Source organism: Pristis pectinata, chromosome 7 (genome assembly GCF_009764475.1).
Source record: "Pristis pectinata isolate sPriPec2 chromosome 7, sPriPec2.1.pri, whole genome shotgun sequence".
Taxonomy (NCBI): Eukaryota; Metazoa; Chordata; class Chondrichthyes; order Rhinopristiformes; family Pristidae; genus Pristis; species Pristis pectinata.
The window spans coordinates 18,792,829-18,895,723 of NC_067411.1; the positions used below are offsets into that span (position 1 = coordinate 18,792,829).

Consider the following 102,895-nt stretch of genomic DNA (forward strand, 5'->3'; position numbering starts at 1 on the left):
CCAGCATTGTCTATGCTATCTTTTAAAGACACAACCACAGCCCCTGGCTATTCTGATTATGATGCAGTGTTACAAAATTTACCATTGCCACTTAAAGTAATTAAATGACAATGGATTTAGGCAGTTTAGCTAATATTTAGCAATACTTGGAACACCATGGTTGGTAAATTACAGCATAAGGACAGAGAAAGTAGAAGCAGAAAATGGCCATTCCCCCCTGTTATTGAATAAGATCATGGGTGATCTTATACCTCAGTACCAGTTCCCTCCATGACCCTCATGTCCTTTGATCCCTTCATATCATTCTCTCTCTTGAATGAACTCAGCAACTGAGACCCCACAGCTCCCTCAGGTAGAGAACTCAAGAGAAGAAGATTTGTGATGTTTTGGGTGAACAAGTTTCATCTCAATCTTGAATGGCCATCCCCTTATTTTCAGACTGTGACCCTTGGCTCTAGACATCTCAGCTAAGGGGAAAAACCCCAAGATCTTCCCTGTCGAGCCTCATAAGAATTTTGTAGGTTTTAATTGACACCACTCCTTATTCCAATAACCCCTTAGGGAAGGAGCTTGACCCATTCACAATATTCCAGATGTTATCTCACCAGTGTTCTATGTGATTGGCTCAAGACATTTGTATTCAGATCCTCTTGCAATAAAGACCAACATACTGGTTTGCCTTTACAACTTGTTGCTGTACCTCCATGTTAACTTTCAGTGATCACGTACAAAGATACCCAGGTTCTTCAGAACGCAAATGTCTTTCAATGTCCAACATTTAATCACACTAGGGGCCGCAGAGGGTTGTAGACTCAGCCAACTCCATCACAGGCACAACCCTCCCTGACAGTGAGGACATCTTCAAGAGGCGGTGCCTCAAGAAGGTGGCATCCATCATTAAGGACCCTCACCATCCGGGACATGCCCTCTTCTCATTACTACCATCGGGGAGGATCTGCAGGAGCCTGAAGACCCACACTCAACATTTCAGGAACAGCTTCTTCCCCTCCGCCATCAGATTTCTGAATGGTCCATGAACCCATGAACACTACCTTGTTATTCCTGTTTTACACTATTTATTTATTTTTGTAACTTATAGTAATTTTTATGTCTTGCACTGTACTCCTGCCACAAAACAACAAATTTCACAACATATGTCAGTGATAATAAACCTGATTCTGACTAATCATAACTGTTATTAGAAATGGATCTAATCCATATCAAATATTTTCATAGTATTTGTTTGGTATAATTCAACAGCCCAGATGGACATGTTTTGGAATTTCTAACCAGGCTGATCTTTATCTCCATGAACCTTTCACCCATACATTATTAAGTTACCAGGTATGAAAATACCACTGTTTTTTCAGCATTATCAACAGTATCATACTGATATTGGTTAGTTGAAAGAATGTACCTATAAATCATGCAATAATTTAAGTTTCCCTTGGGTATTTAAAGCTGGGGACCATTTCTGTGATCCCTTCTGCATCTCAATAACATTTTTCACATGATTAAGAGATCAGGAATTCACACAGTGCAGAGACAAGGTCAAATCTTATCAACCAGAAACAGAACTATGCTAGATTTGTACACATTGCTTTTCATAGGGCTTACTGGATATATAACCAAGTGGCTTATATTAAAGCATTATTAGTGACACAGTATATATGGACATATATTATTTGGAATAGTAACACCTGCCTGTCAAAACCTGGACAACACCTTGGAGCATAATCTCAAATATGTTAGCACCTCAGAATCCCTCAGCTCTGCAAAGAGGATGGAGATCAGACAGTAGTTTGCATATCTTTGTCTTCTTGAAATGAGTAATCCTGACATTCCAGGTAAAGATAGTTATAACATGGACAGAAGTTTAGAGGAAAGCAGCCAGCCAAATGTGTCCCAAATGGCTCCATGAAATAGCAGCCATGCCTCATCCTGTATCAACCCTGCTTGTCGGAAACCTGTCCCTCAATTTCTTACTCCCCGTCTCCTGATCACCATTGCCCCTCACCCCTGGTGATGTGCTGGTGTGCCCCCTCCCGGCACCCTTTCTTGGACCATGACAGCTTTCTGATAATGTGGTGTCCACTATTGTCCACAGTACTTGGCTGAGGCCGATCCAATCCGTGATAAGATCCTGGTGTGATTTTTGCTGCTTTATGTTATAAGACACATGTAAACTGCATGCAGTTTTAACTACCTTACCGACATCCTTGTGGCCTTTAAGCTTTGAGGTATGTGGATGTCAGTTTTCTCTGCTCATCATGCCACTTATGATACACTTTTTTCCCATTTTAATCTTCCAAAGTCCATCATTCCACACATATGCACATTGAACTCATTCTTGCTTTTGTCCAAATTCCCCATGTGATGGAATTATGTCACGCAAGGGAGTGCCACTATTGCAGACTCTTGCCACTGTGGAGCTGCCAGCTTGAGAGCACAAACTGGCAATGGGAATCTGCAAGAAGCACCAACTCGTCACATAGAACATGGGGGGCTTGCCACTGATAGCCACGTACAGTCATAGAGTTAAACAGCACAGAAACAGACCCTTCAGACCACTGCTGAACGTTTCTTCAGTTCACCGCTAAATATGTTCTGAATATTTCACCTCATGGATGCCGACCCTCAGTTCTATTATAAGGTACCATAAACTCACTGGAGCTGAGGGTGGTTAGCATCTTGTTTGTTGCTCCAGATTCCAGCATGTGCAGTCTCTTGTGTCTCTTGAGGGTGGTTTGCCCTGTTATATAAGGGCTTCAGTTTAGATTAACCTCAAGTATATTTTGGTTGCATGAACACAATGGGCTGAATGACCTCCTTTGTGCTGTAAAGTTCCACAGGGCCATGCTCACTTTCGGGGAATGGAGCATGTAATGCGGGGCTCCGTTGAACACATACATTGAGTGCCTACTTGATGTCTTTTATATGGTGACTGCTAGTTAGATAATTCTTGAGCTCTAGTAGTTTTATGGCCGGAGCCTGCAAACTACTCTGGTCAGTTGTGCTATAATTAACCAGAACTGCCTGTGACTGAAGGGAGTATGGAGCCTTATTTAAAGTAGTGCAGCTGTTAATATTTTTCCGATTGAAGTAAACAACAGACTTTAACATGTAAAGAGCAGCATTATCCATTTCACTAACTCCCTACAACAACAAAAACTCCAACTGATGGGAGCATATTGACAATTCTATCTCAATATGAAAATGTGAACCCTTTGTATTTACTATAATTGCTGGGTATGTATTGACCTAACAAAGGTGCAATCATTTTTACAGGGGGGTGCAACTGTGCATTAATTAATGAGTAAACTTTGAGACCTTATTTTGTGATATGGGCAATTGGGAAAGAATAGAAGTTGAGAGAATTTGACATCAGTTTGGGAGAGATTGAGTTTCTGGGGAAATCTTTTTCTGCAATTGGTTTGTTCCTCTAGACAGACCTGACCTGGGCATTCAAAACAGTCTCTCCAGGAGACATTATGAGTATGCCTGGCCAGTGGTGGGGTGGAGATGGGTGTGATTGGCAGGGAGGGGTATTACCATGAGTGATACCTGTAGCAATTGGGAAGGAGGGGTCTGTTTGAGAGAGAGTGACAAGCAGATTGGGTGGGGAGGGTAGGTGACTGAGGTTGTTGGAGAGAAAGAAGTTTTAAGATGCAGAGAAAGGGGAATCAGGAATGTTGGTGATATGGTGGGGACAGAAAACCTGTTTAACCCCAATTTTTTCTAGTTCTGATAAAAGCTCTTCAATCTGAAACATTTCTCCCTCCACAGATGTTGCCTGACCTCTGAGTATTTCCAACATTTTCTGTTTTATTCCAGATTTCCAGATTTTGTGTCAATTTTAGGATCTTTTTAAAAATCAATATGTTACTTATTTGAATGGCAATTTCTACTGAATTAATGTTTTTATTGGTTGTTGCTTGAATCCTTCGAATGTCTGGACTATAGGGGAAAAGGGCACAAATTTTCCCTGTCTCAGCGTGTGAACTACATCAATGCCTCCTTCCTGAAAGGGGCAATGTCATCTCCTGCTTGAGAAATATGAGGGCGTGGACCTCTGCCTGGGATCTGAACCCAACAATCACCAATGAACTGGCTGAGAAATGTCTGGTGGTCTCCGAACATTTCCACTGCGATCTGTGTGAAAGTATCACAGATTCCTGAGGCTAGGAAATTACCACCTTGCAAACCAAGCCAGCAACAAGACCAAAGGGAGACACTGCTTCAATGCAGCTCATTCCTGAGTTAAACTTGCATCATTCAGGAGTGGTCAGAACAAAGTACTTCAATGAGACCACTTAAGAGTACAAGTTTTGGCTTTAGTTGTTAATACTCCATTACCTTCATTAAACCCTGGCGCAATCCATTTGATTTCACCTTGATCCAGAGTTGTGTGCCGGAATATTTTAAGTTTTCTGGCTTCAGGAGGGACATGTGCACTTGTCCTTCACGTTGTGTGGCACAATTGTGAGCATCCATCCATAACTTTGTGTTTTTTTCTCAATAATTAACAGGGTTGAGGTGACGAACCCCTGCTTCCCCCAGTCTCTCATTTGCACATGCTGCTGCCTATTTTCCTACTCTGTTCTGTAGCTTTTACCTATCAGGGTCATGGATACGCCCTCTCATAGAAAGCATCTTATCTAGATGCATCACGGCTTGGTATGGCAACTACTCTGCCTATGACCGCAAGAAACTACAGATTTGTGGACACAGGCCAGCACATCACAGAAACTAGCCTCCCCTCCATGGACTCTGTCTACACCTCTCACTGCCTTGGTGTAGCAGCCAGCATAATCAAAGACCCCACCCACCCGGGTCACTCTCTCTTCACTCCTCTTCCATCAGACAGAAGATACAGGAGCCTGAGGGCACATACCACCAGGCTCAAGAACAGTTTCTATCCCACGGTGATAAGACTATTGACGGTTCCCTTATATGATGAGATAGACTCTTGACCTAAAATCTACCTTGTTTGACCTTGCACCTCATTGTCTACTTGCAATGCTTCCCTGTAGCTGTGAGACTTTACTCTGATTTCTGTTATTGTTTTTACCATGTCCTACCTCAATGCACTGTGTAATGAATCAGTCTGTACGAACGGTTTGCAAGAACACATTTTTCACTGTACCTCCTACCTCAATGCACTGTGTAATGAATCAGTCTGTACGAACGGTTTGCAAGAACACATTTTTCACTGTACCTTGGTACAAGTGACAATAATAAACCAAAACCAAAACATAAACCTTCATCTTCCTGGCTTTAGTACCTGTCTGCTGCTCCAGTTAGTCAACTCACCTGGGCTCTGGCCCCAGCTTGGCTTAAACAGAACATGTTCCAACAGAACAACTCTTTCTTTCCTCGCTGTAGCTGACAGTGTCTGTGATTTGAAGCTTATGCCACCCTTTTAACCAAATATTTAAAGCTCAATTCTGTGCCAATTTGCATGTAGCTCTGCGATCCAGAGATTTTGATGCTTCTTTTGAGGTTCTGATTTTAATTTGAAGCATCCCAAACAGCCTCAGCCGAACCTAATTTTATTCCAGAAATAGTCCACAAATGATCAAATTTATTGAATTTAAGTTTGCATCTTATTTATGGCATATGTCTGTGTTAAATGATGAGGAGAAACCCCACAGAAATTCAAGTCCCCCTTGTGAAAAACCTTCATAAATCCATCAACTCCAGCCTCCAAATTCTTCTTGACTTGCTGCTTTCTTTGAAAATTAACATGAGATGTTTTCTTATACTAGGGATACTATTTGAGAACAAGATGTACATTATGCAGCTGATCAAATAATGCAAGTTAAAAAAAACAAATTATATGTCTGAGGATTTGCTTCAGGTGTTCAACTAAAACTTTTGATTCTGTTCAAGATTATTGACGCAAGTAGAAAGTGAATGCCCCTCCATTGTAGGAAGATTGTCTGCTGAGTCAGGTGGGGGACAAGTGGGCAGGGTAAGCTGCTGTAAATTGAGAGAAGCAGTTCTGAACTTAGAGAAGCCTGCAAATCAAACAGTTGGCAGTCTCACAGACAGGTTCACTCGCAGATCTGAGAGGTTTATATTTAGGTACAAGTGGTCAGGGGACTGAAATTAAGTCAGGGGCCAATCTTATAAAATATTAACACCGCCCCAGCATGAGCTGGCCAGCAAAGTAGAAGTTTGAAATAACTTAAAACTGGAGAGTGCACAGGAATTTAAAACTGACTGATCTTAGAGGGCATGGTAAACATATTGGACAAGCATTCCCTCCACACTGCCACGCTCACATCACCCTGAATATAACATAGGCAATCAAACAGAAATTAATTCAATAGTAGAAGTAGTTGGTGCAGCATTTTCATCTGCTTTAGTGTATGCATGCATGTGTTATCGTTGTCAAATCTCCAGGCACAAGCTTAGTACCTCTGGCTATCATGGAGAAAAGGTTGTTATCTGAGCATGATAGGCAGAGGTAACAAGGAAAAGTAAAACTTGTGATATCTTTGGGCTGAAGAATTCATGTGGCCACTGCTCCGAACAGCAGCAATTTTTTTTCTCAGTGTGGTCTGTTAAAGCCATTAGCTTATTACAGCTGCTGATCTCATTTAGATATTAATAACAAAATTCTATTATATCCTCTTGTTCATAGAAAGATTGGAAGCATATATTAATAGGCTTTGAAAAGTCATGTCAGTCAATAGACTAACAACCAATTAAGGCACTGCTCCATCCACACACGAAATCTAGAGGAGGTACATAGCACAGAGCAAAAAAAAAGCTTGTTTTACAAATGGTTAGATACAGTATGATATTACATGTGGAAGGTCTCTGATGTTCACCTGGTAATGCATTAACATACAATAGGTACAGATTTGTTTATATGTGATATGAAGACTTGTTTTTCAAGCTGCTCTCACAGTCACAAGATTAAAAACTTTGTTGAATGTGGATTGCAAACTCTGTGACTGGTTTATGCATTTTTGCTCAATGTGATTGGAACCATCTACATGGAATTTATCCAAAGACTGGCAAAAGCAGTTGTGCTTTTCCAATAAGGCACTTACTTGTAAGTGAAGGCATCAGCTGCAGTGCAAGAACTTTTCAAGAAGAAACAGAAGATGCAAGATTACGATGAAGCTACTGCTTTCCTGGGGGAATGGGGGTTTTACCAGAAAAGAATATTCTTTTTGCTCAGTATTGGAATAATCCCAAATGGTTATGTGGGTCTGTCTATGGTTTTCCTGGCAGATACCCCTCAGCACCACTGCCGATTGTCCAATTCTTCGAATATAACCTTTGCAGAAGCTTCCCTCCTGAATCTGAGTTTACTGCTGCCCTTGGAGACAGAGGGTGATAAGCAGGTATACAGTAAATGCACCAGATTCAAAAGTCAGGTGCAAGATGGTTTCAGTGACACAACACAAGAAACAGAGCGCTGTGTGGATGGCTGGGTGTACAGCAAAGACAGATACGTTTCTACAATTGTCAGTGAGGTGAGTGGTCTTCATTTACCACAATATTTTGTACATCAGTTTGGTTCCTACAACTGCCTATCCTATCATCCAATTTTGTCCTTTTGCATATTATTAATGACAAACGAGTTGTACAAGTTTTTTGGGTTCATGCTTACATTTTTGTGGAGGCAACTGGCTAGTTTTTCACAATGGTCACATGCAGGTCACCTTTGTCATTGGTTATGGATTGCCTGAAGACAACAGGTGTATTCAAGAATGCATCACATACGTAGATTTCCCTTACAAAACAGTCATGTAGGAGTGATGTGTGGTTACAAATTACAAATGTGTAGGTTAGGAAGAATGGAAAACTTTATTTAACATTCAATTATTCCAAGGAATTGTGAAGCATTTGTCCATAAAAACTAACAGTAAAGATTTGCTTCAAAATGTTAATGAAAATTAAACAGAATTTACTGCACTCAGCTAATTAGTTTAACAGGTCTATGCTGAAGTTTATACTTCAGCTAAGCCTGCTCTTTATTTCACCTCAGGCTTAGAACATAGAACATAGAACAATACAGCACAATACAGGCCCTTCAGCCCACAATGTTGTGCTGACCCTTAAACCTCGCTTTAGACTATCTAACCCCTTCCTCCCACATATCCTTCTATTTTAAATTCCTCCATATGCTTATCTTGTAATCTCTAGAATTTGACCAATGTATCTGCATCTGCCACTGCACCAGGCAGCGCATTCCATGCACCAACCACTCTCTGGGTGAAAAACCTCCCTCTGATATTTCCCTTGAACTTCCCCCACATTACTTTAAAGCCATGCCCCCTTGTATTAAGCATTGGTGCCCTGGGAAAGAGGAGCTGGCTGTCCACTCTATTGGCTTCCTCCATATCCTTCCATTTCTTTCTCCCTCTAGCTCATTAAATGAAATGAATAAAGTTACCTTGCAAACCCTTTGCCTATACTTTATCCCTTGCATGGTTTCAGTTCATAATGTTGTCAGAAGGCCAGTTTGGAAGTTTGGTTTGAGAGTAGAGTGGGGCCCAGGACATCAGGAAGCATCAGATCACTGACAGTTAACACTGCAGTGGGTCAGAATCTTGAGCAGGGTCAGAGATAGACAGGTCACAGCATGGTTAGAGGCAGGTGGTCACGAGTGAGCTGCTTTGCACCTTCAGACAGGATGCAATCCATTCTAATACATAATATTATAATAATTCTAAGATGCATTCAATATCCTGGACTGCCTTACTTGCACGCACCACATATAGTAGCAATCTGCTGGAGGAACTCAGCGGGTCAAGCAGCATCTGTTGGAGGAAAGGAATTGTCGACGTTTAGTGTCTACATAAAGTAAGTTTGTCAGCCGTTAAGTTGGAGATGGGGTTTGAAGCAGTTCATCATTTGTCACAGAATCCACTTTGTGTGATCACATTAAATTGATCTTAATTTTTTTCATGTAACCTTTGGAATAGCTTCACAGGAACAAACTTTCCAGAAAGAAGCAGCCCTTCTGCTTCTATGGACAACTGCCTTTATAAGACTGACAGTTAATTTTACCTGAAGAGATGCAATGTTGTGTTCCATAGCACAGACTAATCCATCAGACACTAGGAGCATAGAATGAAAAACAGGCTGCTGGAGGAGCTCAGTGGGTCAGGCGGCATCTGGAGAGGGAAATGGATATTTTATGTTTCGGGTCAAGACCCTTCATCTGGACTGAAATAGTAGAAGGGAGGGTGAAAATGTTTATATTCAATGACCTTGTGTGATTAGGTTAAGTCAGGATTTCACCCTACAGGCATAGACAGTAATCAATCTGCTGAGATAGCATTGTCAGCTTTATAGATCATTAAGTATCACAGCTGACTTGTTCCTGAGAGTGAATGTCCAACCCATTGCTTAAACGTTTCAAAGCACAACATAGAATTTGTCATACCATTGATAGGGTTCTAGGACTGGTGAAATCAACATGACACCAGCCTTTATCTATTTTCCCTTGGTTAAGTTATGAATGGTAGGGCACTAGGGAATATAATGGAACAGAGTACAACTAGGAGTACAAGTGCATATTTCACTGAGAGCGGCAACACAGGTAGACGGTAGTGAAAAAGGTGTTTAGCATGCTGGCCTTCATCAATCAGGGCACTGAGTATCGGTCGAGACATTATTGTTGCAGTTGTATAAGTCGTTGGTGAGGCTGAACTTGGAGTACTGTGTAGAGTTTTGGTTACCCTGTTATAGGAAAGACATGGTTAAACTGGAAAGAGTGCAGAGAGGATTTACAAAGATGTTGCCAGGACTAGAGGGCCTGAGTTATAGGGAGAGGTTGGCCAGGCTAGGTCTTTCTCCTAGAATGTAGGAGAATGAGGGGCAACCTTATAGAAGTGTTTAAAATTATTAGAGGCATAGATTAGGTGGATGGTAACAGTCTTTTCCCCAGGATAGGGGAGTCCAAAACAAGGGGGCACAGATTTAGGGTGAGAGGGGAAACATTTAAAAGGGACCTGAGGGGCAACCTTTTCACGCAGAGGGTGGTGAGTGTAAGGAATGAACTACCAGAGGAAGTGGTTGAGGCAGGTACAATAGTATCATTTAAGAAGCATTTGGATAGGTACATGGAGGGGTGGGGCTCAGAGGGATATAGGCCGAATGCAGAAAATTGGGACCAGCTGGGTGTGCACCATGGTCAGCATGGACTGGTTGGGCCAAAGGACCTGTATCCCTGCTGTATTGCTCTATGACTCTTTGACTCTAAGTGCATGATATTTGTATTTAGGTAGTGTAATATCAACTAAATAAGCTGGTTCCTAGGTAAGGGCTGCCAGTGACAGAAAATAATGATGGTTAAGGAACACCTGTCGATGGAAGAAACAGGTAGAAAAGATCAGAAAGGACAAGATATTCTGCTCAGCCCTGTTTGCTCCACAAAATGGTTACTGAGCTCATTGTACCTGCCTGCGTGGAAGTAGCAGCCTGAGGTCTGCTGGAAACTGAACTTCATTAGAACAAATGAGCTGTGAACACTAATCTGGCACTTGATGCATCTTACTAGTTGAGAGCTGGCCAATTGCAGCTGGATCCAGACTAAGATGGCCCACAAGTAGCTCCTGCAGGTAGGGCAAAGTGGAGAAATACAGGTAGCTGGCTGTTGCCAACAGTACTTTTGTGAAGACAGACTATTTCTCCACATAGTAAAGACTTGTATCTATTAAAAAAATCCTGTTTTCTCCTTGTGTGACCTCTTTAAATGGCTTGGAACCTTAAGACCAAAAACACAATTTTGTAGGCCAGTTTCAATTGAACTAGTTACAACTGATGTTGGGACTTCAATTTACAGGTTGTCTAACACATGTTCCAGGTAAGTGCCCGATGTATCCACAAGATGCTTTCGCCTTGCTCTCTTCCAAATCTTAAATATTCTCCATTACAATCTTTTATGCATCCCTTTTTATTGAAATCAGACAATCAAACACCACCTCATTCTTTCTAAAGGCTATTAAATCAGTTAACTATTTTTGTATCTGTAGACTTTCCTTCAGCGCACAACCCCCACTGTTTTAAAATTTAAACTTGGTGATATCTAATCACTACTCGATTTGCTTAATTTTCTGTTTTAAGCTATATAGTAGCAACTGAACTTTAGATGAAGAGTTAACCGAGCACAATTTAAGGAGTAGGGTAAATTATCGGTTAGATTATTTGGTTAGTGATTCAGAGGGCTGGACTAATGATCTGAAGATTTGAGTTCAAATCTAGAATACAAAACTGTCAGCAACAGTGACCACAAAAAGACTAGATTCTCATTTAAATATGGTCCTCTAATAGTCGTTAGGAAGGGAATCTCTCAGCTTTATTCAACCTGACATGCATATGATTCCAGACCAATGTGGTTGGTTTTCAGCCGAAGGGCAATAAGAACAGGTCACAAATGGTTGCCTTGCCATCTGTCCCAAATATCCTTGAATATCCTTGAATTGTCTTTGGTCACATGCTAAATCTGTAGTATATCAGTGGCAGTGAGTGGTACTCCACCTTTGAAATTTGCTATCATTGACTTTGACGTATAGCCTTGTGTCCACACACAAATGCTGGCCATTTTGCATTTAGCACATCTGACCTATGATGAATTTCTATTCCAAAGGCTCTTGATTTTTCTGTTTCTCATTCAAATATGCCTTGTACGGACCAACATATGAAAAATAATAATGTGGCAATATCCCATTTCATTTCATTTTACTTTCCATGCTATCATAGATTTAGTCTTGTTCTTTTCTTCCTTCCCCCTTTCTCAGCATCTTCTTAACTTTTCAAGTTCTGATAAAAGTTTTACTGCCTGAAAGATCAACTCAACCACTCTGTCCTTGTTTGACCCACTGACTATATCTAACATCTTTTTCTAATAATGCAGTCAATGAAGTGGAATTAGGAACCAGTTGAGTACCTGAAATACAAATGAGAAGGGAAAACCAGGGGTTTACTGAGGTAAAAAAGCACAGATGAGTAGCAGAAAGGTACTGCAACTTTATCCTGAGAATATTGAGCATGTTTGTTTTCTTAGTGTTGTCCACCCATTCTTCAGTCTCTTTGACAGAACAGTGGCATTGTCGGTAATCTGAAAATGAAGGTATCGTGTAAGTTTGCAGGAAAGTAGTTATAAACTGCAGTTTTTACTAAAATGGATACATACAGCATTCACAATATTGAAAGCAATCTCTTTCAGGTCAGTTAGACCATAAAACATGCTGTACAAAGGAAGTATGGCAGCTGAATTCTTTCTGGATTTCACAAAAGAATTATGTTGCTCTGTTGAATTGTTGCTGCTGGTCTGTGGCACAACTTATGGGTCCAACTCCTTCTGAGTCAATTTTATTCATTACAAGAGCTCAGAAATGGCCTGGAATACAGTTAAGAGCTAGGGCCACATTGACTTTGTTGCATGGACACTGTGTGTAATCTGATCTTTTCTGAGGGAGATGACACAGCTAGTCCCATGCAGTCTTCTTGAGCCTTTACCCCAAAAGATATATCGCCATTATTGTTACCAAATAGAGATATTGGGATACAGAAGATGTACTGTGTAAAGAGCAGTGATTGTTGACAGCTTGTCTTCCTTTCATGACCCTTGACATCAGCTGTCATGCTCATTTGATAGTATTGCAACTTAGAAGGAAGCCATTTGGCCCAGCAAGTCTATGCTGGCTTCCAGAAGAGCATTCCTGTCAGTCCCATTTCCTTTTTCATTTTCTCTTTAGTCTATTTCCTCCCACTTGGCCATCAACTCTCCCCGATTCTGCTGCTGGTCACCTACACTAGGGGTTACCAACAGCAGCCAATTAACCTATCAGCAAATTGTTGGAATGTGGGAGGAAACCGGAGCAACCAGAGAAAACCCATGCAGTCACAGGGAGACCATGCAAACTCCACACAGACAACGCCCAAGGTCAGGATGGAGTCCGGGTCTCTGGAGCTTTGAGGCAGCAACACGAATTGACGTGTTACTGTGTCCCTGAACCAAAACAACACTGAATAATCCCCAAAAGAGGCAAAAAAAGATTAGTATGTGGAAAACAACTCACCTTTAAATGATAATTCCAGGTTTCTTATTGCAAATTCTCTACAACATCTGACCCAATAGCATGAGTATTTATGAAGTACCAGTACTCCAACGTGGATATGTTATTCTGAGCTACCTGTGCTCTGTAAACTGACTAGTGCCTGAATCAAGTCCTTCAGTACTTGCTGCCAGTTAGTAATGGGTATTATAGGAATTTCTGGATATCACCAATCTTAGCCAAATTCACACAATATTCAGGTTTTATTGTATTAATTTTTTTGGCATACTTAATGTTTGTTTTGCAAATAACAGGAATCTTTAGAAGAGGGTGTGGGAGTGAGACTTTCTGGGTTGCTCTAACGCAGATGGACCCTATGGACTGAATGGCCTCTTTTCGTGCTGTAGCTATTTTGCGATCCCATGGTTCATGCAAGTCTTTAAAATCAGCAGAACCAAGCTTGAATAGATTCATTTCAAGGAATTTCTCAGGATTACAATATTCTAGACATGGGACTGCAAACCAGTTTGTGGAGACACAGGTCACTGGGTCGGTCAATAGAGACAGAGGACTGTGGGCCAGCCCATGAAGAGACTGGACACAAGGTCAGTCAGTGAGGAAATAGGATTTTGGTCAGTCTTTGGTCACAGGACAGTGACTTGACTGTTGGAAGGACAGGACAGTTGGTTGCTCTGTGGATGCACAGGATTGTAGGTTAGTCTGTGGATAGACACATCTGTGTACCAGTCTATGCAAACATTGGTCTGTGAGCTGGTCTTTGAGATAATGGACTATGGTCAATAGAATTTTCACAGCAGGGATTGACTAGTTTTTGTTTTGGCAAGTGGACAGTGTCTTGTCATAACAGAAATGCTTTGTGGTGTTAGGAAGTGAACCACTCCTTACAGGACACCAGCTTCTGACCTGCTGTTGTGAGAAAGGTTCTTTTGATATCTTAAAGATAAAGATCTAGACACACAGTCTTTGTAATTTAAAAATGGTTTATTAACAAAGACAAACGCGGGGACAGAATGAATGGGAACAGATGCACACTCACATATCTCAAGCAGAAGATTGCGAATGTGGAGGGAAATCGCAACAGGGGGTGAGGTGCGCGCACACACACACACACACACACACACACACACACACACACACAAACTGGGTACAAATGATCAAGGAATAAACAATACAATGTTTGTACACCCTGATTCTGGACAAACATTGGCTCTTTGGTCTCGGGAGTCCTTAACTAACTGCCCTGAAGTAGTGCACAGCTTACCTCAACATCCTCGGAGACAGAAAGAGATAGAAAACCAAACATGCAGCACTTTTATACTGCTGGGGGGCTGGGTGGTCCAGCAGGACAAAGGTGTTTAAACAGACCAATGGTAGGTGTGCCCAGGACAAAGGTGCTCGCACAGACCAATCCGAGTGGTCCAGCAAGGACAAAGGTGTTTACCTAGTGGGGTGGAGCCAAACCTTGATTGACAGTGGTGTCGCTTTCAGCCATGTGCTCAATGATGTCATCCCAACCAGAGGGGTCAGTGTTGTCACGGTCACATGACAGCCATGACCTTTTACATTACACCTGCTTATGGAGCCAGACTATTTATGTGCCTACTCTGGGCATCTGGTCACAGATGATAACTAGGATGATTGATGTTATGTCATTTGCTGATGCTAATGTCATTAAATGTCAACAGGAACTAATAAGATTTTCTCTTGTTCGAGATTGTCATTGCCTGGTATTTGGGTACCATGCATTTCAATTACTGCTTGCCAACTTATGACTGATTGCTATCTAGATCTTGTTGCTGCAGGAATGGGCTGCTCCTTTATATGAGAATTGCGAATGGAATTAACACTGTGTATTCATTAACAAAATCCTCACTGCTGGCAGCATGGAGGGAAAGATAGTTATGAACCAAATGAAGATGGTTGGGCTTTGGACACTACTCTGGAGAACCCCACTGATATATTTCCTTCTGCAAATGTAGAGATGACTGACCACCAGCAACCACAACCAGCCTCCTTTGTGTGAGGTGTGATACTGACCAGTGGACAGTTTTGATTGTTTGCATTGAAGTCAATTTTACTTGAGTTTCTTTACACTGTAGCTTGATGTAGGTACAGAGTCCAGTTAAGCAACTGAGGGAATGTGGAAATAGTAGAACATGCATTAGCAACTGTTTTATTTTTGGATAGAAATCCTCCACAGTTTTCAGAGACAAAAGGAGTGTGAATTCTGCCTTATGTTTGACATAACATTATGTAGCTTTGTTATGCTAATCAATTGTTCACGATGAAAGTAAAACAAAGGTGATTTTTTTTAAACCAACCAGATTCAGGGTATCTTCTCTTTGCTGATTTTTTAATGATATTCTGTGATATGTTTTCCTTTGTGGCCACTTGCACTAATTTAAAAATAAATGTCTCCCTTGATCACAAGTTCCATGCCATTTTATAATCTTTTCTTTGCCTGGATTGCAGTGTTCCTATATTGAGTTGTTTATCTCATTTTTTTTGAGTATTTACAGAGGTTATTTGTGAAAGGCTGTGATGAATATCAATCAATTTTCTGTTCCCAGTCCAAATACAGGAACATGTGCAATTGTATAATATCTGCCTCGAAGAGGCTAATCACTTTCAATAATAAATAACACAGGATCTGTGTTCCTGGATCTAACAGAATTTACATTCTTTAGTTGGAGTGAGATATTGGATTGTCAGAGATATCAGACACATACTCCTGCCTTAAATCTTGGTTAGCTCCATCAGTAAACATTTTCAATTGCAAAGCAAGTAATCTTAATTATATCTGAAGAATATCTTACTTTTTGTAATTGTGCTAAAAATTGTGTTGCACCTGTGTATGTCACTCACACAACACCTGTATCCCTACCTCCCTCCTTGGGAACTTCAGTTTTAGAAAATCCTATTTCTGAGAAGTCCCCACCATCTCTTCACAGACTCTTCTCTGTCTTCTTAGAGTTGCTCACATGGGCACATGGTGCACAATATCGGAAAACTGACCATCCAGATCTTAGGGCATTTAACATCAGTCTTTGCCAAGAAACCCATGTCCTGAGTAAGTTTTCTCTTCTCATGGAGAAGACTCACTACTTCTTGTAATTACAACCCATTTACACACCTACAAACACATTCTTGGATTCCATTTTATACTTGTGGCCAATCTTTTCCCACGAGCTCCCTTTGCCTTTCCTTTCTTCTTTCGTTCTTTATTGCCCCTTTAAACCTTCTGTAATTCTCCTGGAAATCACTGGCCATCTGTTACAAGACCATAAGACATAGAAGCAGAATTAAGCCATTCGGCCCATCGAATCTTCTCCACCATTCAATCATTGATTTATTTTTCCCTCTCAACCTTCTCCCCATAACCTTTGACACCCTTACTAATCAAGAACACATCAACCTCTGCTTTAAAAATACCCAATATCTTGGCCTCCACAGCCATCTGTGGCAATGAATTCCACAAATTCACCACCCTCTGGCTAAAGAAATTCCTCCTCATCTCTTTTCTAAAGGGACGTCCTTCTATTCTGTGAATGTGCCCTCTGGTCCTAGACTCCCCCACTAATGGAAATATCCTCTCCACGTCCATTCTATCCAGGCCTTTCAATATTCGGTAGGTTTCAATGAGATCCCCCTCATCCTTCTAAACTCAAATGAGTACAGGCCCAGAGGCATCAAATGTTAACCCTTTCATTCCCAGGATCATTTTTAAAAACCTCCTCTGAACCCTTTCCAATGCCAGCACATCCTTCCTTAGATATGGGGCCCAAAACTGCTCACAATACTCCAAATGTGGTCTGACCAACACCTTACAAAGCCTCAGTATTACATCCTTACTTTTACATTCCAGTCCTCTTAAAATGAATGCTAACATTGCATTTGCCTTCCTTACTACTGACTCAACCTGCAAGTTAACCTTCAGGGAATCCTGCACTAGGTCTCCCAAGTCACTTTGCACTTCCAATTTCTGAATTTGCTCCCTGTTTAGAAAATAGTCTACGCCCTTATTCCTTGTACCAAAGTGCATGACCGTACACTTTCCATCTGCCACTTCTTTGTGCATTCTCCCAACCTGTCCAAGTCCTTCTGCAGACTCCCTGCTTCCTCAACACTACCTGTCCCTCCACCTATCTTTGTATCATCTGCAAACTTGGCCACAAAGCCATCAATTCCATCATCCAGATCATTAACATACAATGTGAAAAGTAGCAGACCCAACACTGACCCCTGCAGAACACCACTAGTCACTGGTAGCCAACCAGAAAAGGCCCCTTTTATTCCCACTCTTTGCCTTCTGCCAATCAGCCAATCTTCTATCCATGCTTGTACCTTTCCTGTGATACCATAGGCTCCTATTTTGCTTAGCAGCCTCATGTGCAATACTTTGTCAAAGGTCTTCTGAAAATCTGAAACAACAACATCCACTGACTCTCCTTTGTCTATCTCGCCTGTTACTTCCTCAAAGAACTCCAATAGATTTGTCAGGCAAAATCTCCCCTTAAGGAAACCCTGCTGACTTTGGCCTATTTTATCATGTGCTTCCAAGTACCCTGAAACCTCATACTTAATAATAGATTTTAACATCTTACCAACCACTGAAATCAGACTAACTGGCCTACAATCTCCTGTCTTTAGCCTCCCTCCCTCCTTAAAGTGTGGAGTGACATTTGCAATTTTCCAGTTCTCCAAAACCTTTCCTAAATCTAGTTATTCTTGGAAGATCTCTACTAATGCCTCCACAACCTCTTCAGCTACATCTTTCAGAACCTTGGGGTGTGGTCCATCTGGTCCAGGTGACTTATCCACCTTCAGACCTCTCAGCTTCCCAAACACCTTGTCCTTAGTAATTGCGACTACACTTACTTCTGCCCCAACTCTCTCAAATTTATGGCATGTTGCTGGTGTCTTCCACAGTGAAGACTGAGACAAAATACTTATTTAGTTCATCCGCCATTTCTCTGTTCCCCATTACTACCTCTCCAGCATAATTTTCTAGCGGTCCGATATCCAATCTTGCCTCTCTTTATATATCTGAAAAAACTTTTGGTGTCCTCTTTTGTGTTATTGGCTAGCTTACATTCATATTTCATCTTCTCTCCCCTTTGTCTTTAACTTCCCTTTTCAGCAACAGTTGCCTCATCATCCCTTTAGAATGCTTCTTCTTCTTTGGGATAAAATGATCCTGCATCTTCCAAGTTACTCCCAGAAACTCCTGCCATTGCTGTCCTACCGTCATCCCTGCTCAGGTCCCCTTCCAATCAACTTTGCCCAGCTTCTCTCTTATGCCTCTGTAGTTACCTTTACTCAAATGTAATACCGATACATCCAACTTCAGCTTCTCCCTCTCAAACTGCAGGGTGAATTCTATCATATTACGATCACTGCCTCTTAAGCTCCCTAATCAAATCTGGTTCATTGAACAACACAGAATCCAGAATTGCCTTTTCCCTAGTGGGCTCAACCACAAGCTGCTCTAAAAAGCTATCTTGAAGGCATTCTACAAATTCCTTCTCTTGGGATCCAGTACCAGCCTGATTTCCCCAATCTACCTGCATATTGAAATCCCCAATGACCACCGTAACATTGCCATTTTTGCATGCCTTTCCTATCTCCTGTCATAATTTGTACCCCACATTCTGGCTACCCTTCCTTCCTTTTATTGGCTGAGTTGCCACATACATAGCCAATCACACAACTTAAAAAAAAAATGTAGCTCCTCCCCTCTGCTGCTCTGGCTGCTGCAACTGGAGAAAAACATGCTCCCACCTGAGAAAAACAACTTTTTAAGAACTGCTAGCTCCTTTTTTCTGTTCAATTTTATTCTCTGCCTTTTTGAATCTCCTGGAGCCATGGCTTTAACTTCCCTACTTTTCCCTTCATCAAAATGTACCTAAACTGCAGCCAAAACATCTCCATTTTAAAGGCCTTTCATTGTGCAATTGCATTTATGTTTGCCACATATTGATTCCAAGTTACTTGGTAAGATCTGTTCTAGCCCATTGAAATTGCCAATCTCCAATTGTCTATTTCTGTCTTGGAGAACTTTCTATTCTTTTCCACAGCTACTCTAAGTCTTATGATATTATGATCATGGTTTCCGGGTGTTCCCCCACAAATCCTTGCTCCACTCAGAGTCATAGAGATACACAGCATGGAAACAGGCCTTTTGGCCTAACTCATCCATGCCATCCAAGATGCCCACCTAAGCTGGTCTCATTTGCTTGCATTTGGCCCATATCCCATCAAACCTTTCCTATCCACATACCTGTCCAAGTGTCTTTTAAATTTGTTATTTTGCCTGCCTCAACCACTTCCTCTGGCAGCTTGTTCCACATACGCACCACCCTCTGTGTGAAGAAGTTGCCCCTCAGGTCCCTTTTAAATCTTTCCCCTCCCCATTTGGCCTGGCTTGTTCCCAAAAGTCCAACAGTGCCACCTTTCCTTTGAGGCTTAAAACTTAATGATCAAGAAATTCTGCCTCTTTACCCAGTACATAATTGCTATTCAAGTCTATTGTCAATATTCTATAGTTTTTGCATATCTCTGCATTTCTCTTGTAAGTTTTCTCCTCCATATCCTTCCTGCTCATTGGTAGTCGATTGAATAGTCTGAATATTACATTGCAGCTAAGTTATTTCTTATTTTTTAACAAACAGATTGTTTCTGTGATTGTTGGAGTAGCCTTCAGGAGTAACTGCAGTGCATTTTCTAGGTGGTATACACTGCAGTCACTGTGCATGTTAGCAGAGAGAATATATACTTAGGACGTGACTATGATGATAATCCTCAAAGGTGCTGAGAAATTTGAATGCTTTTGCTGCCATATTTATCCAGGCAAATGGAGAATACTCCATTGCACTCCTGACGTGCCCTACAGAAGGTGGAATGGCTTTGGTGTGTCAGACGGTGAGGTACTCCCACCAGGATACACAGTCTCTGACCTACTCTTATAGACACTGTACTTATGTGGCTGGTCCAAGTGAGTGCCTGGTCAATGGTGATCCCCAGAATGTTGATGATCGGGACACAGTGATCATCCTGCCATTGAATATCAAGGCTTCTCTTGTTGGGCACAGTCACCAACTGGTACTCTTGTCACTTATCAGCCCATGCCCGAATGTTGTTTAGGTTTTGCTGCATACAAGAATGGACTGTTTCATTTGCTGAGGAGTTGCCAGTTGAATTGAACATTGTGCAGTCTTCAGTGAGACATCCCAACCTCTGAGCTTATCATGGAAGGGCCTATGGCACTGCCCTGAGGAACTTCTCCTGTGCTGTCCTGGGGCTGGAATGATTGACCTCCGACAACCAACAACTATCCTCCTTTGTGTATGAGCCAGTCCTGAGTGGCAGGATGTGGCATGCATTACAGTTTCGCCATGCCATCCCTTCATTTTTGCCTGGTGCGGTTTCTTGAATGCCCCAGGGTTGATTCTTGGTTTGATGGTGATGGAAGAGTGAGAGAATTCCCGGACTGTGAGGCTATAAATTGTGGTGGTGAATGTCTCTGCTGCTGCTGTAGTCCACAGTACCTCATGGAAGGCAAGTTCTGAGCTGCCATTTAGCTTGATTGGAGTACCACACTACACAATGAAATGTCTCCTCACTGTCAAGATGGGATTTTGTCTCCACAAGCACTGTGTGGTGGTCACTCCTCCCAGTGTTGTCATGGATAGGAATGTCTGCAACTGACGGGATATGGTTAAGTTGGTTGGCCCTCATGTCAGTTCACACTCATTGTGCACAGTCTTAATCAGGTCTTTATGTCCTTTAGGACTCCACCTGCTCAGTCAGTGGTTGTACAACCCAGCAACTTTTGTTAACATGTTTCCGTCATGAAGCAGCAGTATTTTATTAGATGAGAGAGGACAATGGATAATCTGGAGAAGTTTTCCATGTCCACATTTGACATGATACTATGAGACTTCATGGGGTTCTGATGTCTATGTTGAGGACTCCCGAGGTACTTCCTCCTGCCTATATAACGCTATACTATAATATCTAATGATATCAAAGAGCAGGGGGAAATGCAGATTGTAGGGGATGGGTTATGGGGGAGGGGGCTGTGGATCGTTCCAACATAGGTGGTGATCCAAAGATTTAAGGAAGTACTTACCTTGCAAGCATCCAAAATTGACACTGCTGAAGTAAGAGCAACACCAACAGCAGACACTGCTAGGACAAGTAACGAAACCTTATATCAGTTAGCATGTCCTTGAATGGAAAACATTTTGAAGAAGTACTCTTGTAACCTTAGGAGGACATCTGCTCAGAAATGTGCGGAGTCATGGAACAAGTCAATATGATCACAAGCTGCTACATGCACTTCCCTGCCAATAAAGGTTTCAATCGGATCACAAGCTCGGACTTTCATCTGGAACTTCTTGGCATTGGGAATCATTATAGCATCATATGTTAAGGCTGTGAAGCGCACAGCACAGTAGGCTTTAAAACTCCCATGTTACAAAATTCAGCTTGCTCATGCTGGAATTCACCTACAATTGGCCAATCAGCATGAAAGGTATTATTCTAATTTCTTAATAAATATTTTTAATCAACACAGGAAAATAAAAACAAAAATTAAGCACATCTTGACTAATGCATCAGGGAAGATTTTACATTTATGTGTTACATTTGTTTATGGGGATAGGACGTTGTTGGTTAGGTCTTTGTTAATTATCCAACCCAAATTGCCTCCTGCACTGAATGGTTTGTCAGACCATTTTGGAGGCAGTTCAGGTTCAGCCATATTTGTGGGTCTGTACTTATATTTAGGACAGACCAGGTAAGGATGGCAGGTTCCCTCCCCTGAAATATATAATCAAATTAGATGGGTTTTTACAATGTTCAGTCAGTTTTACAGTCACGTTTTTAATTGCAGATTTACTTCATGACTTGAATTGAATTCTTCAGCTCCTCAAGTAGGATTTGAACATACAACTCTGGTCTTTAACTACTTAACTCTTCTATTTGTTTGAACAGGAAACTTATTTCAAATCCAATTTGCAAGCAGATTGCAAATCTCACACAAAGCATTTTACATTTAAATAAATAAATCCATTTTCTCTCTCAATATTTTGGAATTAATTTTACAAATCATTTTAAACTATAGCCCACTGAGTCCTCCAGCATAAACACCATTTCATCTGTATACCCTTCATGTCAAGCCTTGAGGAAAACAGGTAGTTAGAAAGATTGATTTCATGGAGCCCAATTTTAATGGAAGGAAATCAGTACCAGGTATATTGCAAGTGCCAACATCCCCTGTAGCAAACTTGGCAGCAGGAAGCAGACTCCTGGACCTCCTATGGGTGTCAAACCTCAGGTCGCAGGAAGTCCCCAATGAGCATCAAGGAATTTGGAGACTTAAGATCGTAGACACTAAGAAGATGCCTCTCCTGCATCTATCTAGAACTGCCATACAATCTTTCAGAATAAGATTCAGAAAAGATTTACCAGGATGTTGCCTGGACTTGGGGGCTTGAGTTACAAGGAAAGGTTGTGTAGACTAGGACTTTATTCCTTGGAATGTAAGAGATTGAGGGGTGACCTGGTAGAGGTATATAAGATCATGAGGGGCATAGGGTGAAAGCACATAGTCTTTTTCCCAGGGAGGGCGTGCTAAAAACAAGAGGGCATAGGTTTAAGATCAGAGGCAAGAAATTTAAAAGGGACATCAGGGGCAGCTTCTTCACTCAAAGGTGGTGTGTATTTGGAATGAGCTGCCAGAAATAGTGGTTGAGGCAGGCACATTAGCAACATTTAAAAGCCATCTAGATAAGTACATGGCTAGGAGAGGTTTAGAGGGCTATGGGCCAGATATGAACAGATGGGACTACCTCGCTGGGCAACACATTCGGCATGGACGAGTTGGGCCAAAGGGCCTGTTTCCATGCTGTATGACTCTATGACTCTAAGACTGAGATGAGAAGGAATTTCTTCTCTCAGAGAATCATAAATCTTTGGAATTCTCTTATTCAAAGCTTCTGGAATTGTGGAAGTGGAATCAATTAATGCTGAGGCAGACAAGATTTTTGGATTAAAGGGAAGTCAAGGGTTATGAAAGTCAAGGCTGGAAAGTGGAACTGATGCCAAGATCAGGACAGTCACGATTTTACTGAATGGTAGAGTAGGCTCAAGGTTTATGACCTACTCCTAACTCTGTTTCTTATGTTTAAATTGGATGCTTGTAGGCATGAAGGCAAGTCATGGGAAACGGGTTCTCATCAAGAGGTGAGGGAGGGGAAGAGGAAGCTTATCTTCTTTTGAGGTGTCAAGGAGCAATCTGGTTTTTCCTGTCTCTACAAGGAAAACAAGTGATACCTTCTATTACATGACCTCATATGATTCTATTCCTGCAGTTTTCCCCTCGTAGTCAAGTCATAGGAGTTCCTCAGTCAAGCAAGGGTTAATGTTGCATTTGGGGCCCAAGGGTTACATCTTCGTTAGTTAAGTTCCTGCCTTTGTAAATAACTCTGAACTGAATTGTGCTAACTGATAACTGGCATTTCTGAAGGAACTTTGTGCTCGTGCAGTCAAAAACAGAAGTTCGTAAATCCTGTAGGTCAGAGGTTGATACTCTTGACTCTTCATTTCGTCTCTGGAGTCAAGCATTGAGTCTATTCGCAAAGCAGTGACTCCCCAACGAGAGTCAGTACATACTTTGCATCTGCTCCCTCAGCTTTAAGACACAGATAACTGGCACAGGAACTATGACCCCATTTATTTAAAAGAGGTGTCAACTTTGTGGAAAATTCAAGTATTTCACTTATTTTAATATGTTTTAATTATACTTAATTGTACAAATACTTATGTTAATTACTTAAAATTTCTCTGGCATTTAAAAGTTATTTAAATATATTTAAAATCATTAACAAGCCTTTGACACCATTTGACAGCTATCAATTTGTCAAAGGCCATCAGGACATTTGGGGAGCAGGCCTCCTGATACACTGCCTGAGGCCTGCTCACTGTTCAAAGCCAACTCCGCACTGCCAGATATCTGTTGTGGGAAAGGATGTTGGCTCGATCAGCCTCCTCTTCTAGAAAAGTAGGTTCGCCACTTGGAGGACCATGGATGGTGAGCTCAGGTGGCGAGCCAGTCTACGATGGCCAAAATGGGCAAAATTCTGATCTGTAAAGGAGTCCGGAGTTATGGGATGCAGGAAAGTGATGTTGAGGATTAGATTGGATCTTACTTATTGTTTGGGTAGGTTCAGGAGGCCGAATGGTTTACTCCCACTCTAGTCTTTAAAAAAATTCTTTTGTTTAAAATGGAGACTTGCTGGCAAGAAAACAAGAAATGTGGAAGTGCGCTTTACGAACTTTGGTGTAACAGTAATGTTGAAGGGAATTGGGAAACAACATTCATGTCCACCAAAGTATTTTCAATCTGCCACATCTTCAGAGGTATTGCAAAAATCCACATTCTCTGAACATAACCAGAAACTGCAATCAACAGAATCATGCTGAAAATAAATGATCTGGAATGGGAAGGGACAGGGAGGTAAAAACACAACAAAAATAGAGGTCAGAGTTGAACACTTACTCAAATTGCACAAGTACCAGGTGGAGAAAACAAACTATGGATGGATCAGTTCTTCCGTCTCACACAAGGTGTTTGTTGTTAAAAGCCTTGAGATAGAGACAAGTGAGTAAAAGAACCTGGGGAGCAAAACACAAATAAGCTCAGACGCTGGAAATCTTAAATCAGAATTGATGACTTTTTGTCAGAACTGTGAGCTTACAGAATATTTTTATGGTACTTCAGATGTTAATACACCTAGAATAAAGCACATAGTGGCAGAACAAATGTCCCTGCCCTGTTAAATAAGTCAAACTCAGTGGGAGTACAAATAATAACAAACAAACAACCCACTGGAACATTTTCTTAAAGGTACAAAGTCATAGGATCTAACAGTCTTTGTAGTAACACCCAAGGCAATACAGATGGAGATATTCTGTTGGGTCCAGAAGACAGTCTATAGAATGGAAAAAATATAAAGGAACCTTAGGTTTGTCCCTAAAGCAATTGACCTCTGCAGGAATGTAGGAAAGGATGATGGTTTGTGAACATAAAATAGTCAGTAGAGGAATTGTGGCTACTAATAATAGGCCTGTTGAGTACAAATGACCTTTGGAGGGATGTGACCTTGTTTGATTGATTGAATCAAAGGGATGTTTTGTTATGACTAGATAATGACCAGGAACAGAGGTCAAGAAATAACAGCTAAATATTTGTACATTAGGCCAGAAAATGGTCATCTATGATGTGTAAATTAGAATTGGATGATACAGGATATATGTTGCAATTCCACAAAAAGAAATGTAGACCACAGAAGGATAATCCAGAAAATCCTCAAAAAAGGAATCATTTGGAATCAGTGTAGCTGGTGTAAAACTTAGAGCTGAGACAGCAGCTAAAAGCAGAAAATGCTGGAAACACACATTGGGTATGAACTGCTAATATTTCTAGAATTTTCTGCTTTTATTTCAGGTTTTCAGGATCTGTGGTGTTTTATTTTTGAAGAACGTTAGAAACTTGCCAACACAAATAATTGTTTCTTCCCAAACTAAGTTGACTGAGAAATAGGAAGTTGAATATAACAATTTGGATAATGAGCTTCTTTGGTCATCTAGTATGAAAGAGCATTGCCCAGGGTGGCAGGAAAGCACCTTCAATCCCTGTCTGAGCTGTACCAAATTCCCAAAATAAATGTTGCTTTAAAATGATCAAGAGCTTAGAGTCAAGTCAAACTAATTTACTTTATTATTATAACCCCCAATTACCTTGAGGTTACAGATATTACCTGATCTTGGATGGTCAGTCCTCACAGGATTCCTATGGAGTATTTCTTTATTTCAAAAATAAACTTTATTCATAATAAAAAAGATATACAAAAGAATAAACTGCAAAATATTTTACATTCATAGTCAATACATTCAGTAGTGTTTACTTTTTATTTAAACCATTGAACAGTTGCCACACATGTGGTCCCATGGTGTGATACACTATTTCAGTGTTTGAGGTGCTTCCCCACCAGATTCAGCCCCTCCATGTGCCGTAGCGGAAGGAGCCTAGACCGTGGTCCTTCCCCACAGAGCCTTTGCACTGGCTGCACCGAGCTTCAGTGCATCCCTCAGCACATACTCCTGCACCTGGAATGTGCCAGTCTGCTGCATTCCCTTATAGTGTGTGCGTTGATGTTGATTGAATCTCCAGTCCTCTGACTTTGAGAGTTTTTGGCCACTTCTTATAACAAACAAGCAGGCAGGCCCAAGCACTTCCTGTCTCTGTGCCTCTTTCTTTTGATCTTTCCAGCAAGCCCAAGTCTCACACAACTTGTTGCACTTTGCATTCCACAAATGTACTTAATATATTTTTGTTTATTCCTTTAAGCAATGTTGGAGTCTGTCTGGCCACCGCCTGACAAATTCAGTCATCCTAAACATTTGGTCAATCAACATGTCATCTTCAGCTTCTCTCAGTACCATTGTTCAGTTCAGCTCCACTGAGTTCACAGTTTGTCTCTCACATAGTCATTACAGTGACCACTCCTTGATTAGGTAATACTGCACTTCTCTCAGTGATTAGGTTTTTAACAAACGATGTGAGTACCATATTGAACGCAATACTAACGCACTGCATCATATACTTGTATATGGACATGCTAAATATTGCTATATCATTACAGGGCTGAGTTAGCTGTTTCAGGCAGGATGAAACTCGGGACCTATCATTAGAAATGGTGGCATTGAACTTCAGTAGTCCCACAAACCTCCTGTAGTGTGTGATTCATTCAGTTACGGATTACTGCTGCACACCTTCAATGGTGCTTACTCCCATCAGAGGAGAGAAACCAGAAAATGTGCTAAGTGAACCTGATTTGGAAGTTCATGTCGTTGGCTCATAACATTAAACATTTTTCTACACTGGCTCTCTGTAATAAGGAAATAGATATACTTCGGATCACAGGAGCACAGAAATAGAATAAGCTCTTCAGCTCCTCAAACCCCTTTGGTTATGCAATGGAATCATGACTGGTCTATGCGATAACTCCAGTTGTCCATCTTTTCTTCATATCCCTGAGTTTCTTCTGGTATCAAAATCTGCTGGCCTCAAATTTAATGCAGTTGTCTGGCATCAGTTGCAGAAAAGTTCCAAATTTCTGCTACCTGTTTTGTGTAAGGTGCTTCTTAACTCCACTCCAGTCAAGACTGGCTCCAATTTTTTAGATAATTAAATAAAACTCTGATAATCCAGTATATTCAGGGAAATTTGGAGCCAGACTGGCAGATTTTCTGGACTATTGGATGTTATTCACACAAATATCTCAACACTTTTAAATCACTTTTTTTTTAGATTTGACGCAGTGGTGTAATAAGTCTCCCAGCAAACCTGGTAAGTTTAAAGAAAGCATGGAAAACAGAACTCGGTTAGTTTCAAGGGTGTATGGGAAAAAGGGCTCTAATGAGCTAGATTATGAATCATTGGGATTTTCAAATAACTGCGTAATGGATTATGACAGTTTTACTGTACCCCTATTCATGGGCTCCCCAAACAGAGGAAAGAGAGTTCCTCTTTCTATCATATCAATACTCCCCTAACTTTCAGGGTAGTTGATTTGTTGGGGACACGTTGTATTTTCAAACCAAATAGTTATATCCCATATGTAATTATTCACCTCAGACGAGCTGGCACTGAATAGAAAACTGGTGCACGCTGCTCTTCCCTTTGTTCTCATTGAAAATAAATGGGAATGGGTGCACTTAGTGGATCGAGGCTCAAAGATGAGGTAAGTAAAAGAACGTGGGAGGGCAAACACAAAGGGTGAGTGAATAGTTTAGGGAAGACTTAAGGCCAATGGTAAGAGTGAAGAGGTTGAGACCTTTGAGAGATATGATAGCAGCGTGAGGGTGAGCAAAAGCCCAGGTCCCAGAGTGAGTTATTTAGGGACTTCGAAAGTTATTTACTTCGAAAGCATAACCCTCCTCCACTTGGAACCTTTGGCCATTGGCAGCTGCTTTCCTCGTCATACCAAACCACCAAATGAAAGAGAAGAAAGTGACAGAGTGTGAAGTAAAGGAAGATGGGGAAAGGAAGTTAAACTGAGATAGGAAGATACCAATCTTAATTGTACTGCTTTCATTCTGAGACACTTGGCCTCATTCTGATCTTCACCATCCCTTGGTCCTGCCAGTTGGGACATTTGGTTCAGACAATAGCATAATCAGAGCAGTGTGTAGATACCTGAATCCACTTTTCCATCATTTAACCTATTTAGTACCATAAATGATCATGTATTCTGAAAATAAGTCCATCATACATTCCAATTGACCCAACATGTCTCAGTTTTCTTTGGTGTTTCCACTAAAGCCAGCTTGAGTTATCTTTAATAGAAAATTCTCTGCTTTCCTGCAGTTACCATTTTACATAATGTGAAATAAACAATGGCTGACTGAGATTTGGTTAGCAGTAAACTAAACTGTATGAAAGGGACACAGTTCCAAGTGGTGACTTAATCTGGGTAAGCAGCCAGGGAAAGAGATATGTGAGGTTCTGGCATTGGTATTCACCACACACTTTTTAAGTTGATCCAGAATATGTTGTGTATCTGGCATAAACGTGAAGATTTGGCTTAGCTCCCAGAAACTCTGACGGAAATGATTCAGTCACAGTCTTGTATAGAATTCACAAGCTAACCCTGTATCCCTGATGGAGTAAAGGCTGGATTCCAACCATTCTTATCAACTCTGCATTGGTCTGTAATGTGTCTGTGAATAAGAGATGGCATTTCTCTGTACTCTGCCAAACAACAAAAAACAATACTTAATCACAGGATTGAAAGGAGACTGTTCCCAGCCAACGTGGGCTTTTTAACCCTCCAATCTACATGGGTTATGAGAGCATTTTTTCAGTCCAGGAAGACAAATGTGGCATAGCTGAGTGAGGACAAGAATAAGGCAGAGATCCAGATTTCTGGCTCCTTGCCAAATTATTCAGGATTTAATCTGCTTTCGAAAGTATGTCTGTGTCACCTCCTTAATATTTGATGTTGGATGATTCTGTGACTCGATAGATTGAATATTTGTCTTTTATTTAAACACATAAAAACGTTATATACATACAACTTTATTTCAAATGTACTATTTAATTAATTAGCTTAATTTGGAAACATCTGGTTTTCTCTTTGGGTCTATTTAATTTTATGAAAATATCAGCTATGGTACAGTTGATGGTACTTTTTTACCTTTGAACCCAGAATGTTCTCAAAATTCAAGTTCTGCTCCAACAACTTTGGCACAGATATTAAGGTGGACCACCAGAGTGAGTACTGGACTTTCAAAGCTCCATGCCTAGAAATTTAAATTGGATAACTGTCTTCTTCAGCACTATGTAATTGGAAATGGATCTTCCCCCCAGAAAGAGACAGAAAAGTGACCATTTCTGGGTCATATAGTACAGTCTCATTGGAAGTTCAAGCAAGTTATCCTAGTTTCCTTGACAGGTGCATGAGATGATATAATTCCCTTTAATTCTCCTGTAGGAGCAATGCATAGAGTCATAGAGATATACAGCATAGAAACAGGCCCTTCTACCCACTGAGCCCTTGTCGACCATCAACCACCCACTTACACTAATCCTACATTAATCCCTTTTTTATTCTCCCCACATCCTCAGCAACTCTTCCCAGATTTTACAACACACCTACACACTAGGGGCAATTTACAGTGGCTGATTAACCTACCAACCTGCACATCTTTGGGATGTGGGGGAAACTGGAGCTCCTGGGAGAAACCCACATGCCAACTCCACATAGACAGCACCCGAGATCAGGATTGAACCCAGAGGTTTGGTGTGATGAGGGTTGACTTGCTGCACCACTGGGCCTCTCTTGTGCTTGGATCATGTTCTCCCATATGAACCCATCCACCACTGGGCTCACCTGGGACAACAGGGAACTTATTATTGTTAGGCATTTCCTAGGAAAACAAATAACTTAACTACAAAAGTTGACCCCAAACATGTGCTAAATGGAACCTCCAAGCTCTCTCTGCGTGCTGGTCTCAATATCTCACCATGTTGATCTCCTCCCCTAAGAACATAAGAAAACAGGATCGAGGAGTAGCAAATGGATTTCAACACAGATAAGTGTGAGTTGATGCATTTTGGAAAGTCAAACCAGTGGACGACTTATACTAGGGGGTGTAATAGAACAGAGAGACCGAGGAGTACAAGTGCATAGTCATTGAAAGCAGTGTCACAGGTAGACAGGGTGGGGAAGAAAGGTGTTTAGCACGCTGGCCTTCATCAGTCAGGGCATTGAATATAGAAGCTGGGACATTATGTTGCAGTTGGATAAGTCATTGGTGAGGCCACACTTGGAGTACTGTGTAGAGTTTTGGTCACCCTGTTATAGGAAGAACGTGGTTAAACTGGAAAGAGTGCAGAAAAAATTTACGAGGATGTTGCCAGGACTAGAGGGCCTGAATTATAGGGAGAGGTTGGCCAGACTAGGTCTTTACTCCTTGGAACATGGGCGAATGAAGAGCGACCTTATAGAAATGTTTAAAGTTATGAGAGGCATAGATAATATGGACGGTAACAGTCTTTTCCCCAGGGAAGGGGAATCCAAAACGAGGGGGCATAGGCTTATGGTGGGAGGGGAAAGATTTAAAAAGGACTTTTTCACACAGAGGATGGTGAGTATATGGAACGAGCTGCCAGAGTAAGTGGTTGAGGCAGGTACAATAGTATCATTTAAGAAGCACTTAGATAGGTACATGGAAGGGCAGGGTTCAGAGGAATATGGGCCAAATGCAGGAAATTGGGACTAGCTGGGTTGGCAACGTGATTGGCATGGACTGGTTGGGCTGAAGGGCCTGTATCCGCGCTGTATTATTTGATGTCCCTACGACTCTATGATCAGGAGTAAACCAGATGTGATTGCATGAATGTCTAAAGGGGTTAAAGTGAGGAGTAGGAGCCTTAGGGGGGATTTGTGCATAAGAACATCTAGATCCCTCTGCACTTTGCTCCTGTGCAATCTTTCTTCATTTTGATTAAAGTCCGCCTTTAGCTTTCTCCACTGAAGTACATAACCTCACATTTTCCCACACTAAACTTCATTGCCAAGTTTTTACCCACTCACCCTTTCACGTTGTAGTGACTCCCCTATTTCCAAATCCACTCTAAATGATGATATCGTGGTTCTGATCCCCTTCTCCTAACCAAAAGCAGTGCTCTGATATCATATCCCCTAAACCACCCTCCCAACCCCAGCCTGCTCCCTGAACACAAGGCCTGAGGCTGTTGATGTCCCATAACCCACTGCACCTGAGGCCTTGGAGCCAAAGAAGGAGATAATGCAGGTGTTTAACAATTTCTTTTTGTACAGGGCGGTGAATCTCTGCAATTCTTTACCACAGAGCATGTGGAGGTCAATTCATTAGATGGAGGTAGATAAATATTTGAAAGTTGGGGGATCTAACATAGATGAGGAATTGAGGCCTACATAGATCAGCCCTGATCATATTGAATGCTGGGAAGGCTTGAGAGGCATGGTGGCCTAATCCTGCTCCTATTTTCTTGCGTTCTTGGGTATGATAGGAAGGGCGATTAAAGCAGGACATTGAGAAGGATGAGGGATGAGTTCTGCTTGGATTTCAAAATGAAGTTGCTAGGTAGAAAGGTCCCAGACATGAGAGGCAACTTTGTAGAGGGTATACTGCAAGACCAATTGAGGATAAAATGCAAAACTGGAGAAAATGTATTCATTTACATATTTAAAAAACTAATTAAAAGGCTCCTGAAATGGTGATCCTTATAATAGAGGAAGAATTTTGTACCATAATTTAATGTTACTTTTCTGAAGGAAGTGATTCTTTTCCAAAAGGAAAATGTTAATTATTTGTTTTGCCTTTCTTGCAGTGGAATCTCGTCTGTGACAACAATTGGAAAGGACCCTTTACCATGTCAGTGTTCTTTCTGGGAATGACAAGTGGTGCACTTATTTCTGGACACATTTCCGACAGGTACAGCCAGTTTAAGGAGAATGTACTCCAGCCATGGATATATGTAGTGAGATTCAAACCTGTGAGAATGTGGATGGAACTGTTTATTTGATAAGGAGCTCTCAGAAAACAGAAAAACATGACTTGTTATATGTCAAGGCTGAAACAAAAGGACAACTTTATGAAATTTAGGCATTCCAGGTTCCTAAAAGCTGATAGAATCAATCTGGTTTCCAAACAGAGTAAGATTTTAATTTGCAGTTGTAACTCAAAGAAGGCACTATTCCCTCATGCACACCTTCCCCTATCCGAAACTGATTTGAGCTTGGCTTAAGTCATAGCATCATATTTTTCATATTTCCTTATGACATAGAAGGAAGCCATTCAGCCCAGTGATCCCATGCTAGCTCTCAGAGCCATCCCATCCGGCCCATTCTCCATCTTATTTCCCTGTAACCTATTCTTTCTTGCATACCCAACAACACCCCTTGATTGTCCTATCACCCACCTACATGAGGAGCAATTTACAATAGCCAATTAACCCGCCAACCAGCATTTCTTCGGAAAAAGGTACCGATTGAACAGGCAAGAGCAATGCCCCTGAAGTAATACAGAGTAAATCTTCCTGGAACTTGGTAAGGTACTGACCTGGGGGTGGCAGGTAAGGGCCAACTTGCCCCAAACCAAAATATTTTATCTGCGTGGCATGGTGATGCAACAGTTAGATAAGATAAGATATCCTTATTAGTCACACGTACATTGAAACACACAGTGAAATGCATCTTTGCATAGAGTGTTCTGGGGGCAGCCCGCATGTGTCACCACACTTCCGGTGCCAATATAGCATGCCCACAACTCCTAACCCATATGTCTTTGGAACGTGGGAGGAAACCAGAGCACACGGAGGAAACCCACGCAGACATGGGGAGAATGTACAAACTCCTTACAGACAGTGGCCAGAATTGAATCTGGGTTGCTGGCGCTGTAATAACGCTACGCTAACCGCTACACTACTGCGCCTGCCATCACTGCTCCAAGGACCCGGGTTCAATCCCGACCTTGGGTACTGTCTGTGTGAAGTTTGCATGTTCTCCTTGTGACTACAAGGGTTTTCACCACGTGCTCTGGAATGACTTCCTGCCATCATGAGCATTTACAGTGATTTTTATCTAACCCTCAGGATACTGGTAAGATTGTATTTTGCTTAAAGAATTGGAAATGCTGGAAATCTGCAAGGATTGGAAATACCGAACAGGTCAAGCAACACCTAGAGTCAGAGAGTTGTCATACAGCACAGAAACAGGCCGTTCAGCTCATCTTTTCCATGTCGACCAACATGTATACTAATCCCATTGACAAATAGTTGGTACATAGCCTTCTATACCCTAGCAATTCAAGTGCTCTTACAGATACTTCCTAAATGTTGTGAAAGTACCTTACTCCGCCATACATCAGGCAATGCTTACCAGATTCCAGTTACCTTCTTGGTGAAATAATTCTTCCTGTCTACACCGTCTACCCCTCCCCTAGCCCATGCTCCCTCTAAACTGCTGACATTCTCCACTAAGCAAGGGGAAGTGTTTGTACTATTTATCCTATATATGCCTCTTATTATTTTGTATATCTCAATCAGGAACCTCTCAGCCTGCTCCACTCCAAGGAATATATATCCTGCATATCCTGCCTCTCCTCATAAAGGAATCACTTCATCCTAGTTGCACCCTGATGAATGTCCTCTGCACCTTCTCCAGTGCATCCTTTCTGTAGTATGGTGACTGGAACTGTACACAATACTCCAGCTATGACTTAACCAATGATTTATAAAGTTATACCATAACCTTCCTGCTCTTATATTCTATGCCTTAGCTAATGAAGGCAGGTAGCTAGTCTTTCATCACTAACTACTAATGCTACACCTTCAGGGATCCTTTGACCTGGACACCAAGGTTCATCCATCCCTCAATACTGGCACTACTATTAATTATGTATGCTCTACCTTATTAGTCCTCCAAAAATGCATCACCTCCCACCACCAAGTTTAAATTCCATCTGCTCATTTTACCAACTGATCAATGTCATCCTGAAATGAGTCACCAGCAACTAATCAATAACATCCTGTCTCTGTGGAGGGAAAAACAAAGTTAATGTTTCAGGGCAATGACTCACAGAGAGATGTAAGAGTAACAGGATTATTGTGGTGCGGATTTCAACTTTCCCAATTGGAGCATGAAAGGCTTAGATAGTGTGGAATTTTTAAAGTGTGTCTAGGAGAGCTTTTTGAGTCTGTACGTAGATAGTCCTTCTAGAGCAGGGACAGTACTGGACCTAATGTTAAAGAATGTCACTGGGTAAGCGATTGAAGTATCAGTGGGAGGACAGCTTGAAGATAGTGACCATAACACAGTAAGTTTCAAGGTAGTTATGGAAAGGGTTAAGGATGGGCTGGAAATAAAGATCCTGAATTGGAGAAGGCTGATTTCAATACTAGAAGACAGAACCTGGCAAAAGTTGATTGACAGCAGCAACTTGCAGGTAAGTCTACGAGTGGGAGCCATTCGAAAGTAAAATGATGGGAGTTCAGGGCCAATGTGTTCCCAAAGAGTGAAAGGTAAGGAAAGCAAGTCCAAGGAACCTGGGGTTGCAAGGGATATTGAGGGCTCAATAAAGCAAAATAGGAAGCATTTGGCAGGTGTAGAGAACTGAAACAGGAGAGTCTCTTCAGGAGTATGAAAAGTATGCTTGCGTCCGTTTGTGTGTGAGTGTATGTGTGTACACGTGCATGTATGTGTGCGCATGTGAGTGTGTGTGTGTGTGTGTGAGAGTGTGTGTCTGTATGTGTGCACGTGTGTATGTGCACGCATGTGTGCGCGTGTTTGTGTGTGTGTGCGCAAGTGTGTGTGCGAGTGTGTGTGTGCATATGTGCCTGTGTGTGTGAGAGCACGTATGTGTGTGTGTGTGTGTGTACGCGCACGTGTGTGTGTGTTTGTGTGTGTGTGTGAGAGAGAGAGAGCAGGAAGGAGGGGGGTACTTAAAAAAGAAATTAGGAGGGCAAGGACAGGACACAAAATGTGACTAGTGAAGGATGGGTTTAAGAAAAAAATCTGAGGCATTTTATAAGTATAATAAAGGCAAGAGGGTAACCTGGGAAAGAGTGGGGCCTAATAAGAACAAAAGGGGCAATCAATGTGTGGAGCCAAAGGACATAAGGTTGGCAAATTAGATCCTAAATCAGCTTGGTAATAGGAGGCAGATTGAAGAGGGTTAGCTTTGTGATGGGAAGCTTGTGGCCAGAAGAGTTACTGTTTGTTACATACATTAACAATCTGGATCTGAATGCAGGAGGTATGATTCGTAATTTGCTGATGGCACAAAAATTGGTGGAGTTGTTGATAATGAGAAGGATGATCTTAGGATACAGAATGATTGTTCAATTGACAAGAGGGGCAGAGCAATGGCAGATGGAATTTACTACTGTTAAGTGTGAAGTGAAGAACTTAATAAGAATAGGACTTACATTGAATGGTATAGCTCCAGCAAGTACTGAGGATCAGAGGGTGTTCAAATCCAAGGATCCCTGAAGGTGGCAGTGCAGGTCAATAGGGTGGTGAAGATGGTCTCCAGGATACTTGCTTTCAGTCAGCATGAACATGATGGTCCATTTCAGTGCTGTATGATTCTGGGATTCTTCATCAGAACTGGAAAAGTGAGAAACAAGCATGTTTTAAGTTGCACTGATGGGGAGAGGAAGAGGGAACAAAGGGGGTTTCTGACTTGGCGTCACTCCCCCAAATCTTTTTCTCATAGACAAGTGACTGCAGTGGTGCTGCTTCTTGCACTCATGCAGAGCTCGAAAATTTAATCACCTTTGCTGCTAGCTTCCACACTGTTCTCACCCTCACATGGTCCATCTCTGACACTTCCCTTCCTTCCCTGGATTTCTCCGTCTCTATCTCAGGCAATAGGCTAGCCATTAACATCCATTATATGCCCAAAGACTCCCCACAGCCACCTATTTGATACTTCCTTCCACCTTGCCTCCTGTAAGGACTTCATTCCATTCTCTCTCAGTTCCTTCATCTTTGTCACATTTGCTTCAATAATGAAACATTCCACACAGGTGCCTCTGAAATGTTTCCCTTCTTCCTGGACCATGGTTTCCCCTCTATGGTAGAGGACAGAGCCCTTGACTGCATCTCATCTACCTCCTGCACGTCTGTTCTCACCCCATCTCATCCCAGACAGAGCAAGAACTGAGTTCCTCTGGTCCTTGCCTTCCACACCACCAGCCTCTGCATTCGGTGGATCATTCTTCACAATCTTCACCAGGTCCAACAAGAGTCCACCACCAGACACATATTGTCCTCCCCTCCCCTTTCAGCATTTCAAAGGGATTGCAACTCCCTGGTTTGTTCTTCTGGCCCTGCCTACAAACTCCCTGTCTTGTGGCACTTTCCCATGCACGCACAGGAGGTGTAATACCTATCCTTTCACTTCCTTCCTTCCCTTTGGGTGCCATCCAACTAATAGGTGAATGAAGGAAATCAGAGAATGAGGAAAATAAAACAACAAAAGAACGTGTTGGCATTGTAAAACATAGCAATTGTTGGAAATCTGATGAAGGATCTTTCATCTGAAAAATAATTCTGTTTACTTCTTCACCGATGTTGCCTGAGTTGTTAGGTATACCTAGCAGTTTCCGTCTTTATTGCTCATTTTTCACTGTTTGGAGAAAATCTAAGAAATCAAGACAGGAACAGCCATGTAGCCCCTAGAACCTGCATGGCTGTTTGGTCTCAGTATTTAATATGCTTAGTTACTGACAACCAACTGAAAGCAATTGAATTTGAGAATTCCAAAGTCTTCAACATTATAATTAAAAGTATTTCTCTTCATCTTAGTCTTCATCTTCATCTTTCTCTTCATCCTGAGAAGATGCCTCTGGTTCCACAATCTCCAGCTACCCTTTCAACATTCATTTTTTTTCCAATCTTTTTTCCAACCTTAATACCAAGTCCTGGTGTACGACTTTTCATCTAGCATTAAGATCTAATTATACAAAATGGAAATATAGAGATTAGTGAACTGACTTCCTGGTCTTTTTTCAAACACTAACCTGTATCATCAGATTCATCAAATTCAAATTTTATCACTAGCAATGGCAAAAAGTCCACCACCCATCTACAATTATTTCCTTTACTAAAGTTGCTATGATATTGACAGGATGAAAGCTTGCAGATTTTTGCCACCAAAAAATGACATTCAGCCATTTGCTACCAAAGTCAGAATGGTCCTCAGGTAAAGAAAGAACTGAAATTTATGTTTCATTTTACACAATATCTGGATGTGCTGCAGGCCATTGCACCCAAAGCAAGACATTTGGAAGCATAGTTATTGCTGTAATGTGGTAAATTTAAAGCAGTCAATTTGTAACCAACTCCTACAACAAAAGAGGGACCAAATAATCTGTTTTGATGATATTAGTTGAGGCAAATATTGGTCAGAATCCCTCTGCTCTTCACTGCATTTATATCATAGTTAATGATGTTTTGGTGAAACTGCAACAGTGCAGCACTCCTTCACCAATGCACGGTCTGATCGCCCGAGATTTGATGCTCAAGAAAGGAGTAGTAGTTATATACCCAGTAGTTATATAGTTAGTAGCCATATACCCAGTACTTAGTAGGTGGGCTGAGAGTGAGGGTTGGGGATTAAACCACAACCTTCCGGCTCAGATAACAATGATAACTTGCTGAGCCCAGAGGAATCAACAACCTTCACATAAGCATCACAATACATTCCAAGTTTATGTAGAAGTAGAGTGGGCTAGGGTGGGTTGGAGGTTTGGGTGCTGTGGGACAGGTAGGCAAACAACATCAGACCAATAAAATGAATTACAGTTGTGAATAAACAGAATATTCATTTTCTTTCTTGCTTTCAAAGATATGGGAGAAAAATCGTTCTCTTTGGAGCAGTGATGATACAAACAGTCTTAAGTTTCATTCAAGTGATCTCTTGGAGCTGGGAAGTGTTCTGTGTACTTTGCTTTTTTATTGGCTTTGGAGATATCTCAAATTATGTAGCTGCCTTTGTTCTGGGTAAGTTCAATTTTTGCTATGTTATACGATTCCAAATACATTCAAAAGAAATCAGAGATTTTAGTACAACTTGATTAACTTTTTTAAAATAAGCATGTTTCATTTTTTGCTTCAGACGGTTAACAAAGAACTCTTGATAAATTTAAAGATATTCATAGGAATTTAACCTCACCCTCTAAATGCCTACTATGATATCCTGAAAAAGTTTGTGAAATTGGGCAACATTTTGTCAAAAGCAGCATTAAGGTGCTTTGTACACAGAATCATGTGCAATTTCCTGCTGTCTTGTCACTGGTGAAATGACTGCTGGTAAGTGAGTCAACACTTACAGAAGTTTCCCACTATACTTCTGCAGAAAAGGTTACCATGGAAATTATGGAAAATGTGGGGGAGGAGGACTTGGTGTTCTCCTTTCAGTCTGGGCATTCGCGCCCTTCCACCACGACACCTGCCCTGATTAATATGGGCCCCATGAATTATCCTGCAATGCTTTGAAGCAAAGGCTGGTCAAGTGGCCCATGATCACAGCATTCAGCTAAGATTTAAGTTTTATAAAGAAACTGTGATCAATGAAGGGAACACCAAAATTTTGTTTTCCATAATGGTGATCATCAGGAACTGCATATGGCAGATTGCTGTCTCATTTCCGATCTCTGAGCTACGTCCTCATAGTTTCTCTGTGAGTGAAAACAGGTCGCACCCATATGCTTCAGTTTCTCTCAGCAATGATAGAAACTTGCACTGTAACCTGTGACATCATTGGGTGCACGACTGATACCAGGAAAAGTCAGTCATGCTAGGGTGAATTGTACACAGAAGTGCCAGGGACATTTTCCCAACTCACCTGAGCTACCAATGGGGAAAACTGCCTTGATGTACAATTTTCACATTAAAAACATACACAAATAGCTTCAATTTCAAGACTAAATATTTTTGCATTTATTCATGTGTCTACTTGAAACGGTCTCTTCTGAATACTCAGCAGAGAAATGCACTCTGGTGTTTGGTACCAACCCTTGAACTTAGAGCAAGTAATGACATGTGCCAAGATCTCATCAAGGATAGCTTGAACCTATATTCAGGCTGAGATCCAGAAGAGTTCTCGTTTTGGCTGTACTTGTAGCCCAAGACCAAGTGATTGATTAAATAATGGTGGCACAGGGGCACAGTTAATAAGAGCTGCTGCTTCCCAGTGCCAGAAATCTGGGTTCAATCCTGACCTCAGGTGCTGTCTGAGTGGAGTTTACACATTGTCCCTGTGACCACATGGGTTTCCCCTGGATGCTCCAGTTTCCTCCCACATCTCAAAGATGTGCAGGGTGGTAGGTTAATTGGCCACTGTAAATTGCCCCTAATGTGTAGGCGAGTGGTAGAATCTGGGAGGAGTTGATGAGGGGAGAAAAAAAGATGTGATTAATGTAGGATTAGTGTAAATGGATGGTTGATGGTCAGCACAGACTCCGTGGGCTGAAGGGCCTGTCTCTGTGCTGTATCTCTCTATGATTCTATGACTATTTGGCATAGAAGGAGGCCATTTGGGATGTAGCATTCCCAACTATCAGCCCCATTCCCCCACTTATTTTCCTGTAACCTCTCACACAGGCCTATCGTCCATCTTAATTTTCCAGCTACCACCTACATTATGGGTAATTTACAGTAACTAATTAACCTAACAGCATGTCTTTGGGAAGTGGGAGGAAGTTGGGACCACTCAACGGAAATTCACATTGTCACAGGGAGAACGGTCAAACTCCACACAAACACCAGAGGTCAGGATTGAACCTGGAGCTGTGACGCAGTAGGGCTAACTGCTGCACCACTGTGCCACCCCAAGTATAGGCAGACCACCCAGCATTGACCTAGGCATCGAACTCAAACAAAGTCACTCCCAGACCAGCTGATCTTGCAGAGTCCTCCACGCAAACATCTGGGAACTGGTGTCTAAATTTGGAGAGCTGTACCACAGGCTTGATACAATCATATTCAGAGTGTCGTATCTTAGGACAAAATGCCAGATTCCTCCATGATTCTGTTTGGGTTAGTTCTGCCCACAGACAGGACTGACCTACCAGAGGTGGCAGCATAGTGGTATGATGATTAAAAGAATTTTTTTAAATTTCAAAAATAGACTTTATTCGTAACAAAATATATACAAGAAATACAAAACAGTACATGGTTTTCTTTATATTTATAGTCTATACATCCAGGTGTTGTTAAGTCTATACACTCACAGTGTCATAAACTTAATTCATTGTAGGTGCAATACACCAATTCCACTCATGTGGCCTCTTTGAAAAATACACTCTTCAAGGGTTTGCAGAGCTCTTACACAGGACCCAGCCCCTCAGTGTCCAGTGGTGGTAGGACATTAGATTGCAGTACTTCTGAATTTTTCTAATTTCAAAAATAAACTTTATTCATAAGAAATATATACAATATAAAACACGAAAAGAAATGCCCTGCAGATCAAGCTGTTTTAGTGGAGAGCTGAGTCCCAGAGGTGAGGTAAGAGTGACTGCTCTTGATGTCAAGGCAACATTTGTCTGAGTGCAATGTCAAGCAGTCCTGGTAAAACTGAAGTCAATGGGCATCAAGGGAAGAGTACTTCAGGGTTGGAGTAACAACTTACACAAAGGAAGTATTGCCCTAGAGTGACTCCAGTTGACTCTCAGGTTCGGACAAACCAAACTTGAAGTTGGTCTGTTGGAGGCCATTCCTGCAGGCATGATTCCCCCAGGATATGAAAATATTCCTGAAATTCCTTCTGTAGATACTGGAGTCTTGCAGCTAACCTCCTGAGCTGGCCTGAACCCATGAACGTGGGTAAGATGAGTCAAGGCTCACAAAGAAGAAACAACCCAGAATTCTTACGGAAGTTTATTAAGAGTAAGCAATTGTCAAATGTAAAATAACACTAAGTATAAACATTGCATAGAATATGACATGAGATGTTATATAAAATTGCTAAAGATTATATGATATAAAATGCTGCAAACTATTGTACGCTAGTATGATCTTCGTACTCTGTAGCTTACACAATTTTTAACCCTTAACTGTAACTATGACATCCCACTCATATGTACAACTCTCTAAATCTGAATGCAATTCATATCAGCAATTACTTAAAGGAGCTCATTGCCATTCATGTAGTGACATTCTGATTGACACAGCCTTCCCTTTGACTGTACTATCTTTATCCTTTTTACATGATGCATGTACATGAACTGTTCAATATGGAAATGTTGGATGTTTTACAACAAAAAATGCTTTGATGGGGAGAAGTCTAAGTATTTCAGCATGCTGAAGGATTGCTGCATGGTTTTACTCCAGTGACAAATTTGATTTCAAAGGCTATTGGGGACGCAACCAGTCACCCTGGCACCATCTGCATCACTCATGTGTTGACTTGTGTATCTCTATTGACAATCAGACCAGTGGTTTAAAGAGGTTTGTTTGTGTTTGTATAAGCAGGTTCTTCAGGGCTTCCTTTCAGTCAACAGCCTACTTGAGAAGTTCACCCCTGACCCCCTCAATTCCTCATGGCATACTGGGATAGAAATTTGAGTCATTATGAGTTTATTGGTTGACCATGAGTTGAGAGTGCATGATGGAGACTGACTACACCACACGGAACAGGAATTGCCGCCAATAATCCCAGCTGTCCTCCCATGATCTAAGGAAGTTTGTATTTCTTTATCCATTTTTTAGATACGTATTATTAATTGGCTTTCCATCTGAGCTACCCAGTCCTATTTTTATTTCCCTTAGTTTCACAGTTAAACCATTGTTTTAGTTGATGAGTAAATGATTGTTATTTTCTTATCAGTTTAATCTGTTTAAAACAAAAATACCAGCGAGTTCCTCTCCACTTCACCAAACTCCTATTCTTTGCATATGGTCGATGCTCCGGTCCATGGAAAACTGGACTCTGTTTTGTTGTCTGCTTGCAATGACATGATCTAATGAGGGTAAATTGCCAGTGGGAGAACTCAAGATAGAACATGAATTCTAATAACTGGAGAAAGTATCCATTGTGCAGGAAAAACTCTCCTGGTGAAAAATATGGATGTGGAGATGGAGACTGTGGTAAAATTACTCAGTGCCAGACCAGTTTTGAAATTTTAATGAGACAGAGGGATGAAGCTGTGGGATGTCTGCTGATCATTCAAAGTCAGAGTGATGAAGATTAGAGGTGAAATGGGGCTCAGAGTAAAAGTGGATGTGTTTGCAGGAATAAGGGAAAAGCAGGATTTGAAGGAGCATAGGTATCCAAGGGCAGCAGAAGCTCGCAGTGTGACCCACATTGGGAAGAAGACATACTTCCTGTTGAAGTGCAGGATGAGGTGAAAGATCTATTGAACCTGTGGACTATGATAACTTTGAGACAGAATGAGCTCATGATGTTCAAGAGAGAGAGATTGAAAGAATCAGACAGTGTCATAGAGTCATAGAGTTGTACAGCACAAACTTGGTTTTGATGGTGGATCTCAGGGTATGGTGTGAATGCTGACTATCTTTGACCTATCCATAACCTGGATGGTTGGATGGATGGTTGGAAGTGCAAAATGATCAGAGTTGAAGACATTTGCTAAAGAAAGATTTATGGCTGAACTGCAGCTTTAGTGGATACCAGATAAAAGACAAAAGAAAAGACCAGATAAAAGGAAACAGAAAACAAGGCATGAAGACAATTCTATTGGGAAGAAAAGCAAACCTTCTGCAAGAAGGGTATTTCTGGAAGGGAAGTGCAGGATACTAAATATTGATAAATTATGTAAAGGTTTGAAACAGGGCATAGAAACATAAGATGTCAGAAATTGTGAGCACAGTTAGGCGTCAACTGTGGAGAGAGGGACAGATCTGAAATTTCAGGCTTGACAAACTTTCACACAGCCTTTCTTGTTTTTTTTCCACTATGTAGGTATGTTTTTTATGTAGTAACCAATATAGTTTTGAAACTATTGATAGCCATTATTATCAATGTGATTCTTTAACCTAATAACAATTATCTCAGTTCCGTCTCAGGATTTTGAATGTCTGGGGAATAGTTCCGTTCCAGTTTTTGCTTTTCCCTTGTTCTTTCTGAGGATTCAAAAACCCCCATCCTTTGATTTTGCAGTTGTAATTAAATTCATTGATTAGTCAGATAATATGCTTGACAGTGCAAGATTGAATAACCTTTTGTCTTTTTTTCCATTGGCTTTCATATTGTGATCCATAAGCATTGATTTTGGATTGACGCTGCACTAAAATGTGCCTACAGCACAAGGCAGTCATCGGTCATATCCCTCCAGCTTGGGCATAATCATCTTTGCAGCAGTGCTAGATGGCTGTGGGTGCTTTCTTACAATATTTGCAAAACCTAACTACAGGAACCTTTCATAGGCAAATATGCTACTTAATAGTTTCTCGCTGATCTCTATACTTCTTGTTTCCATTTGGGTTAATGACAGTGATGAACATGATGCACATAAATAAGATCAGATAAGACAAGATAACTTTATTAGTCACATGTACATTGAAACACACAGTGAAATGCATCTTTTGTGTTGAGAGTTCTGGGGGCAGCCCACCAGTGTCGCCACACTTCCAGCACCAACATAGCATGCCCACAACTTCCTAACCCGTACGTCTTTGGAATGTGGGAGGAAACTGGAGCACCTGGAGGAAACCTACGCAGACACGGGGAGAACGTACAAACTCCTTACAGGCAGCGGCGGGCATTGAACCCCTGTCACTGGTGCTGAAAAGCGTTACGCTAACCGCTACACTACCGTGCCTGCCTTGAGGTTCTCCTCTTTCCACATGCCTATATCTTCCTCTTTTTCAACTATTTACCCAATTTCCATTTAAAGAATACAACAAAACTTTTATTTTTAAACTTTATTTATACAGCACAGTAACAGGCCCTTCCAGCCCAACGAACCTGCACTGCCCAACTACACCCATGTTAACCTACTAACCCGTACATGTGGGAGGAAACCGGAGCACCTGGAGGAAACCCATGCAGTCTTGGGGAAAACGTACAAACTCCTTACAGACAGCAGTAGGAATTGAACCCCGATCACTGACGCTGTAATTGCGTTACGCTAACTGCTACACTATCATGCGACCCAAATAACCTCAAACCATTTCCTCAAGCTCCAAAAACTCTATTTTAAGACTAGCTCTTGCTTCACCCTTCCATTCACCTTTTTATATTGCCTACCTCCGCTCTATCTTTCAGTCCACATGAAGGGTCTCACCCCAAAATGTTGACTGTCCATTTCCCTCCATAGATGCTGCCTGACCCACTGGGTTCCTGCAGCATCTTGTGTGTTGCTCCGGGTTCCAGCATCTGCAGTCTCTTATGTCTCCACCTGGCCCCTCAAGCCTGCCCACCCATTCAATGTGAAAATGAAAAGACAATCAATTAGAGTCATCTTGGTTTTATGAAAGTGAAACCTTGTTTGACAAGGTTGCTAGAATTCTTTGTGGCTGTAACAAGCAAGATAGATAAAAGGAAGCCAGTAAATGTTGTGTATTTGGATTTCCAGAAAACATTCAATAAAGGTTATACACAATACACACAACAAAGGTTATACACAATAATACACAACATAACAGTGCACAAGGTTGGAAGTAATATATTGGCATGGATGGAGGAGTGGATGACAAACCGATAACAGAGAGATGAGATAAATGGCTCATTTTCAATTTGGCATTCAGTCACTCAGGGATGCCACAGGGATCAGTGATAGGGCTTCAACTATTTACAATCCATATTGATGACTTTGATGACAGGAACTGAGAGTAGAACAGCCAGATCAGAAGTTTAGCAGGTTGTGAGGAAAACACAGAAAGCCCTCAAAGCGATATAGGTAGGTTAATAATCTCGTAAAATATGAGTTTATCCACTTTGGAAGGTGTAAAAGCTAATTATTATTTAAATGAAGTAGGTCTACAAAATATTGAAGTACAAAGGGATCTGGGAGTCCTGGTACGTGAAACACAAAGTGTTGGCATGTAGGTACGGCAAGTAATTAGGAAGGCTAATGGATTGTTGGGATTTATTGCCTGAAGTATGGAGGATAAAAATAGGGAAGTTTAGATGGAATTATACTGGGTGCTGATGAGACTGCACCTGGAATACTGAATGCAGATTTGTTCTCCATATTTAGAAAAGAATGTACTTGCTTTGAAGGCAGTGCAGGAAGCTTCACTAGGTTGATGAAAGGTTGAGAAAGTTGGGCCTGTACTCATTGGAGTTGAGAAGAATGAGAGTTGATATTATTGAAACATATATGATTCTCAGGCAATTGCCAGGACTGATATTGATCCTGGTGGGAGGTATCTAAAACAAAAGGGCACGGTTCCACAATAAGGGGATGCCCATTTCAGATGGATATGAGGAGGAACTTGTCTCTCGGAGAGTTGTGGATCTTTGGAAATTTGTACCCCAGAGAGCAGTGGAAGAGTGGAGTCATTGTATATATTCAAGGCAGAGACTGGTCGACATTTAAGCTACAAGTGAGACAAAGAGAGTGCAAAAGTAAGGTTAAGGACAAGGTTGGATCAACTATGATCCTATTGAATGGTGGAGCAGGCTCAGGGGACTAGCTGATCCATTCCTGCTCCTGTTTCTTACATTCCTGTGTGTCTTACGTATTGGCTCACTTAGTCATGATATAGAACTTGGTGTGAAAATTTGTAAAACCGCTGTCATCTTTGAGGAATATAGTGGTACACATTATGGCTGTGAAATCTGAGTCATGTATTTCAAGCAAGAGTGGGAATTGAGAATCTATCACCTCTGCTGTTTCCAAAATAAAAACATTTGGCATCACATAAACTAATGGACTGCCATCAATGATAGCCTTCAGAATATTGTCTTGCAGTCTAATCAGACTACGCTGGATTTTCTCAGGCTTTTTGGCTGGGGCAGGTGGAGTGCATGCCTCAAGATTCTCTCCTAAAGGCTGTTCTCTGTGAATGAATTAAGAACCAGTGAGAATGTTAACGTTTCTGGTCAATGACCTTGCTCGACTTGTTGAGCGTTCTGAGCATCTTTTGATTTCATTTCAGATTATCAACATGTGGCTTTGTACCACTGACCTTGTATTTGAAAGATATTGTTTGGCCTGGTAGTTAAACACAGCAATAATGAACATCTGGATTGCACGGCAATGGATGTGGTCTGACACATTCATAGTTAAAACAGATTTATAGCCTTCTATTTTACAAGATTCCAAAGGTAATGAACTGTTTCAGAGTCATAGAGTCACAAAGAGATACAGAATAGAAACAGGTCCTTTGGTTCACTGAGTCCACACCAAATATTTACACTAATCCTACATTCCATCTTTTTATTCTCTCCTCAATGGGAGACATTTTCCAGAAGATAAAAGATCACCCGCAATAATACTATACTCCAGTAAATTATCCTACAAGAGTAATGATTGCTCCTTAACTTTATTATAATACACCAGAAAATACATAGCCCCTGGCAAAGTGACTCCACCATCCATCAGTGCAGTTATTAGTAATAAAATTATTATAAAAAATTAAAGTAAAATTATTTTTGCAGATTTCTGTTGAAGAAACTGGCAGATTTAAATCTCACTGAAGTGTTGTCAAAGTTGCTTAGAGATGATCCAGGAGTAAATGATTCAGCTCAGTGATTATACCTTTGGTAAGAAGACAGATGTCCTCTGATGGATTTAGTAGTGGTATTGTGATCTACAACAGAAAGTTCAAGATACTGATTGAATGAAAATACTTTGGGTGGCAAATAACACCCAGTCCCTGTCCCACCAAATACTTGAGTTCTAAATGTAAATGATGAAGTGCCATGCGAGCTCCCCAAAAGAATTAGCATTCTCAATGCTTTGATGCAATGTTACTAGGTAGGACAATGGCATTTTTTAACAGTTCATTTTTACAATCCGAGCATTGTTGAGTCTATCCTAGCATATTGTAGTGCAATGCAACATGATGGAAAGTGCCCTTGCGATGGGGTGGGGCAATTCTTATGCAAAAATGTGTCACTAATAGCAAGTGGAAGTAACACAGGGTAGGAAACATAGATGGACATCAATGCTTGTTGAACCTTGGCAGACTTTTGTCTGAACTTTTGCTAAAGAAACCTTATAATGAGAATACATTTCCTGGAGGTTCTCCTGATTTTAGCGGCAGATCCATGTAATCAATTGGCAAAAGTCAGTTTGCAGCTTTGCTCCAGGTTTTTTGTGGATGTTCTGCAAAGGTTATGGTGAACATTCAAAGGAACAAATGGACAATTGGTCTACAATTCCTCTATTATCTTCACTGATGTGAATGCTGGTTTGGAACTTATCCAAGGCGCATGAGCTTCAATGATGATTCTAACCAATGTACCCATTATGATGCATTGAGGTTGTCTTGTAAAATTGATCCAGATCTGTGAGTCTGAGTTAATTACCTTTTGAGCCTTGCAAAATAAAAGGCTGTAAATCTGTTTTAAATCAGTAGTTACATGTACCCTGTGTTGCTATGATGTGGATGTACCAATTATTAATAGAATCATAAAGGCATAGAGTCATACAGCACAGAAACAGGCTCTTTGGCCCAACTGGTCCATGCCAACCAAGATTCCCATCTAAGCTAGTCCTATTTGATGACATTTGGCCCATATCCCTCTAAACCTTTCCTATTCAAGTTCCTCTCCAAGTACCTTTTGAAATTTGTTTATGTGCCTGCCTCAACCACTTCCTCTGGCAGCTCATTCCATATACTGACAACCTTCTGGGTGAAAATGTTGCCCCTCAGGTTCCTTTTAAATCTTTCCACTCTCACCTTAAACCTATGCCCAAAAGTTCTTGATTCCCTGACCCTGGGAAAAAGACTGTGTACATTCACCCTATCTATGCCCCTCATGATTTTATACTCCTCTGTAAGATCACCCCTTGTTGTTCTACACTCCAGTGAAAAAAGTCCCAACCTGCTCAACCTCTCTCAATAACTCAGTCCCTCGAGTCCCGGCAACATCCTCGTAAATCTCCTCTGCACTCTTTCCAGCTTTATGACATCTTTCCTATCGCAAGGTGACCACAACTGAATGCATATTTCAAATGTGGCCTCACTAATGTCCTGTACAACTTCAACATAACATCCCAACTTCTATGCTCAATGCCCTGACTGAAGAAGGCCAGCAGTCAGGGCGCTGTATGGAAGTTGGAGTATAGAAGGCCAAAAGCCTTCTTCCTCACCCTGTCTACCTGCAACGCCACATTCAGGGAACCATGTACTTGTACTCTGAGGTCCCCCTGGTCTAAAACAATCCCCAGGGCTCTACCATTCACTGTGAAGGTCCTACTCTCATTTGTCTTCCCCAAATACAACACCTCACACTTATCTGTATTAAACTCCCTTTGCCATTCCTCAGCCCACTTACCCAGTTGATCAAGATCACTCTGTAAATCCTGATAACCATCTTCACTGTCAATGACACTGCCTATTTTAGTGTTATCTGCAAACTTACTAACTATGCCTTGTACATTCTCAGCCAAATCATTGATATAGATGACAAATAGCAATGGGCCTAGCACCAACCCCTGTGGAACTCCACTAGTCACAGACCTCCAGTCCGATAAACGACCTTCCACCATCGTCTTCTGCTTCCTACCATCAAGCCAATTGTGTATCCAATTAGCTACCTCTCCCTGGATCCCATGTGATCTAACTTTCCATAGCAGCCTACCATGGGGAACCTTATCAAACGCCTTACTGAAGTCCATATGGACTACATCTACAGCCCTGCCCTCATCGACCTTCTTGGTTATTTCTTCAAAAGGCTCAATTAAATTCATGAGGCATGATCTCCCATGCACAAAACCATGCTGACTATCCCTAATCAATGTATCTTTCCAAATACTCATATATCTTATTCCTCAGGATTCCCTCTAGTAACTTACCTACCACAGATGTTAGGATTATTGGTCTATAGTTCCCAGGTTTTTCTTTGATAAAGGCACAACATTAGCCACCCTCCAGTCTTTTGGCACTTTACCTGTCATTAACAATGAAGCATGTATCTCAGCCAGGGCTTCTGCAATTTCTTCTCTAGTTTAAATAGTTAAATAATAGTTTAAACAAATTTTCATTAGTAGCAAAACATTGCATAATTACTTTGCTACTAATGAAAATTTGTTTAATGTTGTGAAATCTTTGTGTGTAAATATATAAATGCACGACATATATGTGTGATATGCACACATGTGGTAGTTGTCAGCCTGCAGTAAACAGTTAACACATGTTCTGAAGCTTCTGGTGACCCCTAGAGAGTATCATGAACAGTAGTTATTGGTTCTCATAGAGCACCTCACAATACGCTACAACAGGTGATGAAGTTAATCAAAAGAGCTGATGCTCATTGAGTTCAAAAAGAGACTGCACTTTGAAGTAACACTTCAAAGTACTTGCTGATCATTGCTGATTGATAGCACTTACATGACCACAGAACTTTGCAGTCAAGGGCAAGTGAATGATAGGAATGTCAAGTTCTTCCTGGATGCACAACAAGTAGGTGGACCTTTGTCCAGCACTCAGGCATTGGCAATTGAAAGACAGTGCTGGTGAGTAATACAATGGGAGACAGAGAGATGCCAATAACAGGAGAACTGTGCATAGATAGTGTAGAGAAGCCTTGAGCGCATAAGCTTCACTATTTAGACAAGGAATGGAAGAAAAATGGCAAAAGAAGTGCAGATAGGATATATGTTATATATTTTACTTATTCATATTACTATTTATATACTATTTAAAATCATATATGTGAAAATGTAAATAAGTCACATATGAGTGTGATGTAAACACACATTCCCATTAACTCTCTCCTGATTTTCTCAGTATTCACCTACACTAGGGGTAATTTACAGTAGCCAGTTCTTTGTGGGAGGGAACCACAGCACTGTGGGAAACCCATGAGGTCACAGTGGGAGTGGACAACACCAGAAATCAGAATTGAAACCACGTCACTGAGCTGTGAGATTCCTCTAAGAAAATCAGTCTGTTGACATGGATTTATTTGCTGAGTATGGATTAAGATACCATAATGTTAAATAAAAAATCTCTTATGGTTTTACATTCTAATTATGAATTAACTACATTCTAATTACATTACTATCTTATTTTATTGCAAATGCCTTACAGTAAATAACCCAGATACAACAATGTTTCTTGGTAGTTTAACATGGATTTGTTCTTGGCCACTCATGATAAACCAATATAGTCCAAAACATTCACATTCAAATTTAGCACCTAGTTTTAAAAGCTTCTTATGTAAAGAGAACTTAAGAATGTTGGAATGCTGAAGACTCTCAACTAAGACAAATGCAATAGTATTTTTCAAGAAATGGATAAATGTCAAGTGATCAAATATCAGAAGATCAAATCCGAGGTGATTAATCTTCTGGGAATTTATCCAGCCAATGATGGCAAGTCCAGATGCCATCTTTGGGAAAATAGTTCCCTGGGAACAATTGATTCTGTCATTCTAAAGACTACCCAGTGAAACATGGTAGGTGCACTATGGAAAGAGGTTAAAATCATGTAGTTAATGGTATCCTCACCACCATTAGATAAGGAGTTGAAGAGATGGACTAGGCAGCTGGGATTAGTGAAATCAATCTAATTGGGAAAATGTTTTTGTCTTAGTTCTGCTTAATTTTACCAGTGCCAAGTTCACCATATGCTAGTGGAAAGTGTGTGTATATTTGAACAAAACTTGCAGAGTTAACATTTGGCTATATATTTTCCCTTTAACAAGACTTGTTTTGTTACATTAATGGCCAAACAATCCATTTTGCTCAAATGGAAGGATCCAATACCCCCTACTCCTTTTCAATGGTTCTCTCAAACTATATCATGTTTAAACTTGGAAAAAATTAGGAGTGGTACTGTTGATCCTTCGCTTAAACTTGAAGATATTTGGAGTCCATTTATTCAATATTTTCATATGATATAGATCCCTTTTCAGTAACTTTCCAATTTAGAGGAACGGATTTGACGACATAATATTGCTCTGTTTTTATTGAGAAATTTCAGTCTGGTCTTTTTTTTCTTTTTTTGTCTTTTTTTTGAAATTTTTCTTTTTAGTTTGGTTTGATATATTGTTTATAATTATTTTTATTGATTTGGGGATTTTTTTTTCTTTTATATACGCAATAAATCTTTTTCTTTCCTTTCTTTTATATTATATTCATTTACTAAGAGATCGTGAGATCTACAAATTTTTTAAAATATTTTATGATTATCCATGCCATGATTGTTCTCTTGATCTCTTTGTATTACATGTACAAACATCGATGTTATATATTAATCTGTATTAATTTGGAAACTAATAAAAAGATTGAAAAAGAAAGACTTGCTACAGCAGAAGTATAGAATGTTGCTGGAAATACCACTGAGATTGCCTCATCAGGGGAATGTCAATATATCAGAGAAACAAAGGACTGCAGATGCTGGAATGTAGATGAAAAACACTGTGATGCTGGAGGAACTCAGCAGGCCAGGCAGCATCCGTGGAGAAAAGCAGACAGTCATCGTTTTGGGTCAGGACCTTTCTTCAGGACTGGGAAGAAGAGAAGAAGCATGGTTGGGGGGGGGTGCGCAGTGTGGGGAATGGTTGTGGGGATTACTTAAAGTGGGAGAATTCAATGTTCACGTCACTAGGCTGCAAGGTTTCAAGACAGAAAATAAAGTGCTGTTCCTCCAGTTTGCACTTGGAATTCTGGCAGAGGAGGAGGCCGAGGACTGACATATCAGTGATGGAGCGGGAGGGGGAGTTGAAGTGACTGGCAACAGGGAGCGCAGGTGTTCTGTGAAACGTCACCTAGTCTGCGTTTGGTCTCGCCATTGTAGAGGAGGCCACACTTGGAGTACCGAATGCAGTAGATGATATTAAGGGAGGTGCAGGTGTATCTCTGTCTCACCTGAAAGGACTGTTTGGGTCCCGTGATGAAGGTGGTGTAGGAGCAGGTGTTGCACCTATGGCAGGGACAGTGGAAAGTACCCAGGGTGGGAGCGGGATGGGTGGGAGGGGTGGAGGGGAGGAGTGAACTAGGGAGTAATGGAGAGAGCAGTTCGGAGTGGGAGCGGAATGGGTTGGGGGGGAGGAGTGACAAAGATTCACCAAACGCAGACTAGGTGACCATTTCGCAGAACACCTGTGCTCTGTCTGTAACTGCGATCTGCATCTCCCCGTTGCCAGTAACTTCGACTCCCCCTCCCACTCCATCACAGATATGTCAGTCCTCAGCCTCATCCACTGCCAGGAGAATTCCAAGCACAAACTGGACGAACAGAACCTCATTTTCCGTCTTGGAACCTTGCAGCCTAACGGCATGACCATTGAATTCTCCCACTTTAAGTAAACCCCACACCCCTTCCTCACATCCCCCCAAACCAGGCTTCTTCTTTTCTTCCCCTTCCTAGCCTATCTTTCTTTTTTCTACCCCCCCGCCCCCTTTTCCCTCCTTACCTTTGACCCATCCCCCGGTGGATCTGCTCTCCCCTCCTCCCGCGCACCTGTCTGTCACTATCTCTTACCTGCATCTACCTATCACCACCTTGTGCCCACTGTGCCTCCCCTCTTTTGGCCACCTATCACTGCTCTGCTTTTCCCTCCTATACAGTATATTGGGCTTCCCCTTTTCCTATCTTCAGTCCTGAAGAAGGGTCCTGACCCAAAATGTTGACCGCCTGCTTTTCTCCATGGATGCTGCCTGGCCTGCTGAGTTCCTCCAGCATCACGGTGCTTTTCAACATCAATAAATCTTTCTAAGGCAGGAAGGTGTGTGATTTGAAGAGGAGCTTCTAGGTAATGGTGCTCCCTTGTTTCTGCTATTCTTGTCCTTCTTGGTGATAGTGGCTGTCGGTTTGGAAGGTGCTATCAGGGACTATTGCGATATTAAATGTATGATGCTACTTACCAGAATCGATGATATGTTTTTGCATATTTCATTTAATTCATGAACTTAAAGTGTCTTTGCTTAAACTACAGAATAAAGCAATTTCCTTTGAATATTTTTCCATGTCACTGCCCTTCAATAACACATTTTCAATAACACTTCTTGGTTAAATTATCTTTACTTAAAAATTTTGATGAAGAATGCCAATGCCAAGGTATTGATTGCTTGTTATAAACTCACTTATATTATTTTCTTTGTATCTCTCACTGAATAGGAACTGAGCTCCTTGGCAAAGCTGAGAGGATTGCTTACTCAACACTGGGTGTCTGCATGTTTTATGCCATAGGCTATATCATTCTGCCACTCTTTGCGTATTATATCCGTGACTGGAGGATGTTACTTCTTGCTTTGACTCTACCAGAAATTCTGTACATTCCCTTTTGGTGGTGAGTTAATATTTTTGGACTGTCATTAATAATAATTTTAACAAGTACCAGGCAACATAATATACGTGATTAGTACACAGAGAAAATATAGTTCCAACTTTTTAAAAACATGTTTTTTTCCTCTTGATCCAAATGATTATCCTGGGTAAAATTCTGACCAAAGTTGGTAAATTGGTTTATTATTGTCACTTGTACTGAGGTACAGCGAAAAACTGGTCTTACATACTGTTCGTACAGATCAATTCATTACACAGTGCATTGAGATAGTACAGGGTAAAACAATAACAGAATACAGAGTAAAGTGTCACAGCTACAGAGGAAGTGCAGTTCAGGTAGACAATAAGCGGCAAGGTCATAACGAGGCAGATTGCCCAGTGACATGGTGTCATGACATCAACCTTTTCTTCAATGTCAGCAAAACAAAAGAGCTGGTCATTGATTTCAGGAAAGGGGGCAGCGCAGATGCTCCTGTCTACATCAAAGGTAGGAGTTATGTTTGATTTTGCTCCTTTAAGGGCAAATAACTAATCCCCAACCTGAAACTGGTCTTTGGGTCTCATTACCGTATCAAAATCAGAATCAGAATCAGGTTTATTGTCACTGTCTTATATGATGTGAAATTTGTTGTGTTGCGGCAGCAGTACAGTACAAGACATAAAAATTACTATAAATTACAAAATAAATAAATAGTGCAAAAAAAAGGAATAACGAGGTAGTGTTCGTGGGTTCATGGACCGTTCAGAAATCTGGTGGTGGAGGGGATAAAGCTGGTCCTGAATTGTTGAGTGTGGGTCTTCCGGCTCCTGTACTTCCTCCCCAATGGTAGTAACAGGATGGCATGTCCCAGAAGGTGAGGTCCTTAATGATGGATGTCGCCTTCTTGAGGCTCCACCTCTTAAAAGTATTCTCGATGGTGGGGAGGGTTGTGTCCGTGATAGAGCTGGCTGAGTCTATAACCTTCTGCAGCCTCTTGCGATCCTGTGCATTGAAGGCTCCACACTAGGTTGTGATGCAACCAGTCAGGATGCTCTCCACCGTACATCTGTAGAAATTTGTAAGAGTCTTTGGTGACATACCAAATCTCCTCAAAACTCCTAATGAAGTAGAGCCACTGGGGTGCCTTCTTCATGATTGCATCAATGTCACTGAGGAAAGTTGCATATTGTGCCTCCAGATGGCTCATCGACTGAAAGCCTCGAATTTCAGTATGTGTTGCCTTATGTGGCCCTTGGTTAAGTTCCAAAGGAGAGTAGAGTTGTGGGGATACTGGATGTGATCGGGGGGGGGGGGTGTGGGGAGGGGGTTGGTGGATATGGTTAAAACTAGAATTGTTATAGAATCATAGTTATACAGCACAGAAGCAGGCCCTTCGGCCCAACTTATCCAGGCTGGCCAAGTTGCCTACCTAAGCTAGTCCCATTTGCCTGCATTTAGTCCATATCCCTCTAATTGGAAGGCTGTTCTTGTTTCCAGTTTTTTTTAAACAATTACCTCTATTTAAGCTGCACCCTTGATCAAGAGGGATGTGTGGACCACACTTGATCTTAGGAATGGACTTAAGGGACCTACTTCCTATTTCAGGCAGCCACCAGGGATATCTGAAAAGTTATTCAGCCTAATAAAACATTGAACACCTTTGAAAGTGCAAAGCTGCAAAGGTAAACACATCAACAAGATGACATAGTGATTAGAATGCATTGCTGAGTAGCAAAGCTCTTATGAATTTAGCTGAAGTAGTGGTTTGGTAAATGTCATGACATGGCTCAAGCCAGTAATTCCCCCTCCTTCCACCCCTTCCCCATTCCACTGGATAGCTGCCTCCTTTCAAGTGGAGTGAGAGGCTAGAGGTTCAGAGGATGCACCGCTTTAGTCTGAGCTCTTTCTGCCATTAGGGGGTGGCTTCTCTTTTAAACAGAACATAGAATTAAGAGCATTGTTATGGAATGTAGTTGTCAGTAAGTAGTGCATGATGGGGTGGATGGCAGAAATAAGGTTTTTCAAGAGGCATAAATGTAAAAAGTTGAGAGCAAAAACAAAATTTTGTATGCAAAATTAAGGTTGTAGTAAGTCTTTCTCTTCCCTTCTGGGCATTGATGGTAATACTTTACAATACCTGAATGTTATAAGAGTCTGCACTGCACCTGGAACAGGATTAAAGCACCTGATTTATTTCTGCTTTCATTTTCCATGTTTTGTAAGGGAGAGGTGTTTGTCAGTAGCTCAAATAATTAGTCAATAACTCTTGAAAGGTATAGCTGTCTCTCTTTGTAATACCGCACCTGGTAAGAGCTGTGCAATTTTGCATCAGTGTGTTATGATCTATGGGGTTGTGGAGTTAACAACCTTTGCAAGGATCACCTCATTTTAACTGGGCCCGAGTCTTTGGAGTGCTGGAGCTGAGATTGAAAGGTTTAGCTGACATTACACACCAAAGCCTCAATGACATTTTCAAGTGGTATGTTAACTTTGTTCTGGATCTCAAAATGGGAATGCAATCATGAATGCAATTATAAGTAATGTGAATAAAATATTTGGAGCCAGGCTGATGCAAGTCACGTGAACAAAATTATTGACAAAGTGATTGGGGAGAGGAAGGAAGAGAGTATGATCCAGTCATTGACTGCTCTGGGTCCCATCACTATACCGACTCCTTCAATGTGTCAATGGAAGAGCATTCAAATGCAGTCTCAGTCATTCTATGGGCCCTGTTCCCTACAGCAGACTATCTGGTATTTTCTGAAGAAAATGTGTAGAATTTACAGCTCAAAAACAGGCCATTTGGTCCAAATGGCAAATTCATAAAGTTGCTAAGTCATACAGCACAGAAATAGGCCCAAATCCACTGATCACCTCAGGTTCCTGAATCACCACTCACCCTCTCCTCTCTATATTGGCCATCTCCCCTCTCCACTCTCAGTCCGGCTGCCGGGTTTTGACCTGAAACATCAACAGTTCCTTCACCCCGACAGATGCTGCTCGACCTGCTGAGTTCCTCCAGCAGACTGTTTGTTGCTACAGAAACAGGCCCTTTGGCCCATGGATTTCATGCCGACCATCAACCACGCATCTACACCAATCCCATGCTATTCTCCTCACTTTCCCACTCGGGGCAAGTTACAGAGGCCAATTAACTTAACAATCCACACTTCTTTGGGAAGTGAGAGGAAACTGGATCACCCGGAGGAAATCCACCTGGAGATTGGGCGAACATGCAAATTTGACACCGGCAGCACCAGACATCAGGATTGAATCCAGGCCACTGGGGCTGTGAAGCAGCAGCTTGACCAGTTTTGCCACGATGTCACAGGTTTATGTTCTACACTAAGTCTCTTCCTATTGCTCGTCAATAACTCTAATAGAAAACACATATATTTCGTTCTCCCTCATGTTTATCTCTCTTTTAATACATCTATGTTTTTTGCTGAAACAACTTTCAGAGAATTCCACCTTCTGGTATGAATTAAAATGTGCTTGAATGATGCTTGGTTCTTGCTGCAGGCACTTAAAGCCTAATCCTCAAATGAATGATGTTCTAAGCAGAAAATAACTGGATCATAATATTCAAATTAAACTGAGAAAGTTAGCTAGAGTCACGGTTATTGTAGCCCATAGATTTATTCCAGCACAGCTTTGCCGGTCTGACTTCTGTTTTGTTCATTTTCTTATCAGGCTTATACCTGAGTCACCGAGATGGCTGATCACTCAAGGTCGAGTGAATGAAGCAGAAAAAATTGTTCAAGGTTTTGCTGAAAAAAATGGCATTACGCATGTTGGAGTGATATTTCAGTTCACTGATTCCAGAGATTATATGGTAATTATTTCACTTTTAATTCTTTCTATCATGGGTTGCTATTCAACTTTGTCAATATCAAGCACTAATATGTCTTGGTATTTTCAGAATAAGGTACTAGCATAACTTAATTACATTTACAAGTTAGAATAGTGAAGTGGCAGAAGGTAACGTGACACTAAAGCTTAGTTCTTGCATTAGTTCTTAGAGCAGATTCTGGGGAAAGGTTAGAGAGGTTTAGACAACTGGGGATCCAGCACAGGTTTGGATGGAAACAGGGCCCTCGGCTCAACTCATCCATGTTGACCAAAATGTCTATCCGAGCTGGTCCCATTTTCCTGCACTGGCCCATATCCCTCTCAACCTTATTTATCTTTTTTTTTCCTTTTTCTACTTCTTTTTTGTCCTCTTTCTGTCCTGTAATTTCTAGGAATCTTCGGTGTTTGAACCCACTGGTTAAACTAACTCTGTCATTCAGTTAGCTTACAGCTGATCGGTATTTCAATTCTATTCACTGACTTGGTTTGTAACACATCTTGCCTAACAACATTCCACTGAGCACAGTTTTGAGATGTTCATCTGATTCTCAACCCTAGCAGCTATTTGGGAGAGTGGAGTTGAGATTTTCCCTACCATATGAATCACGGAAGGCTTCCTGACATCACCCCCAATAGGCCAATCTCTGGCCCTCCAACTGGACTCCCCTCTGAAGCAAATAGCTTCTAACCTGTCCACGAATTCCTTTAATCATGTCATACTCCTCAGTTAGATCACCTGTTAATTTTTTAGACTAAAAGGGAATTGTAACCCAGTCTGCACAACCTGCTCTCCCAATTTAGCCTTTTTAAGTCACAGAATACTTCTGGTGGGATAAGCTGCACCTCCCAAAGTTGAGCATATCCTGGGGTTGTTCACACAGAGAATGCACAGAGAGCTCTCCACAGCTGTAACATAGTTTCTGTTCATTTGCATTCTTTCTCCTTGAGATAAAAGCCCACATTCCTTTAGGTTCTTTATTTGCCTAGCTTCTTTGATTGATTTATGTATTTAGACTCACAAATCCCTCTGGTTCTTCCAGACCTTTGTTTGAAGAAGTTGGGAACTGCAGAGAGATAAAACGTAGAGGTCTAAAAATTCAGAGACACCCACAGTAGCACTCTAAACCATTGGAGGGTGGTGCGCTAATGATCATTTTAGTTGTCTGCCTCTCATGTGAAAATTCAGTCGTGCCCAAGGCACTATGACAGGTAGGCTGGGTACTACCTAATGGCCTTATCCAAGGGAATACCTTCCTTTGTTCACCTTGCCAGTGTAAAGTGAATATAGAAAATCATGTAGACCTGGGCTTGGAATGGGAGGGTGATGTCACATGGTAAAGGTCCACAGATAGGAGGTGATGATCCAGTATGGGTAGGGATTTGAGGGAGAGGGCTGACTGCTGGAGGTGGTTGGACTTACAATTTTTGGATGGATGGTGAGGTTGGGGGGGGGGGGGGGGGTGGTGGTAGGTGAATTAGGCTTACAGTTGCTGGTTGGCGGCAGGCCAGGGGTTTGTTGTTTAAGGCTCACAATTGCTGGCCATAGGTTCGGATCGGTGGATCAGACCAACATTCACTGGTGGGAGATCATGTTGTTGAGTTGTCCAGAGGTCACTGAGTCGGGAAGCCTATGCTCAATGTTTGGAAGCCAGGTCTGGAGATTGAAACCTGGGCTGGTCAATAGATTGGAATCTGAGATTGAGTGATCAGCGCCTGTGGTTGGTAGATATACAGGGTGAGGGCTGTGAGAGTGGACTGGGAGGGAATTAGTACCATGGCAATTGAGGTGAGCTGTGGGATTGGGGTGTGGATGCTGAAGAAGAGGTAAAAATTTAAGAGGACCTACCTGAAATGGATTTCCAAAACTGGGTTGCTAGCTTTTCAGGAAGATCCCCTTTAAATCACACAGCTGCAGAGGAAACAATGCTGCTAAGATCTTGGAAAGCTCATCAGATTAAGAGAAACAAGTTAACAGTTCAGTCAAAGATCCTTCATCTTTGACCTGCATTCCAGTATTTTCTGCTTTTATTGTGGATTTCAAGCATTTGCACATTTTTTTTGATATTCTCTACTACAACCTAATTGGACAGAGAATATCCAACAACAAATGTGCTTTGAAACCACATGAACTAATTTCACCTGGCAATGCTCTAAACCTACATTGCATGGGAAATGACACTATTATATCCCTGTTTAACAGCACATAGACATCATCTATGTAAGCACAATTCATGACCGGAAATGTCATGTCAAAATTTCAGAGTAATACACTTCACCCAGCATAATAGGGTTACCCTCTGGATAAAAACCATTTTTGTATGGTTAGCACTTAATACAAGTGTCAATTGATTTCTAAATATCTTTTCCTAAATGTGTGCTGCCATTGCCTCCAACTCTGCAATGAACTATTCTGGTACTGTAACTGAACATGTTCTAAAACTATATTAGGGCTCCTACTTTGAGGTTGAGGTATTATTTTAACATGAATGGTTCCTTTTAACATTTTCTTATATTTTATTTGTATTCAAAACAATACTTTTAATGTTATTTAAATTTTATTTACAGTGTGGTAACAGGCCCTTTCGGCCCAACGAGTCCGCGCCGCCCATTTTAAACCCAAATTAACCTACCCGTACATCTTTGCAATGTGGGAGGAAACCGGAGCACCCGGAGGAAACCCACGCAGACACGGGACAACGTACAAACTCCTTACAGGCAGCGATGGGAATCAAACCCCGATAGCTGGCGCTGTAATAGCGTTGTGCTATTATAATATAATGGAGCAGTATAATGGAGCAGATTAGATAAAGGAAATGTTTTACATAAAATGTGCTTATCCAGTTTACAAGCATCCACTCAACAGAATCATTTATGTGATGCAAGTTTAGAAAATTCATTTGTTTTTTATGCTTTCTTTTAGCTTCTGAATACCTCAAATAACCAAAAGCACCCATATAGTTTCTTGGATTTGGTTAAAACATCAAATATACGGAATATCACAACTCTTTCTTTCCTTGTGTGGTGAGTAGAGACTCTATCAGCAAAGAGCTCTCACCATAATGATTAATGATCAAACTTTTATCAGTTCGTTATATTTATGGTTGTGGTGGCTACAAAATATATGTTGAGCTATTTTAGGATTTTGTGCATTAAAGTCACTTTGTGTTAATGACAAATGCTACTGAGGAGTCATTTACCTTGGAAATTGAGAAGCTTTTAACACTGAGTTAATCGATTAATTAGAATTTGTGTTGAAATGTTTAAAATTGCTCACTCTTGCAAGAATGTGTTGGAGTTTTCTTGATTTCTCAACCTCTTGCTGTGAGATTAAAAAAGGGATTTGTTTGAATGAGATGAAGGAGTTCTCATTTCTCAGAAAATGAAACATGTGCCCTGTTTTAGTGAAGCAATGAAACAGATGCACTCTTCAAAGTAAAAATGGCAACACTTGCAACAGAAAACCATTGCAAACTATGCAGGATTGCAGCAGAATGATCCGGAAAAGAAATCATGAGTAATTAATGTTTGGGGAACAGAATGTTCTGAGTGTGTCTGACTCTGGTAAGTGGTGTTCATTATTATATTCACAAATTTAGTCTAAGGTAAGGTATAATATTGTTGTGGTTTCACCATGTGTTCATTGATTTGCTAACAAGAAATATTGAAATCTTATCATGTTAGCACAGCAACAAAAGAGTATTTTTTACACAATCAGCTTTGAATAGTACCAGGGACTAAATGCCATTCCAAAGTAATGGCAGGCAAAATGAGGCATTCAGCGGAAACTCCAAAAGAGCCCTTGCACCCAAACTTTGATTATGGGATATTCTGCAAATCTGTTCCCAAACACTGCAGAGGAAGTGCTGTCAAATGGAAAAAAAATATCAGAGATATTTCAGGTGCTGTTGCACAGCACTGACTCTTTAGCTCACCCACTGTGGACTAGAGGAATACATTTAGTAAATGGATCAGTTCATGTGTGAAATCAATGATATTGACCAGGGCTGGACTTAATTAGATGTTTAATAACATAATAGCATTGCATATCATTGCACAATTTTGGCTGGACATATTTTGATGTGCAGAATTGACTCATATTGCTGTTTTCTTATTTAGTACTTCTGGAATGGTGCGCATATTGTAAATATTCCCAATTTCGTCACCAAACTTTTGCAGTTAAATTAGATATGAATATTTTGGAATTTTAAATTTAATTTTTATTTACAGCGTGGTAACAGGCCCTTCTGGCCCAGCGAGTCTGTGCCGCCCATTTTAAACCCAAATGTTTGCAATGTGGGAGGAAACCGGAACACCCAGAGGAAACCCATGCAGACACGGGAGAACATACAAACTCCTTACAGACAGCGATGGGAATCGAACCCCGATCGCTGGCGCTGTAATAGCGTCGAGCTAACCCCTACACTACCGTGCCGCCCTTTTGTAGAATTCTCCTACTTTGATATCAATTACTCCTAAAAGACCCATCAAAGAAAAAAATTATGGGTTACACTGTGAGACTTGTGGAAAATGTGTCGAGGAAGCAGTATCCTTGGAATTATTTACCTCTGACAAACCAGTGATGCTTCCTTTGAAATGAATAAATACATGACAGTGATCCTAATTCTAGCTAATATTTTTATATTAATATTCAGGAGTCAAAATAATGAATGTGCTTGATAATCTATTTTCCTAAATCTCTTTGAGAAGTCTGTTGTCAGGCCTCCAGCACATATCAACCTTTATGAATTAAATGCTCCATACCCTGTAATAAGCTGTGCTGTACGGCTATTGATTGTTTGTACCTTGGGAATCTGTGAACCTGACTGGGCTCAATATCAGTTTACTGGGACCATTGCAATTCTTGAGTATTGCTTTCCAGGATCCTCTCACTAGGCACATTATCTTAGAACCACCTTGAGTTGAACAAGACTTCAGTTCCCTCCCTCAAAGAATCTTGTTACTTGTTGGTCATTGGGCTTGAGCTGTCATTGGACACAGCAAAGACACCATTATCTCTCAGATAGATGAGTGATTGATTTGAGTAATTGGTGGCCACATAATGTGACATAGCAAGTCTAGTATTTTACTTAGGACAACATGCACATCTGTGTTATGAAAGCATTTTTAAATGGACAGCTTGCAACAAACTCTATGGGTTCAACATGAAGACTTTGACAATTTGTAAAATTTACCATATTACTTGGTAAAAGTTCTTGGACTTGGAAAAAGTTCTTGTCCACTTGAATTTCAGCCCGCCCATGCACATCTGAACGCAAGCTTTCAGAGTCCCCCTGATGTTGAGAGGTGATACGTGCAGGCCATTTGTGGCCTGAAAGGTCGCATGCCGCAAAGGTGGCAGGCAATGACTATCTCCATTAAGAAAAATGCTGGCCACCTATCTTTGACATTCAATGGGATTACCATTGCTGACTCTCCCACCATCAACATCCTGGAAGTCACTGTGGATCAGAAATACAAATGGAACAGCACATAAATACTCTGTCTACAAGAGCAGATCGAAATCTAGGTCTCCTGTTGTAAGTGACTCACCGCCTGACACCCCATAGCCTTCCCACAATCTGCAATGTACAAATCAGGAGTGTGGTGGAAAACTCTCTACTTACCTGGATGACAGCAAGAGACTCAATATCATCCAGGACAAAGCAGCCCACTTTACTGGAAACCCATCCGTCACCCTAAGCATTGATTCCCGCCATTACCGGCACACAGGTAATGGCGGGAATCAATGTACCATCTATAAAATGCAATGCAGTGACTTGCCTAGACAACTCCTATAGCATCTCGCAAGCTTGCAATTTCTACCTTTAAGATGTCAAAAGCCTTAAGGCATTTGGGATTATCTGCACCTGTAGGTTCCCCATCAAGTTGCACAATATACTTATTTGGAAATATATTACCAGTCCTCCATCATCACTGGGTTTAAATCCTGGAACTCACTCCCCAACAGCACTGTGCGGGCACCTCCACTCGAAGAACTGCAGCAGTTCAAGAAAGCAGCTCATCTCCACCTTCCAAGAGCAACTAAGGATGGCAATAAATGCTGGCCTTGCTGCTGATGCCCAGATCCCAAAATATGAATAAAAAGAAACAATCATTTAAATGAGATTGTAAAAAAGATGAAGAAAACAAAAAGGAGTGGTAATGTGATAAGTAAAATATAAAAAATGGATTGAGAGTATGTGTGAGTAGAAATAGCAGAATCATTATCTGAACTTGTTAAACTGAATGCTGAATCTGAAAGGCTGTTTTGAGCCTAGTCAGAAGATAAGGTGAAGCTCCATGCATTTACACTATTGGAAAAGTCAAGGAGGTTAAGGACAGAGAGGTCACTGTGAAAATAGGATGGAGATTTAAAGTGAGGGAATGCTAGAAGTGTGAGGTCACACCTGCAGACAAAGGATCTGTGCTTTGTCTTCTCAGTGTAGAGGGGTCGACATTGTGGGCAGAGGATGCACTTTGCTAAATTGAAAGAAGTACACGGTTCTGCCTGGAAATAATCTTGGAACAGTAAGGACCCATGGGAGAAGAGGGAGGTGTTTGGGGAGATTGAGGAATGGACCAAAGTGTAACAGAGGGAATAGCTACAATGTAATGCTGAAAACGAGAGGAACAGAAAATGATGTTGGTAGTGACATGCACCAGAGATCTTGGAAGTGGCAGAGATGCCAATCTCCATGTTTAATGGCATTAAACATGGAGATTGGCCTCTTCTTGTACTGAAACAATTCCATAATGAATCCATGATTCTCTGGTGGAGTACAAGATGAGTACCAGTGAACACTGTCATGTTTCTGGGAGAGACGGGAAGATAAGAGTAGAAGGGGAGGGTCTGGTTTGGATTCAGCCAAGGGGCTGATCAAGTATGATGGTGGGTAGTCCTCGGCTGAGACGTATCAGAGACACTGGTTTAGAAGTAGGCATTACCAGCGGCAATACCAATACCCACATCCTTTCCCACTTGTCAGACAGGTCCACAACACCCACTCTTCTATCATTCCTTCCCACTCCTCAGACTTCCAAGCGGAAACCTATTTGTATGTCTTCCAATAGAAAATATTTTCTGCTCTATAGTGAGGAGAAGAAATACTCTTTACGTGACTATTTGATGGAAATCCCTCATTCAGTCAACCCATTTCTGGTTGCCTGTCATTTTATTCTCCATTTCACACCCACTGTGACTGCACTGCTCTTGGCCTTCTGCAGTGCTCTGATGAAGCTCAACGTAGGTTGAGGGAACATCATCTCATATTTTATTCAGGCAAACACAAATCTACCAAACTCATCTTCAGTTTATGATTCTGCTGTTCTAATGTGACCTCAAGCTTCTTTTACTTTTTTCTCGCATTGTTATATCTTCTATCATTTATTCTTTCCTGTTTTCCACCCAGCCACAGACCTCCCCTATTGATCCAGCCTTCTCTTCCCACTTCCCCATCCTCAAAAGAATCGATTCATGTCTACCTTCTTCCAATTGTGAGGAAGCTGTTATCTTCTCCACGGATGTTGCCTGACCTGTTGAGTATTTCAGATTTCCACCATCTGTAGTCTTTTGCTCTTCTTAGCCTCAGTCCGCCTGTTAAGGCAGGGGTGAAAGTCCTTTAAATTTCTTACCAATATGTCATGTAAATTTCTTTGCAAACATAGTGTCAGTCATTACCAGTTCCAGTTATAAGTCTGTACCAGCCTGCTGTGCTTAGGTAGAAATATAAGATCTCATTAAACTTGGAAGAAGTGGCCAGTTCTGATACAAAATGGAAAAACTGGCCACCTGAAATTGCTGAACTCACCGTGGAGCTCAATACATCCCACTTCCACCTGTCCTTTGGCCTTTGACACTCTTCCAACAAATCCAACATTAGCTCAAGGAAAAACATCTCATCTCTGACTAGGCACGATATAGAAGTTGAGTTTTGTGTTCACTGATGAGTTCTTGGGTGTGTATTTCTTTTTCTTTCTATCTGTGTCTCTTTCTGTGAGTGTTTGACTCTCTGTCTTTTGCCCAACTTTGTTTCCCTGTTTCTCAAATAAAAATTCTTATTACGAGATCTGACCAGAACAATTGGAGATTGAAGCTCAACTCAATTGTTTATTTTTAAAAAATAAATCAAATTAATGCGAAGAAAGGTACTTGCCTAGAAGTTCACTTCCAGTTTGTGGGGCTAAATGTGCTAAATCATCTCACAGGGGCAGTGTCTCTGAAATTTGTTACATTTACTCCAGTGGATGGATTTCTAGGCAACTACATCTGTCTACTCCTAAACATGGAGGATTTTAACTTGCTCTGGGTGGTAGAAACAGGAGAAATCTCTCTATATCTTCAAGCAGGGCTGATCAGAGAGCGAGAGGCCATTCTTTAAATCCTTTCTGACAGCCTCCTATTGTCAGCCACAGTCTGTCAGACCTTAGAATTAACATCACCTGACATAAAGTTACCAAGATCAGGGCTGAGATGTCTGCTTCCCATCTGTATCAAAATCAGGACTCGGAATCTGACACCTGGTGGTTAGAAAACCTTAGCAGCTATTTCTATCAGTAACACGTGGGAAATAATTAAAGGCTTTGTGTTTGAATCAAAATTAAACATATTTAACTTCCTTTAAACACAAGTTAGCATGATGAGAAATATCTTGGGCTATATTTGTGAGCTTAGAACCTGTGTACAAATTATTGCCTGGCCCAGCAGAGGGAGAAAATTGTGTAAGTCATACAGCACAGAAAGGGGCCCTTCAGCCCACCACCTCCATGTCAACCGTTTTGCCCACGTACACTAATCCATTTGCCAACACTTGGTCCGTATCCTTCTATGTCTTGCCTATTTAAGCGCCTGTCTAAATGTCTCTGAGACATAGTGATTGCACCTGACTCCATTACCTCCTCTGGCAGTAAGTTCCAGGTATCAACCACTAACTGTGTAAAAGAAACATTCACCTCAAATCCCCTTTAAAACTTCTTCCGCTCACCTGAAACCTATGCCCTTTTCTTTTTATACCCTTATCATGGGAAAAAGATTCTGACTATCTATCCTGGCTATGCTTCTTATATGTCTCTTAGCCTTCTTTGCTTCAGGGAACACCAGCCCAGCCTATCCAATCTCTCCCTATAAGTGAAGTCCTCCAATCCAGACAACATTCTGGTGAATCTTCTCTGCATTTTCTCCAGCACCTTCCTGTAGTGTGGTGACCAGAACAACTCACAATACTCCAAGCACAGTCTAACCAGTGTTCTATAAATTTGCAACAGAACCTCCCAGCTTTTACATTCTATGCCCAGACCTATGAAGGCAAGCATGCCATATGTCTTCTTCACCTCTCTATCTAGCTGTGTTGTCCTTTCACAGAACTATGGGCTTGATCCCCAAGGTCGCTCTGTTAATCAACATTCTTTACTGCCCCACCATTTACTGTATTTGATTTCCCAAAATGCACAACCCACACTTTTCAGGGTAAAATTTCATCTGCCAACCCTATGCCCAGCTTTCCACCAGTTCTATATCCTGCCTTAGCCTTAGACAACCTTCCTCACTCTCCACAACACCACCAACTTCTGTGTCATCCACAAACTAACTAATCATACCTCCTACATTCACATCCAAGTAATTAATAAATATATCACAAACAGATCCTTTGGCCATCTGAGTCCATGCTGACCATCAAATATCCATTTACTCTAATCCTACACTCATCCCATTGTATTCTCCCCATATTCCCATCAACTTCCCCCAGATTCTAGCATTCACCTACACACTAGGGGTTGTATACACAGTGCCAATGAAGCTACCAATATGTATGTCTTTGGGACATGAGAAGAAACTGGACTATTCAGAGGAAACCCACATAGTCACAGGGAGAATGTACAAACTCCAAATAGGCAGTGCCTGAGCTTAGGATCATACTTACTACTAAGTTCCTGCAGGCTGCCATTTTAAATGACCAAATTAGGATTTCAATACAATTTTCAATCAATATCAGTCCCATCCAATGTACCTGTACAATGTGGCAGACTGATCTCTCAGAACAATTAAAAGTATTTAGAAGGACTCTGATTGAAGTTGTGTATGTTGATTGAGGATATGTGTGTTGCTTGGACTACCAAAAGAAATTATGGCTTCCAAATTGCTTGTTTTTTATATATATTTGTTGCCTTGCTGATGCTCAGAGTAAGCTCTATCTGCTTATCATGGGTGCTATTATTGCTAGGTCCATTTGGATGGATGAACAGTTGGAGGAAGTGGAGAAAGAGCCTCAGCAACCAAGAGCTAGGCCTATCTGAAGACAGCAGGTGAGGGGGGCTGCCCTTAGGAGGCTTTTCCCTTTCAACACGGTGTACAAGCCAGGTGTCACTTTCTTGGATGTATACGAGATGCTGTGCATCAGGAGGCTGCTTTCTCCCAGGGGCCAGTTGTAAGCCTCCATTGCCTCAAACACAGGATCTGTTGCCTGCTGGATTGGACCAGGAAATTAAACTCTACCTGTAGCTGTCAACATTACCACAGCCTTATCTGCATTGCCAACGGCTCCTTCCAGAGGATATTTTCTGCAATCCCAGGTAATTCTGCTTTAAGAAGGATTGACAGGTTTACATAGGATATAAAGGCCATTTCAGTCCAACGTATCCATGCTAGCATTTATGCTCCATTAGAACTTCCTCTCATCTTTCTTTATCCAAATCAATCAGAATGACTCTCTATTCCCTTCTCCCTCATATGCCTGTCCAATTTCCCCTTAAATAGTATGTATACTTTTTGCTTCAACCACTCCCTGTTCTAATAAGTTCCACATTCTCACTGCTCTCTGGGTAAAGAAGTTTCTTCTGAATTCCCTTCTGGATTTTAGGTGACTATCTTATAACAATGGATTCCAGTTATGGATTCCACAAATGGAAATAATCTCTCTGTATTCATACTATTACAGCCCTTCATAATTTTATACATCTATAGAGTCTCCCTTCAGCCGTCTTTGCTGAAGGAAAAAGAGGCACAATCTGTTCAGTGATCTAGTCAATAGATCACTTTCCCCACAAACATGAGCAGTCAACCGGAGATAAGTTGGAGATATGCTGGAGATATGCAACTGTAGCTGGCTTTCCTAGCATCCAACAGACATTGGGGTTGCTGTCAGCAGCAATCGCGACCAAGAATGGTGACTACAGAATTAATGTCAAACACTGAGTATAATGGTGCCATATTCTCTGGAGTTTAAAATGGTGAGAGGAGCTCTCATTGATCTGTTCAGAGGACTTGACAGGATAGAAACTGAGAGGTTGGATCCCCCGGAAGAAGAGTCTAAAATTGTGGGCTATAACCTTAGGATATGATGTTGGCCATTTCAGCCCGTATTAAGGTGAAAATTCTTCTCTCAGAGGGTTCTGGATCTTTAGAATTTACTACCCCAGGGGACCTGTGTTCAGTCCTTGTGCTCTATCAAGACTTTATGGAGACTGAGATTCAAAGGTTGAGGGGACAGGATGGAAAAGTGGAGGTTAAGTAGATTAGTGAATGATCTCATTGAAAGATGGAGCAAGTTTGTGGGAACCTATGGTCTATATCTGCTCCTATTAATTATGTTTCTTATATTAATCCCCATGCAAATTTGTGCAATTTGGTCAGGCAGATTTAACCTGCAACCCTTAACTAACTCCCTCCTGCCTTCCCCACAATATTCACCTCTCCCACCATCATGGTCAAATGGCTGCTGATGGCAATGCTACCCACTACACATGTTATTCATGACTCAGCCACAGCCTCACTATAATGCACCTCCAAGACCATGAGCTTAATTGGTGAGCACACAAAAAAGGCTGCTAAAAGAGATGCAAGTATCCGGATATGTCTGGCAGCTCTCTACAACGTGTCCCACAAAGAATCAACCACAACAACTCTGCAGAGTGCACTGTACTTAAGGGAAGTGCTGAAGTTGCAACAGACCTCATTGGACAAGGAACATAAGCAGACTGAAGAAAAAAAGACCATCTATTATCAAGGATAGAGTGATCCCACTTGAACAAGTATAAATTGATTAAAGGGATTCAGCATGGATTTGCGATCGGTAAGTCACATCAGACTAATTTTACTAAACTTAAAGACTGATTTTTTTCTGTTGTTGAGAGATAAAAATCAGCATTTACCATTGTTGCATTTGTGTGGGCATTGAATTTCTTTCTACATTGCTCCCAGGTGCTGGACCAATGTTAGTGGCACCAACTCAGCTATCTCTGTCCAAGTCTACTGGTTGGTTGTTGTGGGGAATATTTCTTCAGGTATTGGGAAAATAGTGCTTCCATCCTTCTAGCAGTACAACAGTGAAAACTGACATCTTCAGGTGGACCCTTAGAATAAAAGGCATGCTTCAGAAGAGTCTTTGGAAGTTAAGTATCCAAAAATGGATCATCTGATCTACTCTCACATCATATTAATGGCATTAATGTTGCCTGGTTTTTCTCTGGGGCTTAAACTCCCTCATTGCTGGTTTCTATCTGATATCCCAGTGAAGAATTTTGTTGGTACTGTTGACAGGGTTTGAACTAGCTGGGCGGGGAGATAGGAACCTGAGGATACTTAGACGGGATAAGGCTATGCTATATGTAGGAAATAGGGGTTCAGGTAAAGGGGTATTTCAGAAGGCAAAGGAAAAGGAGAATGCAATAGTGCAGGGGATTGATGGGGTGACCATAACCAGAGTGTATCAGGAAGGATCAGACTGTACAAGCATAACGCAGACATAGTCAGAGTTCGGAAAAATGATGAGTTAAAATTAAAGGATCTTTATCAGAATGCATGCAACATTTGTAGCAAGACAGATGAATCACTGACACAAATAGAAGTAAATAGGTATGATCTGACATCCATTGCATAAATATGGTTGCAAGATGATCAAGGCTGGGAACAGAATATTCAAGAGTCTAAAACATTTAGGAAGGAAAGGCAGTAAGGAAGAGGAGGTAGGGTAGGTTTGTCAATAAAGAAAGAGATCACTGCTGTAGTGAAGAATTATACTGGTTCAGAAGCTCAAGATGCAGAGTCAATTTGGGTGGACATAGGAAACAGTGAATGTATGATTTTGGATTGGCAATAAGAAACTAGTGGGGTGTCAGAGGGATCAGTGCTGGGGTCTCAACGACTTACAATCTATATTAATGACTTGGATGAAGGGACTGAGTATACTGCAGCCAACTTTGTTGATAATACAGAGGTGGATGGGTTAGCAAGTTGTGAGCAAGACATAAAGACCTTACAAAAGGATGTACATAGGTTAAGTGAGTGGGCAAGAAGTTGGCAGATGAAGTATAATGTGGGAAAATGTAAGATTATCCACTTTGGAAGGAAGAATGAAAAAGCAGATTATTATTTAAATGGAGATAGACTACAAAATGCTGTGATGCAAAGGGATCTGATAGGTCCTAAGACATGAAACACAAAAAGTTAGCATGCAGATACAGCAAGTAGGTAGGAACACTAATGGAATGCTGGCCTTTAACACAGTGGCTATGGAATAGGAAGATTTTGATTCTAGTACGGCTGCACCTTGAATACTATGTGTAGTTTGGATCTCCACATTTATAGAAGGATCTTCTTGCATTGGAGGCAGCGCAGAAGTTTCACTTGGTTTATTCCTGGGATGCATGGGTTGACTTATGAAGAGAGGTTGAACAGATTGCATCTATATTTATTGGAGCTTAGAAGGGTGAGAGGTGATCATATTGAGAAATATAAGATTCTGAGGGGAATTGACAGGATTCATGTTGAGAGATATTTTTCCATTAGTGGGGGCATCTAGAACCAGGGGACATAGTATCAAAATAAGGAGTCACCCCTTTAAGATAGAGATGAGGAGGAATTTCTTCTCTCAGAATGCCGTGAATTCGCAACCCCAAAGAGCCATGGAAGCAGAGCCAGTGAATATATTTAAAGTGGAGATTGGCAGACATTTGAACTAAGTTAGTCAAGGGGTTTGGGGAAAGAACAGGAAAGTTGTGTTGAGGCCAAGATTGGATCAATCATGATCTTATTGAACGGTGGAGCTGCCTACTCCTGCCTCTGTTCCTGGATCTAGTCCCTCTCTCCTATACTCACAAACACAGGCAAGCAACCAGGAATTTGTAAGGGAGTGATCATGATCTTCCCCATAATGTTGGCAGAACACCAGTAGCAATCCCAGAGAAATTGTGTCTTCAGTAGTTTATGTTCTTTCTTTGATAGTTCTGCTGGAGGTGTATTGGAGATTGGGAGATTCCACACAAAAGCTGTACCTCACATTTATTTTCAATCGTTCTATACTTTACCCAAATAAAGATTCTGAAAACTTTCTTCTCTTTTTCTTGAAATAATTTAAACAATGTCTGAGCAAAAGGTGCCTGTATTTAAGATAAATATTTTAGTAGTTTGTCTGACGACATCATGAAAACTTAGTACATTGTTAAGATCTGTGTATTGATTTCACTTGAAATGTTAATTCTGAACCCAGGCTTTTGGATGGATAATCTGTTCAAGTAGACAACAATGCCATTGAAGTACACAAAAGATGACAATAGATACATTTTGTTTTGTTAATGTGTAATTATCTAGATAATTTATCTTTTTTGAAAATATTTTATCATTTGATGTTACTCTAACTCAAATACTTATTCCAGAGAGCACTTTGAGCAATTTGTGAGAAAATGATAATACACTACAATGGATAATTGTTACTAGACCTTGAAAAGCCAATTAGAATGCCATCTACTGGCATGACAGGTAATATTGCTGGCATTTTAACATTAGAATGTTCATTAAAAATGCCACTTCTCTAATTAAAACCATAATACAGGAAGTAAAAATTTATGAAAAGTAAGTGTGTAGACTGTGCAAAATTTTCACAACCTGGAATTTCCATGGCACCTCTCCCAATCTTCGGTAGAGATCATTGGAAATTTAAGATAATATTGTATATTGCCATTTCTGCTGTGTTGAACATCAACAAACTTATGGTTGGAGATCAGGAATACTCCATGAAAATTTTAATATATAAACTCATTCTTTTCTGCTTTCAATCTTACTTGGCCACTTCTCCCTGACCTTTCAGTCACTCTGAGCGTCCTCTGTGATTCCATTGCTGCATCCTATCCGGTACCTCCTGTTTAAACTTCACTGGTGTTGCACCATCTGAACACCTTTACAAGACCTCATGGATTATCCAGAAATTCCTTCACATAAATGTTGACAACATTGTAAATTTTGTTTGGATTTACCACATGCTCTGCAATGCCAGCCTTCCATCTCCACTCTACTGCCTGAATTCTCGTTGAGCCTGACGATGGACAGCCTCAGTGTATTTTTGCCCTTCAAATCTCACACTTAGTCTTTTGCCAGACTGTTCACTTTGAGCTCCAAATAGTATGTGTCCTCTCTATCTCTGGTGACATTGATGCCTTTCTTACCTCCCTACTGCAAGAGTCAAATTCCTGACTCTACCTACATACAGTAACATTTATTCTTCAACCATCACCTGACAACCTTCCTTCCTGTTTGTGGGCCCTTACTTCCTATTAGAGAGATGAGACCACATTCTAAAAGGGGTTTAATTTGCTGTAAAGTGTTTTGGGACATTCTGACGTTGTGAAAATTTCTACATAAATGCAAGGTCTTTCTTTTTTATGCTTTTCTACAACATAAACCTATACTTTCTCCAGCTTTACATTCTAATTTGTATCCTCAGGTTTCCTTCTTCTGACGTGATTAGTTGCAGTGGAATTGAAACCAAGAGATCAAAGAGTCACAGAATGGTTAAAGCACAGGAGGTGGCCATTTGGCCTGTCGAGTCTGTACTGGCTTTCATAGTGCAATCCATCTTGCCCCACTCCACTGCTCTCACTCCATTCCCTCCTTGTAGATAATTATTGAGCTCCATTTTGAATAATACAATTGGATCTGCTTCCACCATTACCTTTGACACTGCATTTCAGTCCCTCACCACTCACAGTGAAAAATTATTTTTCCTTTTGTCACTACTGCCATTGACTTTTGTTCTTTCTATCTGCACTGTCCATACCCTCCATGATTTTATGTAACTCTGCAAGCTTCTCTGTTCCAAGTAGCACAATCTAAGCTATGCCAGTCTTCATTAAAGTCCATCAATCCAAGAATCATTTTAGTAAACCCTTTCTGTTTCTTCCCATCTTTCTAAAGTGCAGACTGAGACAGGATTCTCCAGTTATGGCTAAAACAGTGTTTCATAATGGTTCATCATGATTTCCTTGCTCTTGCATTCTGTACCTATGTTTACAAAGCCCTGTATCCCATAAGCATTTTTTTAACCTGCCTGTCACTTCCAACAAATTATGCACATATATCACAAGATCTCTCTGTTCTTTAGCTCCTTTTACAATTCTGTCCTTCGGTTGATACTGCCTCTTCTCAATCTTCCAGCAAAATGTAACAATTTATATTTCTCAGCATTACACTTCACAGCTGCCTATTTGTCCATTCCATTCACTTCACTAAATCTCATTGAGATCTGTTACAGTCCTGTTCATCCTGTGTCACCTGCAAATTTGGAAATTGTTCCTTATATTCCCAAGTCCAAATCATTAATATATATTAAGGAAAGCAGTGATCCTAGTACTGACTCCTAGGAAGATCCACTGTACACTTCCCACCAGTATGGAAAAACAACCATCATTTCTACTGTCTCTTTCCTATTCCGTAGCCAAACTTCTATTCATGCTGCTACGTATCCTTTTATTCCATGGCCTTCAGTCTTGAGGAAGCGTATTGTGAATGCCTGAATTGATCTCACCAGTTCTATTCTTATCCATCCAATACCCAACATCAGGTATACCTCCATAGGGTGTTTGTCCTTCCAAAACTGGTTCTCAAACTATCAAGCCCAGAATTTTAAGTTCTCTCTGTAGTCTCCATCTTCTTACGCTTTCCCCCACTGATATCCTCTTTAATCACCTCTTCTAACCTTATTCCTTTGCAAGTGTCTAATTTCTCCCATGGTGAAATCCCTTGAGTCATTTCGCAACATTGAAGTCACAACTTAGGTGTAAGTTGTCAACAGAAGTTTGGAAATCAGGCAACTGTATCTTGGTGATCTTATGTCGAAGACTGAAAAACCTTTCATTTCTTTTTTGTTTTATTGTAGGATGATTACATCCATTGGATACTTTGTGTTAACCCTGGGCACTCCCAACATGTATGGAGACCCTTACCTCAACTGTTTAATTTCTGCAATCAGCGAAATTATAGCCTATACAATTGCTTGGTGGTTGATGCACAATGCACCGCGACGTGTGTCAACCTCTTCCATGTTGTTGCTTGGTGGAGTTATTCTGCTTATCATTCAATTTATTCCTCCAAGTAAGAGCTTAGAAATTCTTGTTAATCTATATTTTTGAGTGCCATTGGTTACTTGCTTCACAATCTCAGTGATATTTTATTGGCTTTAAACTAAAAATGTTTCAAATCGAAAAATATTTGAACTCTGAAATATGAGCTCTCTCAACAGTATGAGAGTGATTGCATCACTCAGTATGACCTTGAGCTTTCAGGTAAAAAGAAATCCTAGATTCAGCTCTCTCTGTGTGCCGAGTCCTGGTAATCACAAGTTTCTCCATTACAGCATATCATTGCTTTTTGATTGATCCCAGCACTTTCACGCCCACATACCCTATCGAGAAACCGTGCTGGGTGATGGTTAATTAATGCTAGAATAGTAGTTCCATACTGATGCTCTGTCTGCCTTGGCCTTCTGGAGCTCCCAGTTGCCAGCCATTTTAATTCCCCTCCTCATTCCCACACCGACCTCAGCCTTCTCTACTGCCAGGATGAGGCTAAACACAAACTAGAACAGCACCTCATATTCTGCCTGGGTAGTCTACAACGCAAAGGTATGAAAACTGAGTTCTCCAATTTCAGGTAAACCTCTCCCCCTCTGTCCCTTTTCTCTCTCCTCCTGATCTACCGAGTGCCTCCTACACCCCATTCCCCAGACCCCATCACCCTATTTCTTTCCCCTCCTCCACCTACGCCATCTTCCCCTCACCCACACGCACCTCCCACTGGGTTCCCTCCCCCAGTGTTCCCATCTACCCCTCCCCACCTCACATTTGATGCCATGCCCCACTTTCCTTTCCTATCAGATCCCATCATCTGCAGCCCTTCATTGCCTCCACCTATCACCTCTCGTCCTCTGTTGCTATTTCCCCTCTTTCCTCCTCCATCTGCCTATTACTCCTCCTCACCTGGATCCACCTATCACTTGCCATCTCTTCCCCTCACCTCTTTATACTTGCTATCTCCCCTTTATCCTTCAGTCCAGATGAAAGGTCTTGACCCAAGAAATTGACTGTCCATTTCCCTCTACAGATGTTACCTGACCTGCTGAGTTCCTCCAGCATTTTGTTTGTTGTTCCAGATTCCAGCATCTGCAATCTCTTGTGTTTTCAGTTCCATACTTGCCATTTTCCAGTTTATGTTACATAAGAATGTTATAAAATAGCAGGAATAGGCCACTTGTCTCCTCAAGTCTGCCCCACCTCATCTCTTCTGTACCAATTCTCCATTGCCCTCAATTTCCTTTCAGATCCATTTATGATGAATCAGAATCAGGTTTATTATCACGGATATATGACGTAAAATTTGTTATTTGTGGCAGCAGTACAGTGCAAAGATATAAAATCTACAAATTACAAAAATAAATAAATAGTGCAAGAAAAAGGAATAATGAAGTAGTGTTCATGGGTTCATGAACCGTTCAAAAATCTGATGGCGGAGGGGAAGAAGCTGTTCCTGAATTGTTGAGTTTGGGTCTTCAGGCTCCTGTACCTCCTCCCTGAAGGAGTAATGAGAAGAGGGCATGTCCCGGATGGTGAGGGTCCTTAATGATAGATGCTGCCTTCTTGAGGCACAACCTCTTAAAAATGTCCTCAATGGTAGGGAGGGTGTGTCAGCGATAGAGCTGGCTGAGTCTATAACCCTCTGCAGCCTCTTGCGATCCTGTGCATTGGAGGCTTCATACCAGACTGTGATGCAACCAGTCAGGGTGCTCTCCACCGTACATCTATAGAAATTTGTACTAGTCTTTGGTGACATACCAAATCTCCTCAGACTCCTAATGAAATAGAGCCGCTGATGTACCTTCTTCATGATTACATAAATATATTGGGCATAAGATAGATACTCTGAGATATTGACGCCCAGGAACTTGAAGTTGCTCACCCTTTCATGCTGATGATGCCATTTAGTGCTATGATATGCATAGATCAAGGAAGAAAAACTGCTCCCAGCACAATTTTGGTGTCCCTTGTGACACATCATTGATGGCGGTGACCCTTTAAGAGAGTAGATTTAATCCTACCACCAAAGAAAGACCCCTATAGCCAGGACTCTACCTCTCCCCTAATGAGAGGATGTGGAGTTATTTCTTGCAGAAACATCCTGCATCTAGAGAAAAAAAAGAGCTACTTGGAAGGTAGTTGCACATGTGAAGTTTTGGAACAAATTGTTCCAAATATTTTTTTCATAATTCATTGGACCATAATATAGGGTTCTCCACTTCCCACAAGGAGTAAGACTTGTAATATAATAAAAATATGAAGATAATTACAGAATTTAAGGGGAATTGATGATCAAGCTAAATGTTTTATAACTTTGTTTCCACAGCTCTTCATATTCTAGCTACAGTGTTGGTGATGATTGGAAAAACAAGTATTACAATAAGCTTTGCAATAATCTATGTTTTCTCTGCTGAGTTGTATCCAACTGTGGTGAGGAACATGGGGATTGGAGTGTGTTCCATGGCATCCAGGATTGGCAGCATAGTCTCCCCATATTTTGTTTACCTTGGTAAGTGAGGAGATCATGGATTAATCAACAGTTATGTTTATGTTGAAATCTTTCATGAAGTCCTCAGGTATGACAGCTTATCTGGAAGAAAGAGAATTTACAGTATTTAGCTGGGATTTTCCTTGGAGTTACTCTGGCTTCAACACCATAATTTTGCTGGATATGCCATAGAGGTTACATTGATCAAATGGACGATAATCTGAGGGAATTCTTGACTGTTGATTCACCTTGAATATTACAGTTTAGACTAAATTTATTCACACGAGCCTGGCATGCATTTTTGCTCCAGAAAATGCTGGAATTATTTCATTCAAACTGTCATCAACCTGAAAGATCAGCCCTGTTTCCTCACCACAGGTGCTGCCTGACCTCCTGAGTATTTCCAGCACTTTCTGAGTTTAATTTCCAATTTCCAGCATTTTCAGCATCATGTTTATTGCTCATTGTATATCCAGAATTCATATTTTGTGTTCAGAAAAGCAGGAGGCTATAACTTGAAAAGCAAGTTTGGCATGGATAAAAATAGATATCAGATAAGATAAGATATTTATTTATTAGTCACATGTACATCGAAACACACAGTGAAATGCGTCTTTTTGCATTACTGAGATTGTGCTGGGGGCAGCCCACAAGTGTTGCCACTCTTCCGGCACCAACATAACATGCCCACAGCTCCTAACCTGTACGTCTTTGGAATGTGGGAGGAAACCGGAGCTCCCAGAGGAAACTCACATAGACACGGGGAGAATGTACAAATTCCTCACAGACAGCAGCGGGAATTGAACCCAGGTTGCTGTCGCTGTAATAGTGTTACACTAACCTCTACACTACTGTGCAAGGAAAGATGTTAGATTACAAAAGTAATCAAGCAAAAAAGGAGTAAATCACTCCTAAGCATTCAAAAAAATCTGTCTATAATCAACAAAGAAAATACATTGTTCCAAGTATTTTTTCCAAAATCCATTGGACCATGGATTTCTCAACTTACTACAAGGAGTAAGACCTTCTAACATAATAAGAAAATGAAAACGATTACAAAATTTAAGGGGAAATGATGGTACACGATTTTCTGTGTTTGAAATATCTGTAACAATACCCATGGCTTGGCAAGAAGCTCAAGGTTTTACCTCATGCAGGATCCCTGACCCAGTAGTGTTAACTGGATAGGATGAGATAAATTTATAGTTCGTTGTATTCAAATGCTGGACATTCTGGAAATAATGAATGGTAATAACTTGTATTTAAAGAACATACCGAGCATGAAAAAGAACATAACTGCATCACATAGAGAAAGGGGAAGGAATGAGGAGACAAAAGTATGCCATACAACCCACTGAAACTTTCCCATCAAGGTCAACCTCAAGTGAAAGGCACCTTCGCCACACTGAGAGTGAATCAGGAGGAGCAGGACTGCTTCCTGCATGTTCTAACCTTGGATTGTACCCTTTCCATCCATCAGTCGATCTCCCAACACTGCAACCCCTCCAATCAGAAATCAGACACCATTCCATTGCTCAGTTCAGTCATCAGAATCCACCGAGGTTCAGTCACCAGCCCCTCCTGACTGAGGATTGGTACCCACCATCCCACCTCTTCTTGCTATGACAGGCAGCTAAATGCCTCTTTCCTGGGGCTATGGCCCACTCCCCACACGCATGGCCCCAACACCAGGATAGCATTTACAACCCTTACAGGTACACATTTCCGTTTCAGTGACCCAGAGATTACACCAAAGACTTCTGGTAATTCTCATCAAAATCTGGTAACTCTAAGTGTAATCTGAACAGTTCTGAGTATGAAGTCTTGCCATTTAACCCTGAGTGCACAGACCTATACTCAGTCCCCAACCCTGATGACTTTAATTTACTATTATCATCCTCATTTTTAAACCTCTTCATGGTCAAATGCTTCAGTAAAATTTGAAAATTAGGGTGATTCCATGAGTTCCACAGATTCTAACCTCATTTAGGTCTAATGGGATTTCCTTCCACTTCCGATCACTAATGACTGTGTTTTTAACACACTACAGCCTGGAATTTCTTCCTTAAAAGCTCTTCAACTCCTTTCCCTTGAAGATCAGTAGAAAACGAATGCTTGGCTGTCTCTCCAAAAAATCTCCTTTGGGATTTTAGATAGCAGACCTGTGAAATAGTTCTGTGAACTCAATCTTACAACTCCTGAACAAGTGCTAGCATTGCTGTTGTTTTCTAGATGTATCTTCCTTGATTACAGAAGAAAATGTAGGTAGTTTTATACTAAAATTGCAGGATTCTCTGCAGAGTATTGGATGAACTAAATGGCGATCGAAGGATGCCCATGCCTCCGCAGGGAAGGAATTTCACTCCAGTGTGTTGCTGCAGGATCAATGAAAAGAACAGGTTTTCAGTGAATAATAATGCTTTTCATAACTTTTTATTTTGTTCATGCATGGTCACAATTGGAGAACTGTGATAAGTTCTGGGGACCTTACTTGAGGGGAGTTGTGAAGGCTTTAGAGAGAACACAGAAAAGATTTACCAGAATGGTTCCAGAGACAAGATACTTATGTTATATGGATAGACTATTGATGAACTGGGATTATTCTAAAGATAGTGAAAACTGAAAACAGATTTGAAGAGTCCAACATCATAAAATATCAAGGAGAATAAACGAAGAGAAACTGTTTTCATTGACAGTAGGGTTGAGAACCAGCAGACTGTTAGCAAAAACAGACTTGAGGAAAAGCTTTTCATGCAGAGAACAGTCATCTGAATATCACTGCCTGAAGGGGTCATGGAAGCAGGTAAAGTGGTTGATCTCAAAAGTCAATTGGATAAATACTTGAATGAAAAAAAATTGTGGAGTGTTAACAGGGAGAGCAAACCCCTCCTGTGCAAATCTAATTCCCTAATTCTACCCTTCGATTCTGTCAGCTTCTTCTGCATTTACAGCCAGCCAGAAACCAAAATTATAAATCTGGCTATTGCTTATGCAATTTACTTTGCATACACCAAGTATCCAAATTCCCCATATGCCATGCCAGCAGTCAAGGCCTTCTAGTCGGCAGTAAAAATTGGTAAAGACTCCCTTAAATTTGCTGGTGCAAGTTGTAACCTTGTCTGAATGGTACTTGATTTAAGAAAATAATTAATTGACAGCTTTGTTTCAAATGCATTACAGTGCAGTGCTACACTGTAATTTTCAAGGCAGCTTCCAGTTATTTGTAAAGCTGTCTCCATCTGCCCTTTAGGAATGCATGACCGGATGTTGCCTTTCATGTTAATGGGCACTTTAATTCTATTGGCTGGAATTTTCTGTTTACTACTACCTGAAACACGTGACCAACCCCTTCCAGAAACTGTGTACCAGGTACAGCCAATTAAATGGTAAGTCATCCTTGAGAAACAGGTTTTTATTTTAGGTGACTGCACTGGGATAACAGACATGAATAAATTCTACAAATATAAATTGCCAGTGGGCTACAGTACGTACCAATACATTCAAGCGGGTCAGTCAATTAATATGAGAAATCTGTAAAAGTAAATTACAATCCCGCAAATAAAGTCAGTTTAATGATCACTTATAACTAGTGACTTATTGATACCGTTAATATTAATCCAGATTCCAAAACATCTCTGAGAATTAAACTGGGTGAATTTCCCTGCTTGGCAAATACAATGTGGACAATAGCAAGGTTTGCCGTCATATGGTTCAAGTCCAAGTTTATTATTGTCATAGGTGTTTTTACACAGGGTATAAATGCCATGAAAATTTGCTTTTTGCAGCTGCAGCACAGTGCATTACAAACATGACAAACATAAGTTAACATAAACTTAAATTAACATAAATTACACATCACTTATACACAACTTACACATGCGGAAAGTAGTATAATAATATTGGTTCCTGAATCTTAAACTGCTTAGATAATACAGTGTGAAAAATAATATCAATATGTTATAGCTCTGAAATTTCTTATGTTCGCCAACTTCCTTCTTTAAGGTTCTGCTCTTCTACTGCCACACACCATTCTGGACCTAATACTCCCAATGAATTTACAACACAAGATATCCAAGCTGAGAACAATGGTGTTTTCTTCTTGCCTTCACAAATGGACCAAACTGTGGAAATTTAATAGCAGCTGATCATCATGTGAAAGTAAGTACTTGGTGTCCTTTGTTCTATTTTGCACGAAGGTAGAGAATTTCAGGACAATTTAACACTTGCTACCAACAGCCAATTAAAGCACACCCAGGCACAGAGTTTAGCTCCCAGAAACATTTGCTTATCATAACTTGATGCTGGAGGAACACCTTCTACGAGGTTATCTACGGGATTGCTAATTTGTGATCAATTTTACTCTGTGCCACTGAAGCTGACTTGAGATTCCTCAAAGTCATTTCAAGTAGGTATCTCAAAAAGAAAGCAAGGACTGGATAATATTTCAATCATCTGTTTTAAATTCTGGTCCCAGATACAAAAAAGGACCATGTGCAGATCCACAAGGGTCTGTTAACCCTCATTCTATTTGTTTTAATTTATCTTTCTTGTTTACAGTTTTCTTTCTTTCTTTCAATACTGTGCAGAGGTAGCCAAAGCCAAAATATTAAGGAATACCCCCAAAATTATTTTTGATTCAGCCTATAATTATAAAATTATGGCACGGAAAGAGACCATTCAAACAATTACATTGGTGGTGCTGCTGCTATATATCTACTGGCTGCTACTGTCTACTTTCATCTCATTTCCTTTTTTCTCAAAATATTTTTATATTCTGCTTCTTTTCAAATTCTCTTCCTTTATCCATAATCATCTATTACCAGGGCTGGGCTCGAACAGCCCTCTTTGCAAAACATATTTCTCTGAACCTCCTTCATTCTTTGACAGGTCATACTCTGTCTCAGCGTCCTCCCATCCCCCATAACAGTTCGTACAACTGTGAAGATAATTTCTTAAAATGTTTGCCTTCTGAAAATGTTACAAATTTTTGAAAAGCTCCTTCTGGTATCTTTAAACTTTCAGCCTTCATTGTTACATGAAATTATTCCACCTGCAATTCTATCCCTCCTCCACGTCTGGGTGAGAGAACATTAGCTGTAGGGAGAGGTTAGACAAACTTCAATTGTTTTCTCCGGAGCATTGGAGGCTGAGGGGAGACGTGAAAGAAATATATAAAATTATGAGAGGCACAGATAGGATACGTAGTCAGAGTCTTTTTCCCATGATGTAAGTGTCAAATATTAGAGGGCATAGCTTTAAGGTGAGGAGGGGAAAGTTTAAAGGACATTTGCAAGGCAGGTTTTTTACACGATGAGTTGTAGGTGCCTGGAACGCACTGCCAGGGGAGGTGGCAGAAGCAGATACAATAGCAATATTTAATAGGTATTTAGACAGACACATGGACAGGCAAGGAATAGAGGGATATGGTCCATGTGCAGGCAGATGGGATCAGTTAGATTGGCATCATATTTGGCATAGACATCGTGGGCCAAAGGGCCTGTTCCTGTGCTGTATTCTTCTATGTTCATACATTTCTTTGAATATTTTCTAGATCCATATAATCATATAGTACAGAAGGAGATTTTTCAGCCCATTGTACCTGTGCAGCCTTACTGGAATGGCTAACCAATTTGTCACTGAAAAGGTCTGATGGTAGTTCTGACAGAAGTCTGTTGGCCGTTTCTCTTTCCACAGATGTTACCTGACATGTTGAGTTTTTCCAACATTTTCTGTTTTGCTATCCAATGTGTCACCCTCTCTTGCTAATTTCTCAATTAAAAATTCATATTTCTAGTACCTTTGCAGACAATTTTGAGCACACCATTATTGGGAGAATATTCAAGTTAGGTATTGCAAACCAATGGCTTGTACAACTTTCAGCATCACTTGTCTGCTTTTAAGTTCAATGCCCCATACATAAAATCCCAAACCCTATTTTCTCTTTTCTACCCACACCTCATATTCACCTACTTACACCTCATATACCCACACCTGTTTCTTTTTGTCGCTCTGCTCTGTTAGAAGACTTATCATTTGGGGTAAAATTTCATGAAACAGACTCCAAATTATGGTATACAATAGATTATCATGAATCAACAGAAATCAAATTTTATCTTAGTATGCATGAATCCATTATTTTCTTCTTGTGCCATTTTCTTTTGGCATAGTATTGCACCCACAAGTAAAAGGAGCTAGCACTTCACAGACAAGAAGAGTACTTCTGAAGCACATTCACTGTTGTAAAAGGTGTACTGTATCTGCAAATAGAAACAGCATTTAGATAAATCACCCTATCTTGCATTTCTATGTTGCTAGCTGATGAAAAGTGTTGATTAGGACAGTAGAGAATGTCCAGGGCTTTTCTCCATAACGTGCCAAGGGATCTATTACTTCCACTCGAGAGGACAGACAATACAGTACTCCCACGGTATTACACTGGAGAGTCAGCATAGGTTACGTGCCCACATCACTGGGGCCTGAATTCACAACCTTTTGACTCAATGTCAAGAGGGAAAGGAAAGAAAATTAGCAGGATTCATAACAGGAGATCAGTTCACTGTGGCTGTGTTTGAACTGTTGATATAAGGCCCCAAATCCAATGACTGAACTTCCACTTCAGGATAAAGTGCAGGATTTAAGCTTGAAGGCATAGATGATCTAATGAAGAGTTCAGAAGAAATTTCTGTCCCCAAGAGTAGTGAGAATGTTCACTACCACAGGAAGTGGCTGAAGCAGATAGTATACTGCCGATATATTTAAGGGGAAGCCAGACAAGCATGTGAGGGAGAAGGGAAGAGAGGGTCACCATTATAGATTTCGATGAGCAAAAACAGGAAGAGGCTCAAGTGTAGCATAAACACCAGAGCAGACTGACTGGGCTGAATGGTCTGCTTCTTTGCTGTGCATCCAAATAACAAAACTGCAGCAAAAGGTATAGTTCCCTAAGAGTTTGCATCGTGGATTAATTATTGCACCAGTTCTCAGAAACTGATCCAGAGACGTGAGTACAAATCCCAAATGTTAAAGAGGGGGAATTTAAAATTCAAGTAATTAAATTAATATGGAATTAAAGCTAGTCTCAGTAGTGGTAGCGGATAATGTGGATTGTTGTTAAATTACACCTGGTTCACAAATGCCCTTCAGGAAAGGAGATTGGCCAGGCTTACCAGGTCTGGACTACTCAGTCCTACCTGTCCCAGATTCATTAATGTGGTTGACTCCTAACTGCCTTTTCTGTTCAGGGCAACCAGGGGTGAGCAATACATGGCCGGTGCCAGTGATGTATTTGGCTCATCAGTGAGACACATGAGAAAATCATTTTTATGTGGTATAGAATCATACTTATTTTAGTTTATGTTTCTTGGAGTTGTTGAACTATACTATTTATGCCTTCTTCATCTCTGCCTAGGTGCCTCCCCATCACTCCTGCCTCGGTCACCTCCCTCAGACCTGACTTTCATGCCAACATGAGCCAAGAATGGACAGAATGATTCTTTGGTCTTAATAGTTTTGTAAATATTTTTCTAGTTGTTTCATTGTTTGGCACTTGGCAATAGCTATGAGGGGAAGAGGCTAAGCTCTTAGCAGTGTTGTAGACCGATAGGTGATTGATAGACAAGGCTGCCACCAATGCCATGCTTGGCCACTTGCATGTGGGGATATTTTACAATTCAAAATTTCCAACTCAAGAGTCTGTGAGTACAGCATTAGCTTGTCAATTGGTTGTAGTTGATTAAAAGGCTAAAACAATTGTAGGCAAACTATGACATAACATTAAGGAAACTTAATGTTAGTATTGATAAGATGAAGACAATTTGGATAAATGTGACATGCAGGAGACCATAACCTTTGATCTGATCTGTGGTTCAATACATCTTCTGAGTTTATTCTAGTTTCCTCCCCGCCAGCCCATGCCCTCACCTCTGATCTGTCCTGGGGTCTCACTCAGCTTTCTGAGTGCATCACCAGATCACCTTTTATCCAGAAACAGAAGTAAATAACTGATGATGACCCAGCCCAATACAAGGCCCATCCTTTTAAATGATGCTGTTAACGAAAAGCTTGGCTAAATGCATGAATTGTTTCATGCCCAGGAGTGCACTGAGTGACTTATTTTGCCTAAGGTCTATTTGTGGGTTGTTATCTGCTTCATGGAGAGTAAATGGCTACCATTCTGCTTGTGAGCAGAAGCAGAAGCCATTTTGGTGTTGCGTTATTTTTTAAATTGCCTGTTTGAAGCAAAGAAATGTCGTACAAATAGAAAACCTAAAACCATGGACAAAAATGCTCCATTTTTGTCACACAGATCCTCCTTCAGAAGAACAGTTGCAATGCAAAATTGGCTTTGAAATATCCAAAAAATGCAGTAACTCAAATGGTGAGGAGGGTGACTAGCACGAAAATAAATTCTGACTTGCACAAAGAACAACTGACTTTGAATCCAGAGAGAAAGCATGTGAAATAACTACAGTCAACTCAAGAACTTGGCAGGGTACTCAAAGCAGCCATGTCAAAATTAGATGATAAAAATGCTGAAAAATCAAAACTGCAAATAACATTGGAAATTACAATCCCTCTGAGGACTGTAAAAGGATGCTCACTTTATTGTAGAATTACTGGAAATGAATGAATGTTATATAAATACCTTGCCACATTGTATGTTATATTTCAAAATGTAATGACCATTATAAATAAATATAATTTTGCTTAATGTAAACCCTTATTATTTAGTGACATCCAAAGGATATTTAGATATAAATAGTTTGAAGCAAAACTGATACCCTTTTTTTCCTTGAGTTTTTCACACCACAGATCCAATTAGCCAGAAGCTATCAGCAGAACTGTGTGATGTGTAACAGCTACATCTCCCACCTCCAGCACCATCTGCACTGCCCATAATGGACCTGTATGCATTTTGCCCATTGCTCTTATAACTTTCAGTATTGTTTGAGAAAGGTAAGTTTGACCATTGCACAAATCACAAACTGGAAGTAGTTTTGGATATGTTAGCAAGCCCCCAAAGGTTGAATGGTTGAATCGAAAATATACCAGACAATGCAACCTTTCCACCAAAGCTATGATCAAAGGTGTGAGAATATTTCGAGAGAGGTTTACTGGAGATAACATGGCATTTCTGGCCCATTCATGGAGTAATACAAGTAGTATTAGTAGCAGATTTGTTCACTAAAACTGTACACAAAGAAGCATCTCACTGATGAACTCTGACTTCAGAGGACAGACTAGTGAGTCCTTGGGTGGCACAGTGGTGCCGCTAGAGGATCGACTGCTTCACAATGCCAGAGACCCGGCTTCAATCCTGACCTTGGGTGCTGTCTGTGTGGAATTTGCACATTCTCCCCATCACCACCTGTGTTCTTTCTAGGTGCTCCGGTTTCCTCCCACATCATAAAGGTGTGTGGGCTGGTAGGTTAATTGGCCACTGTAAATTGTCTGTCGTGTGTAGGTGAGTAGTAGAATCTGGGGAGAGTCGATGAGAATGTGAGGAGAATAAAAAAATGGGATAAATGTACGATTGGTGTAAATGGGTGGTTGATGGACGGTGTGGACTTGGTGGGTGAAGGGCCTGTTTCGGTTCTGTGTAACTCTATGATGGTCTACAAATGATCAGGAAAATTACATGGAAAGAATATTCAGATATGATGGAGAGATTCACGTGGAGGATTTGCAGCTGCGGGGTTTTTTCCACTGAAGTGAGTTATGCAGACAACACTTTGAAAATTCATCCTCAGCAATGTTAACAGTGACCACTTGCCTTTAGTGTGGTGAAACATCATTTGGTGCATTACAGGAGAGTCAACACAAAATTTGACACAGCCACATATTGCTTCAGCCCAAGAGTTGGGTGTAAAGGAAATATGGGACAGAAAAGTGTATTGGGCAGTGGTTGGGGGGAGGGGCGTGTTGCTATTTGGTGGTTTAGGGAAGAAATTACAGAGTATGATAGCTGAAGCAACAGCCACTGGTGGACCAGCTAAAATGGTGAGGAGGGAACGAGGGGGAGGGGTGGGGCTGGTATGCTTAAGATGTTACAATTGGAGGAAGACCAGATTCTCGAAGCATTCTAGGGATGTAGGGTGTTATGGAGATCGGTAGGTTGCACCCAGAAAAGGATTTGAAATCAAGCATAAGAATTCTAAGAACAAGGCTTTGCCCAGGTGGAAAATTGCACATTGTAACGTTAAGGGTGCATGGAATGCCTCTCCATATTTAAATTCCCATGCATGCACCACTCCTTTTAAATTCCCAGATGGTAAGTGACCCTCCAGCCATTTGCAAAATAATCACACTGTTTGTCTGGAGTTGGTATAAAGAAAGCTGCATCATGAAGGACCTGTTAAAGGGACAGTGACTCTGAGCACATCAGCCACTGAGACCCTGCAAAGTTTTAAACTTGTGGATTTCAATAAAAAGAAAATCAAACAGGTTCCATAATGAATTGACAACCTTCTCTGGTAGATTGCAGCCTTGTCACGAGAACAGAGATCTGCCCATTGCTGAAGCATCAATGACCTGAGGTGTCTCGATAGGGTGAATGTGGAGAGGATGTTTTATCTTTTGGGAAAATCTAGAACTAGAGGTCACTATTCAAAAGTAAGGGGTTGCCTGTCTAAGACAGAACTGAGGCACAAATTTTACTCTCAGATCGTGTGAGTCCTTGGAACTGAAAGGACAGTGGAAGCAGAGTCTTTGAATATTTCTAAGGCAGTTACAGATAAATTCTTGATTGGCAAGGGGTGCAAGGTTATTTGGGTAAGCAGGAATGTAGAGCTGAGGTTACAATCAGAGCAGCCATGATCTTAGAGTCATAGAGAGTCACAGCACAGAAACCAGCCCACCGTTTCTGCACAGATCATTAACTACCCATTTACATTAATCCTACATTAATCTCATTTTTATGCTCCCCCATGTTCACATCAATGCCCCCCAGATTCTAGCACTCATCTACACACTAGGGGTAATTTACAGTGGCCAATTAGCCTACCAAATTGTCCATCTTTGGGATGTGGGAGGAAACCGGAGCACCGGGAAGAAAATCACACGGTCACAGGGAGAACATCCAAACCGCAGACAGACAGAACCTGAGGCTAAGATTGAACCAGGTTCTCTGATACTATGAGGCAATGGTTGTGCCGGCTGCATCAATGTGCCGCCATTATTGAATGGTGGAGCAGGCACGGTAGTGTAGCGGTTAGTGTAATTTTATTACAGTGCCAGCAACTGGGTTCAATTCCGGTCACTGTCTGTAAGGAGTTTATATGTTCTACTCATGTCTGCGTGGGTTTCCTCCGGGTGCTCCGGTTTCCTCCCACATTCCAAAGACGTATGGGTTAGGAGGTTGTGGGCATGCTATGTTGGCGCCAGAAGTTTCACTGCATGTTTCGATGTACATGTGACTAATAAAGATATCTCATCTCATCTCATCTCATCTCATCTCATCTCATCTCATCTCATCTCATCTCATCTCATCTCATCTCATCTCGGGGCTGAGGGGCCAACTCCTGTTCCTAATTGTTAATATGTATGCTTGAATGTACTTCTGTGAATCAATAATTTTAAATTAATTTTATTTTTATGATCGCCTCTTCCTACTATTTTATCATTGAGTTTTCCATTCTTACTTTTCTGTTTTGCACTAAGTTTGCATTAAGTAACACAAGGGGGCACAATCATGTCTCTGCAAACACTGGCAATTTTTTTTGTTAAGGCATTCTAAAAAAGGCCAACTGCCCCTTTCATTGTTGACTAATTTCTCCTTGGGATCCTCTAAATATTTGTGAGGCTCTTCATGTACAAGCTGTAGGGAAGTAATGTCAGTTTTCAGTGTTTGCTTGGGATACCTAAAAAATGGAAGAGTAACTTTGTGACCAACACTGGAATAAAAGTCCCAGTGTTGACTTATGCTTAGTGTCAATGTTATACCCAATAAATGGACAATGAAAACTAATTCCAAGTTCCTTATAAAACAATTTCAGAAGCAAGCAATTATTGATGGAGAAGGAGACACAAGAGACTGGAGCAAGTGCTGAAATCTGGAGCAAAAAACAAACTGCTGGAGGAAATCAGCATTTTAAGCAGCATCTGTGGAGGCAGAGGGATGGTCACGTTGCACGGACTCGAGACGAAACATTGACCATCCGAAACTTGCCTCCTGTTGAGTTCATTCAGCAGTTTGCATTTTGCTATTGATAGAGAAGTGTTGTTTATGGAGCCAATTTGAGGAATTTTCAGTTTCCCTGCCCAGAATACATCAGTTGTTCTTTATAGCACAACACAATTTTCAGTGGATGAAGTTCAGGAGGGATCCACATATTAGCAGATTCAACCCAGCCAACAAAACTGAAACTCAGTGTCTTTCACTCCAGTCCTTCCCCTTTGTGACCAGGTATTCAGAGTGTAAAACATAACTTCAGATGTCCTAGATGCAACTTCTATGAAAGAAAGATGTATAGTGTCTGGCTATTGGATGTTCCTGAGAGATTCATGAGAATGCAATGGTACAGCAACTGCTTCTGCAGAAGTTTGTTGCACTGTTCCCTGAGGTGCCTAAAACACAAACACCAATAATTTTGTCCTTGGTTATATGTGCCGAATGTGCAATGTATTCACGTTGCTGCATTGCACTTTGCTTTAAGCACTCATCTAGATGTTTCCAAATAGTTGTGAGATCCTTTGCCTCCACTCACTCCTCAGGCTGTACATTCCAGATTCCAACCACCCTCTGAGTGAAACATTCTTCCTCCAAACCTTCTACCCCTTATCTTAAATCGATTGATAGGGTATAAATCTTTTCCCATCGGCAGATGTGTTTAAAACCAATGTCCCTAATAACTTTGTATGCCTCTATCAGGTCACCTCTCAGCTCTTCAACTCCAAGGAAAACAAACCCAGCCTATCCAATCTCTCTTCATAAAGGAAATGCTCCATCCTAGGCAACATACTGGAGAATCTCCTCTGCACCCTCTCCAGTACAATCACTTATTCCTGTAGTGTGGCAACCAGAACTGCACGCAGTACTCCAGCTGTGGTCTGTCCAATGTTTTTTAAAGTTGTACTGTAACTTCCCTTCTCTAATATTTTATTCCCTAAAATTAAACTTCATTGAGTCTTGTGAAATGGAATGCAGCCCATTAAATTTGATATATTGAAGACCATTGCAGGACATGCTCAACAGAGTATGGTAGTGGAGTGGTTATGTTATTGATCAAGAGATCATTGTCTCATACACATGATCTGGACACTTCAGAAGCAGGAGCAGGCAATTTACCTTAGGATTCCCTTAATATCAATAAAATTATCGATCTCTGTCCCTGGGAAATAAAAATTAGCTAAGTAAGTAAAAGCTGGAAATATATAACTTGAATCAGTAACTAGTTATTGCCATAAAAGCACAGTCAATTAAATGAAGAGAATGCAAAGGCCCTTTAGAGCAGTAAATCTGCTGTCCTTGCCTGTTTGGTCTTTGTGTGACTCAGACGCACAGAAGTATAGCTAACTTTTTAGGTGGCCTTAAAAATGTCTTAGCAAACTTTTTAATTTTGTCAAAATCACTGAAAGAAAATAACAAGAATAAAGTAATAGAGGTCACCAAGTAGAGACCTGACACAACTAAGTCACAGCCCAGCCAATCCTACAAAATTCTTTTCTCTAACTTCTTGCAATGTTCCTACATTGAGTGAGATGTCCCACACACCAGTCATATTCATAGAATCATACTCTTTAGACAATGTCCAAAACTCCTCCATCACAACCATTGGGTGTGCCCTGCCTTACCAACAGGATAGACCCATCAACAGTTATGGCTCAGTGATACCCAGCCAGAAAGAAATGACTCTCAACACTACAGTTCATTAATTCTTACACCATTTGACAAGGAGTGACTGCTTACCTAATTGCTGGTCACCTTTCTCACTCAAATGATGACTCAGTACTCCTCCCCATGTTGGAAGATGGACTGAGGGCATCAAGGGCACAGAACGTTCCTGGATGGGAGATTTCAAAGTCCAAGACCAGTTGCAACTGCTGTTTGAGTGTTGAAGGACAAAGTGGCCAATGAGGAAAGAACCTACCTGATCTCATCCTTGCCAATTTACAAGGTCACAATGTCACATTTGCATTTGTGCATGGTTCTCCTTCACAGTGTCCCACTGGTGGCCAAGTCCCATCACCATGACATTGGAAATCAAAACAAAACTGCAGGTGCTGAAAATATGGAATAAAAACAGAAAATGCTGGAAATACTCACTATCACTGCACTAAATGGCATAGATTGAGAATGGACCCAGCACCTCAGAACTGAGCATACATGAGGCACAATGGGCCATCAACAGTGAGAGAATGTATTCTAACACTGGAACTGCATGCCCTGGCAAACAACAACCCAACCAGCAAATAAATGGCCTGTCTTCATCATCGCTGGGCCGAAGGACTGTGGCAGTTCAAGGATTACCCTCACAGCCTCCTTCTCAAGTGGCAATTAAGAATGTACAATAAATGCCAGCTTTTCCAAACATTGTGTACAATTTTTTTTAGAAGTTTTAATCTATACTTAGAGTCTTGCTATTTTTTGTCCTCAGTGATTAATGCCGTGCATGATTTCCAGAGTTGGGAGCTTCAGATTGTACGTCAGTGAATGCTGTTTCCCTGTCAGGAATGTTATAAGCTGCAAGGTTGACTACATTTTCATCTTAACAGCAATTTTCTTTTAACATCACAAGAAGCAGATATTTGAGCTCTCCCTTTAAAGGAAACATGAAGATCAATGTCATGAGGGGGATTGTAACCCTCTTGATTTTGCAGTCAGCAGCAAACAGATAGCTTTTTCTGCGAACATCCTGAAAATGTGATGCTATAAATCCAGCATGCACTTCCCTTTTTCCAACTTCAATTTTGGCTGGCATCAAGGCATTTAAGAAGTTCTTAGATAGGCACAGGAATGCACAGAGAATGGAGGGATACAGACATGGTGTAGACAGAAAGGATTAGTTTAGTTAGGCATTCAATTACTAGTTTAATTAGTTCAGCACAGCATCATGAACCAAAGAGCCTGTTCTAAATGAATACCTGTATTCCTGCAACTGTGATGTCATTAGCCTGGCTGAGCATCCAATCACAAAGCAGAATTCTCACAGAAAACAAACCAGGGGAATAAAAAGCACAGTCCCTAAAAAGTTTTTTAAACTTTTTTCCAAATTTGAAGATTAGAGCTTATATTGAAGATTATGGTTGAAGCTTAAATATCACAAACATACTATTAAAAATATGAGTATAAGAGTCAGGAAGTCACGTTGCAGCCATATAAGACTTTGGTTAGGGTGCACTTGGAGTATTGTTTGCAATTCTGATCACCCCCATTACAGCAAGGATGTGGAACTTTGGAAAGGATACAGAAGAAGTTTATCAGGATGCTGCCTGGATTAGAGGGTATGAGCTATTAGGTTGGACGAGCTTCAGTTGTTTTCTCTGGAGTGTCGGAGGCTGAGGAGAGACCTGAAAGAAGTCTATAAAACTATGAGAGGCATAGATAGGATAGACAGTCAGAATCTTTATCCCAGGGTAGAATTGTCAAATACTATACTACAGGACATGCACTTAAGGTAAGAGGTGGAAAGTTTACAGGAGATGTGTGGGAAAACTCTTTTTACACAGAGAGTGGTGTGTGCCTGGAATGAGTTGCCAGGGGTAGTTGTGGAAGCAGATATGATAGTGGCATTTAAGATGCTGTTAGATAGACCCATGGATATGGAGGGATATGGATCATGTACAGGCAGAAGAGATTTAGCTTAATTTGGCATTGTGTAAAAGGGCCTTTGTGTGCTGTACTGTTCTGAGAAAATAATATCACTGTATTTACATTTTCAATAATTTATTGAGGGAATTAGAATGTGCACACCATAAAATCAGATTTTTTAGTGCCAGAGATTTTTCTAAGGGTAATCGTAGCTTAATGCACCATTCAGCATTGGGTGAGAAGTCCCACATATTAGTCATGCAGCAGTGTAGTCAATGCATTGATGTTAATGTATGTAAGTTTATTTTAGTTTATTGGAACTCTAGTAATATGGGCTCTTTTGTGTTGAATGTTGAAATGAGAACATTTTAAAAGTAGTATAAAAGGATGTGAGAGATGAGCATTATCTCATGGTAATATAATAAGTGTATGCTTCAAACATTTCCAGGTGAAAGGTTGATGCTGAGAACACTGTGGACTTGTAATGACCTTTGAAATAAATGAGTAACATGACTGCAGAATGTGACGAGAAGTATTTTATTCAAAGTATAGCTGCTGGAGGCAACATTTGCAACAATCACTGAGAACATCTTTGGAGTTTCTGCATTTAACTAAACCTCATGCAAGCTCCAGAACTTGCTCTCAGTTTCATGCTGCAATGACAGCAAACACTGACAGCTTTGCTGAGACTGCATAAGCATAGTCCAAGCCATTATCTTTCTTTCTTTTTCAATATTTTTATTAGTTTTCAAATTAATACAGATTCATATATAACATCAATGTTTGTACATGTAATACAAAGAGATCAGGAGAACAATCATAGCATAGATAATCATAAGGAAAAATAAAATATAAAAAAAACTGTAGATCCCATGATCTCTTAGTGAATGAATATAATATAAAAGAAAAGAAAGAAAAGATTTATTATATATATAAAAGGAAGAAAAAATCCCCAAATCAATAAGAAAAATCATAAACAATATATCAAACCAAACTAAACAGAAAAATTTCAAAAAAGAACAAAAAAGAAAAAAAAGACTGGACTGAAATTTCTCAGTAAAAACAGAGCAATACTATGTCATCAACTCTGTTCCTTTAAATTAGAAAGTTATTGAAAGGGGATCTATATCATGTGAAAATATTGGATAAATGGACTCCAAATATTTTCAAATTTAAGCGAAGGATCAACAGTACATTTTTTCCAAGTTTAGACGTGATATAGTTTGAGAGAACCATTGAAAAGTAGTAGGGGGTATTGGATCCTTCCATTTAAACAAAATGGATTGTTTGGCCATTAATGTAACAAAGGCAATCATACAGTAAGTAGAAGCAGATAAATTGCCAGACTCTATCCTTGGTAATCCAAAAATTGCAGTGATAGGGTGAGGTTGTAAATCAATATTCAATACAGTTTGAGATAATGTTAAAAATCTTTCCAATATTTTTCCAAAAGAGGACAAGCCATTTTCTACAGAGGTTTAACACATGTTTGTGGAGCAATTGCATTAAAGATTTTATCATGCAAAGTAGAAACATCACATATATTGACTACTAAAATATTCTTGCTTGAACGCTTTGCTAGTGAGCTACAGATTTAACAAATTGTATTAATTTCATTGGTTGTATTTACAATTGTCTCAATGCAGATATGAGTGACATTATTCATGCAGCAGACAAGGATGAAAACCAGAAAAGGAACAGTATTTGAAAAATGAAGTGGAAGTCTTCCAAAACTTCTTGAAATGTTAACATTTCAAAAGACTCATCAGTTCTCAAAGAATGAAATCAAAGAGCCTTAAATGCAAATGAAAGTAGAGGATATTTTACAGAAAATCAATTGCTACTTAAAATTTCACATTTTAATATTATTTGTTCATTCACTGGATGTGAGCATTCTTAGCCACCTGTATTAATTGTCCATTCCTAATTAGTCACTATTGCAATTAAACCATGACAAATTTTCATAGGCTATTTTCTATTATAAATAAGACATAGGGGCTGCAAACTAGCTCTGTAGCACACATTGTTTGATGCTTTGGGTGCTGAATTGGTTCCAGTTTGGTGACTGAGATGTGTGGATACATTTACCACCTGCCTTCTGCCAAATAAGGTAGATATTTGCATGTTGGATGCAAACGTTTACTGGAGTTTTGAAGCATTGCTGGATTATGATTTCATTCAGTATATAGTACTGATTTAATACTGGTGGTGACAAGTTGCAGTTACAGTTGCATGTTGACTTCACACCACATTCAGCATTGAGAAGGAATCACCCCACCAATGCTATTTAAAGGGATCCTTAACAATTTGCATATTAGTTGTTGATTGAGTTCCATTGGGTGTGCTGTGATTGAAGGGCAATCACAGTCTTGGGATTGTTTGACTTCTGAAGCTCACTCACCAGGACAGCTTGGAACAGGGCTGGGAGGCTGGGATTGGTTGGACTCTTCCTGCTACCTTAGGAACAAGAATGTTATCAGTAAGTCAAAGACTACTTTCACTGACCACATAAATGTATTTCATGATGCTGTTGTGTTTGCTCTTCATGATGCTGGATATCATGGTGTTGGGAGCTATAGGCTTGAGGAAACAATGGCAATTCTTTAGGGACATGGGGACCTCACATAAAAGTGTATCTACCTTCAGAAGAGGAAGAAAACTTTTGGAGAAGAATTGGAAAAGTCTTTGATGTCTAATGCTTTAAATGTAATCAACAGTTCAACAGATTTAACTGTATGTTAAAAAGATGATCCAATCAGATAAAACTAGTATCTTTTTCTGTTATTCCATCATTTACTGACTGGTTGCATCACCACCTGGTATGGAGGCTCCAATGCGCAGGATCGAAAGAGGCTGCAAAGGGTTGTGGACTCAGCCAGCTCCATCACGGGCACAACCTTCCATGCATCGAGGACATCTTCAAGAGGTGGTGTCTCAAGAAGGTGGCATCCATCATTAAGGACCCTTACCATCTAGGACATGCTCTTCATGTTGCTACCATTGGGGAGGAGGTACAGGAGCCTGAAGACCCACACTCAATGTTTCAGGAACAGCTTTTTCCCCTGCGCCATCAGATTTCTTAACAGTCCACAAACCCATGAACACTACCTCGTTATTCCTTTTTTGCACTATTTATTTTCGTAACTTATAGTAATCTTTATGTCTTTATGTCCTGCACGGTGCTGCTGCCACAAAGCAACAAATTTCATGACATATGTCAGTGATAATAAACCTGATTCTGATTCTGATTTACCTGGTGACCTTTGCCATATGGAAAGATGCAGCCCAAAGTGGGCTGAAAAAAGCCTCACTGCTTTTCCAGGTTGAGATATTGTCATAAGAACACTTCAGTTATTTAACTCATGTAAAAATAATACATCAGTTTTTGTAAAATCTTGTGGTGTTTCCTCTCTTTTAATCTGTTTCAGTCTAATGATGCTTCTTTTGTTTTCTTTCTGTGTCTACTTTTTGCTCTTTCATCCTTCCATTAATCCTTTATTGTTGTGTTCCTCATTCTGTTGTCGTACCAGTTTTTCAGAACATGGTGAAACTGTTTGGTAAATATCCAAAGTAACTTCACATACCAAAGAATAGCAGTATCTGTAGTTACTTTGATATATACTTCACCATCCCAAAAGTCACCCATAACAAGCTGAGCAGAATGTGAATCATTAACACTGTAACATCACAAGAAATTGGAACAGAAGTAGGCCATCCAGCTGTACCATTCAATGGGATCATGGCAAACTCAAAGTAATGTAGGTATTAACAATCTGAAATTAAATTGGAAGAAGCTGAAAATACATGTCAGGTTAGGCAGCATTTGTGGAAGGAGAAACAGATCTAAGCCTTGGATCTTGCTCTATGCGGCCACACACGTTAGCCAATTACATTTGGTTTCACTGATGTAGAGGAGGCCATGTAATGAGCACCAGCAGGAGTCATAGAGCATGGAAACAGGCCCTTAAGCCCAACTTGTCCATGCCAACCAAGATGTCTATCTGAGCTATTCTCATTTTGACCTATATTCCTCTAAACTTTTTCTAACTGTGTACCTGTCTAAATATCTTTTAAACATTGTAATTATACCCACCTCTACAGCTTCCTCTGGCAGCTCGTTTCATATACCCTCCACCCACTGTGTGAAAAGGTTTTCCCCAGGTTGCTTTCCCCTCTCACCTCAAATCTAGCCAGAATTTTAGACTCCTCTACCCTGGTAAAGAGACTATTGCCATCAGTACATGAAATTGGAAAAAGGTGCAAGGGAATGGCTGATTCTCCTGAAGGGACTGTTTGGATACATGGGTGGTAGAAAGGGAAGAGGTAAAAAGACAGACATTGAATTTCCTGTGGTTGCATGGGAAGGTGCCAGAAGTAGAGGAGTGGTCCTGGTCAGGGTCTTAGTCCCAAATGTTGACTATACATTTGCCTCCATAGATGCAGCCTGACCTGCTGAGTTGTTCCAGCAGCTTGGTTTTTCCTAGGGGACTGGTTGGTAGAGATAGCAGTGGACTGGGGGGGGGGGGGGGTGAGGTCACAGAAGAAATGGGAAGATTTGTTTATGGAGGCTGATCCATTGAGGTGGGGTGGAAGGTGAGGATGAGGAATCCTATCCTTTCTTTGGTTGGGAGGAGATGAGGAGTAGAAGAGCAGGAAATAGAGGAGATGCAGTTTAGGTCCCTGTCAACCATGCTAGAAGGGGAGGCCATGGTTCAGGAAAAATTCAAGCCACAAAAGCACCACACTTGTCAGGAGGTTCAATGATGATATCAGGGTTAGTCCATCGTGAGCGGGGTACTTCAGATCAGGAAGAGTATTAGAATTGCAGAGCTATTGAAGTTTGCAATCTTTGATGTCTGAAAGAGAGGAAAAAAAGACTTTATTGAAACTGAATGTGGCAAATGGGTCAGGAATGTCAGAGGTACGTTTTCTACACAGAGGGTGGTGGGTGCGTGGAATGCACTGCTGGCAGAGGTTGTGGGAGCAGATACATTAGGGACGTTTAAAAGACACTTAGATAGACACATGAATGATAGAAAAATGGTGGGCTATGTGGGACGGAAGGATTAGATAGATCTTAGAGCAGGATAAAAAATCGGCACAACATCATGGGCCTATGGGCCTGTACTGCGCTGTAGTGTTCTATGCTCCATGTTCAAAGTATAAAGAGGAACTATGGACCTGGACAGCTTTGTGATTGAGTAAGTCAGTAGAAAGAGGTCAAAAGCATGCAAGTGCATTAAGCATGGATCTCAGGATACAATGCGAGCAGTGATTAGAAAAATACTGGAGAGTGTGAACATAGCTGTGACCGTGGGTGGATCGGAACTGTGAAGGCTGGAATTTCAGTTGGAAACCACATGGAATAAATTGTAGACAGTTGTTAAGGAAAGAGGTGTGGCTGTGGAAACAAGTCTTGGTCAATCAATTATCGAAGACAAGAAGGGAAACAGAAACCTATTGAAGGTGAACAAGGCAAAAAAGACAGAGAAATCTCTTTGAAGGGAGGAGTAGAGCACAAAAACACAAGAAAAGAGGAGCAGGAGTAGACTCAAGCCTGCCCTGTCACTCAGTGGCTGATCTGCCCCAGGCCTCATCTGTCCTCCTGTGCCAGTTGTGCATTGCCCTCAAACCCCCAATCTTTCAAAAATTTATCAGCCTCTTCCTTAAGTATCTCCAATGAACTGGCCTCCACAACACTCCAGGGCGGAGAGTAGAACTTCCTCAAGGTGGGCATTCCTGCAGAAGTGGCAGTGAATTGAACTGTGATCGGAGTGAAAGCTGCAGATGCTGAAGATCTGAAACAAAATCAGGAAAAGCTGATGCACTCAGCAGATTTAAGAAGCTTTAGTGGGGAGAGAACTGGGATGGTGTTTTAGCTCAAGGATATACATAACAATTGGAAATGTGAGAAAACAAATATGTTTCACATTCCAGAAGGGTGGGGGGGGAGGGAGGGTGGAGAGAACAGAAGGAATGCCTCTGATCAATGTTGTCAAGCTAACAAGTGCTTTAAACCTTGCAAAAGCAGAACGTCAGTTCTTAGACACCTTCTCATACCTTATACTGGGCCATGACCCCATCACTGAATGTCAGGCCCCTATCTCTCCGACAGTCACTGACCTCAGTTCCTTGCAAGATCTTCCCTCCACAGCATCCTGCCTCAGTGCCTATCATTTGCACACAGCCTGCTTCTACATCCTTCCCAAAATCCACAAGCCAGTTTATTCCTGTAGACAAAGTGTTTGAGACTGCCCTTAAGGCACAGAACTTAATTTTACCTATCTCGAAATGCAGGGTATAATTGACAGTTCTTGAAGTAGTTTTTTGCTTTAACAACTTTGGTTTGAACATATCACAGACATTCCCTCTGTTCTCTCCACTTTTTGCCACTCTGCACTTGTCTGCTCACTTTTCCAGTTCTGATGAAGGGTCCTTGTCCTGAAAAGTTCTCTCCCTACCTTCTAATATTTTCTGCCTTTGTATCAGGTTTCCCACATCTGCAGTTTTTTTTTGTTCATTCTGCACCAGGTCAAACCTGGCACAAAATCCACAAGATTCTCCCGACTTAAGTGATGGGGAAGTCTAACAAGTGCATGCTCTACTGCTGAACTCCATGTGGAGCTGAGCCAGAGAGCATTTTAACAGATTTGCCAGAAGGAATTTTTCACCAAATTCAGGACTTTGCATGTGACGAAGTCTGGAACTTGCTGGAATTGATGTGGGTAACTGCTCGGAATTCGCTGTTGACCTTCTGGGAAAAATCCACCAAAATCTTGGACAAAGAATTGGGCCAAAGACTTTACATCAGATTATAGAAAAGTTAAAGGTAATTATAAGATCTTTATCAGTCACATGTACATCGAAACACACAGCGAAATGGATCTTTTGCGCAGAGTGTTCTGGGGCAGCCTGCAAGTGTCGCCACGCTTCCAGCGCCAACGTCGCATGCCCACAACTTCCTAACCTGTGTGTCTTTGGAATGTGGGAGGAAACCAGATGTTTTAAGAAGCAGCGAAAATAGGAGGGAAGGAGAGAATATAAAGGAGGGTCTGTCATAGGATGGAACAGCGATCATTTCCGGTGTTTTTATTTCATAACTCCGGTGCTCACTCTACATTTTTCTGGTTGGTAGATTGGTTTATTATTGTGACATGTGCTGAGGTACTGTGCAAAACTTTGTTTTGCATGCCATCTATACAGATTATTTCATTACATCAGTACATTGAGGTAGTACAAGGGAAAAGCAATAACAGAATGCAGAATATAGTGTTACAGTTACAGAGAAAATGCAGTGCAGGCAGATAATAAGGTGCAGGGGCTTGACGAGGTAGATGATGAAGTCAAGAGTTCATCTTATCGTAGAAGAGGTCCTTTCAATAGTCTTATAACAGCGGGATAGAAGCTGTCCTTGAGCTTGGTGGTACGTGCTTAGTGGTACGTATCTTCTGCCCAATGGGAGGGGGGAGAAGAGAGAACGTCTGGGGTGGGATGGGTCTTTGATTTACCGAGGCAGCGAAAAGTCTAGACAGAGTCCATGGAGGGGAGGCTGGTTTTAGTGATGTACTGAGCTGTGTCCACAACTTTCTGCAGTTTCTTGTGATCTCAGCAGATTAGTTGCCATACCAAGCTATGATGCATCTGGATATGATGCTTCTGTTGTGCATCTATAAAAATTGATGAGGGTCAATGGGGACATGCCAAATTTCTTTAGCCTCCTGTGGGTGTAGAGGCGCTGGTGAGCTTTCTTGGCTGTGATGTCCATGTAGTTGGACCAGGACAGGCTATTGGTGATGTTCACTCCTGGGAACTTGAAGCTCTCAACTATCTTGACCTCAGCACCACTGATGTAAACAGAAGTGTGTGCATCATCCCACTTCCTCAAGTCAATGACCAGCTCTTTTGTTTTGCTGACATTGAGGGAAAAGTTGTTGTCATGACACCATGCCACTAGGCTCTCTACCTCCTTCCTGACTCCGACTCATCTTTATTTGAGATTCGGCCCCACAGTTGTGAGTGTATAGGGAGTAAAGTAGGGTGCTGAGAATGCAGCCTTATGGGGCACCAGTATTAAGAATAATCGTGGTGAAGGTGTTGCTGCCTATCCTTTCTGATTGTGGTCTGTTGGTCAGGAAGTTGAGGATCCAGCTGCAAAGGGAGGTGTTGAGTTCCAGATCTAGAAGTTGGGAGATGAGTTGGTTTGGAATTATGGTACTGAATGCAGAGCTGTAGTCAATAAATAGTAGTCTGATGTAGATATCATTGTTATCCAGATGCTCTTGAGATGAGTGTAGAGCCAGGGAGATGGCATCTGCTGTGGACCTGTTTCGGCGGTAGGCAAATTGCAGTGGGTTGAGGTTGCCTGGGAGGCTGGAGTTGATGGGTGCCATGACCAGCTTCTCAAAGCACTTCATGATGGTAGATGTCAGAGCCACTGGGCAGCAGTCATTAAGGTACATGATCTCATTTTTCTTTGGTACCAGGGTGATAGTGGTCTTCTTAAAGCAGGTGGGAACCTCAAATTGAAGTAGGGAGAGGTTGAAAATGTCTGCAAGCACGTCCACCAGATGATCTGTGCAGGATCTAAGGACACAGCTGGGGACTCCATCCAAGCCAGATGCTTTCCATGGGTTCACTCTCTGGAAGACTGATCTGATGTCTGCAACAGTGACTGTGGGTGCAGGTGCATTGGAGGCTGTTGGGGTGGGTGGTGGCATTCCATCTCGTTCCATTCAGATATGTGAGATGCAGACTGAGGTTTTCTTCCCTTACGTCCTGTTACCATCTCCTGTCACCCACTTTGTCACACTCACCTGCTTTCCACCTTTTCACACAGCATTGCTTTTGTCCTCTCCTTCCCTCCCCACTTTCTCTGCGTCTGAGAGTACACTGAAAATTTTTAGTTTGAAGTGACATCAAGGAGTGACATCACTACCACAAATCCAACCAGTAGGTTCCAGTTTGGCACTTCACCTGTCAAAATAAGGGACAGGGTTTGAGCCATAGTGTCAGTGGAGTCGTAAACTCATTACAGCATGGGAACAGACTCTTTGGCCCACAGAGTCCATGCTGCCCATCAAGTATCTTCTGGTTATTAGTTCCAGGTTTAAACCATCCTCTGTTTGCAAAGAATTCTTCCTCAAATCGTCTTTACATCTCCCATCCCTTAATTTAAACTTGCAGTCATTGACAACTCTGCTAAGGGGAAAGGTTGCTCACAATTGAAGTGTGGTTTAAAATTTGCCACAACGCTGATGTAATCTGAAAGCCAAGGAAAGAATCTTAATACCAGAGTGCCAACAATTTTCCCTCCACACATTAGCTCTATGGGACGATATAAATTTAGCAGGTCATATGTCTAACCTAAAATGTCCCTTGACCTTCTACAAGAACTGGATACATGGAAAAGTATTTCAGGTGAAGGACCTTTCATCAGAACTGGAACAGTGAAAAAAACACGTGTAGAGTGGCACTAGAAATATGCAGTAATTTTTGAATTCCACCATTTGAATGTTTGTGAGGAGCATGTTTTAGAATCAAATCAGGTTTCTGAAAATATTTGTCATAATTGTGCAAGTTTATAAAGTATGATCCCCACCACAAAAAAAAATTGTATTGCCATCATTTAACACTGGTTTCTACTGCAGCCGACAGAAGGGATCAGACTCTGAGCCAAGAATGCAGCTGTTGGTTTCATTCACACACTCCGAGTATCACGTCAAAAAAATTGGACTGCCTATTGGTAATGGGATGGATACATGATTTGACAGACAAAAAAAAATGAACCAATTAATCATTTGGCTGTTCCCAAAAAAAGAAATCTGTGGGAGGTGCATGGCTTCTGACTCATTTCCAAGAACTTTCCTAGATCGTGTACAGCTGTGGAATTAGCCCGACAGAGTTTTAATTTCTACAGTTCTCATTTGAAAAAGACTCAAGGACTTGTTTGTG

The 102,895-nt window shown here is 41.0% G+C and overlaps 1 protein-coding gene across 1 annotated transcript; it reads left to right on the forward strand.

The window, feature by feature from the left end:
• Positions 1 to 7,118: 7,118 nt before the first annotated feature.
• LOC127572508 (solute carrier family 22 member 4-like) lies at positions 7,119 to 81,331 on the forward strand. Its single transcript, XM_052019867.1, has 10 exons — positions 7,119 to 7,493; positions 31,996 to 32,099; positions 38,019 to 38,173; positions 53,375 to 53,546; positions 57,216 to 57,357; positions 60,295 to 60,395; positions 74,516 to 74,730; positions 77,035 to 77,217; positions 80,447 to 80,582; positions 81,199 to 81,331. Exons 1-10 carry the CDS (start codon positions 7,119 to 7,121, stop codon positions 81,329 to 81,331), a joined length of 1,716 nt encoding a protein of 571 aa, XP_051875827.1.
• The last annotated feature ends 21,564 nt before the right edge of the window (positions 81,332 to 102,895 follow it).

Coding starts and splice junctions, on each gene's coding strand:
- LOC127572508 (XM_052019867.1), top strand. CDS start 7,119: ATGCAAGATTACGATGAAGCTACTGCTTTCCTGGGGGAATGGGGGTTT. Junction 53,547..57,215: donor CTGTACATTCCCTTTTGGTG/GTGAGTTAATAT, acceptor TTTTCTTATCAG/GCTTATACCTGAGTCACCGA. Junction 80,583..81,198: donor CAGGTACAGCCAATTAAATG/GTAAGTCATCCT, acceptor TCCTTCTTTAAG/GTTCTGCTCTTCTACTGCCA.